We start from the raw sequence: 125,833 nt of genomic DNA, 5'->3' as shown, positions 1-125,833 counted from the left end.
AGAGTAATATAGATAGATAGATAGATAGATAGATAGATAGATAGATAGATAGATGATAAGTACATATACATATGTTAAAGATCTTTTTTTAAATTTTTTACTGCTAGGGCTGAATAATCAAAAGTGTTTGAGGATCACCATCCTAGAGCAAAAAATTTCACATTAGAGTCACCCAAGATGCCTTTTAAAAGGACATATTCCCAGTCCTCTCCTCTAGCAATCATGTTTGGTAGATTGGGGTGAGTTACAGAAAATTATTTAATAAACACTCCAGGTAATTTTGATGAATACTGCTCTGCAGATCGGTTCCTTAGAGGGTAATTTAGTTACTCTGCCACCAGTACCAAGGGAGATCTTTGATCCTAGTCCACATTTAAACTTAGGTTGGGGAGTGAATTTTGTTTGATTGTTTATGTGTTTTTGTGGCATTTGAATATTTTGCTTATTGGTTATTGAAAGTGGCCTAAGTGACCTCTCCCTCTTCTGGATTTCTCCAGTAATTGAAGATTTCTACTTTGTGACTCTGGAGATCCACGTCTGCTATCTAAACCCTTACCTGGGCTTCCCTCAGCCTTGTCCCTGGCTTGTAGCTCCAGAGCTCATCAAAGTTGTGTCTTCCTTTACAATTTGTCTTGGCCCTTTCCAGTAGGGCAGCCAACTATCCCAGTGAGTCTGAAACAGAGAGATTTACTGCAACTTGGGACTTTCAATGCCAACTTCAAGAAAACTCCAGGTGGACAAGAATGAGCATGTCATCCTAGCAAGAAGCGTGGCTTTCAATAAACAACTGTGTATTTGATGTTAGAATGGTGGATCAGGGCCAAAAACAAAAATTGTTAATCCTTCCTAGAGGTCTGGTTTCTTCTACCCAATCATTTCTAAGCCTTCTTTGTGTTCATCAATCCAACTTCCACCCAGATCCATGGAAACAAGAACAGTCACAAGGCTATTAACTAGAATTTGAAAGTCTCTTGTCAATTTAACTGACTGCAGAGACTTAGAAATGCTAAGTTATACGTGACCCTAATGCTGTTTGGAGGTAGAGAATAATTAATAAACCAGTGTTCACATTCCTAAGCGTTGTCCATTAACTCAATCAGATCTTTCTTTTTCTGGCTTTAGATAATTAAGAATAATGTGTCTTCACCATGATTGCTTATGTTAGCAGAAGATGCCCCAAAGTATATTTGACCTGTAAGTTGCTTCCTGAGCTACATTATCTGCTGTCTTTGACAGCAATGTCTTATTTCAGATAGCATCCAATTAAGAGCAAAGCCCCACTCCCTTGAACTTGCCTCAAATCACTCACAAGCCCAATACCTATAAGTCCACTCTACAACATTTCTTTCCTCTGCCGTGTTTCTCCATGGTGTTCATTCTCCCTCACTGTAAGTCAATAAACCCAATTCTGTTTGGCTTCAGGTATGTTCCTGGTGGCTGCCCACTGAAGGCACTGATGGAGTGAATGAGTAAATAAGTTCCAGAAACAACTCTGCTGCTCAGTAACACTAAATCCTTGATTAAACCACCCTTCTATAAAAGAAATCACTCTCCTTTTTTGGGCACCATTTATCATCCAAAAAATAGAACAGCAGATGTGACTTGGATAATCATAAATAGTCTACAGGCAAGCATAACATTCACTTTATTTTTATAAATATTTTGATTTCTCTTTTACAAGTACTCATTCATTCTTAGCAATGACAAAACTAAATATAAGCCAATGTGGAAAACTCTGCCTAGCCTAGTAATTCTCTTTCTATCATTTCAGGTTTAAATGTCATTTTCTTCAGTATTGTCATCCTTGTTATGAGTTACCATGCAGTCCCAAGTTTTCCACTTGACCCACCTGAGCCCTAACCATTTGTTTATAAACATCCAGGAAACCTTATACTTCACTGCAGTGCCACAAGTCTATAGTGTTGTGGAGAAAAATCCAAACATCTGGAGGCACAGAGGTGATAGAGCATTATTCATCAGATTCTTGTTTGTTCCTCTGCTAATTGTCTCTCACCCAACGAGCTGTCATGGATGACCTCCAGAGGCAGTCCTATTTCCTCCCCTATCAAAGTCAGAGTAGCCCAGCTTGTCCCACGGACAGCACAGGCCTCTGGCAGTGGTAACAGGACAAGACAGTCCCCACTCTCTACTCACTTTACAGCTCACTCTGGGACCGAGGCAAGCTCATGTGTCTCTACTATGGGCTGCAGTGGAGATGCAGTTGTTCCCTTTTCTCCCTCTTGCATCTTCTCAGGTGCACCCCTCTGCAGTCCTCCATGCTCAGTACTCACGAGGTTCCAGGTGCCAGGCAGAATCAATCCAAACCTCCAAATTCATGCATAACCTCGTGGCAGATTCCCTTGGGCCCCCTCCCAGGTCCAGGTCCCCTCATCCCCCCAGAAAAGGGAAAAGGAGAGAGAGACTAGAGGCCTGTGCTCACCTCAGAAGGCCCCTCCTTTCCTCCTGGCACTCTTCATATCTTCTTTTCTAGCCTGCAGAAAAGATGATCCAGCTCAATTTCCCTCAGGCATCGTTGCCTGCTGCTCTCCACAAGGAATAACCCCTGAGATAATGAGGTAGAATCCTAGGGTTTCACAGAGTCCATTTTGAAAATTCAGTTTCTTCTTCCTCCACTAAACAATTTTTACATCATAACATAAAATGAGCCTTGAGACTTCCTGAAGTGACACTGCTCAGTGCCCAGCTTTCTTCTCACAGCCAGAAACAGGAACTAACCTCCTCATAGGGCTTGATCTAGACTCAACTCCATGTGGGAGCATCATTGGCAACATGGAGCTGGGGTGTGAGTGGAGCTGAGGTGTGAGTGTGAGTGGGATTGGGCTGTGTAAATAGTAACAATCATCACACAGATATTTTCTCAGTCTTTTCTCCTTCCTTTAATTCTGTATGTGACTGTGTGTGAGTCTCTGTGGGGTGTGTGGGTGTGTGTGTGGTTGTGTGGGTGTATAATCAGTTATATAGTGATTGCAGAGGTTTCAACCTCCATGAAGCGCTGTGATGGTCAGGTTAGTTTCATCCTCTTATGCTCTTAAGAGAGAGACAGAAGTAACAATAACATAGGAAAGAGGAATGAATAGCTCTTCTTTCCTTTCACGTATAGAATTGAAAAAATGAGTCATATTCGTCAAGTAAAATCTGCTAGCACAGCTGTGGTTTAAAAGTGAGAAAAGTGGGACTGCCATGGAAATAAAGCAGGTCTTAGATGGTTAACAGGGAGAGAACAAGGAATTGATTAGTTTTGGCATGAGAAACATTGAACAAAACACAGAGTAAAGCCTGGCTATAAAAGTGGGTTTATAAATAAATGTAAATATTTTCTCAATTAATTAACTCTAAGGGGAAAAGCCCTGATGTGTGTTAATCTGTGGCTCCAATGCTGTTCAGTAGAGTTTTGTTTTTAATAGGGTAAACCTGGGAAACCTAGATGACCAAAAAATGTGGCAGTGTAAATAAATTATAGTACATCTCTATGATGGAAGAGTACATAGTTATTAAAGACTATGTCGGAATACATGTAATAAAATGGAAAGATAATCACTATTTATTGTTAAATTAAAATGTAAGCTGCAAACTGGTATGTACATTTGCTTCTATTTTTGTTGAAGGAAAAAATATATATTCAGGTATAGGAAAAGTTTCAAGAGGATATACCTTAAATGTTTTACTTCTCTTCTGCCCCCTGGTGAGGTAGGATTACAGATTACTTTCTTTTACTTTTTAAAAAATTAATATATATTTAAATTTCCATAATTAACATATTATTTTGTAATACATGAAAAAATAAAAACTTTTAAATTTTTTTCAGCTCTATTGAGGCATAATTGGAAAATTAAAATTGTACATGTACATATTTAAGGTACACAATAAGATGTTTTGATACACAAAATCATAGTGAAAAGTTTACTATAACCAAGCTAATTAACACATCCATCATTTCACATAGTTATCTTTCTCCTTTTTTTCTAGTGAAAACAATTATCTACTCTCTTAGGAAATTTCAAGGACACAATACAATATTATTAACTATAGTCACCACACTGTATATAGGTCTTTAGAATTTATTCATCCTGCATACTTGAAATTTTGTATCCTTTGACCAACATTTCCCCAATCCCCTCTGCTCCATCGCCTGCCCTTGTAACCCACCATTCTACTCCGTAACTGTAAGAGTTCAACTTTTTTATATTTCACTTATAAGTGAGATCATATGGTATTTGTCTTTTTGTGTCTGGCTTATTTCACTTAGTATAATGTCCTTCAAGTTCATCCATGTTGTCACAAATGACAAGATTTCCTTCTTTTTTAAGGATGAATACATTCTTAATAAATAGTGTCTGTATGTGTGTGTATACATATACAGGTATATCTTGTTTTATTGTGCATTGCTTTATTGTGCTTCACAGATACCGCATTTTTTTACAAATTGAAGATTTGTGGCAACCATGAGTTGAGGAAATTTATTGGCAACATTTTCCAAGCAGCATATGCTCACTTCACGTCTCTATGTCACGTTTTGGCAATTCTCACGATATTTCAAACCTCTTCATTATTATTATAATATCTGTTGTGGTAATCTATGATCAGTGATCTTTGATGTTACTGTTGCTTTTATTTTGGGGTGACACAAACCACATCCACATAAGACAGTGAAGTTAATCAATAAATGTTGTATGCATTCTGACTGCTCCATCAACTGATCGTTACTCCATCTCTCTCCCTCTCCTCAGACCTCCCTATTCCCTGAGATACATCAATATTGAAATTAGGCCAATTAATAAAATTACAATGGCCTATAAGTGTTCAAGTGAAAGGGAGAGACACAGATCTCTCACTTTAAATCAAATGGTAGAAATGATTAAGCTTAGTGAGGAAGGCATGTCAAAAGTCCAGATAGGCCAAAATATAGATCTCTTGGGCTATATATTTAGTTAGCTAAGTTGTGAATGTAAAGGAAAAGTAGTTTAAGGAAATTAAAAGTGCTACTCTAGTGAACACACAAATAAGAAAGTGAAACAACCTTATTGCACGTATGAAGAAAGCTTTAGTGTTCTAGATAGCAGATCAAACCATCCACAACATTCCCTTAAACTAAACTCTAATCCAGAGCAAGAACTTAACTCTTTTCAATTCTGTGAAGGCTAAGAGAGGTAAGGATGCTTCAGAAGAAAAGTTTGAAGGTAGGTGAAATTAGTTCATTAGGCTTAAAAAAGTTATCTCCCTAACATAAAGATAAAAGGTGGAGCAGCAAGTCCTGACATGGGAGCTCAGCAGGTTATCCCAAAGATCTAGTTAAGATAATTGAAGATGGCTACACTAAACAACATATTATCAATATAGATGAAACCGCCTTCTATTGGAAGAAGATGCCATCTAGGACTTTCATAGCTAGAGAGGAGAAGTCAATTCCTGGCTTCAAAGCTTCAAAGGAAAGGCTGACTCTCTTGTTAGAGGCTAATGCAGCTGGTAACTTTAAGTTGAATCCAGTGCTCAGTTATCATTCTGAAAATCCTAGTGCCCTTAAACCTAAATTATGCTAAAACTGCTCTGCCTCTATAAATAGGATAACAAAGCCTGGATAATGGCTCACCTGTTTACAGTATGGTTTACTGAATATTTTAAGCTAACCATTGTGACCTGCTTCTCAGAAAAAAGATTCATGTCAACATATTACTGCTCATTGACAATGCACCTGGTCACCCAAGAGTTCTGGCAGAGATGTACAAAAAGACTAATATTTTTGTGCCTGCTAGCAAAACATCCATTCTGCAGCCCATGGATCAAGGAGTAATTTTGACTTTCAAGTCTTAATATTTAAGAAATACATTTAGTAAGATTGCCCCTGCCCCAAATAGTGATTCCTCTAATGGGTCTGGGCAAAGTAAATTGAAAACATTCTAGAAAAGATTCACCATTCTAAATGACATTAAGAATATTCACAGCTGGGTGCAGTGGTTCACGCCTGCAATCCTAGCACTTTGGAAGGCCGAGGTGGGCAGATAACTTGAGCCTAGGTGTTTGGGAGCAGCCTGAGAAATATGGTGAAACCCCTTCTCTACAAAAGATACAAAAATTAGCTCGGTGTGGTTGTGTGTGCCTGTAGTCACAGCTACTCAGGAGGCTGAGGTGGGAGGATCACCTGAGCCTGGGAGGTTGAGGTTGCATTGAGCTGAAATCATGCCACTTGCACTCCAGCACCAGCAACAGAATGAGACCCTGTCTCAAAATAATAATAATAATAATTTTCATGATTCATTGGAGGAGGTCAAAATACCAAAATAAATGAGTTTGAAAGAAGTAAATTCCCACCCTCATGGATCATCTTGACAGGTTCAAGACTTCAGTGGAGAAAGTAACTGCAGATGTGGCAGAAATAGCAAGAGAACTAGAATTAAAAGTGGGTCCTGAAGATGTGCCTGAATTGCTACAATCTCATGATAAAATTTAAACAGAGAAAGAGTTGCCTCTTATGAATAAGCAAAGAAAGTAGTTTATCAAGATAAAATCTACTCCTGGTAAAGATGCCAGGAACATTGTTAAAGTGACAGCACAGGATTTAGAATATTACATAAACTTAGTCAATAAAGCAAGCAGCTGGTTTGGAGAGGATTGACTTCAATTTGGGAAGCAGTTTTGTAGGTAAAATACTATTAAACAGTATTTCATGCTACAGGGAAATCTTTCATGAAAGGAAGAGTCAATTGATGCAGCAGAATTCATCGTTGTCTATTTTAAGAAATTTCCACAGCCACCACAACCTTCAGCAATCACCACCCTGATCTATCAGCAACCATCAAAATCCAGGCAAGACCCTCCACCAGCAAAGAAATGACAACTCACTGAAGGCTCAGATAATCATTAGCAATTTTTAGCAATAAATTATTTTTAATTAAAGTATACACATTGTTTTTTTGACATAATGCTGCTGTATATTTAATATACTACAGTATAGTGTAAACATAATTTTTATATGCACTGAGAAAATGAAAAATTTGTATAACTTTTTTTATTACAATATTCACCTCTTGTGATAGTTTGGAACCAAATCTGCAATATCTCCAACGTATGCCTGTGTGTGTGTATTTTTTTTTTTTTTTTTGAGACAGAGTCTCGCTCTGTCGCCCAGGCTGGAGTGCAGTGGCACAATCTTGGCTCACAGCAAGCTCTTCCTCCTGGGTTCACGCCATTCTCCTGCCTCAGCCTCCCAAGTAGCTGGGACTACAGGTGCCCGCCACCACGCCCTGCTAATTTTTTGTATTTTTAGCAGAGATGGCATTTCACCGTGTTAGCCAGGATGGTCTCGATCTCCTGATCTCGTGATCCGCCCACCTCAGCCTCCCAAAGTGCTGGGATTACAGGCATGAGCCACTATGCCCAGCCATGTGTGTGTATTTTTATATACATATGTATACACATATATACAATAAAATTCAGGATTTTCAGGCATTATTCCTTTGGACAGGTTTTTTATCCCCTTTCTCTCTTCACCTTCTAGGACTCTCTTAATATTCATATTGGTTCACCTGATGGTATCCCATAAGTCTCTTTGGCTTTCTTCATTCTTTTTCTTTTTGCTCCTCTGACTGGATAATTTCAAATGACCTGTCTTGTTCACCGATTATTTCTTCCACTTGATCAAGTCCGCTTTTGAATCTCACTAGTGAATTTTTAGTTCAGTCATTGTCTTCAGCTGCAGAATTTCTGTTTGGTTCTTTGCATTGTTTCTATCTTTTCTGCTGAACTTCTTCTTTTGTTCATTACTTGTTTTCCTGATTTCATTTAGTAGTTTATCTGTGTTCTCTTGTAACTCACTGACCTTCTGTAAGATGAGTATTTTTGAATTCTTTATCACGTAATTCACAGATCTCCATTTCTTTTGGATTGGTTACTAGAGATTCACTTTGTTCCTTTGATTGTCATATTTTCCTGATTCTTCACACTTCTTATAGGTTTGCATTGTTGTCTAAATATTTGAAGAAGCTGATACTTCTCTCAGTCTTTATGGACAAATTTCGATCGGGCAAGAGCTTTACCAGTTCAGTGCTTAATTTGAAGCAACATAGTGACTGACCACTGAGGGAGTGCATTGCAAGACTTAAAGCAAGGGTCTCTTCACTCCCTTCCCTCCCACCTAGAGGAAAAGCCTCGTTTCTGGTTTTTCCCAATAAACAGAGTAGTTCTGGCTTTCAGAGATGCCAGCCCCTTTTCTTAGTTACTAATTGTCCCAGGAGGTTGAGATCTGTCACATTCAGGATTTGCTATGAAGAGATGGAAACCAACTCCATAGAGGGCACCCTGAGATGCACAGATAGACCCCCTTCACTTCCTTCCCTCCTTTGTGGAGAGAAAATGTCAGTTCTGTGCCTATTCCTAATCTTAAAGAGCAGTATCAGATGTAAAGGGCTCACTCTCTCAGGGACCAGGCTCTACAGATCATCCAGTGCTTTCTCTGATGCAAAATGAAAACTGGCCTTATAGAGGGTGCTCTGAGAGGCCAGAAGGCCAAACAGCCAGGCTCACCCTCCAAACAAATCCCCTGCCCCACAGGAGAAATCTTGGGCTGAGATATCTTCTTAGTGTTTAGCTAAGGCAGTTTGCAGAAGTAACTGATGTGGGTAAAGTGAAATTGCTCTTCTTAACCAGATAAATATTACTGCTCTCTGTTTATGCTCCTGTCGAGTGCTTCTGCTTTTTAGTTGGGTTCTGAATTTCTCTTCAAGGTATTTTTGTATCAACATCATCAAGGTATTTTTGTATCAACATCATTCTTTTATCAATGTTTCTGTGGAGGAATGTGCGGTTCAGCTTCCTATGCCATCATCTGTCTGACATCTTCAGAAAAATGTTTTTTAAAAACAAAAAGAGAATGAAAAATAACTGATCTTTTAAAGCTGTGTCAAAATGTTGATATTTGTTCAAACGTGCACCTCAGAATTGTCAGTGGCAGGAACACAAAGACAAAGCAGTGGGTTCAAACAGCTTTGCTATGAGCCTAGGGGTTCCTAAAGAGAACTTATGCTGAGTCATGTAAAATATTAAAGGGAAGGATAAAAGAAAATAGCAATAAGGTAGATGTTAAACAACTAGAACTTAGATGAGAAATTAGGCATGGCAGAAAAAGAAGAAAGGAGAAAATATGGGGGCTCCTGCAGAGCAAGAAATGGCAGGCCTGGTAACAGCCTCAGCATGTGAATGGGTGAAAATAAGAGTGATGCTTAAAATTACCACTTGGACTGCAGATGTGAGGACACATCACACTGTTGGAGGAGACTGAGTCTCAGTAATGCATGTTTGAGAAAAACTTGTTATGACTTCATCATCCTAAAGTTGAACAAAGACAGGGCTTCTAATAAAGAGAAATGTCCTATATCACCAAGACAGATTCAGAGATAAAAATAAGATGCAGAGGAATTGTTTCCTTATAAGTTTTAGGAAAAAAAATCTGAAAGGAAATAAGGTTTCAATGAGGACAAATGCAAAGGAACAGGAACTGTGAGTGGGACCAATGTTCAGGCAAACATTTTATAACGTTGTAAGCAGTAAAATACCCAGTACATAGTAAACCTCACAAAATAGCAGATACAATTACCTGTGCACAAATTTTAGCTCACCAACTAAATGAAGAGTTCATTCTAAAAATTTCTATTAATATTCTCCCTTCAAAGTACATAGTATATTACCTTGTCTTTAGAGACTGCTCAACAAATGTCTGTTGAATAAATGAAGATAGTTAATAAGTCCATTTTATCCTTCCTAAATGCCACCTTTATTGATAATAACACTTTTCTTTCCTTCTCTCTCTAGCCTTTTCTACTATAAATAGGAAAGAACAGGCTATGACTAACCACAAACTAGATTATGTCTGCCTATGAAATGAGTTCATTTGGACTCACAGACTGTTACAGATAGAAGGAATTTTAGAAATCATGAAATCTAGGAGTTTTTAGGTTGTGCTCCATTATTCGACGTTGGGGTGGGGAAGGACCTATACTCAACTTCAATAAGTAACTCGGCTCTTATCTGTTTTATATATTGGTCTTTCTAGTAAAATTTTATTTGCTCAAAGCTTGTGAAGCTAAGCAAAATCTAAAAATGGTCGAATCTGAAACTCTCACTTCATAAAGAGATAGCAGCTAAGAGATGCATAACTGTAACTAAAAAAGTTTTTCTGTATAAAAAACAGTATTTATTCCTAGCACATCAAGCAGCCCCTAATTTGGGATATGTTTTTTCAAGTCAATTTTATGTAGAGTTGCCAGATAAAACACCAGATGTCCAATTAAATTTGAATTTCAGATAAACAACAAAAAAAAATGTTTCATATAGGTAGGTCTCAAACACAGCTGCACTTATCCCACTGTCCAAACACCTGGGTCCATAAACACTCCATCTTAGAAGCTCTTGTAGCATCTATGCTTTCAGTGTATTGCTATCAAGAGACTATTTCTCAACTCTCAGTTTGAACTGTAAAAACTCAGCCCATAAATCATACTCTCGGGTGTGCTATCATGGACTGACTCAGGATCAAACAGCCATTACCACAATAATCCTGACCACACGTTAGGGTAAAATGAGGGATTTCCTTTTGAAATTGGAAGGTATAACTGATCAGTGTTACCTTAAATATAATACTCTGCACATGTTCACAATTTAGTGGATCAGGTGGATGTGCGCTGATGAGAATGTATGTCTGTTTAAGGAAGTTGTAACATTTGTGCTGTTAACTTTTGGTGCCAACCGGACAATCAAACTTTAAATCATCCATTGCTTTCTTGTCATAGGCATCAAAATACTTTTCTTTCCAAGTAAACTATCTCTTCACTTCCAATTCCATTCAATAATGGGCTTCATTACAAATTCCATTTGCCAAGCATAGTGCTGGACATAAAGGTCTCCCTCCTTAATGTGCACTCATTCAGAAAAGGAGTCAAATATGAAATATACAAATACAGTGTAATGTGATATTCTGTGCAGGAGACGCGTGAAGAGAAAATAAAAGGCATACACACAATACTTTGAGGGTAAACAACCTTCATCCCACATAAATGGCAATGCAGATATAATAAGCAAATTGCAATGGGAAGGGGAGAAGGGAGAAGATATAGATACACATTCACCAGACTATGGAGGAATCATCACCAGACTGGGAAGCAACAGCCTGGGCTCCAGAGTCAGCCACCCATCTATGCACAGACGAGGAGAGGTCTCATGAAGCTTCAGCATGGTCTGGGACCCTAGCTCTTTTTGTAGTGAGTTGTTGGCCTGAGGCCCAGTCATGAGGGCCCTTCACGACTTGGCTCAAGGAGCACAAAAAGGTCAACTTGTTTTTGCGGTTGTTGTTGCTTTTCGATAACTAACATATAGGAATAGATTGAAATAGAGATTTCTCCGAAACAGTGCTGAATGAATGCCTAAGGGGCTCACACAACCTGTTCCAGGACTTGGTGACTACTGTTTGTGTCCACGTTCAATTGAGTTCAAATTTAATATTTAACTTTTCCTCCACATGTGCTGAGTGCTATAATGGGGTAAATAAGAACCACTATGAGCATAGAAACGGCATGTGAGACAGAACTAAAGTGGGAGTTAAACCAAGATGAAAGAACAAAGTGGATCTACAGGGACCGTACAGAATGATGAAAGGCTCAGAATCATGAAATGCCATAGCGTGCTCAAGAAACTATGAATAGGTTGATGTTGCTCAAATGTAAAGTTCAAGAGGAAGATGAAAACGACAACTAAGCTAAAAATCTAGAGTAACTTTACAACATAAAACACTAAATCACTAGAAAAGCTTTAGCCAGGAAAGTGAAATGGTTCTTTTCTTTCTAAATTACCCAGTCTCAGATATTCTCTTATAGCAATGCAAATGCACTAAGATAGTTTGGATATAAAAATTTGAGACATGGCCAGAAGCGGTGGCTCATGCCTATAATCCCAGCAATTTGGGAGGCCGAGGTAGGTGGATCACTTGAGGTCAGGAGTTCAAGGCCAGCCTGGCCAACCCCATCTCTACTAAGAATACAGAAATTAGCTGGGCATGGTGGCACACACTTATAATCCCAGCTACTGGGGAGGCTGAGGTAGGAGGATCGCTTGAACCTGGTAGGCAGAAGTTGCAGTGAGCCGAGATCTCACCACTGCACTCCAGCCTAGGTGACGAAGAGTCGAAGAGTGAGACTCCATTTCAAAAAAAAAAAAAAATTGAGACATGAGTTTTGGATAAAGCTGCCTGGAAGCAGCATGAAAAAAGATGGAAGTTGGAGTAAAGGAAAGGGGGGAAAGTATATGAAGCTTGGCATCAAAGAGTAATGCATGGTCCATATAGAAGATGGTGACAGTCTTAACTAAGATAATGAGGAAGGGAAAGGGAAGATAGGTTTGAAAAATATTTAGGAGGTCAATTAGGCAATATGTGGTGGTTGGTTTTATGTGACTGCTAAGAGAGAGAGAAAGGAAAGGATGACACCCAGTTTTCTAGTATGGGTGACTAGGTAGATAAAAATTCTGCCAAATTAAAACATGAAGTTTCCCTGTTGACTCTCAGCTCAAGTCTGTTCCTTCATTATCACAAGTCAAAATACGTTAATATTTGTGTGCTTACTTGTTTAGTAGCAGTCTACTCCTCTAGACCAAAAATATGTTGGGGTAGAACTGTGTCTGGTCTTGCTCACCCTTGTATCTCCAGCCCTAGCACACTGAGTGGCACAGTGTAGGCACTCAATAAATAGTTGTCAAAAATACAGAATGAGAAACATAATGTACAGGAAGAAAAGACACTTTAATGCGTTTATTTGCAGATATGGTGAATTAGATGTAACTGCAAAAATTCAGGGAGAGAAAGCTGGAAAATTTGGAATATTAGGTTTGTGCTATGGTTTGGATATTTGACTTCTCCAAACTTCATGTTGAAATTTGATCCCCAATGTTGGAGGAGAGGCCATTAATGGGAGGTGTCTGGGTCATGGGCAAATCCCTCAATAATGTCTTGCAGCCTGTCCTCACAGTAATGAGTGAGTTCTAGTGCTAGCTCTATTAGTTCCTGCCAGAGCTGGTTGTTAAAAAGAGTATGGCACCTCCCCACTCTCTCTCTCGCTTCCTTTTTCACCATGTGATCTCTGCACACAGAAGCTCCCCTTCACCTTCTGCCTTGGTTGGAAGCAGCCTGAAGCCCTTACCAGAAGTAGACGCAGGTACTATGCTTCTTGTACAGCCTGAAGGACCATAAGCCAAGTAAAGCTCTTTCCTTTATAAATGACCCAGTCTCAGATATTCCTCTACAGCAACATAAACAGACTAAGACAGTTTAGAAATAAAAATCTGAAAGTTATCCAGCACATAGTTAAAGGCATAAAAGTAAGAAGTGTGTCAGAAACAGACCCCAGTGAAATTCAACATTTAATGAGATTTACTTCCTTCTACTTCTCAGTCAATCACTTTTGCCTTATCCAAGTAGACCATCACTGTCCCCCATGCTGCTCACAGGACTGGCATATGACATGGCCCCAGGGGACATATTTCTATGCTTTGCTCCAGGGAAGGCCAACCTTTGTCTTTATGACTTTCCAAGGCAGAATCACGTGCCTATAACATATTGCAATTAATGGCAAAAACTGCAATTACTTTTGCACCAACCTAATATTTTCCCCCATTTGCCAATTCAGTTCTCTCCAGTTCTTTAAACAGCCTGTGAATTCATGGAAATCCTCTTCCATGAAATCCTCCTGCTGTGAACCACAGAATAGCAACATTCCTGAATATCCTTACCATCAAATAACAAATTACCAATCTGCTTTTCAAAATGTGAAACTCTTACCCTTTCTCAGTTCTTTTTCCAATTAGATACCTTTGTTTGTTGTTTACCCTTTAGATCAAATTTGGCCTGTCAGAATGCAAACACCTTGTTGTCTGTTGCTATTTCATTTATTGTTTCTAGTGATGTATTTGCTCTGACCTGGTGCCTACCGTGAAGAAATTACAGCTTGTGTCAAGTAGAACAACAGACAGCCTGGATTTTTTAGCACGATTCTGTTGAAAATATTCACCCCATAATCAGGTGTTATGTCAAACTGTGCCTTTGGCTCAGGAAATGTTGTTAGGGCATGAACACTTGGCAGATTGCCTGGTATTGACAATTTAGGCACTTAATACATGCTTTTTAGAAGTAACAACAAAGAAGCTTAAACTTCTAAAGTCTTAGCCTTGTCTGAAGCCCACAGGGCTTCTTTAGAAAGGATAATGTCTAAAGTCAACATTATAAATATATTTATGGTCTATATGCCAATATAGTAACTTCTCAGTGATGGATCAGTTAGGAATAAAATCTATCTGAGAACAATAGGAAGCCTGATCAACAGTTGCTTTTCCCCTCATAGCAAGTGCAAACATAGGCAGTCCCCTGTCAGCATAGCAGCTGCTCAGAGTTGCCATAAAAGAGGGACCCAGGCTGCTCTCACCTGTCCATTCTGCCCTTCTTTGTTACACTGGCTTTTGTCCTCACACTTGTCATCTCATGGACAGTGGTGGTTGCTCCACTTCTAAGTTTCATGTCTCCGGGAAGATAGTAGCAAGAGGTCGGGGGTGGAGGGACAAGGGAAAAAGGCATTTCTTGTACTGAGTATTGTCATTTTATTCAAGAAGGGAAGTCCTCCTTAGTGATTTCACTTACATCTCATTGACCATCTCTCCCTACAAGGGAACAGAGAGACGGAGTTTGTAGCTTTTACAGCTTCTATGACAGAGCTAGACAAATGAGATGAAAGAAATGAAAGTGGGAGTTGCCAATCAAGTACTTCAGACTTAAGAAAAAATCGAAACCACATTATTGCATCTGCATATTTCCTAAAATCCTGTGAGCAACACATCTTACGCTAATTTACTTGTGCTGATGTTGATTTCCATTTGCATAATTCTTGGAGTGATCTTATTTCAAAATTTTCCACTCTATAATATATGAACAATATTACACTTCTCATTTATATGGTCTATTTTATCAAAGTAAACTAGGAAAAGGTTTGAAAATATTTGTACATGCTAATTCAGGTAACTGGATGAAAAAATATATTTTTGGCCATGTGTTATTTTTTAATTAGTTCCTGGAATCTTTCCCAGTGGTAGCAAGAATTTATTTGGTTGGCAAGCAACAGTACCAAAGACAATTTTACCTATCTTTCCACATTTTTGCCCTGTTTAGTATATTACATAAATTGGAGTTGCATATGTAAGGCCAGAGAATGGGTTTTGTCCGGGGTCTTTTTCATTGAGAAGTGCTTTGTCTCCATCTGGTGGACAATCATAACTTCGCAATGTTAGCCGTTAGTGGACGCTCTGAAGCCTGGAGGCACATTAGGATCAGAGTGGTGCTTGTAAATAATCTAATACCTAGCCCCTCCCCAGACCAATTCAGTCAGAGGGTGTAGGATAGAATCAGGCTTAGTATTTTTTTTAAGACTTGTAGGCAACTTTATTGCATAAATAAGATTAAGAACCACTGAGTTAGAAAAAGCTCCAGATTAGTGATGAATATTGGACAATTCCTTGTATAAGACTGCTATAAAGTAAGAAGAGCAATCTATATAGGTAAACTACATAATCTTCCAAAGGCCCTTTTACATATTCCAGAGGAGAAATCACCAATGAGTGGCTAGCAATGTAAGAAATCTAAATCTAAATCCAAATTTCTTCCTGTGCAACTCTCCCTATGATGAGGCAGAAAGTGCTGTCAGAGACATACAAATACACAATCAGATTTGTCCCTGGGCCAAACTGTCAAGTACAGTCCATCTTTCATGTCCTCCGGTTCCACATCCATACATCCAACCAACCACAGATCAAAAATATTTTTTAAATAAACTACGTAAATTTTAAAACAACACAGCATAACAACTATACATCGCATTTATATTGTATTTGGTATCGTAAATAATCTAGAGATGAATTAAAGTATATGATGGGATGTGTGTAGGTTATGTCCAAATACTATATACCCTTTTATATGGGACTTGAGCATCCACAGGTTTTGGCATTTGCTGGAGTCCTGGAACCAATGCACCAAGGATACCAAGAGGTGACTGCAGTTTCCATCTGATTTTGATACTTTATGTGTTAACAGGGAACTTTCTTGTGTATATTCTCATTTAACCCTATTGAATGCCAATACTTGACAAAGAGCATAGGGCCCTCGAGTGCCTTGGGTGCCCGCTCAGGCACTGCTTTTTCCTCCATCTTCTCTTCATTAAAACTAACTTTGCCAGGATCTGCTTCTTTCTGAGCTCAACTTCAAAAAAAAAAAAAAAATGGTCACAGATTTACTTAATATTCACTTGTCAAACACACAGTTGATAATCTTGAGGGAAAATACATCCAAGGCAAACATACAACTATAGGAGTTATACATGTAGCGTGGAAGGTCCATTTTATTATTTATTACATATTCTGGAAGACACATAAATAGATGGAAAAAGGTCGTTATCCTTTTTAAAAGTTTGTCAAACCAATTTCAAAGGATAACGGCTCAATCTTCAAGATATAGTTGTTCCTCTGCTTATCCATGGTTCCACTTTCTGTAGGTTCAGTTACCCGTGGTAAACCATGGTTTAAAACAGTCTGAAAATATTAAATAGAAAATTCTAGAAATAAACAATGTATAAGTTTTAAGTTGTGCCCCATTTGAATAGTGTGTTGAAATCCTACGCCATCCAACCAAGGATGTGAATCATCCATACTGTGAACACTTCCCATTAGTTCCTTAGTAGCCCTCTGGATTATCAGATTGACCATCAGTTATCACAGTGCTTACTTAATAAAGGCCCAAAGTGCCACAGTAATGATGCTGGCATATTGTTATAGTTGTTCTATTTTATTATTATTGTTAATCTCTTACTGTGCCTAATTTATAAATTAAACTTTATCATTGGTATGTTTGTATAGGAAAAATGTAATATATATAGGGTTCAGTATCTGCAATTTCAGGCATCCATTAGAGGTCTTGGGATTTATCCCCCAAGGGTAAGAAAGGACTACTGAATAGCAGGAAAGCAACCATAGGTAACATGTAAGTGGATGGACATGGCTGTGGCCTAATAAAAAGACCCCTGGTCTACTGGATCATCGGCCATAGATAAGTACCTTGTCTTAAAATTTCCACAAAACACTTGAGAAACACTTGAGATTTAAGATCTACTTTTCTTCTTTCCATTAAAAATTTCAAAAATGAGTTTTAACTTTAGCTGACTAATAACTGATATACACATTATGTCTCAAGTATGACTTTTTGGTGTTATGACACTCATAGTCAATTTTTTATGAACATTTTAATAGCATATTGAAAAAGTCTTCTAAAGTAATGGTAAGAATTTATATTTTTCATGAAGAATCAATATGTCTGTCAAGACTAAGAGTAATAAAATTACTTGACGTAGGACTGAAACACCTGTTTTATTTTCCCAATCTAAACAAAATTTCCTTGACGTTAGAGTTGTCACTAGCAACAATTCTTTTTTTAATTGTTTTTGTTATTTATAATATGTAGCTAAAAGTATTCATAGATACATAGTTTAAAAAACAAAAAAAGCCCGCAGAAGATATCTGCTTTTAGAAAATGCAGTTTGAAAAACATCGGGCAAATTTGGAGGATCATGTATTATTGTTATAAGTGAAGCAATGTAGGAAATAAAAACACAAAACTGGCATCTTGGTTCTGCATCAGTTTCTCTGACAAACTCTCAAAGTAGATACTGTTTAGTATAAAATGCACGTTTTACAACATTGAGTAACACAGATGGGCTAAAGTGGGCTTAACGTGCCACTGATGGACACACAAATTCAAGCCCTTTGTGTGACATAAATACAAATACCAATTAAAGAAATGACAAATAATTTTTTAAAGTGTCATCTTAGGGCAAGAACAGTCCCAAAATAAATGATGTATAGAGTGATGATACAAGTGGGCTAAGTCTTAGGATAAAATTTTCGTTCTTAAACTATATACCACTAGGACATATACCACCTAACTACTACTGTTTCACAGGACTAGCAACCATCAATCATCTTCTTGCTAATTGGTATACAAACTGCACAGAAATTATGTACCTGAAATTGGGCCTCTAAATTTGTCTCTAGATTCTATATAGAACTTAATCATGCTGAATCAACACCATGGGTCCATTTGTTATTTTACTTGGATTTATGCCCTTAATCTACATGGAATGTATAACAAGACAAAATTTAAAATGTGTATTAGAACGAAAATACTAAACTAACCAAAATTTAGCTAACTAAAGCCAAAAAGCAATCATTTTTATTGTATGTACTATTAATTAGAAAAGGCTATGCTAGATCAAGACTTATGTTCAGGAAGTCAAAATGGGCACCAAGTACTCTGTAGGCTGAGCAAGTCAGCAGGCAGCTGTTCTCCTTACAGTGCCTCAGTACACAGGTGCCACCGTCTCAATGCAAGAGCTCAGAAAAGAAGCTGCAAGGTCAGAAGGGGTCTACTCCTCAGGTTGAAGAGACATGTAAAAGATGCCTCATTCCACTCAGAAGTTACTAGCCAGGACACTAGAAAAAGAAATGGTGGATAGGAGGCAGGACTAACCTGCAGCTCCCACTCAGACAGAGCAGCGTGTGGAGTTTCGCATAATGAATTTTTGCTCCAAGAACTACCACAGGAACATACCAGGAAAGTCTAGAGGATCCACAGATCCTTTGAAGGAAGCAGATTGCTGCTGCAGGCACCTGGAGACAGCCAAAACACTGTGAGTGCCCAAAGTGTGAAAGAAGGATCATCTGCCCCCAAACACAAACCCTCAACGGGGAACCTGAAGGTCCAGATCACAGAAGAAGGATTTGACCTTACCTGGAGCTGAGACAAATTTAGAGAGCCAAGTGAAATACAGGTGTAGAAGAGGCAGCAGGAAGAGCCCTGTGGGCACTCTTGGTCCCCACAGAAGCCATTTCTGATTGGTCTCACAGGAGTCCTTGGGGAGGGCTGCCAGAGGAACTGGGAAAAGACCACAGGGAGAAGGAAACTTCCCGCTGAACTCTGTAACCATTTTGACCAAACACAAAGTTTCCTGGACAGAACTTGGCGTAGGAAGGTGAATAGAGAGTGCAGACACAGCACAGAAACTGCGGCAGGTGGGGAAGAACAAAACCTGAAAGCCCTGCTTGCTTTCTCAGCTGGGAGGCTGGTAGCCTGGGGCAAGTTCTCAGCTCTGTTCACCTGCTGACTGGAAATAAACTCAGTGCTATTGAGAGGGCGCAGTAGGAGTGAGACTGGCCTTTGGGGCCACGTGGGAGCTGGGTAAGGCCTATAACTGCTGGTTCTCTCCCACTTCCCTGGAGACCTGCATGACAGCAGAGGCAGCCATAATATCCCTGGAAACATAACTCCATTGGCCTGAGAACCACACCCACATACCCCACAGCAGCCACAGCAAGCCCCACCCAAGGAAAGTGTGAGCTCAGATAGACCTAACCTTTCCCCAACCTGATGGTCTTTCTCTACCTACCCTGATAGCTAACGACAAAAGACATAACATCCTGGGAGCTCTATGGCCCCACCCACTGCCTGATCCTTCCTATACTACCAGAGCTGATGCTCTCTTGCAAGCGCCACCTCCCGGCTGGAGGCCAACCAACACAAAACTTGCACAATAAACAAAACCACAACCATGAACTCTCACAGACTTCACTTCACTCCCCTGCCACCTCCACTGTAGGTGGCTGGTTTCCATGCCTGAGAGACCTAAAGATGGTTCACATCACAGGACATTGTGCAGACACTCTCCAGTAGCAGCCTGGAGCCCAGCAGCTCTGCTGGGTGGTTAGATCCAGAAGAGAAATAACAACCACTGCAGTTCGGCTCTCAGGAAACCACATCCCGAGGGGAAGGAGGAGAGCACCACATTAAGGGAGCATCCCCGTGAGACAAAAGATCTGAACAGCAGCCCTTGAGCCCCTGATCTTCCTTCTGACACAGTCTACTCAAAGGAGAAGGAACCAGAAAAAAACAATCCTTCTAATATGACAAAACAAGATTAACACCCCACAAAAGATCGCACTAGCTCACCAGCAATGGATCCAAACCAAGAAGAAATCTCTGAATTGCCCCAAAAAGAATTCAGAAGGTCAACTATTAAACTAGTCAAGGAAGCACCAGAGAAAGGTGAAGTCTAACTTAATGAAATAAAAAAAAATGATATATGATTGGAAAAGAAAAAAACTTCTGTGAAATAGATAGAATAAATAAAAGACAATAACAACTTCTGGAAATGAAGGACACACTTACAGAAATGCAAAATGCACTGAAAAGTCTCAGCAATAGAATCAACAAGTAGAAGAAAAAATTTCAGACCTTGAAAACAAGTCTTTCAAATTAACCCAATCTGAAAAAGACAAAGAAAAAAGAATATATATTATATATATAATTATATATTATATAGAATATATCCTATATAATTATATAGGATATAGAATATATCCTATATAATTATATAGGATATAGAATATATCCTATATAATTATATAGGATATAGAATATATCCTATATAATTATATATGATATAGAATATCATATATATATTATATATGATATATAATAATTGTATATAATTATATATGATATAGAATATATTCTATATAATATATATTATATAGAATATATTCTATAATTATTATAATTATATACAATTATAATAAATATATATAAATATGTAATTATATATAAAATTATAAAATATAATATATATTATATATAACTATATATAATATATATATCTTTGTCTTTTTATATATAATATATTATAATTAATATAGTTCAATATATTATATATTATTAAAAATATATATGATGGAATACTATGCAGCAATAAAAAGGAATGAATTAACAGTATTTGCAGCGACCTCTATGAGACTGGAGACTATTATTCTAAGTGAAGTAACTCAGGAATGGAAAATCAAACATCCTATGTTCTCACCAATATATAGGAGCTAAGCTATGAGGACTCAAAGGCATAAGAATGATAAAATGGACTTTAGGGACTTGGGGGAAAGGGTGGGAGGGCGGTGAGGGATAAAAGACTACAAATAGGCTGCAGTGTATACTGCTTAGGTGATGGGTGCACCAAAAGCTTACAAATCACCACTAAAGAACTTACTCATATAACCAGACACCACCTGTGTCCCAATAACCTATAGAAAAATAAAGTTTAAAAAATATATAGAAAATATTTGCCTTGTTACTTACTACCCCCCAAAAAAACTGGGCTAAGGACATGAATAGACAACTCTCAAAAGAAGATATACAAATGGGCAACAAACATATTAAAAATGCTCAACATCACTAATTATCAGGGAAATGCAAATCAAAACCACAATGCAATGCTACCTTACTCCTGCAAGAATGGCCATAATTTAAAAATCAAAAAATAAGAGAAGTTGGTGTGGATGTGGTGCAAAGGCAACACTTTTACTCTGCTGGTGGGAATGTAAACTAGTACAGCCACTATGGAAAACAGTGTGGAGATTCCTTAAAGAACTAAAAGTAGATCTACTATTTGATCCAGCAATCCCACTACTGGGTATCCCTGAGGAAAAGATGTCACTATATGAAAAAGACACTTGCACACGTATGTTTATAGCGGCACGATTCACAATTAGCCTTCTGCTAAGAGAAGGCTAATTAATGGAAGGGAGTAGGGGGTGGGATTTAGAATAAATGCTTGTTGAAGCTCTCATGTGTTGGAGGATAAGAGGAACCATGCTATAGCTAAAATAAAGCCAATATCTCTGATGTGGTTGTGCAGAACTGCTTGGAGGGCTGCTGTATTAGCATCTGCTCGGCCGTACCATCAGGTAATTAGTAAAAAAGACATGATTCCTATACCCTCTCACCCGATAAAGAATTGAAAGAGGTTGTTGGCGGTAACCAGAATTAATATTGTGATGAGGAAAATAAGTAAATATTTGAAAGATTAATGTTATAGTCTGAGTTTATGTATCATATTGATAATTCCACAATATATCAGGTGACAAATAGTGCTACTGGGATAAATATTGCGAAGAAGTAGTCTAGTTTGAAGCTTAGTGACAGTTTAAGAGTTTGGACTGTCATTCAGTGTCAGTTTGAGATAATGACTTCTTGGTCTGTACATATAAACAGTTTTTTTGTGAATTCAATATTTGGGGAAACCAGGGACTTTAATGTGTATGCAAAACTCTGACAGAGGCCAAATATTTTCTCAAAGGTGTTAGTCACCTATAATAAACAAAGGACTTTGAGGAATCAAATCAGCAAGTAAGAAAAATTCCCATGGAATGTCCCGGCTAGTCACACTTTGGGATTTGGCCAAAGCAACCTATATACTCATGCATAAGCATACTGCAGCCTATCTGCTTTACAAAATATATGGAGAGGAAAGAAAATGCCCATTTTGATTAAACTGCAATCGCTGCAATTACAGCTGTAGTGATGGCTGAAAGCAGAGGTGAAGTAATATCTAAAGCACTTCTATCTTGATCCAATGTAGTGAAGGGAAGATCAAGATTAGGAAGGCCAGGCAGTCAGGAGATGAAGTGCAATTTCATATAATAGATTAGGGTAACCAGGACATCTCATTTATTGTTTCTCCTTCGGGCTGTGATAATAGGAGACTCAGGTCAGTGAGAATATTCAGTATATTGGACTGTGACTTTACAAAAACCAATTGGACCAAGTGATGAACAAACTTTCTGAAAAGCCATTGGGATAAACCATAATTTAACATGCCCACCAATAAATCATATTTTCCTGAATTTCTTTGAAGTTATTCTCTTGACTTTAATATTCTTAATCTCTCTTGAATGCTACTGAAGACTAAAAAACCATAATGAAAGAAGAATGCAGTAGCACATATCCTATTTCCATTTTTAGATACAAAATAAATGGCTTTCTTCTCTTGTGCTTTTAGATAGTGCTTATCAATTTTTGGTAAACATTTGCTAAATGACTTATAATCATATACAGACATAACCTTCTGTTAAGAAAAAAATAAAATTTTAAACTTGTAAAACAGATTAGAAAGTGATTCTACTAATAATTAAAATTTATTTCCTTTACAAAAGGCTTTACAACAGGATTCCTCTAATGATCTGCCCTACGGCATTTAGAATTAATTCAACTTATACACCATTTCCAGTATCATCTACTGAGGTAGAATAGGGTCTGGAGGCTGGGAATCTAAGGTCGATTCATAGACTTCCTAGAACTAAATCAAAAGTAAAACCCCAACTTTCCACACCCAAGTAACAAAGGGATCAGAGGCTACTCCTTCTGCAACCCCTGCCACTTTTTCTGTGTGGCAGATAAAAAATTGAAAGTACCTCTGATTGGTCCCCTTCTGCAACCAATCAGGCTTGTGGCAGGCCAAGTCTTCATTTGCATAGAGTATAACTTTGTAACTTCACTTCAGCCTCTGATTGGTCATTCTCCACAACCAATCAGACGTTTGCATATGGTGTAACTTTGTCACTTCACTTCAGCCTCTGATTGGTCCCCTCACTCAATCAATCAGACAGATTGTGGGCCACTACTTCATTTACATAGGGTGTACACCAAGTAATCAATGGGAAACCTCTAGAGAGTAAACTCCAGAAAATTCTGCAACTGGTCTCTTGGGCCGCTTGCTTGGGCCTGCTCACATCCTGTGGAGTGTACTTTCGTTTTCAATAAATCTCTGCTTTTGTTGCTTCATTCTTTCCTCACTTTGTTTTTGTTTTGTCCAACTCTTTGTTTGATATGCCAGGAACCTGGACACCCTCCACCCATAACACTATGGAATTTCAAATTGTCCCAAAATCTGCTTCTCATCAATTGAAATTATTAAAACTTGTATTCTAAAGTGAACTTTAATAAAATGCTTCAATTATAAATTGTATTTCTAACTCACCACATCTTGTAATTCTTTGTCAAAAGATGTGTCTAAAAGCTTATCCACAACATGATCTCTTTTAATAATAAACATTAACTCTACAGCAACGGGAAAAATATGTGCTACAAGCCAGAAAGTTTTACTTGGTAATGCCAGTTTTCTAATTTTAGCTTCTAGTCTCTAAGGAATAGTATCATATGAGTGTGTGCGTGTGTGTGTGTGTGAGACAGAGAGAGAAAATATTACCTTTTTCAGCTTTCTATTGAGGTAAAATGTCATACAATAAAATTCACTCAATTCGAAAGGACAGCTTAATTTTTATCAACTGTATACACAACAATCAAAGTATAGGATAGATCCATTTCCCTAAAGGTTCTCATGTCCTTTGATCCCACATCCTGACCCCAGCCTCCAGGAAATTCCTAATCTTCCTTTTCTCCCTATAGATTTGTCTCTCCTTATGGCTTTAATTTGCATTTCCCTGATAACTAATGACTTCCGGTATCTTTTCATATGCATTCTGACCATTGCCTGTATCTTCTTTAGTGAAGCACCTATTCAAGTCTTTTACGAGATTTTCGTTGGACTGTGTTCTCATTACAATTTTAGGAGTTCCTTATGTATTTCTATACATAAATCTTTTGATTAATGTATTGCAAAAAATATTTCCTTCCAGTCAGCAGCTTGTATGCAATGTGTTGTGTTTTTTTCAGGTTGCTGGAGATATACCTAATGCTAAATGACGAGTTAATAGGTGCAGCACACCAACATGGCACATGTATACATATGTAACAAACCTGCACGTTGTGCACATGTACCCTAAAACTTAAAGTATAATAATAATAAAATTTTTTTAAAAAGATATTCTCTTTATGGGGTTTTTAGCAGTCTGACAATAATCTTCCTAAATGCAGTTTTATTTGGATTTATCCTAGTTGGGATTTGCAGGGCTTCTAAGTCAATACATCCTCATAGAAGCTGGAAAAACTGTGGGCCATTATTTCTTCAAATAGTTTATCCTGCCTTATTTTCATTATTTTATCCTTCTGAATCTCCAACTACATGTGTTAGCTCTTTTGATATTGTTCCACAGGACCTCAAGACTCTTGTTTTTTCCCTTCAATCTCCTTTATTCAGATTGTATCAATTGATCTGTCTTCAAGGTCACTGACACTTTCTTGTGACACCTCCAATGTGTGGTTAATTTTATCTAGTGGATTTTCCATTTCATTATTTTACCATTCTGTTGTACAATTCCATTTGTTTCTATCTTTGTACTTTCCATTTCTCTTTCCTTATTGCTTTACTCATCAAGATGGCATTTCCTTTATATCCCTGAACATGTGCATAATAGCTCCTTTAAAGATTTTGCAAAATTCAACATTTAAGCAATGTCAAGGTTTTTTCTTGACTGCCTTCTGTCTTTACTGTGGGATTTTCCTGTTTCTTTCCATACCTAGTAATTTTTGACTATATACCATACATTTTAAAAGATAATGTTGTCGGCTGAGCACTGTGGCTCACGTCTGTAATCTCAGCACTTTGGGAGGTCGTGGCAGGCGGATCACCTGAGGTGTTCGAGATCAGCCTGGCCAACATGGTAAAACCCCATCTCTACTAAAAATACAAAAATTAGCCGGGTATGATGGTGCACATCTGTACTCCCAGCTACTTGGGAGGCTGGGGCAGGAGAATCACTTGAACTTAGGAGGCGGAGGTTGCAGTGAGCCAAGATTGCGCCACTGCACACTAGCCTGGGTGACAAGAGTGAAACTCCATCTCAAGAAAAAAAAAAAGATATGTTGTCAAAAATCTGCATTGTATCTTCCTCTAAAAGTGCTGATTTTTGTTCCAGCTGGCATTTTGATTACTAGCTGGTTGCTTTCAACTTAAGTAGGCTTAGTTTTATGCTTTGTTAGTGTAGATCTGTGAAAAGCTCAAGGTGTTTCACAAGTCCTTTTAATTTGGCAGGACTCACTCTGTAAATTCTGACTCCCTTGTGGATCAAGGCTTGATTTTAATCCATATTCTAGAAAGGGACACTTATTTACAGTATAATAGCTGAAACAAGAAGGTAGAGTGTTTATCTTATTCAATCTCAGCTGGGAATGTGCATACTGGGAACCTCAAATTTTTGCCACTGTGCACATATCCACAACTACAAAAGCACTGCATTAATTTAGGGGTTACAAATAGATTTTAGCAGGTCAGCAAATTTACAAATATAGAATCTATGAATAATGAAGACCAACTATGTTTTTCTAGATAGCATAATGAAAACATTTTAATGCTTTTAAAAGGCTGTGTTGATATAATGACTTTAATGGAAAATTTCCGTAAATATAATGTGTAGAGCTCCTAAACAAGAATCGAAGATAACTTGCCTGACTCAGGGTCATCATTTTAATAATCAAGTCAACAATGCTAAAATTCAATAAAACCTTTGTTTTAGATGTATAAATGTATGTTCTTAAATTTAAAAGCCCCAGTTGGCAACAATTCTTAAGGTTTCTGCTTTATTTACCTTGTGTTTTTTGTCTCTCATTGGTGATTTTTTAAACCAATAGCTCAATACATCTTATTTGTATGACCTTGCAGAATTAAGTAAAGTTTATGGCTCTGGGTTTTCTCATCTGTAAAATGAAGAAAATGTATTTCTAATGTCCCCCTAGGTCTAAATTCTATTTCTTTTCTAACTGTCACTGTTTTGGCTTCTACATGCTCTCTCTTCTTCCTAATTTTCTATGTCTAATCTTCTGTGTCCTGAAAAAAACTCAGAAAGCCAACCGTATTATTAAAAAATAAAAGACAAGAGGGGGTGGAGCAAGATGGCAAAATAGAAAGCCCCACCAATCGACCCCCGACAAGGATACCAAGTTAACAGTTACCAACTATCTACACAGAAAAAACACCTTCATTAGAACCAAAAATCAGGTGAGAACTCATAATAACTGGTTTTAACTTCATATAGCTGAAAGAGGCAGTGAAGAGACAAAAAAAAAAAAAAGTAATCCTGAATCACCTATGCCACCCTTCCCCCACCCCCAGCAGCAGCATGGTGTTGAGAGCTTCTCTGGGCACTGAGGGAGAACACAGAAAATTATGAGGCACTGAACTCAGTGCTGTCCTGTTAGAGCAGAAAGGAAAGCTGAGCCAAACTCCACTGACACCCACCCATGAAGAAAGCAATCAAACCAGCCCTAGCCAGAGGGGAACCACCAACATCAGCAGTCAGAACTTGAGTTCCTGCAAACCTCACAAATGCCAGCTACAGGACTCTGTGTCTCCAAGTAAACCTGAAAGAAGTCTAGGCCATAAGGACAGCAACTCCTGGGAGAGTCTTAGTGCCAAACTAGGCCCAGAGACACTGGACAGAAGGGGCACGTGACATCTGGGGCAGCCAAGGGGATGCTAGCATAACCCCTCCACTAACACCAGGCTACACAGCTCATGGCTCCAAAACAGACCCCTTTCTGCCACTTGAGTAGAAGTGAGAAAAGAGTGAGGAGGACTTTGTCTTGAATCTTAGATAGCAGCTCAGCCACAGCAGGACAGGGCCTAGTCAGAGTCATGAGACACCCACTCCAGGCCCTAGCTCCCAGAAGATATTTCTAGACACACCCCGGGACAGAAGAGAACCCGATGCCTTCAAAGAAAGGACCTATCCCAGCCAACATTCATCACCTGCTAACTCAAGAGCCCTTGGGCCCTGAATAACCAGTGCAATACCCAGATACCACAAGAAGACCCTGGGTGAATCTCTGAGGCTTGCTGGCTTCAAGTTGAGACTCAGCACATAACCAGCTTTGGTGGCTATGGGGTAAAACTTCTGCTTGAGAAAGCACAGGGGAAAGTAAAGGGGACTTTGTCCTGCACCTTAGGTACCAGCATGGCCACAGTGGGATACAGCATTAAGTGGACCCTTGGGGTCCCCAATTCCAGGATTTGGATGGAATTTCTGGAACTGCCCTGGGCCAGAGGGGAGCCCACTGCCTTCAAGGGTGGGTCCCAGGCCAGGCAGCATTCAAGACAAGCTGACTTAAGCGAACCTAAGCCTTAAGGGAACATCCGCGATACTCTGGCAGTACTCCTTGTGGCAGGAGGTGGTGAGGCTACGGGGTGAGGCTCCGCTCCCTTTGGAAAGAGGACAAAAGAGTGAGAAAGACTGCATCATGTAGTTTGAATGCTGGCTCAGCCACAATACAACAGAACACCATGTAAATTTCTAAGGTTTTTGACTCTAGTCCCTGATTCCCAGACAATACTTCTGGGCCCATCCAAGGTTTAGGAGCCCTCACCACCTTCATGGGAAGGATGCGGGCCTGGCTGGCTTTGCCACTTGATGATTGTAGAATCCTGGGGTCTTGAGCGAACATAGGCAGTAGCCAGGGAGAGGTTACAGCAGGCCTTGGGCAAGACCCAGTGCTGTACTGGCTTCAGGTATGACCCAGTACAATCATAGTGGTGGTAGCCACATGGGTGCTTCTGTCATCCACTCCCAGCTCTAAGTGGTTCAGAATAGAGAGAGACTCTGTATGTTTGGGAGAAAATAAGAAAAGGGAAAAAGAATTTCTGCTTAGTAATCCAAAGAATTCTCCCAGGGCTCGTCCAAGACCAGCAAGGCTATACTCCTATAAGCCTGGAAGAACCACAGTGTTAGTGGGCTTCGGATGCCCCCTAAAGTAGATACAGCTTAGATCACAACATCCAAGCCTTTTCAAATATCTGAAAAGCATTACCAAAGGACAGCTACAAATGAGCCCAGACAGTGAAGACTACAATAAATGCCTAACTCTTCAAGGCCCAGACACCAAAGAATATCTACTAGCATCAACACCATCCAGGAAAGCATGACGTCAACAAATGAACTAAATAAGGCACCTGGGACCAATCCTGGAGAAACAGAGATATGTGACATTTCAGACAGAGAATTCAAAATAACTGTGTTGAGGAAACTCAAAGAAATTCCAGCTAACACAGAGAAGGAATTCAGATAAATTCTGTAAGATAAATTTAACAAAGGGATTAAAATAATTTTTAAAAATCAAGCAGAAACTCTGAAGCTGAAAAATGTAATTGGCATAGTGAAGAATGCATCCAAGTCCTTTAATAGCAGAACTCATCAAGCAGAAGAATTAGTGAGCTTGAGGACAAACATTTAAAATACAGTCAGAGGAGACACAAGAAAAAAGAATATAAAACAATGAAGCATGGCAACAGGATCTAGAAGACAGCCTCAAAAAGACAAATCTAAGAGTTACTGGCCTTAAAGAAGAGGCAGAGGGATAGAAATTCAAAGGGATAATAACAGAGAACTTCCTAAACCTAGAGAAAGATATCAATATCCAAGTACAAAAAGGTTATGGAATATCAAGCAGATTTAACTCCAAGAAGACTATCTCAAGGTATTTAATAATTAAACTCCCAAAGGTAAAGGATAAAGAAAGGATTCTAAAAGCAGCAAGAAAAAAGAAACAAATAATATACAAAGGAGCTCCAATATGTCTGGCAGTAGACTTTTCAGTGGAAATCATACAAGCCAGGAGACAGTGGCAAGACATATTTAAAGTGCTGAAGAGAAAAAACTTTTATCCTGGATAGTATATCCAGCAAAAATATCTTTCACACATGAAGAAGAAATAAAGACCTTCCCAGACAAACAATAGCTGAGGGATTTCATCAATAACAGACCTGTCCAACTAGAAATGCTAAAGGGAGCACTTCAATCAGAAAGAAAAGGGGATTAATGAGTAATAAACAATCCCCTGAAAAAACAAATCTCACTGGTAATAGTAAGTACACAGAAAAACATAGAACATTATAACTCTGTACCTATGGTGTATAAACTACTCTTATCCTAAGTAGAAAGACTAAATGACAAACCAATCAAAAATAACAACTACAACAACTCAAGACATAGTCAATACAATAAGATATGAATAGAAACAACAAAAAGTTAATAAGCAGGGGTATGAAGTTAAAAAGTAGAGTTTTTATTAGTTTTATTTTTGCTTGTTTATGTAAATAAATAATGCTGTTATCAGGTTAAAATAACGAGTTATAAGATAGTATTTGCAAGCTTCATGGTAACCTCAAACCAAAAAAAACATACAATGAATACACAAAAAATAAAAACGAAGAAACTGAATATTATCACCAGAGAAAAATCACCTTCACTAGAGGAAGTCAAAAAGAAAGAAGACCAGAAAACAAACAACAAAATGACAGTAGTGAGCCCTTACTTATCAATAACAACATGAAATGTAAATGAACTAAACTCTCCAATCTAAAATACAGACTGACCTGAATGCATGAAAAAACAAGATCCATTGATATGTTACCTACAAGAAACACACTTCGCCTATAAAGACACACACAGACTGAAAGAAAGAGAGGGAAAAATATATTCCATGCCAATGGAAACCAAAAGAGCAGGAGTCACTACAGTTATATCAGACTAAATCAATTTCAACAAAATAACTATAAAAAGGAACAAAGTCATTATATAATGAAAAAGGGATCAACTAAGCAAGAGGATATAACAATGGTAAATATATATGAATCCAAACTGGCACATCAGATATATAAAGCAAGTATCATTAGAAGTAAAGAGCAAGATAGGCCCCAATACAATAATAGCTGGAGACTTCAACACCCCACTTGCAGCATTGGACAGATCTTCACAGAAAATCAAAAAAGAAACATCAGACAATCTGTACTACAGACCACATGGATCTAATATTAAACAGATATTTACAGAACATTTCATCCAAGAGCTGCAGAATACATATTTTTTTCTTCAGCACATGGAGCATTCTCAAAGACCACATTTTAGCTCACAAAAGAAGCCTTAACACATTCAAAAAAATTGAAACATCATCAAGCATCCTCTCTGACTACAATGGAATAAAACTAGAAATTAATAACAGACAAATTTTGGAAACTGTAAAAATACATGGAAATTAATATGCTCCTGAATGACCAGTGGGTCAATAAAGAAATTAAGAAAGAAACTGAACAATTTCTTGAAACAAATGATAATAGGAACACAACATACCAAAACCTAGGGGATATAGAAAAAGCAGTTCTCACAGGGAATTTATAGCTATAAGTGCCTACATCAAAAAAAGAGGAAAAACTTCAAATAAGCAATTTAACAATGCACCTTAAAGAACGAGAAAAGCAAGAGCAAACCACACCCAAAATTAGTAGAAAAGAAATAATAAAGATCAGAGCAGAAATAAACAAAATTGAAATAAAAAATACAAAAGATCAATGAAAGAAAAAGCTGTTTTTTGAAAAGTTAAACAAAATTGACAAACCTTTAGCCAGACTAAGAAAAAAAGAGAGAAGATTCAAATAAAATCAGAAATGAAAAAGGAGATAATACAACTGATAACCACAGAAATTAGAGGCTACTATGAGCAACTACATGTCAGTAAACTGAAAAACCTAGAAGAAATGGACAAAATTCCTGGATACACAAAACCTACCCAAGATTGAATCACGAAGAAATCCAAAATCTGAACAGGCCAATAAGTAACGAGATCGAAGTTGTAATAAAAAGCCTCCCAGTAAAGAAAACCCCAGGATCCAATGGATTCACAGCTGAATTCTACCAAACATTTAAAGAAGAACTAATGCCAATCCTACTCAAACAATTACAAAATACAGAGGAGGAGGGAATACTTCCAAATGCATTCTACAAGGCCATTATTACCCTGATACCAAGAATAGACAAAGACACACCAAAAAGAAAACTGCAGGCCAATGTCTCTGATGAATATTGATGCAAAATGACCTCAACAAAAGTACTAGCAAACTGAATTCAACAATACATTAGAAAGATCATTCATCATGACCAAGTGGGATTCATTGCTGGGATGTAAGGATGGTTCAACATACACAAATCAATGAACGTGCTATATCACATCAACAGAATGAAGAGTAAAAACCATATGATCATTTCAATTCATGTTGAAAGGGCATTTCAACATCCCTTCATGATAAAAGCCCTCAAAAAAATTCAACATCCCTTCATGATAAAAGCCCTCACAAAGCTAGATATAGATGGAACATACTTCAACATAATAAAAGCCATATATGACAGACCAACAGCTAGTATCATACTGAATGGGGAAAAATTGAAAGCCTTTCCTCTAAGATTTGGAACACAAGGATGCCCACTTTCACCACTGCTATTCAACATAGTACTGGAAGTCCTAGCTAGAACAATCCAAGAAGAAAAAGATACAAAGGGCATCCTTGAAAAGGAAGAAGTCAAATCATCCTTGTTTGCTGATGATATAATCTTACATTTGGAAAAGCCTAGAGACCACAAGAAAATTATTAGAACTGATAAATTTAGTAAAGTTGCAGGATATAAAATCAATGTACAAAAATCAGTAGCATTTCTATATGCTAACAGTGAACAATTTGAAAAAGAAATAGTAATCTCATTTACAACAGCCACACTAAAATTAAATACCTAGAAATTAACCAAAGAAGTGAAAGATATCTATAATGAAAACTATAAAACACTGATGAAGAAAATTGAAGAGGACCCCAAAACATGAACAAATATTCCATGTTCATGGATTGGACAAATCAATATTGTTAAAATGTCCATACTGCCCAAAGCAATCTACAGTTACAAGGCAATCCCTATGAAAACACCAATTACATTCTTCACAGAAATAGAAAAAATAATCCTACAATTTATATGGACCCACTAAAGACCCAGAACAGCCAAAACTATCCTAAGCTAAAAGGACAAAACTGGAGGAATCACATTACCTGACTTCAGATTATACCATAGAGCTATAGTAACCAAAACAGCCTGGTACTGACATAAAAGCAGACACATAGACCAATGGGACAGAGTAACCCAGAAACAAATCCACACAACTACAGTGAACTCATTTGACAAAGGTGCCAAAAACTAACAATGGGGGAAAAGACAGTCTCTTTAATAAATGGTGCTGAGAAAATTCAATATCCCCACGTAAAAGAATGAAACTAGACCCCTATCTCTTGACATATACAAAAAACAAATCAAAATGGATTAAGATGTAGATCTAAGACCTCAAGCTATGAAACTACTATAAGAAATCATTGAGGAAAATCTCCAGAACATTGGCCCAGGCAAAGACTTCTACTAGAGCAATACCCCACAAGCACAGGCAACCAAAGCAAAAATGGACAAATGGGATCACCTCAAGTTTAAAGCTTCTGCACAGCAAAGAACACAAACAACAAAGTGAAGAAACAACTCACAGAATGAGAGAAAACATTTGCAAACTATCCCGCTAACAAGGGATTAATAACCAGAATATGTAAAGCGTTCAAACAACTCTATAGGAAAACATCTAATAAACTGACTAAAAAAAAAAAAATGGGCAAAGAAGATTTAAATAGACATTTCTCAAAAGAAGACATAAAAATGGCAAATAGGCATGTGAAAAGGTGATCAACATCACGGATCATCAGAGGAACACAAATCAAAACTACAATGAGATATCATCTCACCCCAGTTAAAATGGCTTATATCCAAAAGATAGGCAATAACAAATGCTGATGAGGATACAGAGAAAAGCGAACACTTGTACACTGTTGGTAGGAATGTAAATTAGTACAACCACTATGAAAAACAGTTTGGAGCTTCCTCAAAAAACTACCATATGGTCCAGCAATCCCACTGCTGGGTATGTACCCAAAGGCAAGGAAACAGAAGAGATATCTGCACACCTATGTTTGTTACAGCACTGTTTACCATATCTAAGATTTGGAAGCAACGTAAGTGTCCATCAACAGATGACTGGATAAAAAAAATGTGGAACATAAACATTCAGCTGTAAAAAAAGAATGAAATCCTGTCATTTGTAATAACATGGATGGAACTGGATATTATTATGTTAATAAGCCAGGCACAGAAAGACAAAGACTGCATGTTCTCATTTATTCATGGGATCTAAAAATAAAATCAACTGACCTCATGGACATACAGAGTACAAGAATGGTTACCAGTGGCTGGTAAGGGTGCTGAGGGTTGCAGGGGGAGGTGGGGATGGTTAATGGGTACAAAAACAAATAAGATAAAAAGAATGATTTACTATTTGATAGCACAATAGGGTGACTATAATCAATAATAACTTACTTGTATATTTTTAAATGATTTAAAGAATGTAATTGGATTATTTGTAATTCAAAGGAAAAATGCTTGAGGGGATGGATACTTCTCCATGATACACGTATTTCACATTGCATGCCTGTGTCAAAGCATCTCACGTATCCCGTAAATATATACATGTACTATGTACCCACAAAATTTTTACAAAATAAGGGAGACATTCTAATTAAAGACTTGAGATCTTTTCTAAATAATGTATATATGTGTTTTGTGATCTGTACACACTTATTCTCCAAATCCTAGCTATAATCCAAACAGATATGTAAAATCAGTTGTATAACAAAGTAAAAAACAATTCATAAGACATTGTTAAATATAAGTAAACCAAATACCTGACCTATTACATCCTGTATAGCAAAATAAATGAGAATAACAGCCTCTTTCCTAGGATCTTCACTGATCCAATGTCTGAGATAATAGGGAAATACAGTTTGAAAGAAGCTATTATAAAAAAGCCTTATAAAAATATACAAATTTTGACTCATTTATTGAATTAAAATTATACTATGTATAAAACAGCAATCTATATGCAGATTTAATGCATCATAATATATACATTTATCTTTACAATACATGATGCAAGTTCCAATGATTATGACTATAAGATTTATATTAAACATTTCCATAAGTGATTTATTTGGCTGTTTTTGTTCGAAGTCGTCGTTTGATAATCTGGTGATCACTCTCCTTCATTTTCTGGTCCATTAAAATCTGAAATTAAAAATTTCATAGTTTTTCAAAGCTTGTAAGTGAAAATAAAAATAAAAGCTTGTTTATAATGAATAAGACATATTCATGTGCTTAGTAACTGAAATGATACATTGGAGAATTTTTTTACTTAGACTACAGATATGCCATCTTCTATAAAAATTTATTTAAAAAATGGACTTTGTAAAAGATTCAACACTATCAAATTCTAGAAGAAAAATAACCTAGACTCCATATTGAATTCAAGGCAGATATAACTTAAAATAATTACTAAAAGATTTGGAGACAAGTGCCTTAAATAATTTTTAAGAAATGATCTTTCGTGGCAACAAATGTATAACTTAGAAAGTAGAAAGCACATTATATAGTAACTAAGAAAATTTTCAGCCAAGGGAAGAAATCAGGTACTAATCAAACAGATACTCAAAAATGACTGACAGAATGGTACTTACAACACCATGCCCTAATTTACCCTAACTCTTTACATCTTGCATTCAAGTGTCAATCTCATATCTGAAAGGTCTTGTTGCAAAAAAGGTTTCTCCTGATGTTTCTTGGCCACTTCTTTTTGATTTAATTTTTTAAATTTCTTTTAATTATTTTTTTACCTTCACTTTCATCCACTAAGCAAATGCAAGCATGACAGAAAATTTGAGCTTTCCCTCTGACAGCACATACTGTTCTGAATCAGGAGAATGAGTCATAGAGTCAGGGTGATAACTACAGTCTCTTCCTAATAGATCTTCAAAGGCTTAGGGGAAAGGTGGGAGGAAATGGCTGAATGTCAGTTTTATATTTTTACCAGGAACACTTGGGCCCAGATTTGTACAACTCCCGTGATTTAAAAAAGAGAAAGAAAAAAAAAGATTTTGGAGGCAAATAAGTTACTAAATGGTGACAATTCTATTATTGGAAATAAATTCCTCTGATGCATTTTCAAATGCAAATGCATGACACTTGTATACATTTAATGCAGTATTTACATTTAATTAGTATAAACTTAACACGTGAGACTAAAAGCATGACCTAAAGCATGTGTTTTCAGAGATCTAAAGAACTGAAATTCAAACCACTGTAAAAAATTAAAAAGAACATCAACAGTTTTACATTGATGAAAACAGTAATACTAGCTTACCACTTGGCCTGATATATCAATAGGAGATGAAATTTCACTTGTGTATAATTTCCGTTTGGCTCGTTTTGGTTGAGACACATTTTCTTTACTTGCTTCTACATTTGAGAGCTTTGAAGAGCTCATTGTTTCAATTATCTTCTTTGCTATAAAATAAAAATGTTAATTAGCTCCTGAAATAATTTTCTAATTGCAAAGGTGGTTTGAAATCCTTAATAAAGATGGTTTGAAATCCTCAATAAAGAATGAACATACACAAACTAAAAACACTGCAATATATATATGGTGAAAGGGCATGAATAGACAAATCACAAAGAAAAAAGTAAATGTCAAGAGAACATGAAATAATGATCGACAGCAAAAAAAAAAAGCAAATAAAGTATCATTTGATTAATGTTCAATGTAGTAAAAAATCTCAGGCATCTTTAATGACTTGGAAAATGTTTATGCTATGTTAAGCAAAAGAGCAGGATATATACATAGTGGATCATGCAGCATTAAAAATAAGGTGGTAGATGATCTAGTTCAATGCTCATGCATAAAGTTATGCACAATGAGTGCTGCATGAAAACACTTTGTAAACCCTTTACTTGGAGTCCACACACAAACGGACAGAAACCAAACTGTTAACAGCTGATTGCTTTTAGGGAAGTAGAACAGGAATTTTTAAATTCTTTACTATGTTCATAGTACATAGTACTTTTTTTTATTTTAATAGAAAACATATTTCCATCTGGGAAAATTCCTGGATAGAAATTCACACACATGTGATATCAAATATATTTTTTAAAAAATAGAAAAAACATTTAAGGCATTAGACTAAATTGAGAAGACTACTTGTTAAGGGCTGAGCTGGGCTTGAGAGAGCTGAGAATCCAGGTATTGGAGGAGCCAGTTAAGACAACAAGCCAAAATCAAAGTAACAACCCAACTTTTTAACCACTTATTTCAACAGTATATGCAAGAGGCTAAACCTGAGAAAGCACCAGCTCCTACCCACCCTCTTCTATAGTCCACCACAGAATAATACAGATCAGCATAGAAGTGGTGGTCATTTTACCACCCAGGTAGCCCCAAACAAAAGGTTCTTGCAGTTTTATAGACCTCAGGGCTGGAGGTTGGAGGGAGCTATACGTGGAAAAGTACCGAGTTACAGTGGAGAAAAGCGTCTTCAAGGTTCCCCCTCCCGTTCCCCTCCATAAGAAGGCCTCCACCAAAGGCCTCAATAAAGAGGCTCTGAATGGAGGCACTCAGGCTAAATATGCAAATATGAGTAAGAGCATGACTAGCTTGTGGGGGCTGGATCCTTGACTGTAACTCCCTTAAGAAATTATATTGCATTGGCTAGCATCAAGTCTGGTGTAGAAAGGGAGGCTTGTCAGGTAAGTTTTTATAATTGCCTATGGTATAGCCTAAAAAAAATAGAAATGTTTAAAAATCATACATATGTTGGCCTAGAGCCAAACTCATCACTACTATGTGCTAGCCACTATACTAAGAGCTGACAGTATGAACTAGACAGACATTTTGTCCTGTGCAGATTATATTCTAGTGTAAAAGACAATATGAAAGCAAAGAATTATAGTTTAAAAAGTGCTAAGACAAAAAATAGGATTGAATAATAAAGATTAAGTGATGCTGGGGATGAGGGGTAGTGACAGGGTGATGAAGGAAGGTGTCTCCCTAATAACGTTGCATCAGCTATGAGGGCTCAAGGGTAAGGGGGCAGCTATGAGAAAAGCCAGGGTGTGTTCCAGATAAAAGAAAGCACAGGAAAAAGCAAAAGAAATCAATGATATGAAGGTAAGAAAGAAGCTGGCAAATTCTAGGAACTGTCAGAAGTTAGCAGGATTGAAGCTGGCTAGTTATCAAACCACAGAATAATAAGAGATAGATTGGAGAGAGTCAGAAATCAGGTCATTCAGAAGAATGAGAAATCATTAAAGGATCAGAGGAGAAACATAATTCAATCTGCACTTTGAAAAGAACATTCTGTCATGTATGAATGGATGGGAGATGACAAGAGGGGCAAGCTGGGAGACCAGTGACACTAAGTGATGGATTAACAATGGTTATCAGAGCAGCAGAATTTTAAGAACTAATCTCCATTTTTTCTTTTTTCTCTGTATTTCCAAGTGACCCAAAACAACAAATATGTATTACAGTTACAGTTCAAAATAGGGATATCTTATATTTCTAGAAATAAGTAAAAACAAAAAGAAAAAAGGAAAAAAAAAATGTTATGTCAAGTGCATTGGTAGGGAAGCTGTTAAGGAACCAAGTCAATGAAGTAAGAGAATCATTACCCTTACCTGATTACATACTTATTATAGGTACCTACCTCTCCTTGAAAATAAATTTCTTTTTAATATAAAAGTGGTAGTCAGTAAGCCTAAAGGACTCTAAAGAAAGATGTCTCTCCTCTCCAAATTTAGATATTTAACAGTTTGCTGTTTGTCCCTCCAGATATTTTCTCTGTTTATACAAACACATTTTTTAAATGTATGTATTTTTTAAATGTATGTAAATATACAAATGGGTCTGATAGGTCAGAAGTTCCCAAACTGTGTACTGAGGCATGCTGCAGCAAAGTTACAGAAGCATATCTGTAATATGCTCAGGATATTTTCAATCTTCAGGGAAAACAGTGATGCTCAATAGCCCAAGGTAGTTCAATTTCAAAATGATACTGAATTACATTTCTTTTCATTATGACATTATCTTTGCAATCTGGATTTTCAGCAGCTGAATTTTCAGTGGTTGTTTGGTCTTAAGTTCTAATGCATGAGACTACTAGTGGTTCTTTGGGTGCAGAGGCAAAATGGAAATTAATTACTGAGACATTAAGGGCACTGTGAACCAACAAAGTTTGGAAACGTCTGTGGTAAGCCTTCAACAAAAAGTATTTTCACAAAACATATTTGATTCAACTTAACTGCCCCCTGCTTCTAGTTCCTTTACCTCCCTATACCCCTCACTCTGGTCTCTAATTCATCCTATTGCTGTCATTCAGGTAACCTCACAAAAACCCACTACTCCATCTCACCCCTAAGATAGTCCTTCCACATTCTACATGCCAGATGTATATTGCTGCCTGTAATTGCATGAACATTTCCTACATTTTTCTGATACTCCACCTGTGTTAAAACCATTTCTTCTGCATATGTGCACACATGTGTATATATCTTAACATATACACAGGTATCAATATGTCCACATTATATTATCAAGAAAAAAAGCACTAAGCATACTGTTTCTGCAGCTAAACTCAATAGGTATCTATGAAAATAATGTGTTTTTGACATATTGTACATAAACAGATAATATTTACATGTGCACAGAAAAAAAAACACTAGAAGGATATATACCATAATACTAATACTGGCAAACTTGTCCAATCCACCTTATTTTGTTGTTGTTTTTGTTCTGTTTTGTTTTGTTTTGTTTTAGGCTTTTAGCAGCCTGAAGCCATGGTTTTTAGTTTCTGTCTCTAGTGATAAGCAGAAAACAGGGATGAGGAAGGGGATTTCCTGGCCCAACCAAAAACAGAAACTAAGAACCCATGACTGTATTCTCACCTTTGGACACCCTAGAGAGTGTAATCCTGCCCACATTTCAATACACAGGGTAAATCCCATCTCTCCCATAAAAACCTTCCCAAAGCCCCCTAATCAGAGTAGCTCTTTTCCCTCCAATACTATCATACCTTTGCTTGTACCCCTATTACTATATTAAGTAGCCTGCTCTGGATCAGTTACTTAAATATAAGCCTTTCTCTTCTACTACACAGCGAACACCTAGATCTATCATCCTTTTACATGTTTCTTCCCACAGTACCTAGTATAGGACAATGCCTATTTGAAGTATAATATTCCCTGAACAGTTGTTGAGTTTATATATCAATTAGGTATTAAAATATACCCTACATCTAACAAAAAAAGGTCATTTAATTAATTTTCTGCAAACCTTTTGATTGAAGAATTGAGGGAGAATGTTGTAAGAAGTCTCCAAATTTCTGTAGCGTTCCTTCTTTTTTCTTAGTGGCCAGGTTTACACCAATTATGGATGCCTGACTCCGTAAAGAATATGTTTTCTTAGATGATGGACGTATGGGAACCTAATAAACAAAACATTTTTTGTTATTGCTGATGAGAACTGTTAGAAGGAAATAGTTATGGCCACAGCTGAATTAAAGAGCCCAGAGACAGGTTATGAATTCTCAGGTAGGAAACTTGAGATTAAGTATATAAGGACAGGGATAAAAGGGTCAGACAATGGCAAAAAGAGTTTGACAGACAGAGTGTTAAAGTCAGAAGTAAACACATAAAGTAGATGCTACTGGCCAAATGCTAAATGTTATATTTCAACTGAATCAGATGTATGGGAAAGAGAAGATAAATGAGTTATAATTGAACACAACTGGATTTCTGGATAATTGCTACAATTTTGGACAAATTAAAAGACACACCTTTTGTTCCTTTTTTACAGAAGAATTTCTATCATCTGAAATAGGAAATTTCAAATTAGTTCTGGGTGTAGCATTCTTCTTATTTTCACATTTCACCAAGTCCTAAAAATAATGAATTTCAGCACCAGTTAATTTCTTGACAATATTTTATTTCTCTAGACTCCAAAAAGAAAATATGTAAAAAGCTACATTATCACTTAAAACAGTGACTCTTAACCGAGGGCAATTTTGAACTCAGAGGACAATGGCAATGTTTGAAGATATTTTTGGTTGTCTTTGCCAGGGAGAAGGGAATATTATTGGCCACGAGTGGGTAAAGGTCAGGAATGCTGCTAATCATCCCTACAATGCACAGGATAGCCCTTAAAACAAAGAGGTATACAGCCCAAAATGTCAACTGTGCTGGAGTTGAGAAACCCTGACTGAAGGTGTGAATTTTTCAAACATATCACAAGTAATGAAATTACATAAGCTAAATGAAAAACATGGAAGGAATAATATCTTTTATTTGAAACTGAGCTTTAAAATACAGCATAGCAATATACCTACCTATTGCCTAACTCCCAAATAATACAAGCATCTATGTCTAAGTTCTCTCATTGACATTTGACAATATCAAAAATAAAATAAAAACAAAACTTCAAATAACCAAAGGTAAAATGTTAAAACTTTTAAAATATTATCTTTCTTCTCTACAACATGGGTATGGCATCTTACTCTTCTTTTCGCCAAATAACCTCACATAGGACAAAGCCCTTTACAGATATACTCACTGACTTGAACTGCTACAAATCCTAGTTGTACCAAAGATAAAAGTTCGGGAAAAAGGGGGCAAGAAGAGAAGCAGAGAAAAGATCATGACTGAACCTCAGAATCCAAATAACAAAGCAGAAGTTATAAGGGTCATAAGAAGCAGATGCCACGACAGGGAAAAGACAGATGGTAATCATAGGATGCAAGTGAAAAGAGACCATGAGGCTACCTCCACACACAGTGGTCAGTAAGGAGCTCTTTGGAGTCTTCACTGGGTTAGAATATAGCCTGTTGGGGGGTGGGGGGCTAGGGGAAGGATAGCATTAGGAGAAATACCTAATGTAGGTGACAGATTGATGGGTGCAGCAAACCACCATAGCATGTGTATACCTATGTAAAAAAACTGCACATTCTGCACACATACCACAGAACTTAATTAAAAAAAAAAAAAGAGTATGTGGAAGAAAAAAAGAAAATAGGATTGCATAAATGATTTTCATAGGGGCCCATGTACTTAGTTTATTATAGCAGTGAAGATCGAGCAAAATCAGTTAAACTATTTAAAGTTTCTACATGATGTATCTACAACAACCTGTAAATCTTTTCTGAAACATACATGAGGGATATACGCCAATAGTAAAATTAATAAAATATTTATATTTTAACCTTCTTGAGAACTACACTCGGTGTTTCCTTCTTCGTTGAAAAAAAAATGGATCAAGAAAAAGCCAACTAGATGATGAAACTCAGTGTTTTAATGGTATTTTTAAAAATTAAATAAATATAAAACAAAAGTTAACTAGTAAGACTCCATAAAACAATCTCTAAAGGTGTTACATGTGTAGCAGAAAAACTATGCTAAATAACATTCACTCAGCAAAATTATTACCTGACAGAGAGCCTCAGGAGTATAGTTAATACTATTTCTGCTCTTGCAGCAGCCTTGAAAATATACTACTCTTCAAAGAAGTAAAAGAAAGTTGAAGAAAAATTATTTTGCTAGAGAGTCTGTAATTAGTTTTAAGCTTAAAACAAGTTACTTTAAAAATAAATATTACTGATACCCTTTCTCCCAGTTGATTGCATCGGCTCCTGAGGCTTCTGCATTCTTCACGTAGTTCTCGAGCCTTGGCTTTCAGCTCCATCAGCTCCTTGAAGCACTTCTCTGTATTGGTTATTCTAGTTATACATTCGTCTAAATTTTTTTCAAAGTTTTCAACTTCTTTGCCTTTGGTTTGAATTTCCTCCTGTAGCTCGGAGTAGTTTGATCATCTGAAGCCTTCTTCTCTCAACTCATCAAAGTCATTCTCCTTCCAACTTTGTTCCGTTGCTGGTAAGGACCTGCATTCCTTTGGAGGAGGAGAGGCGCTCTGCTTTTTAGATGAAATGAATGAAATGAAGCCAGAAGGGAAGTTTAGAGAAAAAAGAATAAAAAGAAACAAACAAAGCCTCCAAGAAATATGAGACTGTGAAAAGACCAAATCTACATCTGATTGGTGTACCTGAAAGTGACGCGGAGAATGGAACCAAGTTGGAAAACACTCTGCAGGATATTATCCAGGAGAACTTCCCCAGTCTAGCAAGGCAGGCCAACATTCAGATTCAGGAAATATACAGAGAACGCCACAAAGATACTCCTCGAGAAGAGCAACTCCAAGACACATAATTGTCAGATTCAGCAAAGTCGAAATGAAGGAAAAAATGTTAAGGGCAGCCTGAGAGAAAGGTTGGGTTACCCACAAAGGGAAGCCCATCAGACTAACAGCGGATCGCTTGGCAGAAACTCTACAAGCCAGAAGAGAGTGGGGGCCAATATTCAACATTCTTAAAGAAAAGAATTTTCAACCCAGAATTTCATATCCAGCCAAACTAAGCTTCATAAGTGAAGGAGAAATAAAATACTTTACAGACGTTATTTCTGAGGGCTCTGTTCTGTTCCATTGATCTATATCTCTGTTTTGGTACCAGTACCATGCTGTTTTGGTTACTGTAGCCTTGTAGTATAGTTTGAAGTTAGGTAGCGTGATGCCTCCAGCTTTGTTCTTTCGGCTTAGGATTGACTTGGCGATGCGGGCTCTTTTTTGGTTCCATATGAACTTTAAAGTAGTTTTTTCCAATTCTGTGAAGAAAGTCATTGGTAGCTTGATGGGGATGGCATTGAATCTATAAATTACCTTGGGCAGTATGGCCATTTTCACGATATTGATTCTTCCTACCCATGAGCATGGAATGTTCTTCCATTTCTTTGTATCCTCTTTTATTTCATTGAGCAGTGGTTTGTAGTTCTCCTTGAAGAGGTCCTTCACGTCCCTTGTAAGTTGGATTCCTAGGTATTTTATTCTCTTTGAAGCAATTGTGAATGGGAGTTCACTCATGATTTGGCTCACTGTCGTTGTTATTGGTGTATAAGAATGCTTGTGAAATAACGCCACATATCTACAACTATCTGATCTTTGACAAACCTGAGAAAAACAAGCAATGGGGAAAGGATTCCCTACTTAATAAATGGTGCTGGGAAAACTGGCTAGCCATATGTGGAAAGCTGAAACTGGATCCCTTCCTTACACCTTATACAAAAATTAATTCAAGACGGATTAAAGACTTAAACTTTAGACCTAAAACCATAAAAACCCTAGAAGAAAACCTAGGCATTACCATTCAGGACATAGGCATGGGCAAGGACTTCATGTCTAAAACACCAAAAGCAATGGCAACAAAAGCTAAATTTGATAAATGGCATCTAACTAAACTAAAGAGCTTCTGCAGAGCAGAAGAAACTACCATCAGAGTGAACAGGCAACCTACAAAATGGGAGAAAATTTTCGCAACCTACTCATCTGACAAAGGGCTAATATCCAGAATCTACAATGAACTCAAACAAATTTACAAGAAAAACACAAACAACCCCATCAAAAAGTGGGCGAAGGACATGAACAGATACTTCTCAAAAGAAGACATTTATGCAGCCAAAAAACACATGAAAAAATGCTCACCATCACTGGCCATCAAAGAAATGCAAATCAAAACCACAATGAGATACCATCTCACACCAGTTAGAATGGCAATCATTAAAAAGTCAGGAAACAACAGGTGCTGGAGAGGATGTGGAGAAATAGGAACACTTTTACACTGTTGGTGGGACTGTAAACTAGTTCATCCATTGTGGAAGTCAGTGTGGCGATTCCTCAGGGATCTAGAACTGGAAATACCATTTGACCCAGCCACCCCATTACTGGGTATATATATACCCAAAGGACTATACATCATGCTGCTATAAAGACACATGCACACATATGTTCATTGCGGCACTATTCACAATAGCAAAGACTTGGAACCAATCCAAATGTCCAACAATGATAGACTGGATTAAGAAAATGTGGCACATATACACCATGGAATACTATGCAGCCATAAAAAATGATGAGTTCATGTCCTTTGTAGGGACATGGATGAAATTGGAAATCATCATTCTCAGTAAACTATCGCAAGGACAAAAAACCAAACACCGCGTGTTCTCACTCATAGGTGGGAACTGAACAATGAGAACACATGGACACAGGAAGGGGAACATCACACTCTGGAGACTGTTGTGGGGTGGGGGGAGGGGGGAGGGATAGCATTAGGAGATATACCTAATGCTAAATGACGAGTTAATGGGTGCAGCACACCAGCATGGCACATGTATACATATGTAACTAACCTGCACATTGTGCACATGTACCCTAAAACTTAAAGTATAATAATAATAAAAATAAATAAATAAATAATTATTACTATTTATTATGTATCTGCCACTTGCAGAGCAAAAGCTAAGCATTTTCAACACATTAATCCATTGTTCCAAAAAGGAGCAAACAGGATCAGAAACCTCATCTGACTTGCCAAATCTCCACATCTAGGACATGGTAGGTTTGGCAACCCTTCAATCAAGAAACTGCAGTAAGAAGAGGTTAATAGCTTTTAGCCTACCACTACACAGAGGCCCAAATTTTAACAGTGGCTGGTGAAAAAAGAATTTCTCTTTTAAAACTTGCTAAGACCATACAGACTAAAGATTTTAGTTAAATGACAAAGATTATACTCAAGCAAGTTAGCTATTTCAGTTTCTCTGATTTCTACATAACCCCCTTTTCTCTTCCAATACAGGGAAAGTGACCAAGTATGAACAGGACTGGTATACTGAAATGGCTCTCCAGTAAAATCCACCATCATTTAATGTATTATAGTTTAACTGAAGCAAGGGATATGCTATATATTTTAATATACATAGCTTTTTATCTGAAGACCATTAAACCACAGCAATATTCTTTATTTTTCTGAGACAGTCTCACTCCATCACCCAGGCTGGAGTGCAGTGGTGCCATCTCATCTCATTGCAACCTCCACTTCCTGGGTTCAAGTTGTTCTCCTGCCTCAGCCTCCTGAATAGCTGAGATTACAGGTGTGCACCACCACTCTTGGCTAATTTTTGTATTTTTAGTAGAGACGGGGTTTTACCATGTTGACCAGGTTGGTCTTGAATTCGTGACCTCAAGTGATCCGCCAGCCCCAGCCTCCCAAAGTGCTGGGATTACAGGCATCAGTCACCACACCTGGCCCACAGTGATATCCTTAAAGGGTATAAAATATAGCATAAATTGTGATTTTGGTCTCTAACAGCAGTGCCTATGAACAGGAGGGCAATATAGCAGTTTAACTCTATACTGTAACAGCTTTATAATAAGATTTGTTTGTTAAATTTACTCATCACTTAAGTATTTACCTCCTCCATTTCGTTACTCTTCCTCTTCCGAGCCTTGGGAATCTTAACTGTCACTGGTGTGGTACAACCAGGGTGTTTCACTGCCATTTTGTTTGGCTGTAAAGGTGTAAATTGAATCTCTAACTCAGGTTTTGGAAATCGAGTGCTTTGATCATTTTCTGTTGACACCTCACAAGAGTCAAGGACTACAGATCCATCCTGCAACAGAATTTAAAAGGAAAAATATTATTTGTAGAGTATACATTTATAAACCACAAAGAATTAATTCTCTCAAATGCCTATTCAAGACAATGCATTGGGAAAGACAAAAAGTGTGCTAGGTCATAGCAAGAACAGAAAGACTGAGTTATCATCTACCTTCTTCAGGCTCACACATGGTATGTCAAAATTAGGGACAACATCGGTATTTCCCAAACTTGTATGATCATAAGAATTACTTACAGAATTTGTTTAAAAGACTCCTGCACTCTACCACAAACCTAGTAAATCAGAAATCTCCAAGGGAGGAGGCTGGGATTTTTGACAAACAGCCTGGTTATATTAAAGTAGGCTAGAAATACTTTGCTACTCTTCCCGTTGAGAGATGGAGTCTCTCATTCCCCTCTACTTGAATTTGGGCCTTATAGCCAATAGGATGTGGTAGAAATAACATTATGGTCCCCTAAGGCTCAATCATAAGAAGCATTACAACTTCTGTCCTATCCTCTTAGAACACTTTCAGGACACTCTCCCTCAAAATGCCCCATCTCAGACCAGCTACCATGCCGTGAGAGGTCCAGTCCACAGGGAGAGACCACAAATTAAGTCCAGTGGAACTCCCAGAATCAACTACCAGTTAAATGAATTAATCATTTTGGACTTTCAGCCTAGTTAAGTATATCAATTACATGAAGACAAGAACATACAAAATAGCCTAACAATATGATTCCCCAAATTGTGGAATATACAATAACTGCTGGAATTAGAAAATTGGAACCAGGAGGTTTTAGAACATACATAAATTTATGGAGAAAGAAATGTTCCATGATATGTGTTTGTCCATGCAATCAAGAATTAAGCCTTGTTTATGGATCAACTTCAAACTTTTCTGTGAAATTTATGATTTGTATTAGTCCCCAAGTTTAGTGCTAATTATTTGAAACTACTAAGAAATGTCAAGGAAAAACCAAGAGAAAATGAATGGCTCATGTTATTTTCCCAGATTAAAATGTCATTCTCAGTTGGCCATGGTGGCACATGCCTATAGTCCCAGCTACTCAGGAGGCTGAGGCAGGAGGACTGCTTGAGCCTGGGAGTTCAAGTTCAGCTGCCAGAGAAACATAGTGAAACCCCATTTCTTTTTTTTTTTTTTTTTTAGACTTTTTCTTCCCATTGTCTGCTTAATAAGCTTCCATTCATAAGATACAATATGGCATCACCTTCTTTAATCCATTTCCACAACCACTCAGGCAAAATTCATTTCATCTTCCTCAGTGTTCCTTATAGTACTCACTTTATATTTCTACTATAACACTTAGCCCATGAAGTAAAATCAAACAAGTCATTCACTTATGTATCTACCTTACTAGATTCTTCACTCCTTGAGGATGGCAATCAAGTCTTATTGATGTTTGTATCCTCAGTGCTTAAAAAGCTTCCCAACTCTGAATGCTCCCAATAAATGTGTTTTAAAAAGAAATTTAAAAAGTAATTTTACCTTCAAAAATTTTAAGTAACATAGAATTTTTATCTATTTCATATCCAACCTAAGAATCTCTATATTATCCAAAGTTATTCACAGAACCCTAAGCCCAATACCAATTAAGGAAACTCACGAGTTGTTATTGAAGACTGGTGACAAAGCTATTAAATGGATTCAATTCCAAAAAAAATACTATTTAACACAATGTTTATTAAAGCAACCTTTTATGAGAGCAAATTATCCCTATTTTCTCTTTAGTAGGATTTCCCATTTCTGACCATCAAGTTTGTTTATATTAACAGATCTACTGCTTTTAAGATGAGATTAACATCACTTGGGGATATAATCTCCCAAAAGAATTTCACCTCTCCTCAAAAGCCTCTAGTTTCTTTCACACAGCCCAGAGCACATACAGCTAATTGTGCAGTAAGGTATCTTCAGCAACTGACTTGCAAGTGTTATTTAGTAATAGTGGATAAAGAGAATAAATAAGTGGACTGTGCTGCCAAATACCCACCTCTACTTTATTTCTGGAAATTTCAAAACTTGTCGATTGAGATTCAGTTTGAAGTTTGTCAGGATCTGCTGAACTAATATGTTTGGGCTTGATATCCATGATTTGTGTTTCCTAAAGTAAGGAAATATTAAAGCAACAGGGCATTGTAACCTGAAAATATATTGAAAACTTCACATAAAGAATATAAAATCAAGATTTGTGTGAAACTAAACAATGGAAATAAGTAAAGACACCTTTAATTACCACCTAGCCCTCCTATTTCTCTTTCAACCTCAGAGACTCAGGAAAGGCTGGGTGACTTTCCAGTTTATTGACTCTGATCTAAGGAGAAACTTGAAAGACTGCTTGCAACTTCCAAGTGTTCTGCCCACATTCTCTTTCTTTACTTTCGTCGCAACTCTGCAGGTAGGTCTGGCAAAAATCGTTATTCCTACTTTCCAGATGAGGAAATAGAGAACTACACACATTAAATGGCATGGTCAAGGTCTGTACTGAGTTAGAATTGCTCAGTATCCCAACAGTTGCTTTTGATAACACAATTTTGAAAAACTGGAAGCTTCTCAGGAATGCAACTATAGCATTAGAGTACAAAAGACCATAAGGAAAACTAAATCTTGCAGCACATTCTTCCTCCTATTTTCTCAGTCATAAAGTTCTATTTCTAAACTCTACTTAGGCGATTTATAAAGAAATATCAGATTACATTTTTAAACTTCATAAACTGTAACACAGTCCTCCTCATCACAGCCATCAAAATCAAAAGTCAAGTAAACCTCTTATGTCACCTCCCCATTACTGCCAAATAAGAAAGACTCTACTGAATTCATAAAAGGGAAAGTAACTAGCATGTATTGATTTCCACTGGAGTAAAAACTGTGCTACTTGTTTTACAATCTTCATTAATTTCACAACTCTGTTAGGAAAACACTATTACCTGTTTTAGACAAAGATCAGAAATGTTAAGTAATTCTTCTCAAAGGTCCCAAAACCACAGCGACAGCAGTTGATACCTAGTTTTTCTGACTTTCTAGTATATATTATTAAACAACACAATACTACCTCTTTTTAAAGCAAGTAATCTCTCTTACAATAATAGTCTTTTGATGTGACACATACATATTTTTCCTATTGTCTGAAGGCTTTAAAGCAGCAGATTTTTAAGTACAGATTATTCCAGAAAGACTAGCTTCAGATGTACCCAGATTCTATTTACTGGGAAGCAGCTATCTGTAAAAGGCAATTCTCTCCTCTTTCAGGATTTCCAGTCCCAAGGTAATATAAAAGTAACAGCTGAAAGACTCATAATGTCTCTCTACCATTAGGCTTACTTTCAAAATTATTTGTATTTTTATAAAATAAAGTTAAGGATAGGCCCAAGTATTCAAAATCACCAAGAGTTCATGTTGAATCACATTTCCATACTTTAAACGTAGATTGGGGACTAAACCAGAAATTGTTGATCCTAATTACTCTACCTGAGAGACATAACCAAAATATTGGAGAAAATGCTACATCTCAGTCATTGATTGACAAATCAATCTTAATGATAAATTTCAAAACTCAAAATCATGAAAAATCTCCACATTTTAAATACTCTGATTCCTTTCTGGTCTATTGAGACTTACACATTTTTATCCTTTAAGAGTTAGTCAATTAAGTAATTACTATGTTCAATTAAAAAGGCATAGCAAAAAAGACTACTGACTACTTTAGAAGTCTCTGATATCATCCTTTTTAGTTGTTCAATTTCATTATCTTTCTGTACATTACTGGATATCAGTGCTTTTAGCTGTATTTCTAAAGCTGCAACCAGTTGATCTCGTTCTTCTCGCCACTTTTGAAGGTCACTATCTTTCTCTGTCAGCTGGGCTGTCAGTATTTCCTAATCAGGAAATAAAGAAAATATTAAAATCAACCTTGATATATTATGAATCTAAGAATGTTTAGAAATTATTACATGTAACACCATAAATATAGCTGCAAACAAGATTACATGACAAATTGTCTAGATAAAATATTTAACCATAAAACAAAATACATATCATTTTATAAATTAAATGTCCATGTTATTTTTATCCATATCCCATCTCATTCCAAAAATCAGCTTACTGGTAACTTCTTTCAATACACAATTACAGCTATAGCTTTCAAACTAGTATCAACATTTCTGCCAATGTTTGGAAAATTAGTGGGTAAAATTACAGTAATAGCAACAAACAACAGAAAAATGAAAACAGAAAACAACACCATTTACAATAGGTTCAAAAATCATGAAATACTGATAAAGAAAATGTGTAAAACCTAAACATGAAAAACCATAAAATACTGCTGAAAGAGATTAAAGAACACCTAAATAAATGGAGAGATTGGTCTGTGTTGAAGGATCAAAATACTCAATATTGTTAAGATGTCTCCTCCAAATAGATCTAGAGAGTAAAAGCAGTTTTTATCAAAATTCAGGTATGTGTGAATGTGTGTGGAAATGGAAAAGGTGACTCTAAAAATTATATGGAGATGCAAATCATCTAGAATACTCAAAATTATTTTGAAAATGAAGAACAAAATGACAGCAATTATCTATAATTTCAAGTTAGCACAATAATCAAGACAGTATGTAAAGACAGATAGAGAAATCAATGGGACAGAAGAGACGATCTACAAATGCATGGTCAACTGACCTAAAAAAGTGGCAAAAAAATTAAATAAAAGGAAGGACAATCTTCCCAATAAATGGGGCTGGAACAACTGAATAACCAAATGAAAAAAAAAAAGAACCCCAACCCTAATCTTACAACACATACAAAATTAACCTGTGGGCAAATGATTTACAACAAAAGTGGCACAGCAGTGAGAAAGAAACAGTCTTTTCAATAAATGTTTCCACGTCAATTGGTAATTCACATTAAAACAAACATCAAGAGCTTTGACCACTATCTCACACCAACACAAAAATCAATTCTAGTATCTAAATATGAAAGATAAAACTTCAAAGCTTTCAGGAAATAATATAACACACCATCTTCAAGTCCTTGGGCTTCATAAAGAAAAATATTGGGACAATTATCTACAATAATACTAATAAAATTATCTACAAAACTGTAATATCTACCATATCTACAATAATAATTATGAGAACTCCTACTCATAAAAAGGCAATAAGAAAGAAAAAGCAAACTAGAGATAGAAAGAAGGTACTTGCAACGCATTACAAAAAGGGCTTCTACCCCGAAAAGTATAAAGAATTCCTACAAATAAGAAGCTAGAGAATCCAACAGAGAAAAAGGTAAGGGAACTTGTATAGGCACAGCCAATAAACAAATGAAACAATCTTCAACTTCGTTAGTAATTAGGGAAAAGCACATTAAAACCACTTCAAAAACTGACTGACAATACCATACCTTGGTGGGACTATATAGCTACCGCAACACTAGTTGGGGTACAAATGGGTACAACTGCTTTGAAAATCAGTGCAGCATTCTACTAGAATTTCACATATATATACCCTATCATCTAGCAATTGTCTTTTATATATATATATACACACAACAGAGATATATGCAAATGTGCACCAAAATAAATGTATAAAAATGTTTATAGGAAAATTTATTCATAACAGCCAAAACCAGAAAACAATCTAAATATCTTCAACATTAAAATGAATTAGCAGTGGTTTATTCATACACTTATATATTCTGAAATGAAAGTGGACTAACTCCAGATACATGCATGGAAACATGGATGATTCTCACAAACATAAAATAGTGAATGAAAAGAAGTCAGGTACAATCAAATGTATTCATATATTTCAATTTACATAAAACTCAAAAAGAGACAAAACTGAAGTTTAACACTGAAGGACAGATTAGTTATTACCACTGGAAAAGAGGCAGAAGAAGGAGTTTCTGGGGTGGAACAGTGTTCTACTTCTTGAAATAGGTATTAGTATTAGTTAAGTGGGTACTGGCTTCACAATAACTCACTGAACTATGTTCTATTTGCTTTCCATGTTATATGTTACAATTTTACATCAAAAATTAACATTACATCAAAAATGTGTTTCTTAAATATGGCAGACACATACACAACCTAAGTATGATTATAAAGAAACATATGAGAGAAAAGAGTAAACTAGCTTTCCCTAGGATTAAAAATTCAAAGTGGGATTACTTGCTGGCATTGCTACCAGAGAAACCACTGGTTTGGAATTGGAGCAACTGTGACAGCCTTCTGTTTTGATTTTACTTATTGCCTCTTACTACTGGGTCAGGAAGGTTGGGTGATAGGTATACAGGAATTCTATGTGCTAGTTCTGTAACTTTTCTGTAAATAAAATGATTTCAAAAAAATTTATTCTGTAAATAAAATGATTTCATAAAAAAGTAAACTTTTTTATGGGAGCAAATTTACACCATGTGACATGAGGACACAGCATTCAATGGTAGACTCTCTAGCTTCAGAAAGGACACATACTTCAACCAAGGGCTTGATTTCTGGAGTAGAATACATGTATGGTCTGGAGTTTAGCAAGCATGCTGGAAAGTTTAGCTCACAACAGCCTCATTTTAATAAAAACTGGCCAACTCTGTTCAATATTCAATGTTAAAAGCAGCTTTAAAGCTAAGGAGGAAAAAAAGTGGAAAAACCGTCCTTACCTTATTGAAAATTAACATTTCAGGCCAGGTACAATGCACAGTGGCTCACACCCATAATCCCAACACTTGGGGGAAGCTGAGGCAGGAGGACTGCTTGAGACCAGGAGTTTGAGACCAGCCTGGGCAACACAGCAAGTCTCTGTCCCTACAAGAAATTAAAAATTTACCTAGGTGTGGTGGCATGTGCCTGTAATCCCAGTTACTTGGGAGGCTGAGGTGGAAAGATTGCTTTTGCCCTGAAGTTTGAGGAGGCAGTGAGCCATGACTGTACCACTGCATTCCAGCCTGGGTGACAGAACAAGACCTTGTCTCTTTAAAAGAGGAAAGAAAAGGGAAAGGGAAGGGGAAGGGGACAGGGAAGGGGATGGGCACGGGGAAGGGAAAAGAGAAAGGAAGGAAAGGGAGAAGGAAAGGAAGAAGGACAGGATGAAGAAAAGGAAGAAGGAAAGGAAAAATGAAAGGGGAGGGAGGGGAGGGGAGGGAAGGAAAGGAGGGAGGGAGGGAGCGAAGAAGGAAGGGAGGGAGGGAGGGAGGGAGGCAGGGAGGGAGGGAGGCAGGGAGGGAGGCAGGCAGGCAGGAAGGAAGGAAGGAAGGAAATCTTCCAGTTTTTATAGGAAAGTTTAACTGTTTTTAGTCAAATGCTGTCATAAAAAAAGGAAATGCCAACAGATGACAATATGATACTGCGAAGTTACTATTTTTATAGACACTGGTTTTTCATTTTAAAATGATATTTGTTGCTCAATAGCTTTCCTCGGATTAACGATAACGTTTAGCGTCTTTTTTCTGATTGCCAACATTGCATGTCAAACAGACTAAGTGCCAATTAGAAAAAAAGAACAGGCTAAGACAATCATTACAAGACCTACAACTAGTAAATGTAAAACTGAAGGTCATGTCTACTATATATATAGTCTTTTAGAAACTATTTAGGTGACTTTATGTGATAAAATGTACACAATATTAGAATCTACAGTTCAAAATGCAGAAAGTTTTAAAATATAATAGGGAATACTCTGTAACGGTCAAAAGGAAGAGATTTTTAACTTCAGTATCTAGACATTAAGAAGCAATAAGGTATTCTCCCAACATGCTAAATCAACTGAAACAAGTTAAAACAAGAACATTAGTGAATGTCAAGATAAACTGGCTCAGAAGTTATCTTATAAAGATGACAACTTGCCTTTAAAAAACCAAAAACAGAAAACCATGTAGAAACTGTTAATTCCAGCAATACATTTAACACACCAAGGAAAGCAGGTGAAACACATCAAAGACACAGTTGTTACCAACCATTTCATTCTGTTGCTTAAAAAAACGCTCCCTGTCCTCAGCATATTTTTTCATCTCTTTATTTCGTATATTCTCTGCTTCTTTCGCTTGAGTGATAAGCATCATCTTTTCTTCTAACCATTTCTTTCTATCAGCATTATATTTCTGTTCAGACTCCTGTATATATAAATGGTATAAGTTATTATCACATGCCTACAAAGTAGTTAACACATGTTTCTATAACATTTTCATACAATCCATTACTTTTCACCTCTATAAACTTTAAATGTTTCACTTTAAAAAATGACAAGATCAAAGCTTCAGATTATTTAAAAAATAATAAAATAACTGGTTTGCTTTCCTAAATGCACTTCCTTTATAAATTTATTTTGCTATGAAGTCCATTTAAATACTTTTATCAGTGACCTTAAGAAAAAATAAATAATTCAAATTTCTGAAACAGTTAAACTGACTCAAATCTTCCTAAATGCCAAGAGAATAAAAAAGACTTTGTTTGTGGTGGTCATTTCTAATTGGATGGTTCTAAAAATAAAATATTCCTGGGCCTACGAGATGCCAAATAAAAAATAACTTGTGCAACAGGATATTTATTAAAAGAACATCCAGAAGAGCTGGACAGAGAATACTGCTGATCCGCAATTTTCAAACTGGTACCACAGATTCTTTGGGTTCAGAGGCATTTAATAATATATACAAAAAACCCAAGTAGAACTTCATTTGAAATAAAAATAATAATACCACTTAAAAAACTTCTAGGCTGGGTGTGGTGGCTCACGCCCATAATTCCAGCAGTTTGGGAGGCCAAGGTGGGTGGATCACGAGGTCAGGAGATCAAGACCATCCTGGCCAACATGGTGAAACCCCATCTCTACTAAAATACAAAAAAATTAGCCGGGCGAGGTGGCGTGTACCTGTAGTCCCAGCTACTCGGGAGGCTGAGGCAGGAGAATCGCTTGAACCCAGGGGGTGGAGGCTGCAGTGAGCCGAGATCACGTCACTGCACTCCAGCCTGGCGACAGAGCAAGATTCCGTCTCAAAAAAACAAAAAGAAAACTTCTAAAATCACTATATTACAAAGTATGGCAGTCCATTCCAGGATTACAAAGTTTATAATCTACACTAATGTGATTATATCATCTTAGAACACTGCAAAATACACAAATACTTTTTAATGCAAACATTCTCAATATGGTTGATACACTTTTTTCATAATATTTATTTTGTTCTAACTGCTTTTGGAATTTCACAATGAAAAGGGTAAATTCTAGAATATATAATATGTAACAAAAAAAGTAGTTTTTTGTATTTGTTTTCAGCATATATTTAATATACAGCCAGAATTTTAAAAAATTTAGAGGCAGCTAATCTCCCAAAACTATTATTATTATGTTTCCTTCAATCCTACAGCTTCTGTTATGAATGCCACTTCTAATAAAATGTACAAAATATAATAGTATTTGGTAAATCCTATAAAAAAAAAGTTTCCTCCATATGTTATATGTTAAAGCTGAACAAGAAAAAAACACACACACACACAAAATAGAATATCTTCTATATAGTATAGTTTTATACGTGTTCAGATATACAATTCTATTCCAATTTAATAATTAAACTTTGAAGAGATTTAAAGTAATCAAAATAATTCTCCTGATGGTCATTTTCTCCACAGCAGTATTTGATGAGCAAGAAGTTTAAGGAGTAGAAAAATGAGCACAAGGACATTAGAAGCAATGGTTTAAGAATTAAATATGTAAAATATAAAACTGAGGACCCAATCACTATATTTCACTGGCACTTAATAGGCTGTATCTTGGAATTTCTTCCCCATGTCATTTCAATGTGCACTGAAAAGTTATATTTACATATTAACATTTGCCAGGTATTATTTCACCTATATCTAAGTTAATTACAAAATATAAAATACTGAATTCTCCTCTTATTAGAAATATAATGAAGACAGATACATTCATACATAAAAACATATATAAAGTCATACCTGTAACTCATCTTGAAGATTACTGAGCTTTCCAAGCACATCTGTGTTGTCCTCATGTTCTTTATTTGACCTTTGATTGTTTTTGGTTTCCAAATCATTGCATTTTTCCTTCCATTTTTCCAGTTCTGATTTGAAGACATAAAATTATGTTTTAAAGCATATGCAAAAGTTATACCATGTAGAGATACACTTGACATGGGCTACAGACACAAATCAGTAGAGCCCAGATAAAGAACACAGACCAAGATGGAACTGAGGCTATTCTATAGTTTAACTTTTAGGAGTTCTTACTAAATTCTTAGTGAAGAGGAACTACAGGGACTTCTCAGGAATCCAATGAATAGTATTCAAGTATAGTATAATAAATTCATTGTCAACCTTATTATATAGAAAACTTCATGCAGTTCTCAAGAAAAAAGTTTTCTATGTCCATGAAAGTGGCTAGAAAAGTATGAAGTCACATAGACTCACTGTCCTCATCCTCATCACAATTTCATCCACCAAAATACAGTTATAATAGAGTTTTAGGCTTTACAAAGTATTATTACATTTTTTCATCTCATCTGATCTTGATAAGAATAATGTACAATATGAATCTTCAAGTCAGATGATTTTAAAAAAAGAATAATGTGCAATAGTATATATGGCATTATCATCATCAACCACGTTTTACAGATGAGGAAAATTCGGCTGAGTAAGCACAAGTACCCTGCCAAGGTTATATATAAAATGGCATAGACAATTTCTTAATTCTAAATTTCTTGCCCTTTCTACAAGAATCACACATTAACATTTTTATTAGTAAATGTTATATTTTTCCATATACTCTAGAAAAACTCTGATGGTATTCTGAAAGCAATGAAATCAAAGTATTTATTGAGATCAACATACAAGATAATGCTAAAAGCCTGACAAAGGTGAAACTCAGTTGAAAACTTACTCTTAACATCTAGGGAACATTGCAAGTTATCATCCATAACTTGCAATTTATAATTCGTAAGTTATCATGCAGTGTCCTTACTCCTTTACTGCATATAATTTTACTGAAACAATTTTCATCACAGTGGAAAATGACAAGTAATAGGACATTCAAAAAACACCAAATACTTCTCCATTATCAATCACTGAAAATACATACTACTTTAACAAGGGAAAAAATCTAGGAAATTTTTTTTAAAAATGAAAAAGTATATTTAGAGAAATGTAAGCAATCTTGTTTTACCTGTGGCCAGCCTTTCAACTTCCTCTAATTTAGCCTCAAGCACTTGATCTTGTTCTACTTGAGTTTGTTCCTGTTCTTCTAGTGTCATTCGCATGTCTTCAATTATTTTCTCTTTAACATTTAGATCTAAAAATTGGGGGAGAACATTTTAGAAATTAATAGCCTCTAGATATCCAATTTTTCTTAAGTTCTTCCAAAATTAAAATACATTTTTATTAACTGTAATAGAATATTAGTTCCATATAGGCAGAACCTTTGTCTTATTCATCACAATATCCTCAATGTCTACAACAGTACTGGTATATATGACATACTAAATATATATTTGGTGTAAAGATGGATGCTTGGATGATTGCAAGAGTGGATGAATGGAAAAAAGTTTTTTCAGGTAAAATTAACAATTTCTAATACAATTAAACTATTCCAATACAACTATTACTATAAACATAAATCTTAGGATTTAGGGGGAAAAAACATTATTTGGCAAAATACTTATTTTCAGGGTTAATATTCTCCAATCAAACTAAAACCTTTACCTCCTAAAACTAAAAAAGCTCAATCCCAATTTGAACTATTTTTTTAAATCAAGTAGTTACTTTTTCCAGAAAAATATTCAGAGTCAAATATTTATTTCTATTTTAAATTTTTATTTAAAACCAGCTCCTCAGAAATGGCTTTTGAAAAGCTAGTAATAACAGCCTTCCTAAAATTGTTTCTGGCCCTTGAAGAATGACTACAGCAATTACTTGTAAGCAACTATATATTAACCCTGTCTGAAGGAAATGGATAAAGAGGGAAGATCGGTTTGTTGCCTCTGGTGATGGCACCTAGTAGCAGGGCTCATTTGAGAGAACTCTTACCAACTATTACTGATGTCAGAGGTGATAAAGCTATAAATGCATAGCTCAATCTCAGGCTGCTTTTAGTAACACAAATACCCAAAGATGGCTCCCTCAAAGTACACATAAAACAAAGGTAAAACAAACTAAACAGTAAGAGAAAACTGTATGAGCAGTTTTTAGTATTTTTCCTTTGATGCAGGCTTTCAGGTGTGCTAGTAAAACAGAATTCCTCCTAGGATTAAAGTCACCTTCATATTATCATATAAATCTCTTTCAGAAAGCATGATTTTCAAATATATTCATATTACACAATTAATTATAATTTTATTCAAAGAATTCCCTCCCTCTTACACTTTGCATTTTTGACTCTAAACTGAGGACTAGAAAAAGAATTTACAAATCTAGTTATCAATTAAAAAATTTCCAGAACACCAATGATAACCTCGCTAATGGCTAGTCACCTATTATTTGAAAGCTAGCAAACTAGAGCAGTAAAGGCAAAAAGATAATTATTTAATCAGTCATTGACTCCAGCAATTTACATTTTATTTCAGGAAAGAACCCCAAAATACACACCAAAATACACAACTGATAAAATGGAAAATAAAGCAAAGTAAAGAAGTCTGAGATAGATATCTCATCATAGCTATCTAAAGATATTATCTAAGGATAGCTATGAGCAATCATAGTGAAATAAATGAGTATTAAATGAACAAGCAATCAAGTGCTGCATATTCAGCACTTGCTTACCAACCCCAAGAAAATTAAAAATATAAGTTTACCCAAAAACTTGCATATAAAAATGTTCATAAAAGCCAAAAGTGGAAACAACCCAAATGTCTATCAACTGATACATAAAATACGGAATATTATTCAGCCATAGCAAGGAATAAAGTACTGATACATACACAATATGGATGAAACTTGGAAACATTATTCTAAGAAGAAGAGTCAAACACAAAAGGCCGTATATTGTATGAACTGACTTAACATGAAATGTCCATAATAGGCAAATTCATACAGACAGAAAGTAGATTAGTGGCTGATAGGAGCTGGAGGGAAGGGGTGAATGGGGTATGATTGCTGATGGGTACAGGGTTTCTTTTTGCAGTGACAAAAATGTTCACTTTTTTGTCACTTTACGTTACTATAAACATACAGTAATTAGATAGTGGTGACGGTTGTACAATTTTGTGAATAGAAAGTACTAAAGCCCACTAAACTGTACACTTTTAAAAGGTAAATTTTATGTTACATGTATTAGATCTCCATTGTTTAATAATTCATTATTAAAGATAGGTAAGTGAAAGGCATTCCGTAAATAAATAGAAATTTAGAAGGCAGGGAAAGCCTTAAGAGTTAAAGATATAGTTTTGTTTGTTGTCTGTTTGTAGGGAAATGTCTCATACACAACTAAAATCACAGGAGCATTTTCTCTCTAAAGGAAAAAATAATTTAAAAAAAAGATGACGACATCTTAATCAGGCAAGTTGCCAGAGTGGCTGAGACTCATTCTGAGAGAAAAGTGGTAACTAGTACAGAATAGATCATAAAAGCTGAGACAAGAGAGTTTCAAAAGGTGGGAGGAGCTATAGATTACCTTTATATTTAGAAAAAATACACATACAATAAATACTACTTTATAAATATAACTGAGGAAAAGAAGAGTGTACAATAACACCAAAATAATAAAAAATAAAAAGCAGGGATTGCAAAATGCTGACAGATTTTAACATATGTAGGTTACAAGTGACTTAGAAGCACAGAAAAGGTGGAAGTCAGATTAAAATAGTCACGGTGGGCCTATGTCATACTTCTCCATATTTGGCAAAGAAAACAAAAATTAAAATATGATAAAAACTATAGGGCAACCTGGTCCAAGGGTAGACTTTTCCAGAATATCTAAGATGTGTCCACATTCACCAAGAGGGATAAAGGAGCCAAAGTAAAGGGGAATCCTAAAAGATAGCTATGAACTATTTCCTATGAAATAGTAGACGTTAGGGTGACAAGGCCTAAGAAAGGCAGAAGAAAACAGTACTGTGTGCAGAGATATATTTTCACATCCAAGTTATCCATCCAAGTTAATCCCACCAATGTACAAGTCAGCTAAATAAGTAATAATCTGGTTGTCTTACCCTTTCTTTTGTTGCCCAAGTACAAATAACATGGATTAGTAAAGAGAGTCTGAGACTTAAGAGTGAAGCACACCTGGGTTCAAATCCTAGTTCTGGCACTCACAGAACAAAGAAGTTAAGGGGTAATGAGGAGGAGAGGAGTCTGTATCATTTTAAAAACAGAAATATGTGTCATCTATAAAAGAAGTTTTGTGGCCAGGCATGGTGGCTCAAGCCTGTAATCCCACCACTTTGGGAGGCCAAGGCGGGTGGATCACCTGAGGTCCGGAGTTCGAGACTAGCCTGGCCAACATGGCAAAACCCCATCTCTACTAAAAATACAAAAATTAGCCAGGCATGGTGGCTGGTGCTTATAATCCCAGCTACTCAGGAGGCTGAGGCAGGAGAATCACTTGAACCAGGAAGGCGGAGGTTGCAGTGAGCTGAGATTGTGCCACTGTACTCCAGCCTGGACGACAAGAGCAAATCTCCGTCTCAAAAAAAAAAAAAAAAAGTAATTTTGTAATATTTCAAACAACAAATCAATACAATCTGAATAAGAAAAGCATAATTCATAATTCAGCACCTAGGATTTGAATCTAAATTATTAAGCCGCTTTTTAAAATATTTTTAAAATACACATTTTAATTTAATTTTAAAGATATTTTATTTGAAGTTTATTCTTTACACAATTTCGTCCAGAAATCTATGCCATTCATTGTGACCTACATAAAACTTTGGCTTTATTTTTCACAAAATACTGGCCATTACAAGAAATCAATGTTGCTTTGACTGAGTATTTATTTTATTTTTCTAAGAATAAGCTTTAAGTTAATAAATTATTCATTAGAATCACTACTTTTCACTTTTGATAAAGCTGCATCTTATGTTGCCCTCACTTCCCTTCAGAATTTTCAAAGGAAATGTTAACCAATTGTTATTGCAACTACTTGTTTTGTAATTTTAGTACTGGAAGTGATATGGGAGGCAGGCAGGGAAGTGCTGGTACAGAAAGGCAGGGTCCCTGGTGAAGGCTCCACCCTCGGGCCTGTGCCCACAGACCTAAGTGAGGACAGGCACTCCTGTTTTCACACCCAAATGTTGCATTTTTCAAGACCACCCTGGCCTGCCACGCCCCCATCTTGTGCCTATAAAAACCCTGAGACCCTGGCAGGCACACACACAAGCAGCTGAACACCTAGAGGAACACACTGGAAGAACACACCAGCAGATACCAGCAGATGCTGGCAGGCCATCTACTGTGAGATGACACGGAATTCAGTTGGGGGCAGTCGGAGAGTCCGGCCGCCCAGGGGAAGACCACCTTCCCGCTCCATCCCCTTCTGGCTCCCCATACATCTGCAGAGAGCTACCTCCACTCAATAAAACCTTCTCCACGCCCACGTGTGATCCGATTTTTCCAGTACACCAGAGCAAGAATCCCGGGATACAGAAAGCCCTCTGTCCTTGCAATAAGGCAGAGGGTCTAATTGAGCTGATTAACACAAGCCGCCTGTGGATGGCTAGGCTGAAAAAACACCCTGTAGAACACGCCCACTGGGGCCTTCAGGAGCTCTAAACACTCAACCCTAGATGCTGCCATGGGGTCAGAGCCCACACTCAAGACCTGCCCGTCTGCATGCTCCCCCTAGGGGTTTGAGCTGCAGGGCACCAATGAAGCAAGCCATACCCCCATCGCATGCCCTGCGAGGGGAATAAGAGAACTTTTCCGGTTCCAGAAGTACAAACTTGTTCCTGACCTTTGCATGCTCTCTCATATTGTTGTATAGCTTCTTCCACTTTCTGATTATTTAACTGCTCCTACAAATTGAAAGAATATGAATTAAATGCAAATTAACTTAAAAACACAACATTTAACAGTGGATCTTGAAAACAGGGCTCAATATTAAGTTTGAAATCAGTCTCCTATATAGCTGGTATACCAGCTGGTACCAGTCTCAAGCTTCCAACTGTCTTTCATCTTGGAGAAAAGGGTAGGGTGAGAGCAGGGGAAAGAAGAGGTAGAGATTGCAGTGAGCCAAGATTGCAGTGAGCCAAGATCGCGCCACTACACTCCAGCCTGGCGACAGAGCGAGACTCCGTCTCAAAAAATTAAAATTAAAATTAAAAAAATATAAAAAAACACTTTATACTTATTTATTTATTTATTTATTTATTTTTTGAGATGAAGTCTCCCTCTGCCACCCAGGATGGAGCGCAGTGGCGCAATCTTGGCTCACTGCAACCTCCACCTCCTGGGTTCAAGCGATTCTCCTGCCTCAGCCTCCTGAGTAACTAGGATTATAGGCATGTGCCACCACGCCTGGCTAATTTTTGTATTTTTAGTAGAGATGGGGTTTCACCGTGTTGGTCAGGCTGGTCTCGATCTCCTGACCTGGTGATCCATCTGCCTCGGCCTCCCAAAGTGCTGGGATTACAGGCGTGAGCCACTGCGCCCGGCCTATACTTTTAATCTACGTTATGACCCGGTTATTTTACTTATTCAACATTTTAGATAAATGTTTTCTTACAAACCACAAAAAGCAGAAACAAGGGAAAATGAAGTTCTACTGTGTATTTAACATAGAAGGAACAAGAAAAACCATTAAAAGCTTCCTCATTGGTAAATGAAGGAAAAAAGAGCTCTCCACCCCTTTTACCTAGAAAGTAGCTGCAAGATTGGAAAAAAATAAGCCTTAAGAGGCAAGATTAAATTATGGGTACCAGATATCCCACACTTCTAATTTTAACTTATCATGTAATCCAAACTTCACCCCCAATCTCATCTAACGTCACCACTATCTCATCACTTTGTAAGTCTTAAGAGTGAATCATTACGGAACATGGAGATCTCAAATCCTATTGTTACAGAATGCTTTATTATGATTACATTAAGAATTAAAATCATGTATTTATACCTGAATATTCATTAGTTTGCTTCATTTAAAAGCAAACATGAAAATAATATAACAAATGTTTTTTTTTATTGTTGCCTCATCCACTTGGTTGATATCAAGCAAAAAATAACCGTATACAATAAAGGGATTTTGCCTTTTAAGTATCATTTTTAAAAGGAATTTGCTGTAAGACCTAGACTGTTTTTGTTTTTTTGCATTTTATTTCAAAATAATTTTAGCTTTGCAAGAGTTCCAAAGAATTTAGCTTCCCCTAATGTTATCATATTACACTACCATGGTACATTTATCAAAAATCAAGAAATTAACATTGGTATACTACTATTAATTACACTCCAGACTTCACCATCATTCACCAGTCTTTACTTGTCTTTAATGACTCTGACACTTTATACTTCATACTGGTCAAGCACTAAGTATAATATCCTCCATTTGGGTTTGTCTGATGTTTTCTCATGAAGAGACTGAGGTTATAAATTTAGGGAAAGAATACCAAAGAGGGGATGTGCCCTTCTGGTCACATCAAACCAGGAAGCACACAGCATCAATATGACTAATGGTAATGTTATTCTTAAACACTTGGTTAAAGTGGTATCTGCTAGGTTTCTTCACTATAAAGTTATTATTTTTTCTTTTCCATACTCTATTTGGTAGAAGAGAGTCACTACTGGCCTACTTAATTTTATCTTTTTTTTTCTTTTTTGCCTATTTAATTTTAAATAATTTATTTCTAGATTCTAGAAAAAGTCAAAACAGGATATTATTAAAAACAAACTTGTACATTTTTGTACACTAAAATATACCAAGAGAATGCATTTAAATCATCTTTAAAAACAAAACTGTTTACCTTGAGTTGCTGAATGGTTCGCTGTTTCATATCTAATTCCTGAGAACACTGGTTTTTCTTTCTCTCCAGTTCATTAATTTTAATCCTCAGTAATTTATCCTCATCACGCATTACAGATACCTACAAAATCATGTTTATAAAACAAATGGAATATTTTAAAAATACTAATTGCTTTTTGTTATTTACGATTCATGGCAACTGTGTTCAAAGATTCACATCCTTTACAGCCTAAAAGAAAAATGACAGATTTTAATATACTACAAATCAAACACACTATAGCTTCAAATTATTAGAAAATGTTTTAATACTCTAATGAAGAATGCATATGAAAAACTCAATTTCTTGTTCCATTATTTTAAGAATCTCAAACTTTTTAAGTTCTCTCAAAAAAGAATCATCATAACATCTATACATAATAGGGAAATAATTACCAAGGAAAAATCAATAAAGATATTCTGAGAGAAAAATACTGATTCAAATTTCCAAAGTTTATTGAGTAATATAATCCAGGAATACAAGAAAAACTTTAAAAGCTAATAATGACATGCAGGGAAGAAAATGGCACAATCACAAAATCAAAAGGTACCCACGCAAGGGAAGGTCAATTGATTTCTGCTCTTGCCGGTAATCTAATTCCATAAACATAGGGAAATCGAGGTACTATGGACTAATATATATATTAATTCCTCACCCAAAAAAGCTAATATAGGTACATCCTTATACTAGTTTCCATCATACCAACCCTCTCTGAAACTTTTCAGTACATCTTGCCAGGATTTCCAGAGGGAAGTTATCTAACTGGCAGCAGAGCCTTCTCTTCTATTCCCTTGTGGAGCTTTACTGCCAAAACTCCATTTTCACACTCACTAGAGAGCTCAAAAACGGAAGGAAATTAAATGAAAAGATGCCCCATAAAAAGCATAGAGAAGGCCGGGCGCAGTGGCTCACGCCTGTAATACCAGCACTCTGGAAGGCGGAGGCAAGTGGATCACGAGGTCAGGAGATCGAGACCATCCTGGCTAACACAGTAAAACCCCGTCTCTATTAAAAATACAAAAAACATTAGCCGGGCATGGTGGCACGTGCCTGTAGTCCCAGCTACTCAGGAGACTGAGGCAGAAGAATCGCTTGAACCTGGGAGGTGGAGGTTGCAGTGAGCCGAGATCATGCCACTGCACTCCAGCCTGGGCAACAGAGTGAGACTTCGCCCAAAAAAAAAAAAAAAGGCTTGAAGATGCCCTTATAGCAGCTCAGAGTGGTATGGTTTCAGAGGATTCTTACATTGTTTTAAGCTTTATGTTCCCATAATACATACATGATAATCACATATTCATAGTATTTGCTTATTTTGTTTAAAAATATGAGGCTTCAAGTAATAACCACCATCTTCATCAACTATATAACTAACAATAATAGAGGCTATGTGCTGCACAAAGATGCATGTAAGGACTGCCTCAGTTTCCATTCTGGCTCTAGCACTTACTACTGAGTGAACTTAGACAAGTCTTATTAAGACTAAGACAAGTGAACTTAGACAAGGACAAGTTCCCCCTTATCCACAGGGGATATGTTTCAAGATCCCCAGTGGATATCTGAAACATTGGATAGTATTTCAAGATCCCCAGTGGACAGTATTGAACCCAGATGCCATCAATCGAAACACACTTCTGTTTGCATCCTCCACCCACAAATTTAATGCCTTTTCCATCTTAGCTAAGCAATTATCATGAATTGTGGCCATAACTTTTGCAGTGAGGTGCATCAGCAAAACTAACATAAATTTCTTTTTCCTTCTTCGCAATTTCACAGATGGAAGATTTGTTCTTACCATAGATCTTAGCAAACTCACATTACAATTTTTTTTCTTTATTTATTAAGTTAAGAACTCTTACCTTTTCATTTAAAGGAAGCCCTTTACAACAACATTTTGGCTTATCTGAACTGCCAGCATCACTACTTTTGCATGTTGGGACCATTATTAAGTAAAATAAAAGTTACTTGAACACAAACACTGTCCCTGATACCATGACAGGTGATCCGATAATTGAGATGACTAAGTGATCAATAGGTAGCACTAACAATGTGGATATGCTAGGCAAAGGGATAATTCCAACTCCAGGCAGGGCAGGATGGCACAAGCTTTTGACCCACTACTCAGAATGACCTGCAATTGAACTGTTTATTCCTGGAATTTCTATTTAGTATTTTCAGCTCATGGTTGGCCACAGGTAACTGAAACCACAGAAAGCAAAACTACCAGTAAAGGGAGACTACTGTATCTCTCAATGTCTGTTTTCTTATCAACAAAATGGAAGTTAAAAACAGTGTCTATACCCGATATTGTGTGAGGATTAAGATAATATGTCAACTCAGCATAGTAGCTGGCCTAAACTAAATTGCTACAATTATTATCATTTGCTTTAAAACTACACATTTGAGAAATAGAAAATACTCTTAATACCCATCATTAGAGTAATGTTAAATAGTCATCTATATGAGGAGGGAGCCCCAACCACCTGGCCACAGACAAGTATTGATCCATAGCTTGTTAGGAACGGGGCCACACAGCAGGAGGTGAGCGGCAGGCAAGGGAGTGAAGCTTCATCTGTATTTACAGCCACTCCCCATCGCTCACATTACCGCCTGAGCTCCTACTGTCAGATCAACAGAGGCATTAGATTCTCATAGGAGTGCAAACTCTATTGTGAACTCTGCATGTGATGAACCTAGGTTGCGCATTCCTTATGAGAATCTAATGCCTGCTGATCTGCCACTATCTCCCATCACCCCCAGAAGGGACCATCTAGTTATAGGAAAACAAGCTCATGGCTCCCACTGATTCTACATTATGGTGAATTGTATAATTGTTTCATTATATATTACAATGTAATAATAATATAAAGTGCACAATAACTGTAATGTGTTTGAATCATCCTCAAAGCAGCCAGCCCCCACCCTGGTCCATGGAAAAATTGTCTTCCACAAAACCGATTATTGGTACCAAAAAGGCTGGGGACTGCTATTTATACAATAAAACATTACTTGAAAAGAGATACCTCTATAAGTAGCACTAAAAAAGACTTTAACAATACAATAAATTTAAAAGTAGCTAGGGCATGGTGGCACACCTGTAGTCCCAGCTACTAGGGAGGCTGAGATGGGAGGATCACTTGAGCCCAGGAGTTCAAAGTTACAGTGAGCTATGATCACGCCACTGCACTCCAGATTGGGCGACAGAGTAAGACCCTGTCCCAAAACAAAATAAATTAAAACTTAAGAAAAAAGAGCCCCCTTTTAATCATACCTGAATTTATGCTAATGAAATAGCTTTGAGTGGAGGCTCCTTTGAAATAGCTTAAGGGTAGGGATACTCACCAAAAGACCAAAAATGATTAGAGTCAGAAATTTCAGTCCCACCCACCAAACTCTGTGGAAGAGAGGAGGGTTGGAGATTGAGTCATGAGAACTATTGTACAGTGAGGTTCAGAGTGTCCCACTTGGTGAGCACACTGAGGTCTTAGGAGGGTGGTACACCCAGAGAGGGCATAGAAGCTCTGCTCCACCCTCTGTCCCCCTTAATTTGTCCTGTGTATCCCTTCTATTTGTCTGTTCTTGAGTTGTATCCTTTATAATAAACCAGCAATTTTTTTTTTAAATAAATAAATACAAAATAAAAACTACATACTCTTTTAAAAAAAAAAAAAAGACAGCACAATTAAAATGAATAAATGACTTCAACAGAGCAGAAACTGGGATAGACAAATAGAAATAAAAATATGAATAGAAGCTGTACTTCATTAGCAATCAAAAGAATGCAAATTAAAACTACCATGAGATAACCCTTCATATCCTCTAACTCAGTAATTCCCCACTTGGTATATAAATTTTTGCATATGTGTACCAAGAGCATATAGAAGATATTTGCACTATGGCTATGGGCAAAAAATAATAAACAATCTAAATGGTCATCAACAAGAGACTAAATAAATTGCGCTAAGTCAGGTGAAAATGATTAATTACGACTGTACAAAATCAATCTCAGAAATATGATGTGAAAAATAAAACTCTGAGAAGAAAATACTGTTTAGAGATTCAAAAAATATGGTTAAATTATATTTTTTAAAGTTTAGGCTGGGCGCGGTGGCTCACGCCTGTAATCCCAGCACTTTGGGAGGCCGAGGTGGGCGGATCACAAGGTCAGAAGATCAAGACCATCCTGGCTAACCGTCTAACACGGTGAAACCCCGTCTCTACTGAAAATACAAAAAATTAGCCGGGCGTGGTGGTGGGCGCCTGTAGTCCCAGCTACTCGGGAGGCTGAGGCAGGAGAATGGCGTGAACCCGGGAGGTGGAGCTTGCAGTGAGCCAAGATCGCGCCACTACACTCCAGCCTGGGCGACAGAGCGAGACTCCGTCTCAGAAAAAAAAAAAAAATCACTAAAGTTTGGATAAACACAACATTCAGTAGTCACTTTTATAGTTGTAGAAACAGCATTTGTTGTATTAATATTTGTCAGACCTTACACATTTAAGTATTCTTTGGTAACTACCTCAAAGTTTAAAAAAAAAAAAAAAAAAAAGTGCTCCAATCTTTAGAGAAGGTCTAAGTACAACAGAAAATGAAGTGGTCATACAAGAAAAAGGAAAGGAGGGAGAAGTGCAGAAAAAGAAAGAAATTGGTAACATTTGATGCTGTGAAGGTAAACTTGACAGCTCGAAGGAGTGGGAAGTATTTCCTTCTCATTGTATACATCTATTATATTTCAAATTTAGAATAATGTGATTGCATTCCCTATTTAAAAATTACGTTATAATAAAAACTAAAAAATCATACTGCACATTCTCCTAAGTACTATCTGTAAACAAGTTGCTTTCTACTTTTTTGTAAGGACTTACATTTAGCAATTCTTAAAGAAGAAAAAGACTAATCTTTCGTAAGGCACATATTTCTCTTAATGTTGGACATTCTTCAGCTTGTTTAAATCAGCTAAATTTTCTCTCGTGAAGTAACTGTTCTTGTAATTTTAAGAAAAATTATAAAGTGGATAAATGTTCTATTCAATCCTAAGATTAATGTCTAAGTTTGATATATAAGGAAAACAATCTTATCATAAACTGGCCATATAACTTTTCAAATAACCTACCTCTTTCTGTACTTGCTCAATCTGCTTTTTGGCATCAGTCAGTTTCTCTTTCAGGTCAGCATAATCTTCTTCCTTCCTCTGAAGATCTGCTTTCAGATTCTGGGTACGAGCAGAGCTTGCAGAGAGTTCCTCTTTCAATCTAAAAAACATATACCACTTTTCTATGGTAATGCATCATTAACTGCTTACGACCATACATGTGAAATGGTAACAATCTTTACAAAATTATATCTTTTCACAAATTTGGAATATCCAACAAACTATGAATGAGTTCTTCAGAAAAGATTTCATATGATTTTTATAAGCTGATCTTTTCATATAACCTATGGTCCAAAGGTTTATATGGACAAAGTTCAAGTTCTTCACTCATCATACATGCTACGCTTTACCAGATTAAGTATGACTATCTAACTTTTTTAAAGCTGCATAGCAAAATGAATGCTTTGTGTATTTTAAAATATTTTGAATAACATTTAGCTTACTTTTCTGTTTCTTGTCTGTTGGTTTCTTTTTCTTCTTCTTTTAATTGAAGTAAATGCTTCATATCTTGCAAATTATTTGTTAATTGTGTGATTTCTTCTTTCAGCTTGAGTTCCTTTACACTTAAATCTTTGGTGTTTCTGATAGAATCCTGAAGATGTGCTTGAAATTCCTTCAAATTTCTTTCTAGCTTTAAGATGATAGATTCCTTTTCCAAAATGTCTTGTTCTAACTTGGCTGAATGACTACGTTCAACTTGCTGAGTCTCTAAAATTGTTTCAAGTTCCTTTATTTTTGCCTTATAGCAAGTAACACCTTGTGTAAGTTCTGAAAGCGCTCTCTTTCCTTCAACTACATGCTGTATTTGAACAACAAGAGTAGCATTTTTTTCTTGCAATTCTTCTTTCAGCTGCTGTATAAGAGTTTCTCTTTCTTTTAGTAGGTCATCTTGGTTTTTATGCTCCTTCTCCTTTACTTTTAGTCTACTGTTTTCATCCTTATAGCCTTTTACTTCTGCCTGCAATTTTTCAATTTGTTGTTCCAGTTCCTCAATCTGATGACTTTTTTTGGAAGAGGCCTTCACAATCTCTTTACATTCTTCCCAAATAGCTTCAATACTAGAGTGGAAAGAATTTTCCCTATTGGGTTCTTGAATTCGATATTCTTTAACTTGCTTACTTACCAAATAATCATTACCTAAAAGGTGTAACTGTGTATTTGGCAAATTATCCTCCTCAGAACCATTTGACAGATCCCTGAGATTGAGCAAATCTATGTTTGAAATCTGAGAAACTGAATCAAGAGTACGTAGTTCGTCTATTTTTGTGTGCATTAATTTTATTTGTGAAACATTATTTGTAATGCTTCTTGTAGCAGTTTCTATCTCATTTGACAATTGCATGATCTTTTCCTCCTGTTCTTGATTTTTACTTTTCTGCACATGTAATTCAGCAATTGCAATGTCATAATTTGACTGAATTTGTTGGACCTCTTTACTTAAAGTTAAATTCTTTTTTTCAGAAAGAGAAAGTTCCTGCTGAAAACGAACAATCTGTTTATTTAATTCTGCTTTTTCTTCCTTTTCATTTTTAAGTTCATTCTCAATAGTGAGTAAAAGTGCTCTCAGTCCTTCATTATTTTCTTGTAAAACTCTAATGTCTTCATTTTCTGCAATGTTCGGTCGCACTTCTTCACTTTTCTTTTGGTCTTCAGTGATAGCTGAACTAACATGGATAGACCCTTTAAAAATAAGAAAATTGTTATTTATCTGGCAAACCTTAATAAAACCAAAAAGTCACCATATAAGCCAATATTCAAACATACAAAACATGTAAAAGCAAACTTCTAATTAAAAAAAAAATGAAATAAGCTGTTGAGAAAAAAAAAACAGGTTACAAAACGTGTGGTATGAGCCCATTTATGTAAAAATTATTATTTCACAAGGTAATACAAAGTTAGCAAAGGAAGTACACCAAAATGATGGCAGCCACCTACCTCTGAGTAGCATTGCCAGCTATTTCTAACTTTCAGTATTATTTAAATTTTGTACCACAAATCTTTATCATCATTTCAATATGGGACAGAGAGGAGGAGATGACGAGAAACCCTAGACAGACATTCCATATCCTAACGAACAGTTTTAAACTACAATTATATTGTGGCTTTTACTATATTAGCGATAGGCAAATGGAGTATCTTACATTTTCATAGCTAAAATTAGAAGGGAAATGTTAAAACTTTGGGAATTCATATAATATAGCCTTACTAGCTGTAACCATCAATAAACTGCTTCATACTATGACTGTTTCCTCAAATGTGATACAGGAATAATACCACCTATCTCAAAGTTGTAAAGATCAAGATGACAAATGAGTTTACAACACTGTGCATTGGATAGATTTAACTATTAATAGAACCTGAAAATCTGTACAGAAGGATTCAACTAATTGAAAATGCACAAAAGTTTGCCTTTTTCAGGCTTAATATGTATATTGCTAGAATAAGGATACCCTTAACTGCCCAACTTACTCTACAGAATAATGCTAAGAGATTAAAATGAGTTAACACATAATGTAAGTTAAATGACTATGTAAAGGTTGTATACATGTAAGAACTGTAACCATTATAATCAGTACAGATCAAATTATACCCAGAACAGATACACTATTAGCTACAATTTAATTCATAAGTTCACTCTGAAAATAAAACTCACCCCACGTAAGTGCCCAGTATAAATTATATTCTTTTAAACTTTCCTCATAGATTCCATAATTAATTCTTGAAATACAATTAACAATCTTCTAGATATATAAATTTATATCTACATATCTTTTTATATTTCATACAATTTCCATTAAGGGTCAGATGAGTGTCTCAGATCCTCGAAACCTTACTTCAAAACAGGCCAGAATCTGACTCTTCGTTTTTAGAAATTTTTTCCTGTTTTGTTATACTTCATGGTTTGATGTTTATATGATGTTTACAAGTGGACTTTACAACATTGTTCTAGTACAATTTTTATGTGAATTTTCTACACGACATTGCTCTAATACAATCAATTCCATATGTTCTTCTGACCGCCATTCACTCCCTCACTGACCATTTTTGTTTAATTAACCTGTATTTTTATGTGATATCCTCACTATGTAAGAATCAAATTCTTCATGTTTAATGATCCCAGATATAATATGAAGTACAAGGGTTACTAATCTATAAGAGCAGAAGACAATTATAAGGTTTGGCTTGAGATCCTTCTAGTTAAGAAACCTACTACTTTCCGGCCGGGCGCGGTGGCTCACACCTGTAATCCCAGCACTTTGGGAGGCAGAGGCGGGTGGATCACGAAGGTCAGGAGATCGAGACCATCCCGGCCAACATGGTGAAACCCTGTCTCTACTAAAAATACAAAAAAATTAGATGGGTGAGGTGGTGGGTGCCTGTAATCCCAGCTACTTGGGAGGCTGAGCCAGGAGAATGGCTTGAACCCAGGAGACGGAGGTTACAGTGAGCCAAGATCATGCCACTGCACTCCAGCCTGGTGACAGAAGACGACTCTGTCTCAAAAAAAATAAATAAATAAAATAAACTTACTACTTTCCATTGGTATCTAATTGACTCTAAAAAGTATATTGTACAGTTTTCTTTTTAATGAGTCCCAAATATTATCCTACGCATCTCAGCTCTTTATATTTTATTGAAATATGTTTGTCTCTCTCATCTACTAGATTTTAAGCTCCTTGACAGCAGACTCCCCGTATCTCACTCATCACAAACAATAAACCTAAATAAAATAATAATTCTAAATGTAATATTTTTGAAACTTAACTACACCACGTATGTTCTTCTTTTCTATCTCTAAGACATATCATGGTATAGAAAACAAATAATCTTTAAGATTTTTGCAATAGTAATTTATTCTGCTTCTAGATATATGTAAATTCATGAATCTGACATATTCCAGTTATATTAATTTTGTTACTTTATGGTAACTTTGTTTAAAATTTTAATGTTCTCTCTTTAAACACTGAAAAATATTTATTTACACAAGAGTGATTTTCTAGTTTTATTGGGAGGAATTATCCAGGGACCTTATTAAAATGCAGATTCCTGGCACCAAATACCAAAGATAGTGATTTGGTAAGTCTGGGATATATTTTACACACAACATTTTGAGAATTAGTGTTCTGGGGTATTATTTTTGAAAATTTCTAGAAGTTGACAGTGACTTCCGTAATACCTTTGAGATCTTAACGTATCAGTTTGTTACATTACAAAGCCCTTAACTGACAGCACTGCTGCATGTAATTGTTCCTTAAGAGCCAAACGTCAAACCTCTTGTAGTTATGAAATTCAAACCCGTAAGTTTTAGCCTGCCTCTCACAGGCTCTTGTGCATCCTAGTTGTGAGATGATAGTAGCCCATGGGATGCACATGTAATGAATCTGTTCGATGAAGAAGGCAGCACTTTTGAGATCATTACAAAGCTTGTTAAATTGAAATCTGCCATGCTATATACAAACGAGTTTCTATTTCCGTATATACTAATCACAGTTGAAGTTATGAGCAAAATAAAGGAAAAGCCAAAGCATTTATGAAAGGTCCCTCAGGTACTACCATAATGTGGACAAGAAAAAACTTATGTGATTGTTTGTTCTCAAGGTTTTTTAATACTATGACCCCCCACCACCACTTTCATTTTTTTAGACAGAGTTTCACTCTTGTTGACCCGGCTGGAGTGTAACGGCGCAATCTCGGCTCACTGCAATCTTCACCTCCCAGATTCAAGTAATTCTCCTGCCTCAGCTTCCCAAGTAGCTGGGATTACAGGCATGCAACACCACACCAGGCTAATTTTTTGTAATTTTAGTAGAGATGGGGTTTCATCATGTTGGTCAGGCTGGTCTCGAACTCCTGACCTCAGGGAATCCACGCACCTCGGCCTCCCAAAGTGCTAGGATTACAGGCATGAGCCACCATGCCCGGCCTATGACCCCTTTTGATAAATTAAAATCCCCTAGCTCTCTCAAGATATTGATTTTCCCCAGTGAGAATATGCCCCCACCCAAGAATCACTATATAATATGGGAATCTTACCTCCCTGTCCCATCTAGAATTTATCTAGTTTTACCTTCGAAACTGTATATACAAAAAACAACCTTTATTTGTAAGTCTTCATTTTTCAAATGCAATGCATGTTCTTTTTCGTTTCACTCAATTGTCTAAATGTTCTTGGGAAGCTGTAATTGTGCAATTTCATTACAGGATTCTAAGATCTCTTTTCTTCAATATAGATTAATTTTAAAAGCTCAGTGCACAAGGTTTTATTATCTATAATTTACACTGTCTCTCCAGCCTCAAAGAGGAAGGGGTAAAATAAGCCATTATCCCTGCTGTATTTTCTTAAAAGCTGCTGAGTTTATTTTTGAAGCTTTTCTTATGTTCGCAGTTTACATTTTCCTATTTATTTCCTCAAGATTTTCAGTTTATTCTAAAGAGTCTACCTCCTCTAAAATTCAAAGGTTTGCCCTTCTTTATATTTACAACTAACTTGCCCACTTAAGTCTTAAAGATTTTTTAAAAACTAAACTTCAACTGTATTATTTTTCATCAGACTGTCTCCTGGTATCACGAATACAGCTTGAATACATTTATTATTAGTAATATTTAGCTCAAAGTCTTACTGTAAAATATCCTTTTCTCCAAATGAATAAAGAATGCAAACAAAGAAAACAAAATAATGTGCTGGGATTTAGGCAGAAAATACTACATTTATAAAATCAAAGTAATGAGTTTTAACTATTATAAGCACAGAAATTATTACATAGACATGTGAAAGAAACAATAAAAGCACAATTTCTAAAAGCATATTTATTAAGATAAAAGCTTTAACTATGCCCATCCCTAGACAGTTCATAACTTTCCAGAATAAAAATTCAAGACATTTAGATTTTCTCAAGATTTTTCCTTAGACAAGTGAATGCCCCTCTGTTTGCCTTGTTCTATTTACTGGTTTAGAAATTAGCTTTCTTAAACGCCTGCTGCTGGCAGCTGAAGTAGTACCTTTCTTTGCTGGTGGTTCATCTTGCTGAAGTTCATTTTCATTTACTCTTTTTCTTTCTGAACAGATTTTAGTTTTGCTGTCCTTAGGCACTTCAACTGTTTCATTACAAATCAATTTATTGTTTATTATTAAAGAAGATGTATCAGCCTTGTCCTAAAGCAAAATAAGTTAAAAATAATTCACATATAGAAAGCTACAAAAAATGTATAAATCACATAAATTACTTTCAATAGTGTACCATAAAAATTTTATTTTCAAATTTGTTGAGACATTTTCTAAGTTATTTCTTAAGTTTCGTCCTAAAATAACTGATGGCTGTAGCAAATAAGTAACATTTGGGGATAACGGGAGAATCTTAAGAAGATAAATCTCTGAAGTCACATCAGAAACATGCTTTGAAAAGAACAATATGAGACTCAACTATTTATTTTGTTTTGTAGCCAAAGCCTCTTAAAGATTAGTATTGTCTTAAACATTAACAACTCCTAGAAAAATAGTTTTGCCCTTAGCTTTAAGTCGATATATATTCAAAGATATACAGCCTACAGACAGCTTTGAAACTGAGCTTCTAGATACGTCATTTAGACTTTTTTTTTTTAAGGCAGACTGCCTCCCTTAAAAAGGTTAGCAGCAACCAAGCACAGGGGCTCATGCCTGTAATCCCAGCACTTTGGGAGGCTGAGGCTGGAGGATTACTCAAGCCCAGGAGTTTGAGACCAGCCTGGGCAACACAGTGAGAACTCGTCTCTACAAAAAATTAAAATTCCAGGTGTTGTGGCCCATACCTGCAGTCCCAGCTACTCGGAAGGCTAAGGCAATGGGATCTCTTGAGCCCAGGAGTTCAAGGCTGCAGTGAGCCATGGTCACGTCACTGCGCTTCAGCTTGGGCAACAGAGTGATGAGACCCTACCTCTAAAAAGAAAGAAAGCGGGGGAGCTGAGGGAGGGGGGGAATTTCCAAAAAAAAAAGGTATAATATGGATTTAGAAGAAGGGTAAAACTCAGCATTTAAGTGCAAGTCTATGGAGTAATCAAATGTATGGTAAAGGCAGAAACTTGTAGCAGTCAATTTGAAAAAACAAAGTGTATGATAAAGAGTGCCGCTTAATCAGCAAACATTGTATTAGCAGGAGATACAGATAAAAATAACCTTTTAAAGTCATAAAGTAATGGGTTATTTAAGAAAAAAGGCAAAGTTTTTCTAGCATCTCTAAACAAAGGATGTCATAAAGAACAATCTCCATGCTTTCTCACAATTAGTCCCTTAGTGTCACTGATAAATGACAAAATCATGGGACAGGCAGATCACACCTCTGACACAGCTCCATAACAAGTCCAAGTTGTTCCTTCCCCGATCCTTAGTACCTATCAGAATGATCCCGTCATTTTTCCCCGCTTCAAAATATACAATCCTCACCAAAAATCTATCCTTCAGAAGTCATAGTTATTGAAAGGAGGGTTTTCTGCTCCCAGGGTATGCTTGGGTAGAAAAAGCAAAGAATTCAAACTAAATTTTTTCATTATTGGAAAGAGTTTGCTCTTAAGACAAGATGTGGAACAGTGACCCTAGATCAACTGTTAATCAGCACAATTAGGTAAGTTCCAAACTACTTTGCATATTTTTATGTATTTAAGTGAACAATTTAAATTTAGCACACTGTATTTAGTTGATAAAACAAGGTCTAGCATCTATAAAGTTTATTTACAAGCAAGGACTAACTAATTTACAAATATTGATTTTTTTTTTACTATCACTTCCTTAAACATTGCTAATATATTATGGTATGCAAACATACTACAGCAATAAATATAATCCCATGTGAAATTTCCAACTATTTGAAGTTGTAGTCGCCAGAAATGATCTGTCTCTGACTTTCCTTTTTGTTTTTATTTACCAAATCAAAGAACAGACTTAAAATCCAGATCAAGAGATGAGAGCAAAAAGCATGTGATGACTAACCAAATAAAAGTTCTGAGAGCCAGGAGGCCCAGCAATTAATTTACTGCCCCAAGTCTCAAAAGTTTTACATCCCCTTACTTCACAAATCAATTTCCTCTTCCTTAATCTCTACTACTACTACCCTAAATCGAAGTCCTCATCAACTATTAGCTGAACTCTTCCAAGAGGTAGCTATCTGGTCTCTCTGCCTGTAGTCTAATTCTATCTCAAACCTATCTTCCAAGTTTCCAAAAATATCTGCTCAAATGAAAAACTCCTCTTTGCTATTCCTCTGGTGAAAATGACTCCCCCAGTGACTTCCCAAACTCTTTAATGCAGTATTCAAGGTCTTTCATCTTATCCTATTCTACTACTCCTAGCCTCATTTCTCACCTCTCCTTGCTTCAAACTTTCCTCCTAAACAACAAATTGTTTGTATTTTCCTGCACTCACTGAAAGATTTCTCATTTCCACGACTTTGCGCACTCTGATTCTGGTACACGGAAGGCCAATGTACCTTCTTGTCTCTCATGACTACCACTGTCCCTTCCTCTACCTTCAAAAGGCTAAATTTTACTCACCCTTTAAGGCTCAACTTAATCATTTTCCTCTCCACAAAGTATTCCTAACTCCCCACCCACTCACAGATTCACACATTGACTATGACTGCACATTGTATTATATTTTTGTTGTTTTTTTCTTATTGGGGGATCATTAGGGTAGTAGATTTTATTAATCTGTATAATTCCAATAATCTAGCATAGTACCTGGCACACGTTGGACACTCCACAAGTGTTTCTTGCTCCTCCACCTTATTAAATACTAATTATTTACTAAATAGTTAATTATTAACATATTAAATATTAGGATATTTCTCCCAGTTCAGGTACAGAAAAACCAGAGAATGAATCATGTATCTAATAAATACCAAAAGAAAGGCCTACTATAGGAGATTAGACAGAGTGCTCTTCTAGAATGCTCCTCATTTACCCCTGTGGTATCAAAAGCCCATCTAAAGTTCAGATGATTCAGGGAATGTTGGTGGGTATTAGAGTTTGACTATCAAGATACAAAGAAACTCAACAGTCACTTTTTATAAGATACCACGCCTGCTTCTTTTGGTCATAGAAAAGACATAAAAAAGCACCTTTCAACAAAGCAAGATGTTTGGCTCTAAGTTTACTCAGCTTACTACATTATTACCATATATTTTACCATTTCTAAATAAAAGAATAATTTGAAGGAGCTTACCCCCAAAAAAGAAAACCAAAAGCCATTTTAAAAGACATGGATTAAAAGACAAGCTGATCATTCCAAGCTGAACTGAATATGAAATTATCTAAATTTGTATGAAAGACAAAAAACCCTTTAAGTCTTTACATGTCACAGTGTATAACTTTTCAGAAAAAATACCCTTGCTATTAAGCATATAAACAATAGCAACAATGCATATAATAAAAACAAGTCTCTAAGGAAAAACCTAATTTTACTGAATTTCACGTTATAGTTCCCTGAAACATTATAATCTGGTTTTCTAAGTATACCTAAATTCCTTTCTCCTCAAAGCTCCCCTTCCAACTAGCTGAGGCTTAAACATCCAAAGGCTACATATTCTTCTCCTTTTTACATGCAAAGCACTGCCAGCATATCTTGTGGAAAAGTATGTTCAAAGAAGTCAAACACCCTCGTCTAAGTTCTCAAAAATTCAGATTTGGAAAATAGTAAATTGAGTTCAATGTTGCATAAGCAATTCAATATTCTCAGTAAATTAGTCTTAGTTGCATAAGCTATTTTAAATTATTTCCTTTCAACCAAAACATACACTTGTTTATCTAATTTATTAATATAACACAAAGTTAAATTCTTACATTGCATTTAAATGTGTTTTCCATATGAGACTTTAGGTTCTGAAATTCGTTGACAGTATCTTCTTTTTGATCAATTATATTTATCAATTCTTTAATTCTTTGATTCTGTGTAATTATTTTCTTCGGAAAGAAGAAAAAGCAATGTTTCGTGAATATACTTTGGGATAACTAGAATGCAAACATGATTAATAATGCAAACGGTTTTATAATTCCTTCAAATTTTAAAGTTAAATAAAGCTAATCAGTGGCAACACACTATGCACAGCATGATCTTATTTTGCCTTTAAAAAAATTACATACACACCACACACACACACACACACACACACACACACACACAAAGAAAAAAGAAGCTATATAGCATATAAGAGGAATCTGGAGCCAGACTGCCTGGGCTCAAATCCTAGCTGCTATCCCTTTTAATATGTCACCCTGGGCCAGGCACAGTGGCTCATGCCTGTAATCCCAGCACTTTGGGAGGCCAAATTACCTGCTGGGCAGATTACCTGAAGTCAGGAGTTTGAGACCAGCCTGGCCAACATGGTGAAACCCCATCTCCACTAAAAAATACAAAAATCAGCCGGGGGTGGTGGCCACCTGTAACCCCAGCTACTTGGGAGGCTGAGGCAGGAGAATCACTTGAACCCAGGAAACATAGGCTGCAGTGAGCCATGCCACTGCACTCCAGCCTGGGCAACAGAGCAAGACTCCATCTCAAAAACAATAAATAAATAAAACTAAAAAAACTATGTAACCCTGGGCAAGTTACATCATAAAGTTGCTCTAACATTTAAACGAGTTAATAAAAAGCACTTAAAAGAGTATCTGGTAAATGGTAAGTGTTCTATAAATACATACATAAAGTAACAGTCTAAAGAGCTTCCAAACAAGTTGGTTTGGTTTTGCTTTAAATTTAGGAAGAATATTATGGGAAATTTTTTATTTTCTATTTATATAGCTTAATGTAATTGATACAACTAGTGTCTACTATTTTCGTAAGTAGAAAAAATACAAGAAAAGATAGGAATTGTATAAACAGTAGGTGTAATGTCTTCTAAGTACATTTTTGTTCTTTAAATACTGGATATTAGATACCAAGATCTTGAATTATTTATATCTGATCATATTTTAAAATATTCAGCTTTTTGAAAGGATAAATATAAGTTGAAATAAGACTCAAGCCAGAGAAGAACAGAAAAAATAACAGAATAAAACCAATCCCCCATGCATACCAAGAGACTATATTACTGTTTCTTTATTTTTTAAAATAAATCTAGTCATCATTCATACCCCTTTGTTAATTAAATACCTTATCAAGACAAAATAAAACTTAAAGTATTACCTTATTAGATGTCTCAAGCTCTTGAATCAATGAATCTGATTCTGAAAAAATAAAGAACATTGAAAATAAATATATAAGCATCTAAAAATATGTATCACTGAATAACTATGAAACATATGCTGCTCTAGTGACACTTTACTGTTACATTCAATAAAAAGGATTTTGATAGCACTAGAAGCACACCCTACTCATTAAAAAAAAAAATCTGCTAATTCAACCACAACAGGGTAATGTTTCAGAAAAAGCCACTTCTAAAACTCAGGATAAAAATAGGCGGCATATGCTAAATAGTAAAGAACTGGCATAGCATCAGAGAAGAAAAGGAGCTAGTGCTTTTTAAGTACATTTCATAATGCAAAGGCACCACTTACATGTTATTTTCTACCCATCTTGTTTCACACAAAAAAGAGCAGAGCAGTTATTGCAACTAATTCTTAAAATGCAGATATTACAAACAATTCTATTTATGTATATAAAATGCCCTCAGCATGGTGGCACATGTCTGTAGTCCAAGCTACTCAGGAGACTGAGGTGGAAGGATCACTTGAGCCCAGGAGGTGGCAAACTGCAGTGAGCCATGACCATGCCTCTGCGCTCCAGCCTGGGTGACAGAGTGAGACTCTGTCTTTTTTTTTTAAAAAAAAAAGGGGGGGTGGGGAGATAGAAAAAGAAAATGCCCTCCTAGTTAGAATGAAGCATCAAACTAACAAATTACTTTAAACCACTCCACAGTAGTCACTCTATCCCAAGAGTGAATCTTCTCTACTGCAAGAATTCATAAAGAATATAGAACAAGGCCAGGCACAGCATGGCTCACGCCTGTAATCCCAGCACTTTGGGAGGCTGAGGCAGGCAGGATCACTTGAGCCTAGGAGTTCAAGACCAATCTGGGCAGCATAGCAAGATCCCATCTCTACAAAAAGAAAAAAAAAAAAATGCAGCCGCTGTGGTAGTGCACACTTGTGGTCCCAAGTATTCAGGAAGCTGAGGCAGGAGGAGTAATTGAGCCCAGGAGTAGAAGGCTGCAGTGAGCTGTGATGCCACTACTGCACTCCAGCCTTGGTGACAGAGCGAGCCACTGTCATAAAAAAAAAAAAAAAAAAAAAAAAAAAAGTAACAAAATTTACAGCTTTACTCATAAAGTTAACACTTGTTCTGATTTTTTTTGAGAAGCTCATTTTCTAACAATATTGGTCTAAAATAAATGAAAGTCAAAAAATATTTTTAGTAGTAAATTACTACAAAGTCATACAAATGGTAAAATATTAAAATATGTTACCTAGATGAAAGACTTTTCTGGTCACTATGGTAAATGAGCTACATAAATCTCTTATACTTACCAAGAGTACTTTTTATGTGTTTACAATATCTAAATAAAAGTAAAATTTATTCACTTACCATTTTCTCTCCTTTTTAACTCTTCTTTGGTTTTGATTAATTCTCCTTTGGTTTTAGCTAATTCAGCTTTAATTTGATTAAACTTTAGTTCTAAACAAGCAATAGCTTCCTGGGGGTCAGGAAGAGATGCAATATATAAGTGAGCAATTTCAGCCTGTTTCTTAATATCAGCAACATTATCTTGAAGAGAATCAATAATATCTTCAAATCCTACATAATTATGTGTTTCCTAAAAATAGCAAAAACCACATGCCTAATATTAACAGTAGGGTTCACCCTTTATATGTGGTACCATGTAATTTAGACAGTTTTTAAAAAAGCAAAAAATTCACCACTTGAAATTCTTTAAAATAAATTATATAGATGCATCTCCAATTATGAAAAACCTGTGTTCCATTATTTATTTTCTGTTGTATGGACCATGAGGCATATTTTCACATAAAAACAATGTTATAAACTGTGACAAGTCATTATAGAACAATTGTGATTACCTAGTTCAGGTATAGTTTCAATTATATAATGAGACCTAAAAGGTTTTGTTGGGATAGTGCATGAAACAAACCTCCATTTTCACAACTCAGTCAATCCCAAACCACGTCAAGGATACATAAGGTTTGCTTGACAGCAGACATCTAGAACACCACTGTCACAGGCCCTTGAACTGAGTGATTAAAAAACTAAACAACAAAAAAAACTCCCCCAAAAAACTGATCAATTTCAGCTTCAGTGGAAGCAACAGAAAAGGATAATTTTTCTTATATTACAAGTAGAGAATAAGCTGAGCACAGTGGCATGCACCTGTAATCTCAGCCACCTGGGAGGCTGGGCAGGGGGACTGCTTGAAGCCAGGAATTCAAGATCAGCCTGGGCAACACAGCAAGACCCTAACTCTAAAACTATAATAAATAAATAAACAAACAAAATTTTAAAAGAGTAAGAAATGGTAGTTGCCCGGCAAGGGCAACCCTTTTTATATATAAACATTTTTGTTTTAATCAGAACAGCAAGTAAATGACGACTTAGGTCTCTTACACCTTTAAAATACTTTTTATTTAAAAATGTTAAGTAAGACAAATCTCAAAAAAGAATCTATCTGCCTACAATACAATGATTCAAGCAATACCAAAATAAGATATAAATATAACAGAGGTATAAATTTTTCAAAACCAATCACTATATTTAAATTCTTGGTGCCTTACACTCCTAACAAAACATGCCTAATTATAATAAAGCTACACACAAAGCATTGTTTTAATTCTAAACTATCTTGATGTTTCTCATCATTGATGTGGTACACTAAACCCCGGTACCAAAACCTCACTGGATGTTTTTAAATACTTCAATTAACATACTTCAGTTTCAACTTTTGTGGTACAAATGTCTTTCGCTGGTTCTTCTCGAGTGTCACATTTACCAACCAAATCCTTGAAGATAGCCAAACGACGTTCAGCATTTTCTTCTAATATCTCTCGTTCTTGAAGCAGAGTTTCCCTTCAAAATACAAATTAATCCCATTAAGAAACAGAAAAGGAACTACTTTGTGTTTTTGTTTTAAACATCTAAGATTAAGTATATTCTAGATTAAAAGAAAATTTAGTCCAGGTACAGTGGTTCACGCCTGTAATCCCAGCAATTTGAGAGGCGGAGGCGGGTGGATCACTTCAGGCCAGGAGTTTGAAATCAGCCTGGCCAACACGGCAACACCGTCTCTACTAAAAACACAAAAATTAGCTGGGCGCGGTGGTGTGCACCTGTAATCCCAGCTACTCAGGAGGCTAAGGCAGGAGAGGCTAAGGCAGAAGAATTGCTTGAACCCAGGAGGTGCAGGTTGCAGTGAGTCAAGATCACACCACTCAATTCCAGCCTGGGTGACAGCGCAAGACTCCATCTCAAAAAATTAAAATTAAAATTAAAAAAAAAGAGAGAAAATTTAAATAATCATGCATGGGATTAGTAACAGCTATATTCTTTTTTTTCTTCTCTGAGACAGAGTCTCGCTCTGTCGCCCAGGCTGGAGTGCAGTGACACAGTCTCAGCTCACTGCAACCTACATCTCCCAGGATCAAGAGATTCTCGTGCCTCAGCCTCCTAAGCAGCTGGGACTTCAGGAACATGCCAGTACGCCCAGCTAATTTTTCTATTTTTAGTACAGACGAGGTTTCACCATGTTGGCCAGGCTGGTCTCGACCTCCTGACCTTGAGTGATCCACCTGCCTAGGCCTCCCAAAACGCTAGGATTACAGGCGTGAGCCACCACACCAGACTAGTAACAGCTATTTTCAAACTTGTATAAAGAGATCAGAATTCAGAAGCCACCTAATGTAAAAAGTAAATTAAGTAAAAAAAAAACTGAAAAAGTAAATAAAATTCTCAATTTTTACCTGGACATGAAATAAATAACTTACTTAAAGTCAGCTTCCCGTTGAGCCCAATATTGAGTAAACTCCTGTGTAACTTCTTCTCGAATTTTAAATTCCAAGGTTAATTTTTCCTTTTTTTCATTTATCAGTTTTTTTTTCAAGTCTTCTATTAAGTCCAACAGTTTCTATAACATGTAAATGATAAAATTCTTATAAAATAATAAATATTATCCCAAGAGAAATACTGTCCAACTGTTCAAAAAATAAAACTTTACATTTAGTCAATTATAATTATGTGTCCTTTTTAATAGTGATAATGTTCTCACTGAAAATTATATGTTTGCAGAGATTTGTTAACTGAAAAATCAGGTTGGCCTTTCCACATTTTAGAAATAGACCTTTGGTAACTCGTCTCACTGTCTAGCTATACTAAGAAAATAAGTAAAGTTAATTAGTGCATTTATTATGTATCAAGAACTACTCTGGGGAGTTCCATGTTTGCTTCATTTAATCCACAACTTTCTGTGAGCTTGGTATCATCCATATTTCATAGGTGGGAAGCATAAGGATCAGATCTCTGGTAAATGCTAAGGTTGAGTTTAAAAGTGGCCTGTAAAAGTCTAAAGCCCAAAGATTATATACACTAGAGAAGTTGCTAAAAACACCCACTTACTAATCTGTCAAATAAAGATGTTACATAAACTTATCTTATTAGGCTTTTTATAACTATCCAGATGTCAACAGCAATTCTATAGCCTTTGAAACACATACATAATCATGAAAAATGTACAATATATAAAGCAATAAATAAAACACTTAACATGACCATTATACATTCATAACATAAATTGTAGCATTAAGGAAACAGCTACATATTCTTTTTAATGTTTCTATTTTAAAGTTACTCAACAACAAATTAAACAATAAACTCTAAGCTACAGATCTTCCAATGTCTCAACTTTATATTTGAAAATAGTTCTATAGATATCCAGACTTTGAAACTCTGCCTCCAAGAATTTATACTGAAAATAATTATAATATAACCCCATGTTCTGGCTGTATGAATGCTGATCACAGTGTTGTTGTTTTGTGATGGTAGTTGTGTTTAAATAAAGAAAAAGTGAACCCAACTCAACCAACGTTAAAGGATTGGTTTAATTATGGTACTACCATACAGTAAACTACTGTAATGAATAATGATCACCTATATTAATAATTCATACTTTTCACAATTGATTTTTATATAAAGAATACCAGGTTACAAAACAGTAATATGTAATAAAAATCCATTAACATGAGTGGTAGATTTGAGAGATCTTTATATTTAAATTTTCTTTTTCACTCTACTATAAATATATAATATTATTTTAGTAATTTTAAACTACATACTTTCTGTGTAAAACAATAAATAATAACTATTGAAGGAGACATCAGAATGAATGTGGAAAAACCTTGGGAAGTTTGTTTATTTTATTATTTTTTTTTGAGACGGAGTCTCGCTCCGTCGCCCAGGCTGGAGTGCAGTGGCTCGATCTCGGCTCACTGCAACCTCCGCCCCCCAGGTTCACGCCATTCTCCTGCCTCAACCTCCCGAGTAGCTGGGACTACAGGCACCAGCCACCATGCCTGGCTAATTTTTTGTATTTTTAGTAGAGACGGGGTTTCACCGTGTTAGCCAGGATGGTCTCAATCTCCCGACCTCATGATCCACCCGCCTCGGCCTCCCAAAGTGCTGGGATTACAGGCATGAGCCACCGCGCCTGGCGGGAAGTTTAATAGTTTTCAATAATTAGGTTTTTATCATTGTTAGCATCTGATAAAGTTTTTGCTGAAAAAATTTAGGCTGGCTATTATAGCTAAATGAATTTAAGTATATGTATGCTAATATCAAGGTATTTTATAATGGTTTTTAAAAGTCCCAATCCTTTAATTAAAATGTGAATAAAGGGCTGGGCACACTGACTCACATCTGTAATCCCAGCGCTTTGCAAGGCAGGAGGATTGCCTGAGCCCAAGGGTTCAAGATCAGCCTGGGCAATAGAGCAAGGCCTCATGTCTACAAAACATTTTTAAAAATTAGTTAGGGGTGGTGGCATGCATCTGTGGTCCCAGCTACTCAGGAGGCTGAGGCAAGAGGATCACTTGAGCCCAGGATTTCGAAGCAGCAGTGAGCCATAACTACACTATTGTACTCCAGCCTAGACAACAAAGCAAGACTTTGTCTCTAGAAGAAAAAAATAAAGCATGCCAACACCTAATCATATTGATTTTTAAATGTCAAATATCAGACATTTTGATGAATTTCCTTAAAATATTTAGTCAATCTTATATGATAAGCATTTACACTATATAATCCATCATAAACTATAGCATTAAATATTTTTCTCTAGTAACTTCAGAAATTTTACTAACCAACATTATACAAAAATTTCAACTTTGAAATGAAAAAAAAAAAAAAACTGGGTTTTTTGGTTTGTTTCTCTGTTTTTAAGACAAGGTCTCACTCTGTCACCCATGCCGGAGTGCAGTAGTGCAGTGATGGCTCACTGCTGCCTAGAAATCCTGGACTCAAGCAATCTTCCCACTGCAGCCTCCCAAGTAGCTGGGACTACACCTCTGCGTCATCATGCCTGGCTAATTTTACTTTTTTGTAGAGATGGGGTCTCACTATGTTGCCCAGGCTAGTTTTGAACTCCTGAGCTCAAGCAATCCTCCTACCTCAGCTTCCCAAAGTGCTGGAATTACAGGTGTGAGCCACTAAACCAGCCAAACTAGACTATTAATGGCTCCTTTCGTCACTGAGGAGGTACTATTTAATACATTACAGAAGCCCAAGTAACACGGTCTAACCACATAGTGACCAGATAAAGTGGGACTTGTACTACATCTGAAGCTATCATTCTTGTTTCCAAACATATGTTCAATAATCGCTTTCAGGGACATGAAGGTAAATTATTAAAATGAGAGTATTTAGCCTAATACATCATCGATCTACTTATACTTCTGCAATCCAAAAGAGTACTGTGATGTGTGATATGTCAACACCATTAAAGCACACCCATGAACACAGTCTACTAGTGTTTCTAGGACACTGGTAAGAGGACTCCATCTATACTCACAGTTATGGCCAATTAAAGAGGGGAATAGGTAGCCAGGTAAGGTGGCTCACGCCTGTAATCCCAGCACTTTGGGAGGCTGAGGTGGGCAATCACAAGGTCAGGAGTTCGAGACCAGCCTGGCCAACATGGTGAAACCCCATCTCTACTAAAGATACAAAAAAAACTTAACTGGGTATGGTTGCGCATGCCTATAATCCCAGCTACTCAGGAGGCTGAGGCAGGAGAATCGCTTGAACCCGGGAGGCAGAGGTTGCAGTAAGCCAAGATCGTGCCTTTGCACTCTAGCCTGCGCAACAGGGCAAGACGCTTTCTCAAAAATACATAAATAAATACTATAATTGGACAGAGGCTAAAAAAACAACTGTTAAATCTTATTTATTTATCATAGTAACAAGTTGACAAACAATTAGTGTTTTTGAAGATATGGGATCATAGGTACTTGGTAGATATTTTTAGCACTTGTACTTGAGACTGCAAAATAAAAGTCTGATGGAATACATAAAATCACTTAGTGAAAGGATACTCACATGGTCTGTAAGTATCACCCCACAGATAATATGGTTTTGCAATAAAGATCTGAAATACTGTTATCTTAACCAAGTGAGCAAAACTTAGCATCTCTAAGAATGGAAAAATCAGACATCATGTGGCTCTTGGTGTGATGCAATGGAAAATTTACAACTTAACCTACATAAAAAGCTTCCCTAATGTATTAAACCTAAATCATGAAGAAATAATCAAACCAATCTAGATTGCAGGCATTCTATGAGAAAACTAGGATCCACTTTTCAAAAATGTCAGTGCTAGATTAGAAATGATTAAAGAAACACAATAATCAAAAGCAATGTGTTAACTCTGGCTGTAGACAAAAACAAAGTGGTTATAAAGAACATATTGGGAACACTGGAGAAATCTCAATACAAACAGTATACAAGGTTATATTAGTGTATCAATGTTAAATTTCTTGGGTATGAAAATTTCATGGTCTTGTGATCATGACAAAAATGCCCATGTTCTTAGAAAAACATGTTCAAATATTTAGATGTAAGGTGTCATTATGTCTGGATCTTATTTCCAAATCGTACAGACCAAAAGATGTGTATTCACATTCTCATAAAATGGTAACTGGAGAATCCAAGTGAAGGATAAATGAGTATTCATTGTACTAGTCTTTCTATAGGTTTGAAATTTTTCAAAATATAAAGTTGAACACAAAAACTTCAGTGTACTGTTGAAAAAACTGAAGAGAGAGAGGCTTAAGATTTAACCTTAACTTCAGAATAAGAAGACAAGCATAGAAGTATGAGTTCTTAATACATACTCTTTTCTCCTCGTGGCTAATGAAAGCCTTATTTTCCTCTAATGTTTTATCTAGATCTTCATCAATAAGTTTAGTTTCCACATTTTGAGTTTCTTCAGCGTTTTCTAGCTCCTCAACCAAATCCTCGTCTTCCATCAAATCTTCTAGACTATTTTCCCATGAAATGGTGGCTCTTTTTGCATTTAATATTTTACTATTTGAATTACTGTCTAGTGATACATCTTGAGAAGATTTGACAGGTCCAAATAATTTCTCTTCAGAGGAATTTAAAGTGTCTGGGACACAAACCTGTTAAAATATTCAATGTGACTTTTAAAACAGAAAAGACAAGAACTGTCCACTAGAAAATGATTATTTTATAAATTTAAGTCAAATGAAAACTCAAGTGTTAAGGAAAAACTATTCAAACAAACATACAAACAGGAATCACCATCCCTAAAAGAACATTCTGATAGGAAAAAAGCTACTTACACATGTAAACTAGAGGAAAAATCTATCTTCCTGGGCTAAGTTCTCAGTATTAATCTCAGCAGAGGGTTTTCCAATTACCCAGAAGTACCAAATGAACAAGATGAATGGCAGAGCAGACAATTCATTCCAAAAATACTCATTAATTTATAACTGATGTTTATTATTAACTCTTATTACTAAAGGTCATTTTAATCCTAGCATGGGCAACTTTCAATCCTTTCTCATGTCTTCCTACTTGGTCAAATATTTACCTTTTTAATTTTCAATTATTTCCTAGGCTTACAGTAATAAGTACAAAATATTTATTTCAAGAAAAACTGTTAATATTCTAATAATAAGAGGCTTAATAAAATAAATATTTACTTTTTGTGCAATGGCGGAGAACTTCAATACATTGAGTGTTTCATCATAGGCTAAATAACATTGGCTGATATTGACAATCATACATATTTTCCCTTTACCATTAAAAAAACTTTGAAAATAGTGAGTCAGTTTACTTTCCCGGAAAGGCACACGCTGTCGAAACCTACGGAAAAAATTTTCAGAAAACATTGTAAATTAAAAAACATCTCATGAAGTCGGGGTGCTGACACATTTTACAAAGAAATAATTAAGCCACCTATCATGAAATTAAACTTTAGGGTAGTGATTAGTTTCAGATGTAATAGTCCTTCTCAGTTTTCTTTTTATCTTTTCTTGTTTGTTTTTGTTTTTGTTTCTGTTTTGAGACAGAGTCTAGCTCGGTTGCCCAGACTGGAGTACAGTGGCACAATCATAGCTCACTGCAGCCTCAACCTCTTAGGCTCAAGCGATCCTCTTGCCTCTGCCTCCAGGGTAGCAGGGATTATGGGTGCCTGCCACCACGTTTGGTTAATTTTTTTATTTTTATTTTTAGTAGAGATGAGGCTGGTCTTGAACTCCTGGGCTCAAGCAATCCTCCTGCCTCGGCCTCCAAAAGTGCTGGGATTACAGGCATAAGCCACCATGCCTGGCTGTTTAACTGCTGCTACTTACTAACAATAACCCACTATGTAAAATATAAAGAAAACCACATTTAACTGGGTTATGTCCCCTAGCATAGAGCAAGTATATAAGAGATGTCACGAAACACCCTAAATAGAAATGGTGAAAGCTGATTTATATTTACTCAGCCTAAAATGCTAATGCAAAAATCTATTGCATCTAGAACTATACACAATACATTAATAAGAATAAAGTGGTTTTAGATCCTAAACCAGCATTAGAAGCTTCTCATTTACAGTGTCTATTGGTATAGATTTGCCATGGAAAATACTGACTTTACCTGATGAGTTACTGGCATCAACTGACATTTCTATCATTGTCTTTAATCCAAGATCTCTTAAGTACTTGAATCACAATCTATACACAGTCATTACATAAGAAGCAGGTTAAAAATCAAAAAAGAACTTCCTAAAAACAAAAAAGTTGAAAGTTTGAACACTATAATATTTAATATGCTAATAACACTTTCAGAAACACTTACTTTGACTTTTCACTATTCTTCAAGACGTTAATACACTTTCCCAGAGTCAATAAAGAAGTGTTGATATTCCCAGTCTCTCTTAACCTTTCACCTTCATTCTGTGTCTTCATAGTTCGTTCTGAACCAGCAAGATCACATAAAGATAATCTGAATTAAGAAAAAAAAAGTACTTTAAAAGTTCTTCAAAACAATTACAAATAATTAAATTTAAAGAACATTCAACTTACTCACTGACTCGAATTACACGAGACATTTCAGAATCTTCAATCTGTAATATTTTAATAGTGAATATGCTGTGACTGAAATACAAAGATTAAATGTTATCTTATCATTTTTAATTTCTGCATTCTAAATAGGAGAGACTAGTATTCAAATCAATCTTATTTATACCCTAGTATAACTACAGTCCACCATTGCATTTTCCAATTAGCTGTTAAATATTTCAAGCCAGTGTTCTACTGTCACTTACATACCCAAATGCCTAAAATCACCTTTTGCCTAGCTCTAAATCCCTCAAATTATCTCCGGACAGTTCAAATTCTATTAATAATATCATTTATAATAAAGCGACATTTTGTTTGAAAAGATAATATTAGTTAAAATGATATTATGTACAGCTAGCCAATACTCTGAATACACACCTAAAGCAAAGCATACATTTGACCTATAGATCCAGATCGTGTATTGTCCCATGCCCAACTGACTACGGAAACAGGGCTCCTTCTCTAAGAAAAAGCCTGCTTTAATTATCTCACTGCTTAAACTTATTTCCTTTGCCTTTTTTTAATTATCTCACTGCTTAAACTTATTTCCTCTGCCTCTCATCCCCCAATCCCATCAAAACTTCCTTCCATAACCCCTTGAGATTATACCCTCACTGAGTATATTTATATAATATTCAGGGGATAAGTGAGAAAGACCCAGAGAAAAGGCCACCATTATTACCAACTCCAAAAATACTGAGCTTAGATACTGACATAAAGAAAGAGTAAAAACACCTCAGAGATTTCCTATAAATTAATAAATCTACTGTCAGGACAGGAAACAGTATTGATAAATGTGTTTAGTGTTATTCTGTATACCAAATGTTTTTTATGCCTTATGAATTGATTTAACACGAGAAAACCTACTGCCCAGTTTAATGTAAAATTAGCTGTGTTTAAATTAGCATAGAATACTATCAGTGATTCAAGTCTACTCTCACAGAGTTTATTCTTTACCTTCTACTGGAAGCATTATTCAATTTTGTGAAGGCAACACTCTGGTGCTTTATTCCTAGTTTTAAAAGTCTATAGGCTTCTTTGGAATCAGATACTTGAATCCACTGTAGATCTTTAAAAAATAAAGAGGATATATATTAATTTACTGAGACAAAGAATGTGCTCTACAATGTAATCTCTTTGAAAGTCTTTTCCTAGTGACATATAATGAAATCTTTCTTCTAACAACACATCCTAGCTGGAGTCAACTCAGCTATTTCAGGTTACACCAGAGGAGATTATAACAATGTTCTAGAATGTAAATTACACAAACACACAAAGTAAATGTTTGTCAACAGAGTCTGCCAAACGGAAAATTAAATACAGTAACAATTCCTTAGAATTAGACACTCAGGGAAAAAAAAAAAGAGAGGCAAAATACAGTACAGATTAAACCTGTAAAACTACCTAGCTATTAAACACTGAAGATTGTAATTTATTAGTGAATCATAAAATCAGATTTATTGAATCATGACCAGTATTTTAATTTTTATTTATTTATTTATTTATTTATTTTGGAGACAGGGTCTCACTGTTGCCCAGCCTGGAGTGCAAAGGCGTGATCATGGCTCTCTACAGCCTTGACCTCCTAGGCTCAAGTGATCCTCCTGCCTCAGCCTCCTGAGTAGCTGGGACTACAGATGCATACCATCATGCCAGGCTAATTTTTGTATTTTTTGTAGAGATGGCGTTTTGCCGTGTTGCCCAAGCTCGTCTAGAATTCCTGAGCTCAAGTGATCCACCTGCCTCAGCCTCCCAAAGTGCTGAGATTACAGGCGTGAGCCACCGCATCTGGCCAGCATTTTATAGAAATGACAAAGAATACAGAAAATATCACAGCGCATTCCTTGTAGTAAAAGTATAATTAATGAAACTTTTGAGTTGTAAATATTACATATGTATATATATACACGCATGTAGGTACTGAGTCATGACGTTATTAATATGTATTTCCTACTGTGAATAATTGTTTTAAAAGGTTAGAAAAATCACTCCGGAAGGATAGTAACATTTCATAGCTCCAAAATTTGGACACTGTTACAAAGCAGGAGAATAATGTGAACATAACCATACACAGCTTTTCCCATCACCACAAATCCAATTAATGATACTCAAGCAAATACAATACCAAAATAGACCCTTTTATATTCAAGTTTAATAAATATACCAAAACATACTTCCAAAGCACAAAATTATCTTCTTCTCTTAATGTTAATAATTAGCATTACAATTTTCAATTTTCTGTTTGCTTTAGTCTTACAGCTATCACAAAGCCCAGGAAGAGAACTTCGGAGCAATAAAATAAAAATATTCATTAGTATACCTTTTATAAAAGAATAGCCCTTTATGTCTTGGGAAAGGCGCAGCATCTTTCTCTTTTGGAATTTAGATGATACAGGAACAAATAAGTCATAAATATATTCATTGTAAATTTCAAAGAAAGAAACCCACACAGAAAATTTTATATTATTAGCCATATTCAAGTTGGCTTGTTCACAATCTTTCATGGATTCCTCAAACTCTGAGATATTCAAAGAGTTAGTTAAACTTCCTACAAAAAAAAAGAAAAAGAAAAAACAATAATCACAAAAGTAAGCAACTGACTAAAAATGTGACCAAAGTACAGATCGATTCTCAGACTTGAAAAACCAAGTATGCTTAATCTTTTGACCATCTACGTTAAACACTTTTTGGAACAAAGGAAGATGTAAATAACATGTGGATTAACCAAAGTTAGACTACTTCTTATAATTCCTTTATTTTGAAAATATGTTAATGAACCAATAGAAATTAAATGTACAGGACAAAGAAAAACAAGTGTCTTTCAAATTCAATATTAAAATTGTAACCAGTAAAAGGGATATCTGTAATATTTAATACAAACAAAACATTACAATGACTGACATTTCATATAAATATGTATCATTTTCCAGGTATCACCGACTATGTCATTATAGAAATTAAATCCTTAGTAACCAAAGAAGAGGTCTATAGAAAAAAAATAAATAAATACAATGTAAAAATTTTTTTTTTTTGAGACGGAGTCTCACTCTGCCATCAGGCTGGAGTGCAGTGGCGCGATCTCGGCTCACTGCAGCCTCCACCTCCTGAGTTCAAGGATTCTCCTGCTTCAGCCTCCCAGGTAGCTAGGACTACAGGCCCGTGCCACCACGCCCAGGTAATTTTATTTTTAGTAGAGACGGGGTTTCACCATGTTGGCCAGGATGGTCTCAATCTCTTGACTTCATGATCCACCCACCTTAGCCTCCCAAAGTGCTGGGATTACAGGCGTGAGCCACCGCGCCCGGCCTAAAAATTTTTTAATAATAAAAATAAAACATTAGAAGTGATTTAAAAATTAAAAGCTTTTCAAATGTACTTCATATAATCAATATATCAAAGATAAGTGAGCAATGAAACCTTACCATGAAGAGTATCATCACTGTCATTATGCACAGTAACCTAAAAAAAAAGATTGTTTTTAAAAATTAAAAAAACATTTTCATTAAGGTTAAATAATCAAGATATTAATTACCTATCCAAATAAGTCACTACCAAATCATAACCTTTCATCTACTCAATTCAATGAATTCTTTAATTTTTCCTAGTTAAATAATATAGTTTCATGGAAAAATACAGAGAACTATGAAAAAGAATGTTATCATGTATAATCCCCGCCACTCTGGTTGGTTACTATTCATATTTTAAAATATTTCCCTTCTATTCTTTTCCCCACACTTATGTTGTAAGCTTTTTCTCCCCATAATTAAAAATTGTTTACAACATTTGATGACTATATAACACATGTGAAATGACTTAATTATTCCCTTATTATTAAACATTTAAATTATTCACCAAGTTTTGCCAAACACCTTTACGTATTTTCTTCTGCATTCTAATTATTTCCTTAGAAATAGAAATAAACCCATTTCTTTGGAGTATACACCTAAAAGTGAACTGGTGGATGAAAAGATATAAAATATTTTAATGTTCTCACTCTTAACATACTATTGCCAATTTACTTTCTAGAACCATTTACGATGTATGAAAGTATATTATCTCATTTTTTTTTTAACATTTTAATCATTTCATAGGCAAAACAGTATCATGTTTTAACTGGATAACTTGTTAGAATTTTTTCTTTTTTTTGAGACAGAGTCTTGCTCTGTCACCCAGGCTGGAATGTAGTGGCGCAATCTCGGCTCACTGCAACCTCCACCTCCCGGGTTCAAGCAATTCTTGTGCCTCAGCCTCCCAAGCAGCTGGGACTACAGGTGTGAGTCACCACGCCCAGCTAATTTTTTGTATTTTTAATAGAGACGGGGTTTCGCCATGTTGGCCAGGCTAGTCTCCAACTCCTGGCCTCAAGTGATCCGCCTGCTTCAGTCTCCCAAAGTTCTGAGATTACAGGCATGAGCCACCATGCCCAGTGAAAAAATTCTTTTCATTATTAATGATTTTAATTTCCTCTATGAATTGGCTATGGAGTTATCCACCAATCCCCATAAATTTTGTTAAAACACTATTTTACTTTCAGAGACCATAGCCACAGACTCAACTTTGAACTCCACTGGTAACACACATTTTACTGCCTTAAAACCCTGGTTTCTAAATGTTTCAAAAAGATAAATTTGCATTAATAAGGTAAAAATATTTACAAAAACAATTAGTAGTTTTTAACAGGCTTGAACAGAATAATGTCTGAAAATATACTACAAAATCCAGAAGGCACAAGAGGAATAAACAGACAAGTATAACTTCATTTTTAAAAGTTTATATGGTACCACCTTATATAAAATAATACCTCCTCACAGTATATTACGTATTTATTTATTGTCAGTCTCCATGAGGGCAGTACCATTTGTCCTCAAAACTGAAAATATTGCCTGGAAAAAAAACAGGTGACTTAATAAAATTTGTTGAGTAGATGAATACTGAAAAACACAATGGGCCAGGCTTGGCAGCTCAAACATGTAATCTCAACACTTTGGAAGGCCAAGGGAGGAGGATCTCTTGAGGCCAAGAGTTCAAGTCCAGCCTAGGCAACATACCAAGACCCCATTTCTACAAAAAAAATCAAAACAGCCAGGAGCAGTGGCATGCCCCTGTAGTTCCAGCTACTCAGAGGAGGTTGAGGCAGGAGAACCACTTGTGCCCAGGAGTTCAAGACAGCAGTGAGCTATGATCATACCACTATACTCCAGCCTGAATAACAAAGCAAGATCCTGTCTCTAAAAACTAAAAAAAGGAAGAAAAAAAAGAAAACACAATGGGGGCAGGGGAGAAGCAAACAATAAGCCAGAAAATTTGCAACCCATACATTAATACATTAATAATGTATTCATTTTTTTAAATATATTTTAATAAATCAGTAAACAAGAAAAGTCATACAATACTAGATAAATGGACAAAGAACATATGTGACAATTCACAGGAAAAAATTCTAAGATGTACTAATCACCTAATTTACAATTAAAGAAATATAAAGTAAGCTCAAGGGAGCCATTTTACACCTATCAAACCAGACATTATTAAATATCCAATCTTGGCCTGAGTTTGGGAAAATTAGCACCAAATATATTTGCAATGGAATGTTTCTTTACTGAAACACTGTTCAAAATAGTAAAACACAGAAACAATACAAATGTCCATCAACGGAGACTTAGTTTTAAAAGCTCTTTTAAAATTTAAAAAAACAAGTTAAAGACATAACAGATAAAAGGCACATGATTTAAGGTAGGAAGAGATTTAAGATACACTAAATGAAATACCAAGTCATAGAATGGTAAGCATAGTAAGATCTCTTTTTTGTTTTTAAAAAAAATTATATCACACATACAAAAACAAAGGTATGAAGATATACACATCATATATATGACCATATTTGTGTATATACAGATAGAAAGCTCTGTGTATGGATTTTATATAGAGAGAGAAAAGGTCCAAAAATGATACTTTCCAATCTATTAATAATTTTTTCTTTAGGAACGAAATTAAAGGAAACTTTTACTTTTTATTTCTCACATTCCCTATTTTAAATTTTGGGTACATATTACTTTCACAATTAAAAAACAGAATTTTAAAAAATAATTACATAAAAAGCACAATGCTGGCTCTACAACAATCAAAAAAGATTTCAGAACCATTTACATTTGTATTGTGTAAACATTCTTGTTGTTGGTATAATATAAATAGAAAAGATGTCTTCACACTTTAAGCTTTATTTTTCTCGAAAACATAAATAATAACAAAAAACACTACCACCACAAAACAGATTCCAATATATGGTGAAACAACCTAAAGGGTTTATAAGAAGTCAGGAATTATACATATTTTACATACTAAAATATTTCCATACCTCTTTAATTTGCCGAAGCAATGCACTTTTGCTAGCAATTTCTTCTTTCTCTTGTTCTGATGATAACCGTAAGTATTCTCTGGATCTATGTGGTTTAAGGTTCATCTTTGTATACAGTCTTTCTTGAAGACTATCAAATAATACATTCAAAGTTCGAGGCAGAATGCCAATATTTTCTTCTGTGCCTGCAAAAGGAATTTTTGTGTTATACTCTCTCAGTCTACTAGGAAAGAGGAAACTTTCCTTGTTTATTAAAGCTCCTTTTATACTACCAATAGGCAAGAGTCAACAACTAAAACGAAAATGATAGGTGAGGATTACTCAGTTTTCCATCACTTTGTTATTCACTGTATTACCAACATCTTATTGACTATTATTCTGATGTAAACGTGAAACTTTACATTCAGATAATGCAACCATATTAAGATTTGTAATCACCCATAATCACAAACTATAAAAGTAAAATGAACTATAAAATTTCTTCCTGGTCATTTATGCTTAATTCTCTGTATCACATCAATACTTCTTCTGGATTTTAATCATCATCTAAATCTCTATCAATGGGTAAAGTATTTTTACAAATGAATTAAATAAATTTGAATTAAAAGCCAATAGCAAGGCCAAGCATGGTGGCTCTTGCCTATAATCCAAGCACTTGGGAAGGCCAAGGTGGGCATATCACCTGAGGTCAGGAGTTCGAGACTAGCGTGGCCAAAATGGTGAACCCCCCATTTCTACAAAAATGTAAAAATTAGCTTGGCATGGTGGCGCATGCCTGTAGTCCCAGCTACTTGGGAAGCTGAGTAGCTGAGGCAGGAGAGTCATCTGAACCCAGGAGGCAGAGGTTGCAGTGAGCCGAGATCACACCACTGCACTCCAGCCTGGGCAACATAGTGAGACTCTGTCCCCCACCGAGAAAAAAAAAACAGCAATACATAATAATATGCTAGTACTATTAAAAATAGAGCAAACACATACTAGGTAATAGCAACATAACTACATGTATGTATTATAAAAATACTGAGCGATTATTATTGCTTCCTTATCCTTTCCAACCAAAATAAAACAATATTTACCTTGAAATGTATATGTTTTTCCTGAATTGGTTAGCCCGTAAGTAAAAATCAGACGACTCTGTCCTTTCAAGAGGTCTTTTACTGGTTGCATAATGCAACCCTGAAAGAATTCCTTCTGTGTAGTTGCTGGGCCAAAAACCTAAGCAAACATTTTTTAAAAACTCTTTTTAGAAAATTCAAGTTAATATTAATAGTGTGTTCCATCCCAACACTACTGTTTAAAAATTTAGAAGATTCATTCTTAAAACAGGTGCCATATCCCCACTCCCACAAATACATTTGATAGTTTTACTACCAGAAAGTTTTCAAGATAGAAATCTGTACCAGGGAATCAAGTACTCACCTAAGTTTTAAAAAGAATATTTCTTAAAAATATATTAATAATAACTTTAAGAACACTACAGTGATCTCTTTACATCCAATTATATATTTCCAGACCTGAGATTTGAGTCTTATCCTTAAAATCTAAGTTGCATAAGCATAAAATGTGTAGTTCACTATATATAATTATATAGCAATTTAGCCTAAGCCAAGTCTCTTTATCTTTAAAACAAAAAACAAAAACACTTCAGTTTTACCTTGGAAAAACTGAATTTCTGTGCCATCTGCCCCGAGCTTTTCTCACTTAACCGACCAAGGATGCATTGAGGCTCTTTGAGCACAACAGTCTGTGAATCCAGAATATGCACACAGCCCTAGAATACATACCCCCAATAAATAAAAACTAGTATTTTGCCAATTTAAATGAAAGTAAAATATTAAAATTCTATTAAATTCAACACAAACCTCAGACTCATGTTCTTTTTCTGACTGTGTAAATGGTCGTATTCGAAGACAAACCTGGAGATAATCTTTAGATTCGAAACTGTTTGCCTTAAAAAATAAAGGAGAACAACATTGTGTTTTTGAAAGATATGGCTTTTCAGAGACCATTTTTCCTTAACATGGCTACTTTTTACATAATAATCTGAGATGATAAAGAATTTCTAAGCAGTCACTATCCTGCTTTTAATAATGTTAGAAAAACTCAATAAATCTATTTAAATAAAAACAAAATACACCAAAAAAGATCCAATTTCCTCCATCTCCTGTATTTACAGGTGAAGTTTACAAAAAGCCTTTATTCCACAAAAGCCTAATATAATTAATGAGGCCCTAAGTCACTGGAAAATATAACTCTAGAATAAATCAAAAGTAACTAGAATATTCTATTATTCAAATGCTCAATTCCATGAGGCATTCAGAATTTTTTTACTATGTACCAGATTCTCCTTGTTACTTTTTCTGAGAAAGAAATGTGCATAGAAAATATAATTTTAAAGAAATGTTTTAACGTTTTTTTAAAAAAGTGAAAAGGAAACAACTACTTGATAAACACAACTTAATCAAAACAGACATAACTAGAAAATCTGAATAACCCAATTTCTATTAAGCAAACTGAATCACTTTCAAACAAAATAATGCCACAAAAAAATTCAGGCCCTAGTAGTTTAAGGGTAAATTCTATCAAACATTTAAGAAAATAATCAGTCCAGGAGCGGTGGCTCACGCCTGTAATCCCAACACTTTGGGAGGCCGAGGCGGGTGGATCACCTGAGGTCAGGAGTTCGAGACCAGCCTGACCAACATAGAGAAACCCCATCTCAACTAAAAATACAAAATTAGCCAGGTATGGTGGTGGCATGCCTGTAATCCCAGCTACATGGGAGGCTGAGGCAGCAGAATCGCTTGAACCTGGGAAGTAGAGATTGCGCTGAGCCGAGATGATGCCATTGCACTCCAGCCTGGGCAACAAGAGCAAAACTCCGTCTCAAAAAAAAAAAAAAAATACAAATTGTACATAAACTCTTTAAGAAAATATAGGAAGAGAAAATACCTTAACTAATTTTGAGTTTGACATAACCTGAATAACACAACTGACGAAGATATCCTCAGGAAAAAATTAGAAAACAAAATACCCCATTAAGATATACGCAAAATTTCCCACACAAAATACTAGCCAATATATAAAACAGAATAATACATCTGACCAAGAATGTTTTATTCTAGGAATATAAAGTCGGTTTAGCATTCAAAAATCAACCCAGGCAATTAACCATATTAAAAGAATAAATGAAGAGAAACTTTTATCTCTACAGATGGGAAAACAGTATTTGACAAAATCCAACGTCCATTTGTAATAAAAATTCTCAGCAAAGTGTAATGAATGCAAACTTCCTCATCCTGATAAAGGGCACTTACAAAAATCTATAGCTAACAACACACTTAACAGGAAAGACTCAATCTAAGATGAGCAGCAAAATGAGTAATAAGAAGAGGATTTCTGCTTCCCCACTTCTAGTAACATTATATTAAAGGTTCTAGCTGGTGTAATTGGGTGTGAAGGGGGAAAGGGGATGGGGGAAGAAAAAAGGAGGAGTAAGGGAAAGAAAAAGGGAAGAGAAAAGGAAAGGAAAAAGAAAGGTAAAAGGGAAGGGAAGAAGGGAAAGAAAGAAGGGGAGGGGAGATGAGGGGAAAGAAAAGGAAAAGAAAAAAAGGAAATGAAAAGACAAAAGTCATCCAAATTGGGAAGGAAGAAATAAAATTTTCTTTATTTAGAAACAACATGAACACACGCATACAAAATCCAACAAATCTACAAAAAATTAATGTGTACTAACAGAATGCTAATCAGAGGTTACTTGGAGGTGTGATGGGAGAGAGGACTTATAAGGAGCCTCAAAGAAACCTTTGAGGGTAATGGATATACTCACTATCTTGACTGTAATGACAGTTACATAAGTGTATGCACATGTCAAAACTTATCAAACTGTGTATCTGAAATATATGCAGTGTTTCATTATGCCTAAATAAAGCAACTAAAAATATTATTTACAATAGCATCAAATAACATAAAATGTTTATAAATATATTTGACAAAAGACACGAAAGGCCTCTACATTGACAAGTATAAAATACTGCTGAGACATTAAAGACCTAAATAAAATGAAGAATACCATGTTCATGGATTAAGACTCAATATTGTCAAGATGTCAATTCTCTCCAAATTGATCCACAGATTTAATGCAACCCCAGTCAAAAATCCCAAGATGCTGTCTGGTAGAAACTGGCAAGCTGATTCTAAAATTTATGAATATGCAAAGGACCTAGAAAAGCCAAAATTTTCCTAGAAAAGAAAAGCAAAATTGGAGAATTCACACTACCTAATTTCAAGAATCATTATAAAGCTACAGAAACAGACAGTATTGTGTTGGAATAAGCACAAATAGGTCAAAGGAAGAGAATAAAATCCAGAAATAGATCCACATATACACAGCCATTTGTAAAGCACCAAAACAACGGGGAAAGGAAAGTCTTTTCAATAGATAATGCTGAAATAACTATTTATGTAGTTAAAAAAAAAAAAATGTATGGAAGCTAAAAAGAGAAAGAAAAAAGTTAACCTGGGTCCCTGTATCAACTGCACACAAAAACTGTTCAAAATGAACCACAGATATAACTACTCAAATGAAAACTAAAATTTCTAGAAAAAGTAAGACAAAAACTTTGGGGAAGGCGAAAAGTTTCTTAAGAGAACACACACACACAAAAATTCACCAAAAAAGAAAAGAAAATGTTAAATTGAATGTCTTTAAATTTTAAAATGTCTGATCATCAAGACACTATTAATCTGATAAAGGATTTGTATACAAAAAGATTTCTCACAAAACACGAAACAACCTAATTTAAATGGGAAAAAGATCTGAAGAGACTCTTTATGAAGAAAGTAGAAAAATGGCCAAGAATACTTCAAAGAGTGCTCATTAGAAAGGGCAAACTAAAACCACAACAGGATACCATTACACATCCACTAGAAATAAAGATTTATATTATCAAGCGCTGGCAAAGAGGTAGAAGCACTGGAACCTACACACATTGCCACTGCTGGAACAGCCACTTTAAAAAACAGTTTAGTAGTTACTTATAAAGTTAAACTTACACAGTTTGTATTCCTAGGTATTTACCAAAGAAAAATGAAAACACAAGTCCACAAAAAGGCTTGCACATGAATGTTCAAAGCAGCATTATTTATAATGGCCTCAAACTGTAAACTACCTAAATGTCCATCAAATGACAAATGGAAATGTGGCATATCTGCACAACAGACAACTACTTAGCAATAAAAAGGGAAAAACTACTGATGTGTGACACATGACAAATCTCAAAAACATCATGCCAATCGGAGTCAATAAATTTTCTCTGTAAAGAGCTAGATAGCTAATATTTTAGGTTCTAGAGACCCTATAGTCTCCTCACAACTACTCAACTCTGCCATTATAGCGCCACAACGGATGTAGTAAATAAACCAATAAGTACGATCGTGATGCAATAAAACTTTATTTATGGACAGTGATGTTTGAAATTCATATAATTTTTATGTTATGTGACATTATTCCTATTTTGATTTTTCTTCCACTTTTAAAAATATAAAAATTCTTAGCTTGTATCTAAGTACAAAAAACGAGTAATACAAAATCAGGCCACTGTTTGCCAACCCTTGCATTAGAAGGAGGCATGATAATCAACACAATACTTTTCTTGTACTTACCTCAGTGTTTGGAGCAACTAAGGAAAATTCATGAGACAGATCAAGCTTAATGCCATCGAAATTTATTTCTGAAGGCCTTGCAATTGGGTCAGCACTAAAAACATAAGATGGTCGAGGTACTCCCTCTTGATTAAAATTAGATTCCATTCTGCAAGAATAACGGCAACTTCTTTAACAACCTTAATAAGTCAGCATGTAAGCCACCCACACTTTCAAAAGTCTAGCCCACTACTTCCCTCCAAATAACTAGATTTTAGAAAAGAAAAGCATTACATTGCTTCATTTATAACACAATGCCCTACAGGAAAAACTAAAGATCAAATTATATTTACAGACTCTGAATCTAATAATACCGAACACTGCCTACTATTTTCATATAATATCCATTCAAAGAGTTTTCATGAGTACAGGTAATCTGTAAAGATGGTATAAAAATGTTTACTCTCTCCCTGAAATCCTCTCAAAACTCAAATAGTAAGGAGATCACAGAGTAAATTATAACCTTGTGTCATCTACTTAGTGACTCCCGTAGAATGTTACTTACAGACTTTCTTTTAGCATTTAAAAGTTAAAACTCAGTTATCTGGGCCTGGTGCGGTGGCTCACGCCTGTAATCCCAGCACTTTGGGAGGCCAAGGTGGGTCAATCATGAGGCCACGAGTTCAAGACCAGCCTGGCCAAGATGGTGAAACCCTGTCTCTACTAAAAATACAAAAAAATTAGCAGGGCATGGTGTCAGGCACCTGTAATCCCAGCTACTCGGGAGGCTGAAGCAGAGAATTGCTTGAACCCGGGAGGCAGAGGTTGCAGTGAGTCAAGATCGCGTCACTGCACTCAAACCTGGGCGACAGAGTGAGACTCCGTCAAAAAAAAAAAAAAAACTCAGTTATCTGAAAAATTACTTTCAATTTCAAATTCAAGTAAAAAGTAAAATAATATATGTAAACACATTCAAAACAGTACCTGACACATCACAGGTTCTAAGTTAAATAGGAATAATGCATCAGTAAACTATTACAATTGAATTAAACATCAAATCACTAAACTAAAAGGTAAACTTAAGGATAACCTTAACTAAAAAATACTAACATTCTAATATTTACTGAGAATCTACTAGATGTACAATACCAGAGAGAGGGGGAGGACTCTGTGCTGTTTTTTGACAAGATTTAAAAATATCCAGATCAGTGACTCCCAAACTAAGGTTCCTAGCTCAAGAAAGTAGTAACGACCATCACCCACAGGTATTATATGAAATGAACCAAAGATGGCCCTTGCATAATTAGCCCTACATTGTAAACTTCTTCACAGCTGGTAGGGATCTTAGCTCAAAAGCCCACTGGATCAAGGACCATAAATGTTTAAAATAAAAATTAAAAAGCCTACGGCCGGGCGAAGTGGCTCACGCCTGTAATCCCAGCACTTTGGGAAGCCAAGGAGGTCAGGAGATCGAGACCATCCTGGCCAACATGGTGAAACCCCGTCTCTACTAAAAATACAAAAATTAGCCGGGTGTGGTGGCGTGCGCCTGTAGTCCCAGCTACTAAGAAGGCTGAGGTAGGAGAATCCCTTGAACCCAGGAGGCAGAGGCTGCAGTGAGCCGAGATAGCGCCACTGCACTCCAGCCTGAACACAGAGCAAGACTGCGTCAAAAAAAAAAAAAGGAAAAGCCTGTTGGGGCGCCAAACTCAAATTCTGAAGCATCCATTTACTTTCAATATGGCCCAAAATAAGCATATTTTTAGCCATTTAGAGCCTGCCAGGTTTGAATGCCCCATGAAACTGCACCCAACATTTGCCAGACACATAAAACCTGGGATTATCAAGACCCCCAAGCCACTGCTGCCCTTGAGAGTTCTATGATCCAGAGACTCTCCACTGTGCAACATCATTTAGGCATGTAAGCACCTCTATGATTCTTTCCTCCCCCACTGCCTATTCCCCTTGCCCTCTTTCTCCTCTAGATGGTGGCCCCTCACACTGGTCTAGAAAAGGTCCCATACTGAGAGGGATTTCCTTTGCCTACAATCCTGTCAAAGTCCTTGTTTATTCCTGCCACCTTGTTGTCAATCTTTTTCCTTGATCAGGCTGAAATTCCTAAACGTATCACAAGAACATAGTTGACTTTTTTCCCCTAAATTGCAAAAAGACTAAGGAAAGCACTGATCTAGATCATGGGGAAGGGGGTGCAGAGTGGGGAGCATCTGCAAAACGTTAAAGTACCGGCTTGACATTTCATAACACAGACTTCATGGAAATGCCCAGAAAACTAAAAAACACCTGTGGCTTCAAATAATAATTTTTGGTTTAAAGAAAAGTGTTGATAAATCTTTTAAATTGCTGAATTAAAAAGAATATTCCTATGTACTAAAAGCAGTTACAATAAAGTATTTGTTCATATGTTCATTTTTCAATGAACAAACTACTTCCTAGCATTTCTAAAAGTGTTGAGACGTACTGTATCTTCTTGCAATTTTAGATGACTTCTACTTATACATGGCCTTCCCAACTAAACTGGAAACTTCTTGATGGCAAGAAACTTGTCTTATACCACTCTGTATCCCCTATAACAAATTCAGCGACTTATGTAAGGATAAAGACTACCTGACTAATGACTTAAAATAACGGTTATAAAGAAAATACTCTTCCAAAAAAAAAATATCGGTCTTAGTCTGTAATATTATCTTTCGTGACAGCAGGCTTCAAGACCTCATTTTTCATTTCAAAAGGCTGCTCTGACTGGAAAACTGCATCTTTATCTTCTCTCCAATAAGAATCCACAATTGGAGACTTTGGTGAAAAATAGCAGAATCTGTTACTGAATGAGGTTTCTGAATGTGGTCTACAACACACAGCCTCAAAAAAAGTCTTCACAACTAATCGATGAGTATTTTATGTTATTTTTACAATTTAAAATATGGAGTCTTGGACATGTAATAAAATAAATACACTGTCATACTACCTAACCCATAAGGCATGAACTTCTGTAAACTAGTAGTTTAGCAAGAAATATTAGAGAACTGTGCCAGACAGGCATCACTGAACCAGGGAGCCAATCGAGATGGAGAAAGCCTTCTAAACTGGGGAATGACAGCATTCACTGTGCCACAAACTCTTCAGCCTGGCACTGCAAAACCCTAGAAGGGCAAGCCCCAAGCACCAGTAGGAGTAGTGTGGAAATAAGTGCACAGAGGCCACCACAGGGCTCCCCCCACAAAAAGGCCGTATTACCTACCAGCCGAGCAAACTGCTCACCTCGGAGCTTCAGAAAACTAGGTGTGGCAAAAGAGGCCTGTTCCTCAACAACAACAGAAGCAACAACAATAATAATATTAATAACTGCAAGCATTTAGTACCTACTGTGTGCCAGCACTAACAACTTTACACATTACCATTTAATCTTCACAAAAGCCGAAAGAAATAGACACTTTATTGCAGCCTTTTAACTGGTAAGAAAACTAAGGTACAGAGAGAGATTAAATGAATTGTCTTGCGTCACTCAGCTAATAAGCAGTGGAGGCGAGATTTAAACCCTAACCGAATTAGTATGACTCAATCCTCGCTGCGTACCCGGTGTTCGCATCGCTCCGCAACCCAGTTCCTGACAGTAACCTCCACGGGGGTACGAGCCCTGTCGGAACATGTCCACATTGCCAAAGCCGTTTCCCCACCTTAGGCCCCATACATGCGCAGTCACCCACCTCCTTCCCCAGACCTTCCCCCGGGTCACCTCCTCACCTGCAAACGTCGCCTGACTAGCCGGACCCGCGAGCAGCACTGGGAAGTTACCGTTTTCAAATTCAAACAATGGCGGCCAGGCCACCGCACTGAACGCTGGGAGTGGGTGGGGCGTCCAGAGCTCCGCCAGGGAGCGTAGCCGGCTCGCGCTGCGGGCTTTCCAGTGGCTCCCGGAAGAAGCTCTCCAATATGAGGGCGGGTCTTGAAACGCGGGCAGCCAATGGGCGGAAGCAGGCGTGGGCCGCCCGGGTGCCGACCGTCTCGTTTGCTTCCCAGCTCGGCTGGCCGGGCATTAGTAGTGCGCTTTCTCGCGGCTGTCATAAGTACCACGCTGTTGACTGGGACACCGATCTTCGATTCTGTCCTCGAGGCAATAAAGATGTGGCGAAGGTCCGAGGTGAGGCCGCTGCCACTGCACTTAGTCCTGCGACTCCCCTAAGGACGGGCCGAGGAATGGCGGGCTAGCCACTTCCTAGTCCTGTCCCTACGGGGCCGAAAAAGGCTCGGCATCCCGGGATCCGGAGGGTCACTTCCCTCGCTGCATCCCCATTGTGCAACTGCCAGTTTAAAAATTGATATAGGTAAGCTTATGAATGCTAAAACTAACGAATGCAAGATGCTAAAACAAACAATTAACTGGAAAGTTGTCGGAAAGAAGATGTTAGTATCTCAAAGAATCACCCTACAGATCATTTCTTATTATAAAGGGAAAATAGAATTTTACACTGAAGAGATTTATTAGACATAACCTTAACCAAGTGAAGATACTTAGCATCGCTAATATCACCTGATACTATTTGTGCTAGAAATGTTTGACATTAATCATGAGGAAACAATCAGAAAAAAACAGTGTAGAATATTCTACAAGACAACAGGCCTAGGCTCTTCAAAAGTGTCAGTGTCATGACAGGAAAAAGAAAAAAACGAAGTGAAAAATTGCTTTAGTCGAGAGTCAAAAGAAACCCAATGAAATTTGTGAATCTTGGCTGGTTCATGGATTAAAAAAAAAAAAAACTTCGAAAGACATTTGTGGACAACTGGGGAAATTTAAATATGAACTACATATTAGATGATATTGAATCAATTTTAAATTGATTGCATGTGAGAATTAATTTGTGATTAAGTGGAAGAATGCCTTTGTTTTTGGAAGGCGCTTGCTAAAGTAATTAGCAAAATGTCACCGTGTTTGCAGCTTACCTTCAAAAGATATGGCAAAAAAATAAAATAGAGAAAGCAAATGTGGCAAAATATTAGTAATTGGTGAATCTAGGTGAAGGGTATAATGGTGTACATCGTACCAGTCTTGCAACTTTCTAAAATAACAGATTTTCTAAAATAAAAAGAGGAGGAGAAAAAGGAATAGAATTCTGATCTTTACCATGGCCTCCCAGTTCCTGCACAATCAAGTGTCGGCCGACCTCACTCCCCACAAACTGTACAGTAAGTTGATCTGCTCTGGATACCTCAAACACCAACTTCTTTCCAGCATGTATGAACCTTTGCATGGGTTGTTCCTTGTACCTGAATTCTGTTTTCCCCATTCAACACGTGGCACTTCCCTTCATCATTTAGATTACGTCTAAAATAGTACCTTCTTAAAGAAGACTTTCCTGACTGTTGTATCTCAGGTGAGCACTCTTTTTTTATTTGCAGGTTCAATTTCATTTTTATACTTTTTACAACTAGCAATTGTTGTTGTTCCCCTACCCTGTAAAATGTAAGTTCTGTGAGTAGAATAACTGTGTTTTGTTTGGTCGCTAATGTATCCCCAATGACTGTAACACAAGACAAGCAAATCAATATTTGTTGAACAATGAATGAAAGCTGATGTGGCTGGGTAGAGACCATGGGGAGGAGTCAGGGGGAGTGAGTCTGTAGGCATGGGCCAAGGCCAGACCCTGTAAGCCTTAGCCAAGTTACTGACTTGAGTATTACAAAATGCTTACTGGATAACCAGTTTTAAGCATGGGCATGGTACAATCCAATGTGCATCTATCTTTTGAAAAGGTTAATCTCCTGGAGAAACTAGAGGCAGCCAGGGAGGATGCTGTTGAACCAGTTAGGAGGCTGTTGCAAGAGATCCCAGGAAAAGATAATGATAATGTGGACTTGGAAGATGGCAGAGGTGTTGCAGAAAAGTATCCAGATTTTAGAGGTACTTTTTCCGAAGTTTTTCATTTCAGCACCAGCTGCTGAGTTTTTCCCTTAGGGAGATGCAGAGCCAGCTTGATTGGGAAGTGCTTAAGATTTAGTACCCATTCCAAAGAATTCCATCTGTGCCCTTGAAATGAATATTAACGTAAAATGAAAAATTTGGTAAGTTACATCAAGCTGATTTTCTGCCCTGGCCACGGTCTCTACTGTTAGTAATAGCTAACTTTCTTTATGCCAGGTAGTATTCTTAGCACTTTATACTCATTTAATCGTAACAGTAACTCTGTAAGGCAATTTGTTGTTGTTATAGCCAATTAATAGAAGAGGAAACTGAGGCATGGAGCTAGTAAGGAAATAGTAAAGGTATCTACTAAATAGAAGTGTTGAAGATTAAATCAGGTAATAGTGTGAAGTATTTATAAAAGTATCCGGCATATGTTAAATAATAACTTGCTTCAATTTATATAACAAACTGTGAGACTGGAATTTGAATCTGGGTGATCTGGCTTCAGAGTCTGTGCATTCTTTGGCCTCTCAAAGTTTGGATCCAACACCCCTGGAATTCTCTTAAAAAAATACTAAGTGCTTAACTCCTCCTGCAAAGCCATCTCTAGAAGCAAGACTGAAGCAGCTCACTTTTCAACCCCAAAATAATACTTTTGAGTATGTATTAATTACAAAGGTTTAAATAACAAGTTGAACAAAAATTTATCAGCCACCCACTAAGTGACAGATGTCTCTACCCTTGAGAGACCCTTAAGAGGCCTTCGTCTAAAGCAGCCCTTCTCAACCTGGGATTTCAAGAGACAATTAATCCCTAATGCCTTTAGGCACCCATTGTATATAATGTATTAACTTCTTTCATATACATCTAGAATGGCACTGGTTCTACACCATCCTGAAAATAATTTTTTTATCTCCTGTGGTTCATATGGGGAAATCCATATGCAAAGTATTTCAAAACATGACAAATGTTGTAATAGAAATGAACAAGGAATAATGGGAGCAGAGTGAGCATAGCTTAAAAGTAATGGCTGTGAAATCAGACTTGAGATTGAATATAAGCCCAGCCACTTATAGGGCTCATAAAATTGTTGTAAGGATTAAAATAGCATATGTAAGTTATTTAGTATAATCCTGGCACATAGTAGGTTTCATAATGGTAGTAATATTTATTAAATCTGTTTATTAAGTCATTAGAATGCAAACTCATTACTATCTTGGTCCTCTATAGCCCCAACATCTAAAACCGTACCTTGCACAAAACGAGTACTCAATAAATACTTTTTGATGTAATAAGGGATGTCTACTAGGGAAGATTTCGTAATGTAGCATGTAGGCTGAAGAAAATGATTGGGATTTGCCAGTGAATTACAGGAGGAGGCCATTCCAGGCCATGGAAAGCTGTGAGACAATGATAAAAAGAACAAGAGTTCACAAAAGATTCCAAAAACTAAATACCTACTTCAGCATGACTGTGAGCATTAGCTGAAGTGGATAATGGCAGGAGATAAGAAAAATAGGCAGAGGCTAGATCATAAAGGGCCCTATATGACATGCTAAAGAAGAGCTAGAATTATATTCTGTAAGGCCTAGGTTTTGCTCAGCAGAGGTATGGAAGGAAGAGTGTAGGAAGAGAAGAAAGAAGAAGGATTGAGTCTTATGTCTATAATACGAAAATTTTACAAAGTGCAAATCAAGAAATGAGACAACAGGATGTAGAAGTTTAAGCATATTATTTCAGTGTGCAAAGGTAACCAGTACAGGAAAAAATATATGTAACTATCTAGAGCTAAGTGCTTGTCTGTCTTTGTAGGAAGTAAATAGATATCTATAATCGATACATGAAGAAATAATATTAGGAGGAGCATATCATTTAAAGATATAGTATTTATAGTATTTGGTATAGTAATTGCCAAAAATACTAAAAACAAATTATAAAAATAGTTGCCCCTGGAAAGCAGGCCTGGAGATGTGAAAGGGTGAGATTTTTTTATTATAAGATCTTTTTGAATTTGTAATAAACATTTTTTAAAATTTAATGTGTCCTAGCTGGGCTTGGTGGCTCATGCCTGTAATCCCAGTGTTTTGGGAGGCTGAGGTAGGAAGATTGCTTGAGCCTAGGAGTTCAAGACCAGCCTGGAAAACATGGTGAAGCCACGTCTCTACCAAAAATACAAAAGTTAGCCAGGTGTAGTGGTGTGCACCTGTAGTCCCAGCTACTTGGGAGGCAGAGGTGGGAGGATGGTTTGAGGCTGGGAGGCGAAGGTTGCAGTGAGCCAAGATCATGCCATTGCACTCCACCCTGGGCAACGTAGCCAGAGCCTGTCTCAAAAAAAAAACAAAAAAAAAGAAAATTTAATGTGTCAGAAAAAAAAAGCATTTCTTTGTTAATCATTTACTGTGTATTAGGCTATGAGATCCCATTACCTCCTTAGTGAAGGAATCTGACATATTTTTCTGGTTTGTAGTTTGCATGTACAAAGTTTTTCCAAATGTAAGCTGTCGTGGTGATTTTTCTTCAGAGTCAACTTGACTAGCTTTAGCCTCAGGAAAAAGGCAGTTGGAAAAAAAAAAAAAAAGGTTAGCTGTAAAACAGCCTCAAACAGGTCCTTTAGGAGTTATTCCAGAAGAAGGCATTGTTATCATAGGAGAAGATAGTTTCAAGTGTGTTATTGCCCCTGAAAACATTCCGGTAGAACAAAATGTGAATGTGGAAGACGGTGATATTGATGATCCTAACCCTGTGTAGGCCTAGGCCAGTGTGTGTACATCTTAGTTTTTAACAAAAAAGTTTTAAAAAAAAAATTTAAAAAAATTTAAAATAAAAAGAGTTCATAGAATAAGGATATAAGGGAGGAAAGTATTTTACCCAGCTGTACAGTGTGTTTGTATTTTAAACTAAGTGTTATTACAGAGTCAAAAAGTTAAAAGAAATATAAAAGTTTATAGAGTAAAATTATATATATTATTATATATAAATATATAATATAATATAATATGTAATATATTCTCAATATTATACATTTCTCATATTTACTAGAATTTTTTTTCTTTCCAACTTGTATTTTAGGCTCAAGGGGTACATGTGCAGGTTTCTTACATGAGTAAATTGCATGTCACAGGTGTTGTACAGATAATTTTGTTACCCAGGCATTCCACGTAATACCCAATTATTTACTAGAATTGAAACACTTCTGAATTATACTAGCTGTTAATGAAAAAGAGTCAAATTCTGGAAAATATTTGAGGAGATTTATTATGAGCTAAATATGAGTGACCAAGGCCTGAGGCACAGTCTCAAGAGGTCCTGAGAACATGTGCCTAAGGTGGTTGGGTTACAACTTGATTTTATACATTTTTGAGGGGCAGAAGTTACAGGCAGACATCAATACATGTAAGGTGTGCATTAGTTCAGTCTGAAAAGGCAGAACAACTCAAATTGGGGGTGGGCAGTGCGGGGAGACTTCCAGGTCATAGGTGGATTCAAACGGTTTCTAATTGGCAACAGGTTGAAAGAGTTAAGTTATTATCTAAAGACCTGGAATCAATGGAAAGGAATGTCTGTGTTAAAATAAGGGGTTGTGGAGACCATAGTTCTTATTATGCAGATGAAGCCTCCAAGTAGCAGGCTTCAGAGAGAATAGATGGCAAATGTCTCTTATCAGACCTGAAAAGGTATTATGTAAGACCTTTAGTTAGTCTCTCCTGGATCAGGAAAAGATCTGGAAAAGAAAAAGGATTATCTATAGAATCCTTTTCCCCACAGGAGACAGCTTTGCAGAGCCATTTCAAAATATGTCAAAGAAATATATTTTGGGGTAAAATACTTCAGTTTCTTTCAGGGCCTGCTGTCATGTGATGCTGTGCAGGAGTCAGGTTAGAATTTGGTATCTTATTGCTACAAAGTGTCTGTTTTGCCAGTCTTAAGATCTCTGTTTTATTGTTAGTGCTGATCACTTGTGCCTGAATTCCAAAGAGAGGAGGGTACAATGAGATATGCCCAACCACTGCCCTTCCCATCATGGCCTGAACTAGTTTTTCAGGTTTACTTTGGAATGCCCTTGGCCAAGAGAGGGGTCCATTCAGTCAGTTGGGGGGTTTAGAATTTTGTCTTATAGAACTGTGCTTTACTCATTTTTATAACAGTCCAGCCAAAAGGACTGCTCTTAAACCCAATAGAAAAAGAAAGAAAGACTTAGGAGTGAATCAGGTGTTTGCAGCAGTTCATATTAGACATTTGAGGAAGATCTAAACAAATCTGGGGAAGATGAGAATGAGGAAGAAAAGCTGGCCTTCCAATAGGAACTTATAAAAGAGTACATGAAATAAGGCTCAAACCACAGAAGCTTAAAAGTTGTGAAAAATGCTAATGAATTCTTTCTAAATTCTAAATTAAAAGAAACATTTTATTAGAATGTCTAAAATGTGTTTTAATTCTGAACTTGATTAACAATTCTGAGTCACAGTTGGGATGTACAATTTTCAGAACAGTTTAGAAACAAACAAAAAAGCCTTTTAAATGAGTGGATATTTAGGGAAAACTTGTGGGAGTGTTTGGGACATTTGCAGTGAGCTCTTTCATTTTTCCTGATTGCTCATTGTGAAGCAGTAAGTAACAGGCAGTAAGTACCAAACAGATCATTTGGTACAAAAAGAAAAATCTATATTCAATAACTATAAATTTAGGAACTCTAACCTCTTGCCACAGCATCTCCATGTTATTCAGCATTGGGGCTCAACTACTGACTGTGTCAATCAAATAAGAGTATCAGGTTCCTGTGCTAAAAATATTCCAGCTCAAATCATCTTGGCAGACAATACCAGAAAAAACAAACATTTTTCTATTAAAGTAACCAAATGTTAGGAGACTAAATATAAGCAGAAAAGACAAGTAATAGTTGCATAACCTTGAGCAAGATACTGACTGAGCCTCAGTCTTTTCATCATTAAAATGATATTTTTAATGCAGGTCTACAGTCTTTACTCTGCAATTCCAAAACAGGACAAAAAACAAAACACTGTGAAACCCAAACGTGTTTTTGTAAGTTTGGCACCAGGATTATATGCCAAAGAAAACCTACTGTGAACAAATATGAAGCCTCTATTGTCTCAGCACTTGTATCTGTAAGTCACACATGCTTTTGCTATTTGCTGATATTTTCTGACTTGGGGATTAATTCCATGGAAAATGTCGAAAAGAGCTAAAGATATACCTATGGGTAACAGTGAGAAGAAGAAAAGGAAGCATCTGTCTTTATCAATATCTCAGAAAGTGGAGTTATTGCAGAAACTTGATGGTGGTATGTCTGTGAGGTGTCTTACTGAAGAATATGGTATGGGAACCACCACGATATATGACTTAAAGAAACAGACAAGTTGTCGAAATTTTATAGTGACAGCGATAACCAGGAACTAATGAAAAATAGAAAAACATTGCATAGAGCCAAAAATGAAGATCTTGACCCTGTGTTGATTGAATGGATTCGACAAAGAAGTAAAGATACACCACTGACTGGTTTGTTGGTCGTGAAACAAGCTAGAATATACCATGAAGAACTGAACTTTGAAGGAGAGTGTGAATATTCAGGAGGCTGGCTGCAGAAATTTAAAAAGTGTCTTGGAATCAAGTATCTTAAAATCTGTGGTGAAAAATCTTCTCCTGATGATGAAGCTACTGAAAATTACATTGAGGAATTTGCTAAGGTAATATCTGATGAAAATCTTAGCCCTGAACAAATTTACAATGCTGATGAAACAGCTCTGTACCGGTGCTATGTTCCTAGAAAAACTTTAACAATGGCTAACAAAAGAGCAACAACAGATGTCAAAGATACCAAGCAAAAGTTAACTGTTCTTGAGTGTGCTAATGCTGCAGGCACACACAAGATAAAATTGGCAGTGATTGGAAATAGCCTATATCCAAGGTGTTTAAAAGGTATGCATAATTTACCTGTACATTATTATGCACACAAGAAAGCATCAGTAATGGGAAATCTTTTCCAACTGGTTTGATAGGCACTTTGTGCCAGCAGCATGAGCTCATTGCAAACTGGACTGGAAGTCAAGTGCAAAATTTTATTGTTTCTAGATAACTGTTCTGCACAACCCCCTCCTGAACATCTTGTGAAGAGCAATGCTTTTGTCATTGACTTTCCCCAAGTGTGACGTCTGTAATACAACCTTGTGACCAAGGAATTCTACACTCCGTGAAGAGCAAGTATAAACACTTTTTTGAAAAGCATCCTTGCTTCAGTTAACAGAGGCCTGAAAATCCAGGACTTCCTTAAAGAATTTAGTCTTAAGGATGCCATCTACACAGTTGCTAATGCTTGGAATGATGTTGATAAGTCAACATTAACAAATGCTTGGCACAGACTTTGGGCTACAATTATGTTTGAAAGTGACCTAGCTGATGAAGATTTTGAAAGATTTCATGACTCTAATGAGAAAACAATGGTAGCATAACTCATTACCTATGCCAAAAGTTTATCAACCAAAAATGTAAATAAGTTAGAAGAAGCTAACGTTGAAGAAATGGTTAACATTGATAATGGTGAACCCATTGTGCATCCTAAGAGTGATGGGGAAATTGCTGAGATGGTGTTAAATGCAGATCAATATGAAGATGGTAGTAGTAATGATGATGACATTATGAATTTGGGTGAAAAAAATCTCCATAGATCATATGGTGAAAATGTGTGACCGATTAATTGCTGGCCTTGAACGATGTACATTTATCAGTGAGCAAGAGCTGATGACAATTTACTCAATTAAAGAGAAACTGCTTAGACAGAAACCTGTGTTAAGGAAGCAGGTGAAACTGGGAAAAGTCTTTAATAAAGCTCTCTGTGGTAATGCTGCTTCGTCTCTTGACAATCCTGTTTCTGGCTCATCAGATGTCCAGCTCCAACCTGGTTTCATAGGCAGTGGTAATACTGGAACAACCTCGTATCCAAGATTCTCAGACAATCAAAGGTAATGAACATTCATTGCATGTATATGTGTTATGGGTTAGTTTTCATCAGTATAAGTTTTAAATTTTACTTAAAATTTCCTTAGAAATAAGAAGCTTTTTCACAAGTGACAAAACACATTAAAAGCTTATGGTATGTGTGGTCTATATTTATCTTCCTATTTCATTTACCAATAAACTTATTTATTTAAAAATGTTATTTACCAATAAATTTACTAATATATTTTTGTAAATAAATTGTAATATTATTTATGGTTTTGTTTCACTTAGTGTGAATTTTCACACATTTATTTCGCAGAAATAGTAAGATTAATGTGTTTCATTACATAGTACTGTCCTGTACCCATTTGGAATATTACAAAATATATGCAGTTTATGTACTATATTCCAGAGGATTCCAATTTCATCCTGAATTCCAAAAAATTCTCATTTCCAAAACACATTTGGTCCCCAGAGTTTTAGATAAGAGATTATAGACCTGTGATTCTTTTTTGTTGTGAATGATCCAGTGAAATGATCAATGTAAAATGTCTTGCACAAAGTAAATGCCCACTAAGTGTAGTTGCTATTATTAATATTCCGTTACTCTACTTTTAAAATGTAAGACAAGCTTTTTCTGACATTGAAGTTAGCAATAGCATAGGTAATGATATGCATTCTTCAAGTTTTATTACTCTAAGAGATGCTTTGGCAATGTGCTGCTGATAAAGTGTATTAGAGTATCTCCTAAATCTTCATCCAAGAATGGAAACATTTTGCAAATCAGAGGATAGAAAATGTTATGCTACATCAAATTAAATTGCATGTTGATAAAATATGAACACATCTAGTTAGCCCTTATTAATCAAAGAAATATAATATTTTTATCTGCTAACTATCCCCTCAGCTCCTTGTGCCACAAGCACCACACAAACAATAATTTAATCTCTCTTTTGAGCAAAGATTGATTTTTAACCCTCTTTGTATAATTTCAGCTACTATTGTAAGACCTTGAACATAGCTGAATACATAAAATTGGTATTCTGTTTTGTAAAGAAAGCTGTTATTAGCCTGATGAATGTGAATTGATTCCTGTAGCCTGGTCTTCTTTGTTTTGTTTTGTTTTTTGTAATGTTTGTTCATTTAAAATATAAGCTGTGTTGCTTTTCTCTCATTATAAAAGGCATACATCGTTCTTGTAGAAAACATGGAAAATACAATTTATAAAGAAGAAAATAAACTCATCCCTAATGTGACAACCAGTGATATAATCACTGTTAACATTTGTTTACTTTCAAAGCTATGTATTGTATTAAAGTGTAAGCCTTGTGGGGGCAGAAACCACGTCCATTCATTCCTGTTCTCCACCCTGTCCTTGCTATCTTACCGTAGTAGACATGTAATACATTGAAAGAAAACACACACTCACACACTTAGGGACCAAACTATATTCACAGGATTTTTGGCCACATTACTTTTAGTGAACACTATATTGTGAGAATTTTTCCATATGAATTCTATTTGATTTGACAAAGCCAGATTTTCTACACTGCATTCAGCTTATCCGCTTTTCTTCTGGGACTTTCTACTCACAGGCCCAAGGGTAAGCATTATTCTGCAGTCCCTCTGCTAGAGTACCTACCTTCTCTATTGTTCTCACCACTTTTCCATCATAGTTGCCCCTCTTATTTCCCATTAGCTCATGCTGCAGCTTTCTGCTAGTTACTCTTACCAGGTATAAGAAACCTTCACCATCATGTAAACTCATACACAACCTGACTGGTGATTGGCTCCCATTCTCTACTCAACATATTTCTTCAATTGGGGTGAGCTAAATTTGCACAGGAGAGGCTTGACATGGAAGGTAGAGAGAATCCCAGAGGGGATGGAACAGCAATTCCATCTTGGTAAGTAGGAATATGATGGGTGGGTCCTGTGTCCACAGTATTATCCATTCCATTATCTTAGGATCGGTCATAGAAACAAGTCCCATTCAATTGGAAGATGCCTGGAATCACTATGCTGACCTGGAAATCTCAGCTACACACATGATTAACAGTCTGTCCCACCGATATCTAAACTAAAATGAAGAACTGGCTACCAGGTGATACGAAACCTTATATTATGAGCCAAAACCTAGGAACTGGCCTCATGTCATTGAATTTTTGAACATCATTGACCATGTTATGTCAGGCTTTTTCTGTAATTTGTGCAAAATCTAATGGTGGATAACGTTCTCCCTCCTCTCCCAACTAATGTGGTTTACATTAGCTGTTCATTTGTTTAACCTAGGGATAGGAGTCATCTACAGTGTGAATTCCAGTTGCTTAGTAGTGGCTGCCTGAAATGCATGTCTGAAAATTTGAAGCCATGTTTTTGCTTAGTCAGTGTGTAGTGGTCATTTGTTATCTGCCATTAGTACAGAAAGTAGAAATGGCAGAACATATGCCATCTGTCCCTTATGGGGGCCTTAAATTTTCCTATTTACATTTGGTTCAGACCTTTTGCTTTGCTCAGCTAGTGTAATTTATAAGTCATCTCACAATCTCATATTCTTATTCTGCATTATATTGCTCTAGCCATGGACAGGGACCCCTTTTCCTTGACATATACACAAGCAATTTGTGTGTATATTGGTCACAATTAAAAGGCTATAGTGATGGAAAGGGTACTTTCACATAAACCAGACATTTAACTTTGGACACTCCTGTCTTTAAAAGTCTTTCAAATGAAATGAACCCTCTGATATTGAATTGGAATCTAATGTGTTAGTATGAACTCATAATTTTTATCATTTTAGAGACAGAGTCTCACTGTGTCACCCAGGCTGGAATGCAAGTGGCATGATGATAGCTCACTGCAGCCTCAAATTACTGGGCTCAAGCGAGCCTACCACCTCAGCCTCCCAAATAGCTGGGACTACAGGTGTGTGCCACCATGCCAGGTGAATTTTTTGTATTTTTTTGTAGAGACAGGGTCTCACTATGTACCCAGGCTGTTCTCAAACTCTTGGCCTTGAGAGATCCTCCCACTTCAGCCTCCCAAAATTCTCGGATTACCGGCATGAGCCACTGTACCTGGCAACTCATGATTTTTAGTACATATACATGGTTAGATACAGAAATATAGAAGTGTATACACACAAGGGTATGTACACAGGTCACTGTATACTAAATATGCCGAGTGATAGGGCCTAAAAGCAATGATACTCCAGTAATAATGAGCATGCCTAGTACTCAGATTTGATTTTTAAATACCGTTCTTAAATAAAAGGAACCAGGGTTCCTTCAAGAACTTGTTGGTCCCAGGCAGGTCAGGGAAATTACAAAATGAGCCTGTAATATCTCATGGTGCCAGAAAGTAAGGAAATGCTTTAAAATAAATTAAGATTTGTCAAAGGTACATAGGCATCAACCTAAAGAATCTCCAAAAGACCAAAGCTGGAACAATTTGAACAACAAGCTAAGTAATAACCATATTAACCATAGTGGATTATAACCCACATGGTAAAATAAATATTCCTGTGACCATAAAGAAGTAGGGGAGAAGGGACAGCTCTTCCTTAGAGTAGAATTCTGTGGTGGCTAAAGCAGCTCCATCTTGGATGATGCTCTGTCATGTTGGCTTCTGATTAACCCCTGTTCCAGAAAGGCCTCCAAGATTTCTAGTTTATCTGTTGCTTTTTGTGTAAGAGCAGGCACTTACCTTAAATCCTGACCTTAGGCTAAACAACCTTGATGTTATCATACTTCAATTACCCTTCACATCCTTTCTGAACTACCCCTCCTTTATGGTGTATAAGACCTGGGTCTTGGGGGTAATGGCGTAGGGACCTACCGTCTCGTCTTGTGCCCATCTGAGACAGAGACATGGCTTCTGTTCATTTAATGTTTCTAAGAAACTGGGTGTTTTATTAACTGTTTCTTTCTAAGAATAAACTGGATTTGTCAGCATCTTTGGCCTCTCAGCTTCCTCGGACTTGGGGGCAGGTTTGCCCAGACCTGGCCACTGCAGAAAAAAATCTAACTAATAAAGGTAGAAGGATAGAGAGAAATAGAAAATGACCACTTGGCAGACACCACAAAGATAATTATAGCAGAAAGGATATATAGATGGATGCTAAAATCTGTGAGTGAAAGTTTGAGTTGAAACAGACTGCATAGTCTCAAAGCATTTTCTCCAGACATTTATTAACTATCCAGAGAAAAATAAGAACATTACAGTGGAGAAACTCAGCAAAAACCTCCTTAATCAAGTGGTAGGTCAACATCAGTAGTAATACAAGAATCATGAATTGCATTATATGATGCACACATCCCATTACATGAGGACGCAGTATCATTTCTGGGGCATTCTTGTCAAAAATGCATAACCTCAGTCCAATCAGCAGAAAACTTGTCAGGCACGGTTGTGCATGCCTGTAATCCAGTACTTGGGGAGGCTGAGGCAGGAGGATCGCTTGAGGCCAGGAATTTGAGACCAGCCTGGGTAATGTGGCAAGACCTCATCTCTACTAAAAATAAAAATAATTAGCAGGGCGTGATAATGCATTCCTGTAGTCCCAGCTACTCAGGAGGCTGAAGTGGGAGGATCACTTGAGCCCAGCAGTTCGAGGTTACAGTGAGCTATAATCACATCACTGCACCCATCCTGGGTGACAGAGCAAGACCCTGTCTCTAAAAAATAAAAAAAAGAAAAGAAAATACAATTTGAGGGATGTTCAACAAAATAACTGATCAGTACTCTTCAGATGTATCAAGGTCATGAAAGAGCAGGAAGGACTAAGAAACTGTTAACAGTCTACAGGAGACTGAGAAGAAAAAACTAAATGCAAGTAGGATTCTGGAACAGAAAAGGGACACTGGTGGAAAAACCGACAAAATTCAAATAAGGGCTTATAGTGTAATGAGTAATATTATACCAATGTGTATTTCCTGGTTCTAATAATAGTACTGTGGTTATGTAACATGTTAACATTTAGGGAAGCTGTGTGCAGGGTGTATGGAAACCCACTATACTATTTTTGCATCTTTTTCATAAACTTAAAGATTGTTCACAGTAAAAAATTAAATGATGTTTTGAAAATAAAGAGCCCTTTGGCCACCCCATCTGAAGGGAATGCCTCCTTCCAAGCCACTGTTTTCTACAGGTTCAGGCTCCAGCCATGATATGCAAGCCCATCTCACTCCACACCTCTCATCCTCCAGCCTTCCCTAGGGTCATCCTTCTCAATTTATTATGCAGAATGACTTGTCTCTCCACCATTAACTGAAGGCCAACCTTTTTACATCAAAAACTCATTAATATGTTGAAACACAGGGTGGTGTAGTCCAGGTCTTTCCTTTAGCAGCCCAGAGGAACCAGCAGAGGCTTCATAATTTTAGGCCTTCCTTTCTCCATTTCCCAGGCCCTGAGAAGAGAAGATCAGAATAAAGATTGATTTCCTCATTGATGTGAATTTTGTCACAACCGCCATCTTTGGAATTCAGATGTTACTGTGGTCAGTTTGGGTTTAAATAACACTTCTGTTTTCTTTATCCTAAGGTTGTTAGGATCTTATGAGCCTATTTAGTTGTTTTCTTTAAATGATGGCATATCTAAAAATTGTCTTTATACTTTGAGAATATTGTTGGATTATCTTAAAAGCCTCCATTCCTTTGTTAAGTAATCCATTTTTGTTTTGCTTTGTTTTCTTTTCAGAAGTATTAAAATATTTCTCTTTAGTTTTCTGAAACTTTACCATGAACTGTCAAGGTATGATCTGGAGTCTTTCAGTTTGTGTTTGTATTTATATTAAATAGCTCATGGGCCCTTTCACTAGCAGTTTTCTTTCTTTGATTGATAATAAGATACTTTAAGGCCGGGCACAGTGGCTCACACCTGTAATCCCAGCACATTGGGAGGCCGAGGCGGGCAGATCATGTGGTCAGGAGTTGGTGACCAGCCTGGCCAACATGGTGAAACCCTGTCTCTACTAAAAATATAAAAATCAGCTGGGCATGGTGGTGCGTGCCTATAATCCCAGCTACTGGGGAGCGGGCAGGAGAATGGCTTGAACCCAGGAGGCGGAGGTTGCAGTGAGCCGAGATTGTGCCACTGCACTCCAGCCTGGGTGACAAGTAAGACTGTCTCAAAAAAAAAAAAAAAAAAAAGTATTTTATTCTGTTATTCTTTGTATATTCCCTCTCTTGTCCATTCCCACCATTCTCTCCTTCTGGAACTCCTCTGCAATTTTCCTCAAATTTGTGGTGATTCTTGGTTGCATCCTTAGGTTTACATTTTTAGTACCTGCTAATCTGCCTGTCTGTCTGTGAGTGCTTATCTGTGTATTGTGTTCTGCTTCCTGTGGTTACAGAGGCGAGGTAGGACATACCACCAAGCTAAGGGGGTCATCAGCTCATCTTCTGGGCAAGAGAACCCCCACTTTCTTTTGGTGGTATATGCCCACTGAGTACTCCCGGCTTGTAATACCCAAGTGTTCTCATTCACTGGGTATTGCTTTTGCTGCTTGCTGCATAGCACAAGTGGAAGGATGAAGGGAGGAACTGCCTAATTGTTCCTACTATTGTAACATTACAAAGATCACACTGAATATTGATTCGGGACTGCCTCTTGGTCCCCATATCTGCTTTTCCCAAGCTTGGAAAGGAAGAAGCCTTGACAAATATGTATTTGTTTATATTATCAACTTGATCCAATACTTCTGTAGAAGTGTTCAAACATTTTTAACAGATACACTACTTTTCAAACAAAATGTTATGTAGAGGATCAATATATTAGGTAAGAGCAAAACTGATCTGCTTGAAGCAGAGGAGGCAACCCTGAACGTGAACCGCTGGTCTCCCCTCTGTTCACTGCAGCTCCTGAGACCCTCCATGGAATCCTAGAACTCTGCTGGGCAGTTTAAAAACCACTGATAGGTTTTTAAGAAGTGGTAGCTATCATTATTATTACTATGAAAATGTTGCCCCTCATCCTTCCCTAGCCCAAGGCCAGCTATAAGCCCTGATACCAGCTTCTGCCGTTTGTCCTGCTAGTCCCATCTTGCAGAGAGAATGATAGAAAAGAAAAGCCTAGGCACAGTGGCTCACTCCTGTAATCCCAACACTTTGGGAGGCCAAGGCAGGCAGATCACTTGAGGTCAGGAGTTCAAGACCAGCCTGGCCAACATGGTGAGACCCCATCTCTACTAAAAATACAAAAATTAGTCGGGCGAGGTGGCGGGCATCTGTAATCCCAGCTACTCTGGAGGATGGGGCACCAGAAATGCTTAAACCCGGGAGGCAGAGGTTGCAGTGTGCTGAGATCGTGGCCACTGCACTGTTGCGTGGGCAACAGAGCGAGACTCTGTCTCTCAAAAAAAAAAAAGAAAAAAGAATAAACAGCTGAGCTTCTACTAAATATGCCTAAGCACTGTCCCAGGAACTTACATGCTACCTCACTTAAGCCTCACAATGAGCTATGAGGCAAGTGTTTTGATCTACAGGATAAGATGAAAAAATAGAGGCTCAAACAAGCATAGCAGGAATACATACAAATTCAAATGTGTAAGAAATGTATAGATATTTTATTTTCTTAAGTTTAATTAAAATCAACTACTAGCATGATTACATTGGAATGGCAGGAAGTGACATCTCAGCCATTTGAGAGCTTCCCTCACAAGACATGCCTCAGGATTCTAGGATCTTGCCCAATGTGCCAAAGCATGGAGAGTGCCTGTCCTGTCATCTCTCTTCCGTCTGCATGAGTATCTGCGGGATGCCCAGAAAAGCTTACTCTAGATTGGGGTGCTCCATGGCTTCTGTCTGACCTACAATGCCAAAAATATTTGAGAGGTTAGGGTCCTAGTCTTTAGAACACAGTATCTCAAGCTATACCTCAACACATAGCCCTCCTGTCTGAGCTTTCTCCTCTGGCCACTATACCAAGGGTATTCAAGATCACAGGAATCCTGTCATCCTCACACACCCCCTTTTTAGTGATAGGGAGGTATTTGTCTCATCCTTCTTGTTGCTCTCAACGTGTCTCTCTTTCTCCCCTTCTGGGAACACCTAGCAGAATCTGGAAGAGTTTGAACCATTACATAATAAAAGCTGCTCCATGATAACTTCTGCTTTCCTTGTGCAAAAAAACGTTGGGGGAAGAAAATACCAAGAGTCTCGCTTAAAAAAAAGATAGCACAGGATATCGAGAATATGAAGAATTATTTATCTTAATACACCATCCTGCCACAAAAATTAATCCAATGCCCCCACAGTAGTATGAGGCAGAACTAAAATTCAAAACCACTCCTTCAGTTATGCACACCACCTAAATAGAAAACTCATGTGAAGGTTGAGCTCCAGCTGTCGCTGGGCAGTGCTCCTGGACAGGGAAAAGCAGCAGCTGCAGATTCTAGCTGAGAGCTGCCCTGTGACCACTCTGATTGAGATCACAGTTGGGCAAGATACACACACTTGAGTCTTAGGGTTTGCAATTCAAACCCAGAGCTGTCTCATCTACAGCAGGACATTCAATCATCTTACACTAGATAAATGCAGTGTTTCCGAAGGACAGAATCTGAATTATTCTGATCTTGGAATTTCCACATAGTTTATGGTTTTGTAAAGATGTGCTTGCCAGAAGCAGAATGACAGCACTATTAAAGAGCACTTAAATGGAAGAAGTTTAGGCACCTTCTCAAATTGTATTATTAATATTTGCACAGGGGTTAGGGGCGCCAACCCCCTGCACAGTCAAAAATCCACACATAACTTTTGACTCCCCCAAAATTTAACTAATAGCCTACTGTTGACTGCCTTACTGATAACATAAACAGTTGAGTAATACATATCTTGTATGTTGTATATATACAAACATCAAACATACAAAATATATACTGTATTCTTACAATAAAGTAAGCTAGAGAAAATAAAATATTAAGAAAATCACAAGGAAGAAATATATTTACTATTAAGTGGAACTGGATCATCATAAAGGTCTTCATCTTCATCTTTACACTGAGTAGGCTGAAGAGGAGGAGGAGGAGAGGTTGGTCTTGCTGTCTCAGGGGCAGCAGAGATGGAATAAAATCCTCGTGTAAGTGGACCCAACAATTCAAACTCATGTTGTTTAAGCGTCTACTGTATATCCTTTTAAACAATAATTTTCATATTTCCAGGTAGAAGACTTATTTTAATACGGTTTCAAACAACCAAGAAGCTCATTTTGTTCTAAATTAACTTTTTTGCAGTATAATATGAATTTGTTATTACTCAGAAACAAAATTTTAAATAGCAAAGAAGTCAAGTCACTGAGAAAACAGAGCCACTTAATTTTAAATCTGTCTTTATTTTTGTTTACAGTAGTATTTTTATATTGACCTCAACTAATAAAAACATGTTAAAAATAAAAAATGCAGGATGGAGGAGGTGATGTGGATCCTCTGAACAGCCAAAAGAGAAGTAATAAAGTTGAGGTTTTCATAAGTGAGACCTTTGGACCCACAGTATTTTGTTTACCCCTGTCCATTTTTTTTTCTCTCAGTAAACATTTTAGATGTGTTACGGGGTATGACAAAAGACAAAGCAAAGGTAGAAAGAATAACTCTCCAAAGATACACCACCCAAAGACTACCACTGTTAATATTTTGATCTATTAAATATATTTATTTTGGAGTCTTTTCCTACTTTTTTTTTTTTTGTATTTTTGAGACACAGTCTCGCTCTGTCACCCAGGCTGGAGTGCAGTGGTGCAATCTCAACTCACTGCAACCTCCACTTCCTGGGTTCAAGCGATTCTCCTGCCTCAGCCTCCCAAGTAGCTAGTATTACTAATTTTTTGTATTTTTAGCAGAGACGGGGTTTCACCGTGTTAGCCAGGATGGTCTTGATCTCCTGACCTCGTGGTCTCCCCACCTTGGCCTCCCAAAGTGCGGGATTACAAGTGTAATCCTATGTATACTTTCAAATATTGACTATTTTTAATATTGTCTGTTTCCTTTTTTTTCTTCTTCTTTTTTAAGATGAAGTCTCCCTCTGTTGCCCAGGCCGGAGTGCAGTGGCATGATCTCAGCTCACTGCAACCTCTGCCTCCCGGGTTCAAGTGATTCTCATGCCTCAGCCTCCCCAGTAGCTGAGATTACAGGTGTGCACCCCCATGCCTGGCTAATTTTTGTATTTTTAGTAGAGACAGCGTTT

At 36.5% G+C, this 125,833-nt stretch overlaps 1 protein-coding gene across 6 annotated transcripts; it reads right to left on the bottom strand.

Moving 5' to 3' along the window:
* Nucleotides 1-33,871: 33,871 nt before the first annotated feature.
* On the bottom strand, nt 33,872-106,768 carry KIF20B (kinesin family member 20B). 6 transcript variants are annotated; one of them, XM_054503390.2, is made up of 33 exons: nt 106,547-106,768; nt 102,809-102,956; nt 99,007-99,093; nt 98,799-98,915; nt 98,221-98,359; nt 97,145-97,329; nt 94,212-94,248; nt 93,110-93,337; nt 91,747-91,858; nt 90,754-90,825; nt 90,527-90,673; nt 89,386-89,548; nt 88,552-88,839; nt 84,157-84,296; nt 83,104-83,242; nt 81,752-81,980; nt 80,354-80,394; nt 79,012-79,131; nt 75,205-75,358; nt 69,648-70,884; nt 69,166-69,304; nt 64,022-64,141; nt 62,020-62,080; nt 57,301-57,426; nt 56,079-56,203; nt 54,083-54,238; nt 49,843-50,019; nt 48,138-48,248; nt 45,940-46,137; nt 40,425-40,526; nt 39,923-40,073; nt 35,960-36,102; nt 33,872-34,827 (listed from the first exon to the last, which is right to left on the bottom strand). In XM_054503390.2, the coding sequence occupies exons 2-33, from the start codon at nt 102,953-102,955 to the stop codon at nt 34,750-34,752; spliced, it is 5,469 nt and encodes a 1,822-aa protein (XP_054359365.1). In that variant the 5' UTR covers nt 102,956; nt 106,547-106,768; the 3' UTR covers nt 33,872-34,749. The 6 variants fall into 6 exon arrangements, 5 of the variants coding, with proteins under 5 accessions (XP_054359365.1, XP_063526048.1, XP_063526047.1 ...); XM_063669978.1 differs by having other exon boundaries at nt 81,752-81,860; XM_063669977.1 differs by lacking the exon at nt 40,425-40,526.
* Between the last annotated feature and the right edge of the window lie 19,065 nt (nt 106,769-125,833).

Source organism: Pongo pygmaeus, chromosome 8 (genome assembly GCF_028885625.2).
Source record: "Pongo pygmaeus isolate AG05252 chromosome 8, NHGRI_mPonPyg2-v2.0_pri, whole genome shotgun sequence".
Lineage (NCBI taxonomy): Eukaryota > Metazoa > Chordata > Mammalia > Primates > Hominidae > Pongo > Pongo pygmaeus.
This window is presented reverse-complemented; position numbering and strand designations above follow the sequence as displayed.

Coding starts and splice junctions, on each gene's coding strand:
- KIF20B (XM_063669975.1), bottom strand. CDS start 102,955: ATGGAATCTAATTTTAATCAAGAGGGAGTACCTCGACCATCTTATGTT. Junction 93,338..94,211: donor CAGTGATGATACTCTTCATG/GTAAGGTTTCAT, acceptor TTTTTTTTGTAG/GAAGTTTAACTAACTCTTTG. Junction 70,885..75,204: donor TGAACCACCAGCAAAGAAAG/GTACTACTTCAG, acceptor TTATTTTTAAAG/GGTCTATCCATGTTAGTTCA.